This window comes from Rousettus aegyptiacus, unplaced genomic scaffold (assembly GCF_014176215.1).
Source record: "Rousettus aegyptiacus isolate mRouAeg1 unplaced genomic scaffold, mRouAeg1.p scaffold_m13_p_4, whole genome shotgun sequence".
NCBI lineage: Eukaryota > Metazoa > Chordata > Mammalia > Chiroptera > Pteropodidae > Rousettus > Rousettus aegyptiacus.
The window spans coordinates 122,005,971-122,110,427 of record NW_023416307.1 but is presented as its reverse complement, the minus strand read 5'-3'; the positions used below and the strand labels follow the sequence as shown (position 1 = coordinate 122,110,427).

At 38.5% G+C, this 104,457-nt stretch overlaps 3 protein-coding genes and 3 pseudogenes across 6 annotated transcripts; 3 read left to right on the top strand and 3 right to left on the bottom strand.

Annotated features, from left to right (window-relative positions):
• Window positions 1–579: 579 nt before the first annotated feature.
• On the top strand, window positions 580–56,229 carry RAF1 (Raf-1 proto-oncogene, serine/threonine kinase). 2 transcript variants are annotated; one of them, XM_036219978.1, is made up of 17 exons: window positions 580–714; window positions 32,330–32,564; window positions 35,747–35,859; window positions 37,872–37,974; window positions 38,260–38,417; window positions 39,679–39,777; window positions 41,383–41,536; window positions 44,549–44,576; window positions 44,685–44,812; window positions 45,156–45,273; window positions 50,779–50,863; window positions 51,647–51,823; window positions 52,990–53,036; window positions 54,043–54,161; window positions 54,555–54,686; window positions 54,850–54,984; window positions 55,195–56,228. In XM_036219978.1, the coding sequence occupies exons 2-17, from the start codon at window positions 32,358–32,360 to the stop codon at window positions 55,336–55,338; spliced, it is 1,947 nt and encodes a 648-aa protein (XP_036075871.1). In that variant the 5' UTR covers window positions 580–714; window positions 32,330–32,357; the 3' UTR covers window positions 55,339–56,228. The 2 variants fall into 2 exon arrangements, with proteins under 2 accessions (XP_036075871.1, XP_036075872.1); XM_036219979.1 differs by lacking the exons at window positions 580–714; window positions 35,747–35,859 and having other exon boundaries at window positions 32,488–32,564; window positions 55,195–56,229.
• Window positions 34,317–34,435, bottom strand: LOC118602170 (annotated as a pseudogene).
• On the bottom strand, window positions 55,055–90,654 carry MKRN2 (makorin ring finger protein 2). 2 transcript variants are annotated; one of them, XM_016162699.2, is made up of 8 exons: window positions 90,525–90,654; window positions 70,095–70,223; window positions 68,879–69,060; window positions 67,573–67,877; window positions 66,115–66,329; window positions 64,371–64,481; window positions 57,751–57,895; window positions 55,055–57,569 (listed from the first exon to the last, which is right to left on the bottom strand). In XM_016162699.2, the coding sequence occupies exons 1-8, from the start codon at window positions 90,548–90,550 to the stop codon at window positions 57,432–57,434; spliced, it is 1,251 nt and encodes a 416-aa protein (XP_016018185.1). In that variant the 5' UTR covers window positions 90,551–90,654; the 3' UTR covers window positions 55,055–57,431. The 2 variants fall into 2 exon arrangements, with proteins under 2 accessions (XP_016018185.1, XP_036075873.1); XM_036219980.1 differs by lacking the exon at window positions 68,879–69,060 and having other exon boundaries at window positions 90,525–90,626.
• Window positions 79,823–79,890, top strand: LOC118602291 (annotated as a pseudogene).
• Window positions 87,268–87,386, bottom strand: LOC118601943 (annotated as a pseudogene).
• A 3,250-nt stretch (window positions 90,655–93,904) lies between the features above and the next one.
• Window positions 93,905–100,976, top strand: MKRN2OS (MKRN2 opposite strand). Of its 2 annotated transcripts, XM_016162723.2 has the most exons (4): window positions 93,905–94,226; window positions 97,101–97,150; window positions 98,381–98,543; window positions 99,389–100,976. In XM_016162723.2, the coding sequence occupies exons 1-4, from the start codon at window positions 94,009–94,011 to the stop codon at window positions 99,627–99,629; spliced, it is 672 nt and encodes a 223-aa protein (XP_016018209.2). In that variant the 5' UTR covers window positions 93,905–94,008; the 3' UTR covers window positions 99,630–100,976. The 2 variants fall into 2 exon arrangements, with proteins under 2 accessions (XP_016018209.2, XP_036075594.1); XM_036219701.1 differs by lacking the exon at window positions 97,101–97,150 and having other exon boundaries at window positions 93,974–94,226.
• The last annotated feature ends 3,481 nt before the right edge of the window (window positions 100,977–104,457 follow it).

Sequence of the window (104,457 nt, the reverse complement as noted above, 5' to 3'; positions counted from 1 at the left end):
TGCAGAGGATGCACTAAAGCTGGACAGTTTCCTACGCTGGGTATCCTAGGGTACTTCTGGTTATTGCCGGGTCTTGGGATGCTGGCAGGCTGGCGCTCTCTGGGTCTCAGACCCCTTGGAGGCGGCCAAACTCTGACCCCTCTCTACCGCCTACCGCCTCTTCCCTGCCCTGATCAACACCCGGCCTACAGCCTCCCCCGCTCGGAAATGGCGACCAGCTAGCTCGCGAGGCCACGCCCTTTCCCTGGGAGGCGGGGCCTGAATGTAGGCCAGAGCGATAGATGCCCGAGCCAAGTTTGAAGTCGGCCGCCAGGCGAGCTCGCGCAGAAGCAGAGAGGCGGTGGCGCCTCAGGTCGGGAGGAGGAGCACCGAGCGGAGGGCTCGCTTGCTGGGGCCGCCCGAGAGTTTCTTCATCGCGGGCGCTGGGGCCGCCATCTTAGATGGCGGGAGTAAGACGAGAACGAGCGTGAGACGGTATCCTTCCCTGCCCCTCTCCTTGGGCCCCAAAGAGGGCCAGCTGGCCGGGCTTTGGGGCGTGTGCCCTGAGGCGCGGAGCGCGAGTGCGGCGATGCGGGGGCTGCCCGGGGCCCCGTCCCCTGGGCTGGGGACGCGCCGAATGTGACCGCCTCCCGCTCCCTCACCCACCGCGGGGAGGAGGAGCGGGCCAGACGCCGCAGCCGGACGACGGGACACGGAGGCGGCCTGGTTCTTCAGGTAGGCGGCAGGGCCGGGCCCTGGATGCTCGGGGAGTCAGGCGTCGGGGCTGAAGGCGCCGGTTCACCCGCGGCCCGGCTTGGGCGGTGCTGACAGTGACCCCCCCCGGCTGTTGGGTGGAGGGCCCGGGCCAGGCCGCTGTCAACCCCGGGTGGCGCTGGAGGGCGGGGAAGCCAGGCATCGGGGCTGAAGGCTCCGGGTTCCCTGGCGGCCCAGCTTGGGCGGCGCTGACAGTGGCCCCACGGCTGCTGGGTGGAGGCCCCGGGCCAGGCCGCTGTCACCCCCGGCGGCGCTGACGGGCGGGGCCCCGGGTCCCGGTATCATGGCCGGCGAGACTAATTCCCACATTCCCACTCTGATTTTCTTGTGTTTTGGGAAAACGTGCCAACGCCACCCGTATACCCGGTGTACTTTCCTCATATTTTGATAATGGGAAAATCCGCCCAGAGCTGCCCGGTATCTCTGTTGTCACTCAGATGGGCTAATTCCTTTCCTTTCTGGTCGCGGAGTGGGGGACCCGGGTTTGCATCTTCTCTCAAGGTCCGTCCCTCAAGTGACACCCTTTTTAGGGAAGACGAGAGGAATCCAGGACGAGAGAAGGAAATGGGTCACTGCCCCGCCACAAAAGCATAGGGGCCTCGCCTAGGGTTTTAAGACTCTTTGGGTTACTAATGAAAGGTTTGCGATGCTTATACTGACGATTGGCCTCGGGATGCATTGGAGTGAAGATCCAGGGCTGTCTTTTGTGTGGCGTTAGAGCCGCCGGGACGCGTCAATTCTGCAGCTGCGCTGCAGAGGCTTTGCAGCGCTAGGCGATGCGCGGAGAGAGGAGTTTGGACTTCGGGAGAGGCGAGGCGGTTGTGTTCATTCATTGTTCTCTTTTCAGGGCTCTGGGTGTGCCCTCTGGTATTCATTCTCTGGTGAGAAGAGTGATAGGATCTCCTAGGTCTCCTAGAGATGTGACTCGGTTCTAGAGGATCGCTTAATCTAAGTAGGGAACGAATTCAGCGCACGTTCACAAAGTATTTCTGCTTGCCTTGTCCTTTGTGGCCTGAGTGGAGGGAGTCTGCCCTCGGTTGGCTCCCGAGGCGTGAAAACAATGCACTGTGATAAGGATGGACTTAACAAATGTTGTGGGAATTTGGAACAACTAGTTTTTCCTGGGGGAGTTGAGGAACCTTGTCCACTGAAGGGGACTTCTGCGCTGAGTTTTGGACTGATGAGTAAATGCACACCAGGTGAGGAGGAAGAGAGAGAGCATGCTCATGTGAGGGAACAGCTGGTACAAGTTAGAAACATGTAGGGGTTGGGGATGAGTTTGGGGAGCAGCAAGTAGTCTGGGGTGCAGGAAGGAAGTGGTGAGAAGTGAAGGTCTAAAAGAAAAGTTGGCTAGATTGTGAAGGATAGTTGAAAATAGTGAACTAGTTCATTTAATTTGGATTATTTTAAATGCACATTGCTAATTCTTTTTTCTTGCTGATTTCTCCTCTTGATGTTGAAGCTGATAGTAACTGAAAAGGTTCACGTTGATAAACCCTAATTAAGAACATTTTTGATAAGTACTTTCTTTGCACATGGTGAATGAACCCAACTCATTTCTAGGGATTCTTGCAGAAGAGTCTTCTCAAGTTATACTTGCTCACAAAAATGTTGACCTTATAGATGTAGTATACTTCACTAATAGTACATTTTAAATGGCTGTTGACAATAAAAAACATGCTTAGTCGTATATAAATTTCCAGATTGTATAAAACATCAGAAGAAGTGTAGAATGTGAGTAGGTATTTTTAGTTTAGTAAATGTGTTTTATATAGTAACCCATTTCTTTGGATTGATTCCATGGATTCCAATTCTTTTATAAAGCCTTTAGCTCTGAACATTATTTCCCCCAAATAGCTGTATTGTGATTAATGCTATGCTAAAGTGATTATTATGTTAACAGGCTTCAGCTGGCAGTTCCTAAATCTTTCTTGGGTTGTGATGCTTCTGTACCACCGAAGAATATTAAGATTCTTTTCTTGGTGATGGAATGGGACTAGACTTTGGGTGGTGAGCACACAATGGAAATACAGATGATGTATTATAAAATTATACACTTGAAACATATGTTATTAACCAATGTTACTCCCATAAATTTAGTGTTTAAAAAATATTCTTTTGACTTGTTTTCACCCTTATGGTTTCAAGGGCTAAGCTGTTTAAATTGCAACAGAAACATTTGACCCAGTTGATTGAATACTGGATACTTGGGAAAATAAACCTGTTACTGTTTCTTTTGTAAAACTTATCTTTTAGGTATGTATTTGTGATAAATTGTAGTGAAATTGCTTAGTCTTGTTAAATTCTTGTCAGTTGAAAAATGTGTGTGCTTTCAAAATCGAAGGCTTGAGTGAAATAAATTAGAACATACTTTATAGGATTTGGTTTAGCAGAAGAAAACAGTGAAAAGCATATTTGGTCATTTATGATGAAAAGTTTCTAAAAGATGAAATGGAAAATGGTTAAACATCAAGTGTTCTGTTACAACTGCTCTGAAACTAGTTGCTTTTAGTTTAAAACATGCCAGTGTGAAATCTGAAATAGATGGTTCTGAAGATTAAACTTCTTGGAAGTTAAATTTTACTTTTCCAGAAGCATTAGATTACTTATTAAAATAGAAAATAAAATTAATAAGTTCATTACTATTTTAAGGAGTCAGTAGTAGATATATAGTCTACTACATTGTAATTTCAGACAAAACTTTGTTGGTAACCTACTGCCTAAAAATAGAAAAATGTTACATGAGGGAGTGCTTTTGTTTGCATGTTAGGAACATAATAGGCCATACATAATAATCTTGGTCTTGGGAGGAGCTTGTTAGCCAAACAACATGCCTTCATGTTGACTTGCAGAAGAGAATTTTAAATATTGCCTTTGAAAGGCAGTGGACTAATGTGACAGTAGGGGGTTTATGAAACCACAAAATCGTGCTTTGACTTGAGGTTTTTTGTTTTTTAAATTGTGCAGAACATGGAAGTCTTATTTCTTCGAAACAAATGACTGTAGTTGGAAGATTGCTCACCTTGAGTGGTAATCAAGGAACACTGGGCTCATTTAGGATGAGGTTGTTTCAGGATTTAGGTTATCTTATTTTGTTTGTGTTTTGTGTGTTCATATATGTGTATGGATGGATAAGAATCCCTATTTAATAAACTGTTCAAAATGTAATACTAGATATTTGAGTTACAATTCAAATTCAGTTAGTATTTTGGGAATGGGGCTAAACTACTTTGTCTGTAATCTGCATGATAGTAAGGGCTGAGTATTCTTGCTTTAAAAGTTGTGAGTAAAAGTTCCTTAATTATATATTAAAATTTTCATTAATTTTACAGTGATTGAATCATTCTGTTCTTCATTTCTCCCATAATACTTGTGTAGCGCTCAATAATTTTAGTAGTTAGCTTCAGATCTGTTAGCCTTTCTTCTAAAATTACTCCTAGAATCTCAGTTTAACCAGTTCTTTCTTTGTTACTGGTTTTGGTCCAGGCTATCTGAAGTCTCTGGCAAATCACAAAGTGTGTTAATTGCTTCACATTCCAAACAGTGTACATAGTTTTTCTTGAGGTACACTTGACACAGTTTTATTTTTAGATCAGATTCTAAGGGATTTTACTGGGTGGGGATTAACAATCCTGAAACTAGTTTAGAATTTTAAAACCTTTGCGATTTAGAGATTATTTACATTTTTGGTTAATGAATGGGAAGCAGCAGGCAATGGCAATCAATGTCTAATTGCTTCTGAGAACTTTGTGGATTCTACTAGTGTCTTTCCTTTCTACTTGTTGGATTTAATTTACTGTCATTTAGTAGCAAGAGTAACCATATTTTTACTGTTTTAGTCAAGATGTTCTTTCCTATATTCTTCCAGTCTGCTATGGAAAGTAAAAGTGGTCTGATTTGTTTTGAAGCTACTAGGCATTCCATTTGGACAAAGTATTTACCTATCTCCATCCACATACATTTCTGTTGAGAGTCAAGCTAGTTAATGTTTAACTCAATATGTCTTTAAAATTACTTGTTTTCATTCTTAAAATGGGTATTTTGGAGGCATCCTTTTCAGATTTGGATAGCTTTTTAACATGCCCTTTAACTAGGTTTGGGATAAATGAAATTCTGAGTTTTTCCTGGAAGAACATGACAGGTTATATATGTGGCAAATCTCATTTTATTCCAAAATTCATTAGGAAGCTCAGAGTCTCTGAGAGAGCCATTTCCCTAGATCCACATAGGTCATTCAGAAAGGAGCTCCTATTTGCATTTAACAAAATTTATTTACAATAGGAAAAAATGGAAGAAGTTCAAATGATCAGCGTTAATAAAATGATTACATAAACTGGGGTATAGCCACTTTGATGGGGCACTGTGCTCTTCATTAAATATGGCATATATGAAGCATTTGTGACATGGAAAATGCTGAACACAAAATTATGGATCTAGAATGATCATAGTTGTATATAAAAACTTAATATAGTGGAATTATTTACTAATAAAGAAAGTATATGCCGATATATTCTCCAATATGTTTAAATCTTGCAGACATTATGTTAAATGAAAATACAGTCAGAAAAGACCACATATTGTATGATTACTTTTATATGAAATGTTCAGAATCGGCAAATGTACAGAGACAGAAAACAGGTTAGTGGTTGCTGGGGGCTGGAGGGAGTGGGGAATGGGCAGTGACTGTGGGGTTTCTTTTTGGGGTGACGAAAATATTCTAAAATTGATTGTGGAAATGGATGCACAATGCTGTGAATGTAATAAAAGCTATTGAATTGTTCACTTTAAATGAGTGAGTCGTATGGTACGTGAATTATATCTCAAGCTATTAAAAAATTCAGAACCTAAACATCGGAAGAAAATACATGTAGATATTTACAGTGGTTTTTAAACAGTAGAAATAAAGAAAATGTTCTTTTTTATACTTTTCATAGTCTCTGAATATATTGCTTTTATAATAGAAAATACATTTAATAATGTTAAAACAGTTCAATTTATGATATGGACCCTTACGTCACTCCATTCAGTTACTGTCAGATTACATTGACAGCTATATTTTTGAGCTTCTTTCAACTACTTTCTACTTCCTTCAGATTAGTTCAGGCTTTTATTTCTATTTGGCTTGACCATTAGAACCTCTGAACTGAACTCTTTCTTCTTCTTCCCACGCCAGTACATCCTCCACATTATGGCCAGATTCATTTTCTTAATGTGCAGATTCTTAAAAATTAAATTTTATTAGTTTTTCAAATAGATTATAGAGTCACCTGCCACAAAATTAAAAGGATACAAAATTATGCCATACAGAGTAATCCTTCCTCTTGTTCTCCAGCTACTCAATTTTCTTTCATAGAGGGAAATATGGGGTTCTTCTCTATCCTTTTTATGATGATATAAGAATTTTCAAGTGTAGATGTGCAAATCTTTTGCAAATCTTCCAAGAGTCTCCTCCATTGCATGTCAGACTAAACATAACAGCTCTTCTATGTCTTGCTAACTGATTCCTCATACTATCTGGAGCATAATTCAGAAACCATTTTTTAAGCACTTACGTAGGGACAGGGTGTTGTCTGTCTCTGTACATTTGCCTATTCTAATGTGCTTGGTACAGGGTGAAAAAGGCAAGTTCTTTCTTTCAGTGACCTTATCTAATGAAGAGAGATTGGCATGATTTCCTCACTTTTATCTGTTCCTCTTTTAAGAACATTTTGAGCACCATCTTCTAAATGTCATTTCCTGATCTTTTTCTCTTCTCACTATTGTTGTTTCCTTCCTTGAACCCTGTCTTAAAACCCTTTGCATTTATTTTTATTGCCTTTATCATATAGTCATTTGTGAGCTTACTGTACAGTAGATTATAAAACTCAAATTAATGTTTCCAACTCAATGTACAGTTCCTTATTTATCAATACTTGTGAAAAAAAATATTTCCCTTTGAGAGGCTGAGGGATCAGCCCTGTGATCTTTGGTGAAAGTGTTGAATCTAAATTCCAATACTTGATAGGTTTCCTGCGACCTTTTATTTAAACTTAAATGGTGTGTGAAAGTACTTTTTTGGTACTATGCACTGTAAACTATCCCACTCTTCTTTTCTTAGAGGACTGTATATTAATCACCTTTGAAATACCCAGAGTTTAGCATAACAGCTAGCCCCTGATCGCAGCTCAATTTGTTGAATATACTGTGTTAAATAATGTTTATTGAGTTGACTTTTTTTGTATAGATGTCTTAAATGTCTGGCTAGACTTAAGGTCCTTAAATGTTTTACTTTTGTTTATAAATCTCCAGTTCTTAAAACTTTGGCTTGATTATATAACAAACATTAACCGAATGAGTTTAGATTCAGAGGTTTATCACCTGTAGATTTAGTTCTTTCTTACTGTCCATCACACACACAAATGGCTACAGTTAAGTACTCAGAACTTTGTAATTTAGGACATCTCTTGAGTTACCTTGCTTAGTTCTCTCTATTGAAGATGTTTGCCTGCTCTGCAGCTCCCTGACTCATTGACTCAAGATGCTGGCTATTCTTTCTGCGTTTGTAGGCTTAATACATGGAAGAAAGTTTTAACCAGAGATAATGAGGGGATAAATGATACTCTTCTACCTTCCTTAACTTTAGTCTGGATTGGAATTAAAGTGGGATTGTGAGAGTAGAGATCATCACCTTCATGACAAGTATTCAGCTCTTTGACACTACAGAATGGGCCTCATGGGCGTGTGTGTGTGTGTGTGTGTGTGTGTATGTGTGTATGGAGGGAGGTGATGGTAAACTATATATAAATAAGCTTTTCCATTTTAACCATATTTGTGTGTACTATTCATTCAGTGGCATTAAGTATATTCACAACATTGTGCAACCATCACCACTGTTTCCAGAACTTTTTCATCATCCCAAATAGAACCCTGTACTCATTAAACAATAACTCTCCATTCTTCGTTACTCCAAGCTTCTGGTAAACTCTTTTCTACATTCTCTCTACATTCATAATTTGTCTATCCCAAGTACTCATATAAGGGGCTTATTTCACTTAGTGTGTTTTCAGGGTTCATCTATATTGCACCATGTATCAGAATTTTATTTCTTTTTATGGCTGAATAACATTCCTGTGTATGTGTTTGTGTGTATGTAATATTTTATCTGTTGATGGACTCTTGGGTTTCCACCTTTTGGCTGTTATAAATAATGCTATGAACATTGGTTTACAAGTGTATGTGTTTAATCTCTGCCTTCCTATGTGTATATGCCTAGTAGTGGAATTGCTGGATCATGCAGTAGTTCTGTTTAACCTTTTGAGCAACTGCCAATCTGTTTTCACAGCAATTGTACCACTTTGCATTCCCACCAGCGTTGCATGAAGGTTCCAGTTTCTTCACATCCTTGCTAAACACTTGTTATTTTCTGTTTTTGGATACTGTCTGTCCTAATGGATATGAAGTGGCCTTAGGCTTTTTTCTTTCTGCTAGTTAGAGCTAATAGGCAAACCAGAAGCTTAGAAATTGACTCTGCATCTAATAGACTTTTTTTCTCCTTTATAAATGTATTCGTATATAATGTTCTTCAAAGAGATAAACTAATTACACAATAACTCATCTTTTTTGAAAAGAATAAAGTTTTTGACAAGCTGGTACATGTAGTTGTTGTAGTTAACCTTTCTTTATACCCACATACCTTTTTAATATTAAATGTATTCAGTTAGTTGATGAAAGATGATTTCAGTTCATCCTGGGTGATAAGATATATTAACTGAAAAAAGTTGTTCAAGAAGATCCCATTTTTACAAAGAAAAATATAAAATATATATCTTTGCATAAAAAAGATACATATGTCCACAAATGTTAGCAAGAGCCATCTATATGTTAAACTTTGTATTTTTCTATATTTTTACCCTCCTTGCCCCATGAACATGTATTCTGTAATCAGTCAATATATCTTTTTAAAGATATATTGGGAAATACAAATTATTGCTAAAACCTGTATGTGTATGTATAACATCTGCATGGGATTATAACATCTGTATGGGATTATAAACATGGAGAAAACACTGAAGAATAACATTAAGCTGTTAAAAAAAAAAAGACTATTAATTTATATGTCATAGGTGCTCTAGGAAAAAAAATAAAGCAGGGCAAAAGTTTTAGAAGGTACTGAGGATGGAGATAGGTTTCTGTTTACAGTTTTTATGTTTATAAAGTCATTAACTATAAAGATTAAAAATGAAAGGAAAATGAAGTAGTGTAAAAAGTAAAAACAACTGTACATTATCAGATTCGTTTCTTTCTAGACTTTTCCTTTATCCTCATTCCTTGGATAGAAATACTTTAGCTTTTGTTTTACCTATGCATCTATCAAAATACTACCCCTTCTAGTTCAAATAGTATAGTGAAATCATCTTTTATTGTCCATATCCTTTTCCACTCAAGCTAAAATGACCCTTCTACATTCTGAATTCTCATAGTAGTTTTCTTGAGACGTTATCTTCCCCCACCATCCAAAAAAGCTGCCACATTTTGTTGTAGGCCTGCTTGTCATCCTGAAAGCCCTTAGCACGGTGCCTAGCACATAGGTAAGTCTTTGGTAAATGATGATGTTTTTTTTTCCTTTACTTTAAAAGCTCCTGGAAGGCAAGGGCCACATCTGTCTGAATTTTATATTCTTCAGCAGCTGGCAATTGAAAGTAGTCTTAGGAACTGTCGAATGAATAGTGTTCCTTATTCTTTTCCTCTCAGTTCTGTGCTAGGTTGCAGTATATAGAGAATCATTCTGGTTTTTAAGATTATATATCATTATTATTTTTTTCTTATTTAAAAAAAATTATTTCTTTATTATGGCGACATTGGTTAATGAAATTCATTAAGTTTCAGGTGTACAATTCAACAGTAAGACATATATATATATATATTACATTGTGTGTTTACCGCCCATAGTTAGATTTCTTTCTGTCACCACATATTTGACCGCTTTTCTCCCATCTACCTCCCCTTCCTCCCTACCCTCTGGTAACCGCTAGTCTATTGTCCATGTCCATAAGTCTCTGTGTGCCCCGTTTTATATCAGTATTTTTATGTGGTAGATAGAGGATTCACTTATTTTATATTTTATATTTCACATCTTTATTTTTGAGGATGGCAACTGCCATTTTTTAAATATTTGTTGATTATGCAAGTTTTGCCACTAAAATTTGAGGCCTATTATGTGGAAAAGATATCAGTGATACAAGGTTAAGTCAGTGTTTCCAAGTATTAACTTAGCAGGGTGAGGTATCGGGTAATTCTTTTATTTTTCTAACCCTTTCACTATGTAGCCCTCCCCACCACCCTCCCCCTCCTTTTTTTTTTTTTTTTAAACTCTGTTGTTACCTGGCCATCAGAATGATCATCCCTAAACCATTTTTTATTTGTGCACTGTATATTTTGGTGCTTGAATTAATGGTATACTTTCTAAATGGGTCTGTTCATTTTTAAATTAGTAGTTGCTGCCTAAATGAGAAACAATGACTGATTTGGAGATGAAAAGTAAAATTTGGGTTAGAAAAGAGTTCAGACAAAGTGACTTAAAATGAAAATAATGAAAAACTAATTTATGACAAGAGTTAAAAATGAAATTGGCTCCAGATGTCTTTCACTGTGAAACTGATTGGTTTAACATACTGTTTTGAACTAGTTAATTTTTAACTTGTATTTAAAATTAATTACCTTTTAAAAAAATTAGAATCTTTTCTAAACTTGGGCAGCTCCTGCGTGGTAATTTTTAGAAGGGTAGAGTGTCACATTTCTTCATGTGTGTTTATGCTGGCCAGTCATCTGATGAAGTTACCAGTTTGTGGTCAGAAATTGAGAAAGAGGAGTGAGGAAACTCAAAATATTGACACACACCACCTTGCAGTGCATCAGAGTGCCCTTTTGGACTGGTTGGGAAACTGTAGCCTAAGCCTTTTCCAAACTAGATACATTATTGTTTTCTAACGTGAATGAGATGACATTTGACTTTTAAGTGTTTGAGCATGTCTCTTCAGCAGAAACTTTTCATGTGTGAGGGTGATTTCCCCCCGCCCCCACTGTTGTGGGACCAATTGAATTAAAAAAAAAAAACTGAACAAAGTACATATTTTCTAAAGGAAACTGGGAAAATCTTGAAAATTCAATCATCCAGTCTCTCAGATAGACCAAAGCGGGCTGAAGCAAGGAATGAGCTTAAGTGAAAAATAGTAATGTGCATAATAAGCACATTAAAATATGAGTATTTAATCATGTTTTTGCTCTGTCACCCCAAACTGTTTTTGTGAGATTTTGATTGCAGTTGAAGAAAATGAATCTATTCTTTCATCATTCTCAATTCTTACAAGTCTTATAGTTTGATCATCTTACAGTTGAGTGTGATTTTTTTTTGTCTAAAGAAACAATTTTTAAGAAAGTCATCTCTGAAGATAAAACCTTACCTGTATTGATTAACTAGTCACTTGCCAATTTTTAAAAATATTATTCTTAATTTATTTAATCTTCCCAACAGCCTGGTGAATTAGGTACATATATCATGATCCTTATTTTAAAGAGGAAGAAGCAAAAAGAAATGGAGTAAATATCCTAAATAACAGGCCACCTACTTAATGAGAGAATAAAGGGATTTTCTAGGTTGATTTGTACTCCATCCTGCATCCTATCTTCACTTCAGAATTTAACCCCTAGGTGTGATACAAATTTACTTTTTTTGTTAGGTTTCCAGGAATGCTCTCTATTCTGTCATTTTATGACTTAAAAGTAGTTCCATTTCCTTCTTATGGGCCTTGTATATTTAACCCCACCTTATTTACTTCCTCAACTAAACTCTGAAATTATCGAGGGCTGAGATCAAGTTCTAAACTAATTTCTCCAAGTATTATTTTTTTGTAGAGTCCTCAGAGATATCCCTTTTGAAGAGTTGTCTTTCCTAAACTTTTGTTGACCTGAGTAAAAATACTTATTTCCATTACTTTTTTTTTCTATAAGATGATAATGAATAAATTTTGCTATTTCTTTATATATGTAAGCTTTTTTTTGGATCTTAAATATTTAATTTAGGGATATAGTTTAAAGTAATACTTTTAGAGATATTCTTTCTAAAATGTTACCCTCTATTACTAATTAATATTTTATAAACTTCTAGGAAATTTTCTGTCACATCTATGTAAAATGTACCCATTTATGTAAGCACTTTGGGCGAGATTGTGGGCTCATACTGAAGCCTTTAATCTAAAGCTGGGGGGTGATTAGGGATGTCTACTTAATGTTTTAAACATTTATCATTTAATGGAAGGACTTCCTTCTCTGGAAAGCTTTCTGTGCTAATTTTGCCAGTTTTTCTGAGAGTGTTTAAAATGCTTGGAATTTTATATGATAGGTAATACTCTGAAAAGTGAGCTTAGTGGAAAGATTTCTAAAATGATTGTATTGGCTTTTGTAATTTTAAAGGTTCATTAAGCAATTAAGTAATCAAAATTGAGTCGACACAAGTCTTTGGAATAATGTTCTGATCAGAAAGGTATTAAAGTTATTAAAAATAACGTACTTAGTTTATTTCATTACTACCATTTCTCCTATTTTGTACTCCCAGTCTGTTTTCTGATTTTCTGATTTATCAGAAAGATACAGTTTTAGAATATTTTAGCTAACCGATTAAAATATAAACTGACATGTACTTCAAATAAAATTGTATACCATATAAAGTTACTAGAGCTACTTTTGCCTGTATTTTGATTAAAGAACAGCAAAATAGGATATTCTACATGTCTCAAGCTCTAAGTTGCTATAAATTGTATATGGCATTTGGTTTTTTTTTATCTTTGACATTAAATCTTGTCTTATTTCTCCTATCTGAAGAGATAAAAATAAGATGCTTTTGAGGAAATGATTGATCCAAGTGGAGAGAGAAGTATTTTCCAAAAAGTTATGCTTTGGTTAATTTTAGGTAATTTAGGATTGTGTTGATGTCATTTCTCAGGTTCCAAGTTATAGACTAAGTGGTTAAAAACAATTAGAATTGCCCCATGCAGACCCTGCTGAGGATCTCTGGGAATATGGAGATAGCTTGTAAATAGCATATGAATAAGATAGTGTACAGCCAGTGTTATTCCCCCAAGTAATGTGAGAGCTAAACATGGTTTTTCACAGTTGATCTGTACTTTGGAACTGGGAACTTAATTTTTGGAACACAGTAGCATAGTGGTTAAGAGTTTTAGGCTCAGAACTCAGAAAAACCTAGGCTGGAGGTTTAAGGGCTACCTAGAAGAGTTTCTCATTATTGTAATCAGTACAACCATCACTGCTTGTATAACAAATGGTAATAGGTACCATTTACTATCTCAGACTAACACTGTATGCTTTTCTCATATGTTATTTAATCCTCCTATGTTAACAAAACATGCCAAGTATAAGAGAAAGAAATACAAGTAAATTAAATTTAGATGTCAGTAAGTTTAAGGCTATTAAAAATACAGACTTTTTATTTAGTGTGTTCAGGTCATTTGTGCCACAGACTTCTAAAGCTCTTGCTCCTAGTTTCTCCTCCTTGCTTGCAAGTGAAGGAGAAACTCAAGGCAGCTAGATAATATTACAACAGAATTTTAACTGGAGGGCAGTGCCTTGGTTATTTGATGTATAGGAATTCTTTTTTATTGATTAATATTCAGAATTAGTGAGTCATGGTTTATAATTTCAGCAGTCTTCTAATTACATGGAGATTTTATTTTATCTACCTTTTTTGGAATGAGGATAAAAAAGAATGGCTTGAAAGAAATTTATAAAATTTTCATTGTATTTGTCTCAAGTCCTTATCCATTTACTGCAGATTATGAGAATTAGCTTTTTGAATAAAAGATTATATTTTTGATATACCCTCTATTCTATATCTTTCAGCGGACAAGAAGTAAGGCCAAGTTAGAAAAAGCAATAGGAATACTAGGATAATGAATTTAAATTGTTATTTAAACATCTTTTAAATATGAAGAAAAATTTAAAGGTATGATATATAAAGTTATATATATATATTTTCCTTTCCTCCATGTACAGGTCTGCTGCATTACTTAAACAATTTCTAAGTACTATAATAGTAACATTACACAGTTAAATCACTGTTATAATATAGCTGTAATTTAATGAGGATCTGAATTTGTTGTCACTAAACCTTTTAACTTCACATTTTCTTCATCTAAAAAGGAAGTAGAAATAGTACCTGCTTTAGTCTAATTTTAACAGTCGTGTGAGAAAGTGATGAGAAGAGCTGAATAAACTAAAGTTCTGTAAAATTGTTAAATTCTCTTGACTGAAGTAAACTTTCTGGAATCAGTCTCAATCACAGAATGCATTGCTTCATTCTCAGAAACTAAGTTTCAGGTAGATTGAGTCTCTTAAAATCTCATTTAAACACCAAAGCGCTGCCTCGTTAGGTATTTTTGCTCTGCCAGTATAATATTTTTAAGTGAAATATGAGACAATATTTGAAGGAAAACTAGAAAACAAAGTTTTTCAGGATGTCCGGTTATAAATACTAATTTCCTGAGGCATTTTTGAAGAAAATTTAAAATGAAGTATTTACATCGATTGTGGTATTGTGTGTATGCTTCTCTACTCAGGGTCAATAGTAAGATTTGTTTGGCTGCTTGACTAGCTGAGGTAGGGAAAGAATGAAACAAAGTAAGCCTTAACTCTTCCTTTGCCAACTGCTTCTTGACTCAGGCAGAAGCTTTTAAGACTTTTTGATTCTTGTACATCAAACTTCTAAAAAGCTTCCTGTATTAATCAGGATTGCTAAAATTGGTTTTTCTTACTGTGGCTCAAAGGAATCTAACCCCATCTTTCAGGAGAAGAGCCGTGTGACAAGAGAATCAATGGGAAATGTTAAGCGACTGCTCTCCTGTGGTCTCTATCTCCAGAAATTGGTATAGTAGCATTTCCAGTCAAACATGTATACTTCAGAATAGGCTTTGAGGTGGAAGATGGACTGTAATGCATAAGACTTAAAATTATACCCTAAGTACTGCTAGTTACATTTTCATAATTGTACTCTTATCAGATTTGAGTTGTCCTGAGGCTGCTTATTAGTATTTTTTATATATGCTTGCTGCTCCCTAATAATCTTGAACCTTAAACATAGTCTTGCTTTCAAAAAAAATTTTTTTGTAGCATTTGGTAAACTCAAAAATAAACAAGATCTCAGGGTTTTGGAAAGTTTGTTTTTAACTTATATTTTATTAATCTGGCACTATGTATTCATTTGTAGAAATGTCTCTGAATGTAACAATTTACTGAAATTATTGTGAGAGCTGGGCCACCGCATGAGAAGGCTGAAATGAATGTGTTGAGTTTAAAATGCCTTTATCAGAACTCAGTATTCTCCTGGATTATGAACAGAATAAATTATACAAGTATCTTTTGTAATATCACTTTGAACAGCTTATTAGGGATTGCACTAAGAAATAACTTGATTTCTTTTAAAATTTTTTAACAATTCAGTTTTCATAAACATAGTGTAGTCCCTGTATTTACTAACTTCTTTATCTAATCCTTAACATGTTTTCATATCTGAGTGTTCCTACCTACAATAACCGGTTTCTCAGCCACATGGAGCTTTGTGTAGACTGGGGCATGAGGATTGCAGCCTTAGCCAACAGAATGTTTGTGATTTCTTTGCTGAGGTCTGAGGGTTGAGTGGTAGGTACTTTGCTTTTACCAGCCATTTGATTTGTTGCCTGAAGACAGCACACACAGTATTACGGAGAGGACTTGTACCTCGTCTTATCAATGTTTAGACTTAAAAAGGTAATTAATCTTCTTTCTTGAAAGTGTAAGGAATTCAGAATCACTGACCTATTGCTTCTATGTAGTCTTACTTCAGAGCTTTCTGCTTGGCATGTAGCAGAAAACTCATTGTCTTTACTGGTGCATGTTCATGAAAACCCTCAGGAATGTATCCCTGGTTTAAAACAATATGAATTTGCTGTAAAAGTTGAGTTTTTCTTACCTTACTATATTTTTGAATTATTCAAGAAGGAGTTTAAGAAATTTACACCATAGCAATTAGTTCATTAGCTGTGGCCTATAAAACTTGTTGACATTCAACAGTCCCTTGTTTTTATTCAATGAGAAATTTGCCTCATTCATTTACTAAAATGGAGAATTATTCTTAGGGCTACATTATGACCTGTGGAGTTTGGCCCATAGTAAATACAGAGAAAGCAGTGACTACTATAGATTATAGAATCATTTGCAAACATGATAGGAAAATGTAGCGGTTCTATCACTGTTTACTTAGTTTTTGCACATTCTGGAACTTGCTGGAAACAGTAACATAATTTTAAGTTTTACTGAATTACTCCTGTTTACTGTTTATAATATTTCTGTATTAGTCTTTAATTATTTATTAACTTTACCCTTAATTACTATTTACTCTTTAATCTTACTGAATGTCTGGTTGGTTTCATGATTGATAGCTTAAGTACACAAAAAATATTTTAAATTAGCATCGAAGAATCTAAATTATAAGAAAGCATTCTTGTTTTGGGACGTGTACTCAGATATTTGGGAATTATTTCCTTTGAACTGAGCTATCCCCCCTACCCTCACCAAATCTGAAGTTCCTCTCTTGTACATTCTTTTGCATTCTGCATGATCAATTCTTAAAAACATTTCTCTGTTTCTTTAGTAGGGACACTATGGTTTAAAACCACTTATTGTTTTCAGCAATGTATATTTAGGACAAATTGGATATGTGGGTAGACAGAAAATGTTTACAATTTAGTGTGACAGATTAGGAACAGAATGGTTTTATTTAAAAAAAAAAAAAAACTGAAGGGAAATGCCAAACAATACTAATAAATTGAACTTTGGAAATAACTCCAGCATAGTAGAATTCCATAATAGCTTCAGTTGGATATTATCAGCCAGTTTTTTTCTGGGATCTGTCTGATGAGCTGTTATATAACTTTAGCTGACTGCCAGTCAACAATTTTATTGTGCCGATTTTATAGTTGTAGCATTCCGCAGTTGTTAGTGTTCTAATTCTAGAGTGTAGCCCCTCAACATAGAGTAGGTCCTAATTGACTGCACTGATTATTTCTGTTTGAACTCAGCACTCATTGGACCCAGATGACAGCATTAGTATTCATTCAGGAAATATATCAAGGACCTACTTATATGCTAGATACTATTAAAGGTGATGGATTTATAGTGATAAAATGAGCTTAATTTCTTGGAGCATACTATCTAGTGGGGTAGGTAGACAATAATCACTGAGTAGGCAGATGACTAATATAATTTCAGAGTATTAGATGTTGTAAAGTATTAATGAAAACTAGAAAGCTGAGTAAAGAGACAAGAATAGTGGGTAGAGGAAGGATACACTTGAGCAGGATGGTCAAGGAGGTCCCTTTTGAGGAGTGACATTTAAGTGGAAACATGATTGACAAGAAGTGAGCTAGCAGCAAGAAATGAAGTGAGTGAGCAAGAGAGGAGTAGGAGATAAGTTGGAAAAGGGAGATAGAAGCCAGGTCATTATGTAAGGCCTTGTAAGTCATAGTTTAAAAATTTGGGTTTTATTTTGAGTGTGATAGGGAACTGATGGTGGAGTTTAGCAGAGGGATAATGTGACCAGATTTGTGTTTTCAGATGACTCTGTAGAGACTAGACTGAGAGGGACTGGAAGTGGACATAGTGACACTTAGAGGGTAAATAGGCAAGATGATGGTGGCTTAATTTAGATTGGCTGGGGTTAGATGAAAGTGATTGGATTTTGAAGGAGGAACTGATATGATGGATAATTAAATATGGTGAGTGAGGAAAAATAAAGGAATCAAGGATACCTTTGTTACTTCATTGTGCTGATAAAACACTTATATTATCAATAACAGAAATATAGCTGTCATGTTAATAATAGCTATCTTGGAGTAAGTGCTCACTGTGTACCAGACATTGAGTTTTGCATTTTTTTTTTTTTTGTAGTTTTTCATTTAGTTCTCACAACAGCCTCTTAAATAAGTTGTGCTCATTTTACAGATGAAGAAATGAAAGCTTAAGTGCGATTTGCCCGGGTCCACACACTGAGGAGGTTATTCAACTACAGGTCTTCCCTGACTTTAAAGCACATGCTCAGTTTATTTAGTAATTCAAAACTACTTGCCAAGTATTCTTCTAGGAGTTAAATTTATGGAGGTTTACAAAGCTGAGTCACTGCTCTCATGGAGTTTAAAAATTTATATTTTGTGTGTTAAAAAAAAATTTTATAAGTGTACGTGGTTTTGTGGTCCAAGTATGTAGGAGGACAATGCTTGCCTGGATGTTGGAATTTTGGTGGCCTTAATCTTCTGGAATGTAGCTTTGATCTTGCAGGTAAGCCCGTGCTAAGTAAAGCCTTTTTGTTACTCAGTAAGGCTAGGTCCATAGGCTCTTTTTCTTCTGTTGTGTTTCTTTACACACAAACTTGATTATCTTTTTTTCTCAAACCAGGTTGTCATGAGCACATGCTGAGGATTAAGGAGTTAATCGAGGTAAATATAGTGATAGAAGTGGCCCTGGCAGAGTACAAGAACTGAGAGACAAAACTCTATGTTACATTTATTATATTAATTGTTTTTGAAACTTTTCCATTAAATTTTGGAGAAGGTTAAATACCTACTCTTTTAAACCTGCAAGTTCTTTGAAGTCATGTTTTATTTAAATCTTTGGTTCTTGAATTTTACTTCATAATAGGTGTATTATAAAAATATTAATTATCTTTTTAACCTCCCTCACTAAGAAGTCTTGAGTAAAATTGTTGGAAATAACAAGTGATTCCAAAATTTGTATTTATGTTGTCAGTAACCAGAGGTTACTCATTATAGCAATTTATAAATTATTAAGAAAAGGTTGTTTGGTATAGTCTAATTGGAAAGCTGGGGAAGCAGTAGTCTATATTAGAAAATTTTAATATGTTACATTTTTATGACACTAGGATCATAGTAAGATTTTAGAGCTGGAAGGATCATTATAGATCATCTCATCCAACTCCATGTTTTTCAGAGAAGATAACTTCAGGTCCAAAAAGGTAGTGACTTATTTATGGTTACGTTTGTAGTTGGTTGCAGAGCTGAGATTTAAACTCGGGTAAGGCAAATTATGTAACTTTTTTGAGTCTTATTGTTAATTGAGATTAACATCTGCCTTAGAGTTATGTAGATTAAATGAAATGGCATATAAACATCTATAAGCTCAGGGCCCACCTCATGGTAGACGCCTAAAAGATGGCTGGTTTTCTTTTTCTTTACCTGTCAAGTCTGTCCTTTTTCTAGTATGTATCATTTTATTTTCTGGAAACTTTATGCCCCTAGTCCTAGTGATAAATGTGTTCCAGAGTAGCAACTGAACAAGAAAACTTCTAGTATCGTGTCCCGTGCCTGCTCATCAGGCTACACCATTGTAAGAATTTTCCCTTGAGATTTGTTAAAGAAAGAACAGCTGTAAGGGCTTAAGAAGACCCATGTTGCTTGTATGATTTGTCATGGGTGGGTGTTGTATGGACAATGGCAATACCTGAGAAGCTTGAAGTTAAATATATTACCTGAATTTTGATTATATAATTTAGGAATATGCACACTAGGCCGATTTAAGGATATTTCTGTTTGTTTCTATCTCTTCATGGTAACTGTAGTTCATATTTTTCCATGAGGAACTGTCAACCTTTTATTTCTTGTTGCAAAACCATTCTGTTTTAATGACATCGACCCCATCCTTAGCTCTAGGGGAGAGCCTGATTAGCTTAAGCCATTCAGTAAAGCCCAGCTATTTAGACATAATGATCTGGTCATAGTGACTCACTAAAGGCTAGTAAGATGTAGAATCATGTTTGGGGCTTCCTTAGTCCATAGAGCTTCCCTGAGAAATGCTGTTTACCTCCTAGACTTAAATGAGGATGCATGTAGTTCTCAGAATGTTTGTAGTCACTCATGTTGTGACTTGGGGGTGTGGGGGGTCGAAGCAAACACCAAGGTAGGTGGAGGAGAAAATGAAACCTGGTCTTTAATGACGTCATTGAGACATTAGACCAAGCCTTCCTGAAGCCATTCTTCTGCCTTTGGTCTTGTCAGTTGAATGAATCAGTAAATTGTTTTTGTTTATGCAGTTGAATTGGGTATTATGTTACTTGTAACCCCAAAACTTAAAGAATAGCACCCAGCTTACTCCTAAACCACCTATACTTCAAATACGCAGGAAGCTAGACCAAGGAACATCAGTTCAGAGAGCATGCTGTCAGGTGAATTACATTCGTCAGGAAGCAGTGGTCGAGCTGCTTGTTTATTCATTTATTCAGTACATATTTGACCTCCTGCTCTGTGCCAAATTCCAAGCAAGGTGAGGGAGCTGAAGATTGGTTCCTGCCCTCAAAGAACTTACTTTAGAGGAGGCAAACTCATGGATCTTTGCTGGATTTATTAACCAGCCCCAGTTGGTTATGTGCATCACCACTGCCTTCAAATCAGTTCTGGCTTACTCTTTGGTTCTGATATTATCATAATGTCATTACTATAGTATATTTTTATACTTGAGACCTACATCAAGTTAAGATTCTTTCTGACCAAATTATGACAGTAAGCTGGTGAGTTTTGATAACTCTGTGGCAGCGTGGTAAAAATAAATTGGGATCCTTGCCAAGGCAAATTGTAGTTGGCTCTTTTCTGATTGAGATGGAGAAGCATTTGCAATGCTGGTCACTAAGTACCAGCCTCCTTTAGTCTGCTGTATTTTCTGAATGGTCGAGACCATGTCTGGAACTACTGATGCTATGGGCTCTACAACGTTATTTAAGCCTTGAGAGTCTACTGTTAGCCAGTCATCTGCTTTTTTCACAGGCCACAAAGGGCTGTTTACAGCAAATTCATTGGTACGAGCACTCCATCTTCTAGGACAGGTGTCTCCAACCCCCAGGCTGCAGACTGGTACCAGTTGGTGGCCTGTTAGGAACTGAGCTGCACAGTAGGAGGTGAGCAGTGGGCTAGCCAGCAAAGCTTCATCTATATTTGCAGCTGCTCCCCAGCACTAGCATCACTGCTTCAGCTCCACCTCAGATCATCAGGCATTAAATTCTCATAGGAGCCCTGGTTCCTGATACCAGAAAGGCTATTTAGCATATCATTAATTAATGTGGTCATCTGTTTTTGTCCGCCAGGTAGTCTCTGTTACTTTAAGTTAACCACCTGTGTGGACTCGGGCAATTCTAATGGTTTCCATTTAGCATGCCCAATTAAAACTGACCTGAGGGTGGACTTACATGATTTCTGTTATATTTTTATTAGATTGGGGAAGCAATCCCCAGTCAGACGTAATATCCCTCCCTGTAATACATTCAAATAGAGGAGATGTGACTACCTCGCACAAAATCTGTTCAAAATCCGCAATTTTTCTACAAACTTTTAATTCCATCAATCCTTATATTTATTACTGCAGCCTCTTTACATTACTAGTGTAACTTCAGCAACAGGTTTTGGTTTTACAGTGCATTGGGTTCCTGTATCATGGAGTTCCAGAAAAGTTTCTCCTACTCGTGGCCATTTTACCCACATATGTGCATATGGCCTTGGGTTCCCATCTGGAGGTGAGGACAGAAGACTGTGGCCTTGATTAATCTTCCTAACCATCACCCCAGGGAATTCCCGGTCAGATTTCTCATTTTACTTGAGTAAATAGAATGGATCGTTTGGGGCCCTTTAATGTTGGGGGATCAAAAGGGGTTCCCATTGGTTCACTCAGTCTCTGGTAGTGCTTCATCAGCACCTTTGTTTCAACTCCATCAGTGTCCACTTTATTCATCCTATTTTTCAGTAACCATATGAAGATTTCCCCTCTGTTCAGTCTGTCAGTGGTTTTGAGCTTGAATTCTATTCTTTTTTTTTTTTTTTTTTTTAAGGCAGATTAGGAAGTATTAGATACCAAACTGAGATCTTTTCCTTATCATAATCTTTGATTGATTTAGTATTATTTTATGTTTTGTTCACAAATCCTCTAAAGTCATTTTGTAGGGCCCATGCTTTGGAGATACCCTGTGCTGCTAGACTGTTCAGGTTGTTCAACCAACTAGAATATCTCAAGACAGCACAAGTCTAACCACTCCTTCTACAAGGAAGGATGTACTTAAAGGGCTATAGAATCATATAAAACTTAAAAAAAATATGAGCTGTTTCCTTCTCTTCTCTCTCCCTCTCTCTTTCACTTATCCCCACCGTCTCTTTTTTTTTTTTCCCTCCCTCCCTTCCTCTCTAAAGAAAAAGCCATTATGTAGGTAAGTATTATTGGTGGTGGTTTGAGGTTGCTATAAATGGTCACATAATTATGGATTCTCTTCCTGATGCATATTTGTCATTCAGGAATTTCCCTCCTTTGGCCTTCAGGGGATTTCCTTTGCTTTTTTTCAGTAATAATGCCCTATTTTCTATATTCCAAATCTTTTTCTTGCTCGATTTCTTATGCATGTAACAAATTCCTTAAAGAGATCAAAAAGGGTAAAATTTTTGTAACTACAAATGTCAGAAAATGTATTCCTACTCCATCGATAGTTTTATTGATTATTCTAAATTGGAGATAATTTTTCTTCAGAATTTAGAAGGCTTTTTTCCATTTTAGCTTTCTGTGTTGAGAAATTTGAAGCCATTCAGATTCCTGGTCCTTGGTATTTTTTCTCTAGAAGTGTATATAATCTGGTTCTCCATTATTATAAAATTTAGTGTGCTAGGCGTTCGATGAGCTCTGTTCTGATAACTCCAGTTAATCTGATAGCTCAAGTAATTTAGTTGGGCTTTTTCCTCCATGTGTTTTGGTCTTTATCACCCATGTTAGGGGCTTTCCTAAAATGTTTGGTAATCTTTGGCAGTCTGCTTATTTTTAAAAGAATAGGATTAAACAGCTGATGGGATCTTTGGATTAGATTTATCTTTGAGCTTCATTTTAAGGTAGGGGAACTCATGTCAGCTTCTTCGAGCCTGGTTGCCCAGCTATGGAAGAGGCTGTTGGTCTTTGCATTCAAGCATTCAATTAACATAGTTTTCAGAATGGCATCCGTGTTCTGAGCTGCACCTTAGTCTAGAGGCCTTCTATTTTAACTTTCCAGGAATAAAAGTCATTAGGCCTTATTGGAAGTGTTTCAGAGAGCTCTTGGATACTAGGCTGTTGAGTTAAATTTTTCTTGGAAGGAGTATAATCTCACTCAATATGTAACCTGAAGTTAGAAAGCTGACCTGATATGAAATTCTTTTAAAAGTTACACCCACTGGTGTTGCCTTTATCAACCTGTATCTTTACCCTTTCTAAACTTTTAGAACCCTTTGTTACTTCTAAGAAGTTGAAGTAGCACAAACCCTTTTCCGGGTTATCCCTCCACTTCCTCCCCCCTCCAAAAAAAAAAAAATCTGAGAAAATAGTGACAAATTGCTTCAGAAAATAAGCTTATCTTAAAAACAAAAATTCACCCAAGGCCAATTTAAAAATATTAAAAACATGACAGTAGCAGTACTCATACATAATTCTTACCTTTTGACCTAGTAATCTCCTGCCTAGGTTGTTAAGCAAAATACCTGTGTTCTCGAAGTTGTCTATTTCAGGTTCTCTGTTAGGACAAATGAGGTACACCATTGTTTTGTATGATGTGTTCTGATTTCAGAGATTTTAAAATTTGAAAAAATGTGTGACTTAAAAACAGGTAAGAATAAATTACAACACAACAGAGTATTAGGGAAATAATTATCAAATATTTAAAATTAAATTGGAAACAATGTAGCATAGGATTTGGCTCAAGAATGTGATTGTGCATACACATGGACTAGGATTAAGGCAACAGCTAACTCCATAGACACTGTGATCAAATAGCAAAAGGTCCATAACTCAGCTAGCAGGACTGCCCCCTTCATGTAAATTTGGAGAATCCTCTTCCTCCAGGTTGATGGTGTCTGTTGTGTTCCAGGTACAAAGCTTAGTCAATGAAGCATGGGCTATGGGCTAAATTTCTAACTTGTCTCATTACCTATGTTAGATGTCCTATTGTAAGGCAAAAACTATAACAATATCATCTCTAATATTACAGTACTAAGGGCCTTATAAATATTAATTGAACAATTTTCATAAGTCAATGAAATATTATCCCTTTTTTTACAGTTAATTCTTCAGCCCAGACATCATCTTAACTCCTCCATAATTATATATCTATTATCTATGTATTTTATTTGCAATATAGTAGCTGGAGCAGTCCTTTTAAGACCTGAGGCATATTTTGTCTATTCTGCTCAAAACCTTTCCAAGGCTTTGGTTTCTTGTTTCACTCAGTAAGAGGCAAAGTCCTTACAGTGAATGACCTACAAGGCAGTATGTTATTTGCATGTCCTTTCTCTCCCCAACTGTACTCTCACTTCACTGAACTTTATGATCTCTTTGCTATTCCTTGTACACAGGGCACTCTTGCGTTAGGGTTTTTGCTGGCTGTTTCCCCAGCTATTTGCAAGTCAAAATCCTTGACTTCCAAGTGTTTGCTCAACCCAAGCATCTAGAGTAGTTCCTGGTGCATAGTAGGTGCTTAGTAATGTCTATTGCAAGAGTGATTGAGTGAGAAAATTGTCGTGGGGGAAGTTAAGCAATTATGCAGAAGGCCAATAAAAGACAGGGATAGATTTTGAACTGATATCCATGTATTGTTCTAATATTAGAAAATGATATAAAAAAATGTTTCAGGATGATAAGGTTATGGGTAACCTTTCTGCTTTATCCTTCTCCCTAAATTTAATTCTTATTATCTAATATTTTAAATAAAAGTGTAATTTTTAAAAAGTTAACCAGAGTGGAAGGAAAGAGACAGCTATGAGGAAGCTAGAGCAGGCAGCCACAAGGTTGAAATCTGGTACTTCATCTGAGCATTAGCTTGTCCCAGAAATAGACTGATCTTATCTACCTTAAGAATAAAGAACAGTGGTGTGATAAAACCTTGGTAAAACTTGCAAGTGCTTTTCACCTTAGATGTTCTGTCAGTAATCTCATTTCTCTATCTTTTTATGTAACCTTGGACAATTTCATTTAACCTTTTTGCTCCTCTGTTTCCTAATCTCCAAAATCAGAATAATAGTCTTTCTCATAGAATTGTTGGGAAGATTAAATGAGGTACCGTATGTAAAGAACTGGAACATGATGTACATACTAAAATGTGAAGGGTTCAATGTCATTATTGTTGCTGTTTGGTACAGAATTTTAAGAAATTTATTTTCTGGTGGACATACCTTGTTGTCTAGTGAGTTTTGGCAGGTGTCAAATTAGAGAGCAAACTACTGTTGTTATTGTTTAGATAGCCAATCAGTCTTTGTTAAATATTTGTGTTTTTTAATGGATGCTTCTTATAATTTTATATTACATCTTAAAAGTAGCCATTTTCTTAATTTACATAAATTTTAACATTTAACATATTGTGGCTCTTATACCTACCATTCCATTGGTTTTGAAGTCGTGGTTGAATAATTCCTGTGGGTCAGGTGTCATGCTAAGTTCTGGGAGAACAAGGGAGAACAAAGAAGACATGTAGACCATCCTCAAGGAGCAGGCAGGGAGGCAGATATGTACATAAATAATTACAGTACAAGTGCTGTTAATATATATGAATAATATAAAAATGAAAAAAAGGAGGGAGTAATAAATTATGAATAGGAAGCAAAGAAGGGAGGCTTTATGAGGGAGAATTTCAGGTACTTTAACTGAAAAACATCACAGAGGACCTAAAGCCTCAATAGAAGCATACAGAATTTACTGAGGGCCTGCCCTCAAATAAAGACTTCCTTCCACAAACCCACTTTGTACCTTTTAGGGTTTTTGTACTGTACAAAGATTGGCTTTCTCAAATCATTTAGAAGAACAAGGAAAAAAAGTTGTAAGATGCGTACTATAATCTTTGTTGTGTATTCTTTGCAGAAGGATTTAAATTTAGGAGGGAGTCTGCATTAAGTTCATTGAAATAGAGTTAACACCACACTCTCATCTGGTATTTTATTTGAAAGCAGAAGAGAACATCATCTTAGCAGGCAGGAAACGGAGGCCCCATAGTAACAAAGATCATTCTAAGAAGCAGTGAATGAGAAAAGTAGAGGAAGGGCTATTAAGAGAGGTAAAAGAAGTCAACATTGGGCAAAAATAATTTGGTAAATGAGGCAGTATAATGTGAGAACCACGGGTAGATAAGTTCCATGTCTTAAAAATTTCGTATTAAGTTAGTGAACCACGTAACCTAAGAGATTGGTATCAGGTTACTCTCTCTGTCATTAGAGGTCTTCTTAGTAAATTTGAATGATAAAGTCACAAAATAAACTAATGGTACCTCAGAAAAGAATGAAAACTTAATATACAGAGTTTTTTTGAGTCCACAAAGCAAAGAAATACATGAAACCAGAAGAATTACATGAAGTAGGGGAAATGACTATTTTTAAATGTGATGTAAGGTGGAATTAGCACACACTGAGATCGGTAGAACTAACAAAGACACTTTAAGACTAGATGGGTCCTTAAAAAAAGTGATCATTTAAGTGCAGGAAGATGTATTTTGTGTAGATAAATGCCTTTGGAAATCTATGCAAACTCTTCTAAGGATTCTGGACTTTAGAATTATATACAGTAGCTTTCAAACTTAGTGATGATCCACACTAGGAAATACTTTTTATTATGTGTGTGTACCTGAATCAAAGATTTCTCAAAATAGTACTTACCTGTACTATGTGAGTTACATTTTGTTCTTATTTTTAAGAAAGCTGGCTATGATTCACTAAAATGGTTTCCTGACTAGTAATAAGATGGGTCATACCTCATAGTTTGAAATAGTGCTGAGTTATACTCTAGGAAAAAAGACTTGAGTTTTTTTAAGTCTTTCTTGAAAAAACTGTCCATTATAAAGAAGAAGGAGCTTACTCTGTCTTTGTTTGAAACTCTTTTGGGTGCTTATTTTAGTTACACCACAAAAAAGGGCCCAAAGAAGGCAACTGAAATGGATCTCAAGATAGTCTATCAGATTTTTCAGGGGCTTGGCCTCTGACTCTTCAGTCCTCTGCTGCATAATTCAGGGTTGTGTGTCTTTCTACTTACAGTTATTTGTTTTCTTCTAAACTCAGTACTATTTAAAATTTATAAAACCATCTTTTAACTTAGATATAGAAACTTGGATAGATCTCTAAATTTCTAAATAGGAATATTCATGTAGAGAATAAATGAGGTTATTTTCATTTATGAACTATGATAGTAAAGATGGACATTTCGGTATAGAAAAATAAAGCTTTGGAAAGAGTTTAGAGTATGTGACTGAGTGAACAACATGTCTTCCAACTCCAGTATGGCAGGATAAAGCATGAAGCCAGTAAAAGGCAAACTTTTTGATGAAACTATGGAACCTACCTCCCTCAGAAATAATGTTGGCTAGAAGTAATAAATTCAGAGCAATTTAGATGAACTCATGATTTACAAATATAGAGTGGGCAACTACAAAAAGCTGAGAAAGCTAGTAGTTAATGAGTCAGATATCCTTACCCTTAGGGTCTTTCAGAGACTGACTTTGTGGTTAGGCCCATTGTGGCAATTCTTTAGTGTAGCCAAAGTGGGGAAAGCAGAGTAGGGTAGGATCTAGGCTTTTTTGATTTCTGAGGTGTTCTTTGATGCTAGGGATAGGATGGGTAGAGGAAGGTGTCTGGAGTGCAGAAGGAAGCAGCTTGGAACTAGTTTAACCTGAATTCTAGAATAGGCTAGAATAATTCATATGAAATAAATCGTAGGCTTCCTAAATAATTTATAGAATATAGCTATCACATTAAATGAAATTATGACTATGCCATGTCTGTTCTTCTAAAGGTAAATGTTTAGTTTGTAGAATACAAATTCTCAGGCTATTTCACTAAATTAAGTGTTTAAGATCAGGGAATTTTATAATAATAAAGCTACTGTTTTGTATATGTGAAGAGAGTTACCTAAAAAAGTATTATTTTTATCATTGCACTTTTACATTTGGATTCCATATAAACTTTTTGTTAGCAAAGTTGTCTTCAAATGGCATATTTAATAATCCTGTTTTGAAAACACACTTTTATGTAAGGGTTGAATACCAAGAAGTATGAACATTTCATGAACACTTTAAATTTATTTTTTTTCTTAATGTTTGGTTTACTTTTGATACTATACAACATGTAAAGTCCTTTAAAGTATTTTAAAACGTATTGGTGACAGATGACATTGGCCCCATTCTTACATTATGGAAAATAATTTACAGTTTAAGCAGTGATGTCCAATAGTTTTTCTGCTTAAATATGAAAGTTTAAAATACTCCCTATTTAAAGCTTTCAAGTTTCTTTTTAAAAAAGTTTGCTCAGGGAAAACAAAGTAAAATTTTTCATAATGTTAGATATTTTTCTAGACAAAAAAGTCTAGATATATATTCTTTAAATTAACCCTTTAGCTTGTGTTTGTAAACCAGTCTTGCTTTAAATTGTTCTAGTTTAGTTTCAGGGCTTTGACTCTGAAGTAGTTCACAGTTTTCGATATTAACAAACAATGGTGCAGTAAAAATATTCCTGTGTATTTTTGTAGTGCTGGGGTTTTTTTTTGTTTTTGTTTTTTTATCCCCTTGAAAGCTAGTCTGTCAAATGGTATGTAAATTTAAGTCTTTAAATAGTTAATAGGCACTATTAAATTGTTAGACTGTTGTGGTTTATACTTCTACCAGCAAGTATAATGAGAGGTAGATTTCCTCAAGTGCTTCTGATGGGTGTTTTCAGTCTTTTACTTTTTCTAAATTTGATATTAAAACTAGTCTTATTTTTAAAATTTGCATCTCAAATGTATATACATACATTTGTGGACTTTGTGCTTCCCTTCTGCGAATTTAATTACCTGTTTTTTTCCTGTGGCATTTTTCATCTTATTAATTTTCAGGAGTTCTTTGTATATCAGGAATAGCAATCCTTTAAAGGGAGATATGTATCTCTTTTTTTAAAATGATTAATTTCTTCCAACATAGTGAATTTTTCCATTCATAAGATAATTTATTTCTTTTGAAACTTTTCTTTGGAACTTTGAAAGATCTTTCACATTCAGAAGCTGATTTCTACTTTGGACTGTCTAGTCGCAGTATGTCTCTAGGTGTATATATATTTTTTGACTTGGAGCATTTAGTCAACAGATTAGAGGGAGCGATCACAATACTAGAGTTAGATTTACATTTATGTTACATCTCCGTTTACTTTTTTTTGTTTTTACATTTACATTTAAGAATAGTTTAAATGGGGCTTCTGAATGTCTCCATTTAAGATTGATGTTGCTGCTCTATGGTTTTTAGAAGATAGGGTCTTTCTTGTTTTCTGACGTGTACCCTTGATTAAAGAATACCCTAGCATAGAGCTTCCTATGTGATAAACAGGTTAGAGGTGTATTCATCAGTCCCAGGACAACTGGTAGGGTCCTTGGCCTTCCTGAGCTTGTCTGCTTACATCAGCATGCCTTACAAAAATTTTGTTTGACGTGAAAAAGGTTGGAAAACACTGACTTAGCATATTGCTTAGCCTGTAAGTGATCTCGATGTAGCATAGGAAAAAAATTATGAGTGATAAATAATCTAAAACTTGAGAATTAACATAGGTTTGCTTTTGTCACTTTTTAACAGCTATTATATTATGTTCTCTACTAAGCACCAACACTTATTTTTTAAGTGCCTATAAGACTTAGAATTCATTATAAAATAACTATGTTTTTTGATTTAAGCTACATTAAAGTTTTGTGAGGGATTCTTTAGCCAATAGATTATATAATATAGTCTTCCTCCACAGTTAAATACAGAATTTATTTTATTGCAGTTTGTCTTTTGCTGAATGGCAGATATTTTTTAAAGGTGTACTACAAAATGGAGATTTAATTCATATTTACTAGGTCTTTTCTATTACAAGAATTATAGTTTTGCATCATTATTCTGGTTGCTAACTTATTCAGTTAATGAATATTTATGTGTTTTCATGTTCTAGGTACTGTATTTAGGACAAAGAATAACAGCAGTGAACAAGATTGGCAGAGCTTTGCCCTCATGAAACTGAAGGAGGGCTAGGGTACTGACCAGAATCTGTAAACAGTTTAACGTGGTATAGTAATAAGTGCCATGAAGAAAATAAGACAGAATTATTTTTTGATAGGGCTAGAGGAGCTAGGAAAACGTCTCTAAAGAGATCTTTTAGGTTAAGACCTTAAGGATGGGAAAAGGCCAACTTGCTTGTTTCTGGAGGTGTCAGCCTTCTAGTTGAAGGGAATAAGAAGTTCAAAAGTCCCGAAGTATGAAGCTTGGCATGTTCAAAAAGGAGTTTAACTTTTATTCTGAGTCTTAAAAGGGAGGGACACAATGAGTTGCATTTAAAAAATTGCTTTGGTTGCTTTATATTTGTAGATCATAGGAGCCAACATCATTTTAGGCTAGTGAGATGCTTAGATGAATTTTCTCTCTCATCTTTTTCTCTCTCATCTGATTGTGAACTTCATCTCTTCCTCTTTAGTTGGTCAAAAAGATCTAGGGAAAATAGGAGATTTAGGTGCCCCTAAAAAGCGACCTCATGGTAACTGAGGGATAGAGCTAGGAGCGTATCGGGGCTCAGGTTTAAGCACCAGGGGTGGAGGCAGTGTGTCATGGCCCTTCCACTGTGAAGGCTATGGGATCTTGTCCCACCCCTCTCTCCTTTACAGAAATAAGATAGGCTTATAGAAGTTTATAGTGTAATAATAAGATATAAGAAGCAAGAAGGAAGAAGGTAACATACAAAAAGTAGAGATTTCTCACAATTCTGCTAAAATAATCAGTTGATACTTGTTTATTAGTCCACATTTTCTCACCTGTGATTCTAGATCTTCCTTCTTTCTAGATTAATATTAAAAGAGTTTAAGCTGTGCTTTTCATTTTTGTCTTGGATAGCTTTTTCCCATTTGTGCACACACAGATCTACTTCATTTATCACATGGCTCTTAACACAATCCTCTGTTGTTAGGTATTTGGTCTTTTTTCAATTTTTCAAGGGTATAAACAATAGTGTAATGAAACTACTCGTACAAATATCTTTATACACGTATACTTCTGTAGGATAAATTCCGATAGAGAATTGAATTACTAGATCAATCTTTAAGAACATTTAAAAATTTTAAGTTATTACTATAGTCTCCAGAAAAGACTGTTTGAGAGTAAAGCCCTGTTGTGATCTTGAGTAACTCTGTAAAGCTCTTTGGTTTTCTCAACTGTCACCTAAGAATAGTTAATATCTATCACAACTTCTTGATTCAGAGATGTGATGTGAGAAAGAGCTTAGCACATAGTGGGTATTTAGGCAGAAACTTTTGGTTGAAAACAAGAATTTTAAATTAAATGGTCTTTATTTCTAGGCCATTCAGCTCTGATTAAGTGTATTATATATGAGAAGGTACGATTCTGGAGTCAAAGCTGCCTGTTTTGAATTCCAGCTCTGCCACTTAAAGCAGCTGTAACATGGGGCTATAATTCCTGTCTAGAGTATCAGTCTAAGGAATAGGTTGGATAATATGAGTGGAACATATGCAGTATTACTGCCTCATAATAGTAGCACCTAGTAAATGGTAGGTATTGTTAATAAGACAAACATTTCTGAAGGAGGAAGGCTTGAAAAGGATGGGATTCCTTGTCAACTTCACCGTTTTCTCAAGAAAGAAACAAACCTCTGACTTCTGCAGGTTGCTGATCCCCAGTCAATGCCAGGGCACACTTTATGTCCTCACTGCAGAGTATCTGACTTACTGTCATTGTATGACTATCTGTGGACTTCTATTGTAGTTTTCTTTTTGCCTAATTAAAACGTTTGGTTATTTTTGGTTAGATGATTGTCTCTGCTTGCTTCTGTTTATAAGCTTTGTTTCTTACCAAAACGGAACTCTGGTGGAAAGTTCATGAGCTTTAACTTTAAACAGATATAGAATCTGGTTATTTTACCTATCACCTTGGTATACTTGGGCAAGTAGCATGATTTTTCTGTGCCTTCTTTCTTTAAAAAAGAAAGGGTACATGGAGGAAGGGATTTAAAATCTTTTGGATTCTTAAACAAATTAAATGAGATAATTTATAAAATGTCTAATACATTCTAGAAGCACTAATTTTCTTCCTTGAAAACAAAATTATGGTTTACACTTTTTAAAATTTCTCATAGTGCTAATATGTTACTCATACTCAAGGATAGTTGCTCATACTTAATATACAATAACCAAAGAAGAGAAATTTAATTGAAAAAGTATTAAAGTAAAAGTCAGGAAACCTGGATCATGTTTCAGGTTGGCTTTTAACTTGTGGTATAACCAACCCTTGATAAGTCTTTTGATCTTTAGTCCCCACTTTTGCTAATTTTTGAGTTGTCTATGAAATGTTTTATGGACATATACCCATATAGAAGTTTTCTGATTAAATTATTTAAGCACAAGATATCACTTATAAGAAAGCCCACATATCACTATTTTCACAATTTATATATTGTGTTGTTGCATTAATGGCGTTTGTTTTAGAATTACAGTTATTTGTCTTATTTACCAGGTTTTTAAGTACTGTGTAAGCTGCATCAATGGAGCACATACAGGGGGCCTGGAAGACGATCAGCAATGGTTTTGGATTCAAAGACGCAGTGTTCGATGGCCCCAGCTGCATTTCCCCCACAATAGTTCAGCAGTTTGGCTACCAGCGTCGGGCGTCAGATGATGGCAAACTTACGGACTCTTCTAAGACAAGCAATACTATCCGTGTTTTCTTGCCAAACAAGCAAAGAACGGTGGTATGTGAACATTCCTCTCAGAAAATTGAGCCATTCATCCCCCTATAGAAAACATTATGGATCATATTACCTACCTTATAAACAGGAAAAATCTTCACTGTCACATAGGGTCTTTATTAATTGGCTTTCCAGTTGCAGATTTTATTGCTTTATATTGCTATTTTCCTTCCACATCCCCTATTTTTTCCCACCTCCAGCCTGCCTTCTGTTATGATGCTTTCCTGGTTGAAACAAAAAAGCGAAGTTATGCTAATTTTGTTTGGGTGGACATTTGAGAAAACCTTAGTTCAAAACTTCTATGCCTCCTCCTTTCCTATTTTCATTCTTTGTGTAAAATCAGGATAGTGTGTTTATTCTTTGTATCTAGGTGAGGCAAGATTCAGAGATGGGGAAGTCCAGTCCCAGGTTTTCTCATTTTGTTTCTAACACTTCCATTCTCCCTAGTTTACTAATAAATTCCTTTATACTTCTTTTGTGAGTGTGAGGGAAAGCTGAAGACTGCCTGGTGCTGTTCTGGGTGTTATTTTGGCTATCTTCTCCATCCCCATCTACTACCAGTTTGCCTGGGAGATTAGTAAACCTGGTTTGGCATAATGATTAAGTGTATGGACCTTTAAGACAACCAGGCCCAAATTTAAACCCCTGTATTTCCTTTTATTAGCTGTGTCATCTAGACAGGTTATATAATATTTTGAGTCTCATGTTCCTGACCTTTATGAAATGAGGCTCATGCTGATTTTATTGGCTAATTCATGAGTAAAATGGTAGCTATGATTATTTCTGAGTTTTTTTTCTATCTCTATGTAGTTGTTGAGAGCCTTCATTTTGGAACCAGGAATTTGGAAACTTGATTTCTTCTACAGTTCAGAAAAAGGTTCTGGCTGAGAAATTTAGTTTCTCCTATTTCTTTGACCAGAGATGGACCATCTATCTCTGGAAGAACCAGTTTTTTTTTTAACAGGCACCCAGCTTCAGGGGAGCACTGAAGGAGAAAGGAGTCACTTGACTGACAGTACCACCAGTCAGCTGTTTCTGGTCATCCTTAGGTTGTTTCACTGCTGAAACTCAAAATAACTCTCATCATTACTTAGTGGACTCCAGAAATTAGTCAGATTTAACTAATTTCAACATGTCTTCATGGGGAGTTGTAGAGAGGAGAATTACAGGATGTATATCTGATTTCAGTTAATTTTAGAAGTAATAATTGGTAGTTGCTTATTCTTTGAATATTTCTTATTTGTTTCATAAACATATTTCTGACTGTTGCTGCTGCCACTCCTCTCCTCCTCCCCTCCCTTCTCTGTTATGATAATGATGGTCACGATGATGATGAGTGATTGGACCATAGCTGAGGACCATTAGAACCACCTGACAAGCAGGTTAAAATACAGATTCCTAGGCTTCATTCAAAATTAACTGAATCAGAATCCTTAGGTGTTAGAGGGGAGAGGTTGGGTGTCTGTATTTCACAAGCCTCTTGGATGATTCCACTGACAACCACATTTGAGAACCCTGCTAGATTAGAGGACAAAGAACCATCTAGCTCTTGGAGTCTGTTACTTTTAATGAACGCTAATGATATAACACAGATAATCACTTTGCAGTTTTTAAAGCACTACTGCACACTATTTGATGCAGGTCATGATAGTGTGTGTTTCTTACTCTTCGTTGTCCTCTTTTTTTTTTTTTTTGAGTTGACCTCACAGATTGCAGGAACCTTGTCAGTTTACAGTCCTTTATTTTTTATTTTTACACCTACAGCACCTGGTCTTCCTAGGTGGTCTCCCATCCAAGTACTAACGAGGCCTGTCTCTGCTTAGCTTCTGAGATCTGATGGGATTGGGCTTGTTCAGGATAGCCTGGCAGTAGACATTGTCCTTATTCTTAAAGTCTTATCTTTATAGTTCAGTTCAGATCATTATATTTCACTTTACATAGTAGTTTTGTTTCTGAAAAGCTGAACGTTAGTGGAATCTTTCTAAGAGTATCGCTACTTCGAGAAACTTTAAAATAAACTTGTTATGGAACATTTTAAATGAATGTTTTAAAATATTTTAAACCTTCAAAATACAGACATCCACCCACCTGCCTTTAAGAAGGAGCTGGGTTGGCCACTGTTAGCTTTTACACTTTCACCAATAGGGGAAATCAACTGTAGACAGTTTGCAAGCCCTGCAGATTTACATTCTGCTCTCCTTACTGGCCATACTGACTTCTAGTTGCCCTACTTTTGACTAACTTTATTGACTTTAAAAACAAAATGTATAGGGCTTTTATCAAAACTCTTAAGATCTTAGTTGAAAGTTTTGTATGGCCACAGTTATTAGCACCCTGGGTACTCACACTTTCTACTAGGCCTCTGAGTTACCTATCTAGCTCTTGAGGATTGGGCACAGGAGAATTGTAGAGGACTTTACTTTGCTAAAGTTACCTGGAATGCTACACATATTTATTTAAACTTGCATTGGGGTTTATCCTTATATCAGGGCAGAAGCTCTATTTCCTCTACTTCCTGCTTGCTTTCACTAGTGTGAAGTACATATGAGATGGAATTTTTGTTAGGAAGATCAATTATTTTGTCAAACAAAGGTCAAAATAGAAATTTTTGATCAGCAAAACTCATGTTTGTTTATAGACCATTCTGCTTATTTTTCTTTTTGGTGGATGTTCTTGCTTGCACGTACATTTCAGTAAACCTAACGAATTAGAAAGGTGTAAAGGGAAAGTTGATTATTTTCTCTCTCCCAGCCACTCTCCTGACGTTAATAGCTAGGTGTATATCTTTGCTCTCTCTTTCTTTCTCTCTCTCTTCCCCCCTTCTCTTCCTCCCTCCCTCCCTCTCTGTCTCTCATGTGCCCCACCCTTTAAATAATCTTACTCTTTGTATTATTTTGAAAAATAATTTTCCCCCAATTAACATATAGGCACCTCTCCCTCAAAGTCGTTATGAGTAGTGGCATAATGTGACATATACAGATGTTTCATACTTCATTCAAGCATGCACCTGTTGCTAGACATTCTGGGTGTGTGTGGTTTGTGTATCATTATAAGCAACACTGTCATAAACACTGTCATAAATCTATTTCTACATAAACCCTTATAGACTGGTGTATTTATTTGTACTCACCTTTCCAAAGGGTGTGCAGCCTGTGTTGGTCTTGAAGATGGTCCTTTGTTTATAGGTCAATGTACGAAATGGAATGAGCTTGCATGACTGCCTTATGAAAGCACTCAAGGTGAGGGGCCTGCAACCGGAGTGCTGTGCAGTGTTCAGACTTCTCCACGAACACAAAGGGTAAGAACTCAAAAGTTAGTCACTTCTTCCTTTATACTAGTAGGGATCACCTAGCTTCAAATAATGACTTTTTATTGTTTTAAAAATTCCCTAGCTTCCTGTAAAATATTGTGTATTTGTATGTCATTGTTTATAAAGAGACAATTCAGAAAAATAAAATACTAAGAGCTTGAAATTATTGCTTGAAAGCATTGCATTGAAAAATAAAATATATGTTAGGTGTTGATGCTGTTTCCATAGATGGAAACAGTGATGTCTAATGGTATGTTTCTTGAGAGCAAAGATTTTGGCGTTTGCTGTAGTGCAGTGCACAGAGTGGGTACTCAGAAAGTGTTTACATTATTGTTTATAGTTAAAGAATGCTGTTCTCAAGAGATTGACCTATTCATTTTTATTCAGATAATGTTTACTGAACCCCTACAGTTTGACAGACATGAGGCTAAAAGATGCAGGAGAATTTCTGCTTCAAGGCGGATCTGTAGTTCATAGTATTTCTATAATGGCAGTGGAAAGATAGAGGCAGCCCTTCAAAGGCTAGAAGTAATACCCCAAAGTAGCAGAGCTGTCCATAATTATCCATTATCTGTTATCTCCCCTTAAATGTGGGGAAATAACCTTGAGTTTACCTTCTTGGAAAGTGCTAGTTCTGTTACTGAGCTTCAGCTTCTATTATGTTTCAAAGAGTTCTCCAGTCAGATAATATAGCCTAGGGAATGAGTCTCCTCAGTGAGCATAAATTACTTTGTTAATGCTATTCCTCTTATCTTAGGAGACATTTTGTTGAAGTGCTAATCTTTGAAGCAGATGTCATCTTTATTTGGGTATAGCCCCAGGCTGGTTCCTTAAAGAACTAGAAATCCCAGCTCTGTAAGGACACAGTGAGAAGGCAGCCACCTTCAAGTCAGGAAGAGGGCTCTTACCAGAACCCTAATCATGCTGGCACCCTAATCTTAGAATTTCAGCCTCCAGAACTGTGATTAATAAATATGTTAAGAAAAAAGATGGGAGAGATTCAGAGACAGCCGGGGGCTTGGTCTACTCTTATTCAAGGCTGCATTGTTTTGGGGCTAGGTTCTTTCTTGGACTGCCCCTGATGACATATTGGAAAACAAGGCTGCCTCTCTTTCTGCATTAGGGCAAAACAGGACTTTGGAAAGATAGCGGTTTCCCAGACCTTGTAAAAGGAATTATCTTAAAGGATGGATTATTAACTGTTGGATAACCAGATAAATGGCTGGAATAGTCTTCTGGTAGGCAAAGGGGGAGATTTGAATGGTACTCTAGTTGTGTGTGGTGTTCTCTCCTTACCTGAGGATATTCATCATATGCAGGAGATGGGCCTGATTAAGTAGAAAAGACATGAGAAAGGAATTGGGCGTTCATTTTTCCGTCTTGTTTACTTTAGACACAGAAAGAATAGTCTCAGAGTAAATATTAAGATAGTCAAGCCCCCTGTCATCTTTATAGGCCATGCAAACAACTCTACAGATTTGAGCCTGTTAATAGAAAAGTGCTTTTCATTTGTGATTCCTTTCAATTTATGTATCTTCTTGATTGAATTAGGTTAGCGATTAAATTTTTCTACTACAGCAATATTTATAACTCGTTTTATAGAATTTTAGACTTTTATAGGATTTTAGTGTCATAAAGTTCAATTTATTAAATATTTATCATGAGATTGTTACATTTCATTGTTTAAAGAAAACTTTATTCTAAGAGTATTAGCTTTAGAGTCCAACTAACCTGGATTAAAGCATAGGCCCTTACACTCATCATGTGGCTTTGAGCAACATGTCTTCTTCAGGCCCAATTCTCTCATTTTTAAAGTGGGGATAATAGTGCCTCCCTCATAATTTTGTTGTACGAATTCAATAAGTTAATGTTGTATAGGATTAAGTTAAGTTTTATGTTTATATAGCATGAGATAAACAGTAGCTGTTGTTATTGGTATTAAACTTTTACCTGGTTTAAATATTTCCCTTTCACATTATGTTTTCTTAAATTCCCTTTAGTAAAAAAGCACGTTTAGATTGGAATACTGATGCTGCCTCGTTGATTGGAGAAGAGCTTCAAGTAGATTTCCTGGATCATGTTCCCCTCACAACACACAATTTTGTAAGTTGCAGATCTCTTCTCTCTTTGTAGCATGTTGGGTGCTTTGGCTGGCGGAAATTCTGAGATAATAAGCATATGTGTCATTGGATTATTTAAAGCTGTGGAGTACTGTTCTACAGTAAGGCAAATTAAGCTTCATTAGTTATATGTATACTTTAATTTCACAAATGTTGGAAGTATGATTCTTTGTTCTATGAAACCTCATGGGTTTCATAGAAGGAAATTATTTATCTTTTGTCATCTTCCATTTATTCAGCACAGTTTACATCTATGTTCTTGTTCTAGGCTCGGAAGACCTTCCTGAAGCTTGCCTTCTGTGACATGTGTCAGAAGTTTCTGCTAAATGGATTTCGATGTCAGACTTGTGGCTACAAATTTCACGAGCACTGTAGCACCAAAGTACCTACTATGTGTGTGGACTGGAGTAATGTCAGACAACTCTTGTAAGGCATTCTTTTTTCAAAGAAGGCATTGGGGAAGTAGAAATTCTTTTGAGGATGCTTATATATTGTCTGACAAGTTGGGCTTTTGGACTTAGTAAATGATTTGTCATGATCTGGAAACCATCTGCTTTAGAAACATGACATTTCTGAAACCAGTGAGTTTTAGTGTGGTATAACTCTAAAATGAGCAGGTAGGACCATTATCTGTTACATAGAGATTGTCATACTGTGATTCAGTAAGATAAGAACAAAGGGATATGAAAACCTAAAAGACTTAATGGCTTTTCTCTCTTGACAGTGTCACCTACTAGTTTGCTCATAGATACTATCTTCATGTCAAACTGAAGAAACATTAATTTTAAAATGATTTGACTATAAAACCTTAAAAGACATCTGTATCTCTCAGGAGAGAATCAACTTATCAAAATATATTTCATATGGACAAAATATCTTTTAGTAAGGTTTAAATTAAAAGTACATGTTCCAAAGTGACTTTTAAAAACTGTTAATAGGAATATGAAAAGTCAATTGAAGTTTTATCCTTTTTTGAGGGATAAACTAAGGGAAGGTTATCATTAAACCACAGTGAAAACATCTTTTTTGCCTTTGTGGTAGTGACATGTTGCTTTTGCAAAGAGACCTTGGAGTCTAGCAGACATGGGTCAAAATCTCAGTGTTGTCATTAACTAACTGTAACCACCTCTGAGCCTCAGTTTCACTCATCTGAAAAAAGCGGGTTATTACCTTCCTTGCAATCTTCTTGAGGATTACCTGGAATAATGTGAAATTGCTGAGCACAAGTGTTCATCTCATGGAAGGAAGATGCCCCGTTAATGTCAATATCTTTTCCTTTTATTTATGACTCTTGGTGCTGAATGTGACTTATTATTCTTAGTTTAGTCTTTTCATATATGTGTTTCCAAGACAGAATGTTTTCAGAAAAGCTCTACATGATTTATACTATATAGTGCCTATTGTAGCTTTAAAAAATATTTTGACATAGCTGTACATTGGACCAGTATTTCCTAAAACACATAGAGCCTCTATGTTTATTGGCAGGTCAGTATTGTTCACATTCTGTAGCCATTCAAATCCAGTTATTTATGTTGGTGGTCCCTTAACTCTGGATAGTCTAAAATAAATGGTTGAGGAAAATGTTACCAGGAAAGTTTATATTAAGGATCTGTTTGCAAGGCAAGGCAAACTGACTTTGTAAAATCACTGCAAGTCTGTAAACTAGTCTTTCTCTGATTTTATTTAGATTGTTTCCAAATTCCACCATTGGTGACAGTGGGGTCCCAGCACTGCCTTCTTTGACAATGCGCCGGATGCGAGAGTCTGTTTCCCGGATTCCTGTTAGGTAAAAACAAAAACAAAAAACAAAAACAAAAAAACATTTTTTAACTTAGAGCTTTTCTTTTGGAAGGTTAAATTGGGATGGGTGGGATTGAAACATGAATACAAAAGACAAGAGTTCTTTTGCATTCTCTCTGTGTAAACCCCTTGCTGCTTCTGGGGAGCTTAATTGGTATCAGAGCAGAATGTAGACCTTTCTCTTTGTGGTCCTGTAGTTCTTACATTCTGGAACGTGACTCTAGCTACAGGCTTCTTCTTTTATCATAGTGTGTGCCCTTTAATATCACATTTGAAAGATCTGGAGATTTTGCTTTCCTTAGTATGTAAGTGAGATGATCTTTAGGGAAAGTGTCCCAAAACTGTGTGCAGTGATGCAATAAAAACGAAATCCTCAACTTTGTAATGCTTGTTATGACCTTGTGTTGCTAAAACCATGACATTTAGTAGACTGCTATCTTAAAAAAGAATCTGATTAGATTTTTAATATAAATATCCTTTTTAATCTTTATGTGAGTTTGAATATACCTTGTCTTTACTCTTGTTTTCCAGCTTTAAGATGTTTTGTTGAGTTCACATGTCTTGCTTAGTGTTACATGTGAATTTGGAACCTAAAATAAAATCTACATCTTTGTCCAAAATTTGACTTTAATATTATAATCCTATACTATTCAGTGGCCTTTGTAAAACTACCATGGAATTGTTAAAGGCAGCATATATTAGAACAAGAATTTGTATTGAAATTATATCTGATTATGTATGGTTTTTATTTTTATTGATCATTTGAAAAGCAAGTCTGACCGACCAATAAACTATACTTGCTTCTTGAGGATTTCACAGAAGAAACCAGGCTTCTGAGGGCATAAATATTGAATTACCTAGGATGACAGTTTTTTAAAGCAATAGAACAATTTAATTTCTCTTAGAAAACTAGCCTTTTATCACTTTATTCATGCATGGTGTTACTTACATCTGAGCAAAATATCCTTAGAGCAAATAATGAAAGTGTTATACTTGTAATCTGTGTTCCCGCTTGGTTTGTGGGGGAGTGTCATTGGCTGAAAGAGGCCCGTGATTAATTTAACATTTAGGTATTACAACCTAAAAACTGAATTCACAGTATTAGACTTTAGGAGCTGGTTATGGGGGGTGGAGGGGAGGATGCACAGTGTATAAAATGTTGGTCTTTTTTCAGACATGCTCAGCATGTCTAACCATCTGTTGAATAATCTTCCTTAAAGTTCTCTAATTTAGTCTGTACACTGGGCAAGTTCCAGCTAGCTTATTAGATTGGCAGATGCTTGTTTATTCTTTCTCAGAGACGGTCTAAAAATTTGGAATATTCTTTAAAGATGATTTATTAAAAGGAAAATTTGTAATGTGGTGTTGTTACATGAATTCCAAGCATATATATTATTTCCTTTTCAAAAATTTGCACGCAAAAGCACCTAGACAGAAGAAAATTTTTAAATGGTGCATACTGAAAGAAAGGAACATTTTGTCAAAGGTCGTAGTACAAGTAGGGTTTGCCCCAGAGTATCTTAATGAATAACTTTACCAGTGGGGAGGCCTAAGTGTCAATCATGGAATTGTCTTTCTCCTCCTCGCCTAGTTCCCAGCACAGATACTCCACACCTCACGCCTTCACATTCAACACCTCCAGCCCTTCCTCTGAAGGTTCCCTCTCCCAGAGGCAGAGGTCGACGTCCACACCTAATGTCCACATGGTCAGCACCACCCTGCCTGTGGACAGCAGGATGATTGAGGTAATAGGGCCCCTTGGAATGGTGATTGGTATCAGTCATTTATTCAGGTGGGGTTGACTGTTGTGTCAGAGAGTTTTGGATTTCAAACCTGATAAGGAATATGGTAGCACTTTCTGAAGTCTGTGGACTTAAATTTCTTTTTTATCCACTACATCTTTAGACTGGCTGAATAATCCAGTTGATACATCATTCAAGTGGAGAACTAAAATTTCCTGAAGAAATGTTAATATTTCAACTATTTTTTTTTCCATTTCAAACTTGAATAGGATTTCAGTGAGCTAGTGAGTATGATACATAAAGAGTAGTTCCATTTTGGTGTGGGAAAGAAAATAATAGTGATGGAGAACTACAAACTCTCTGAAAGACTAAGTGTTTTAATTTAGAAATCAAAGGGTGGAGTCATAGGATTTTAATAAGCAGGTATTTAGGGAGATGTACAAGTGCCCAAAGGTAGTGTTTTCAAACTGCTTTTTCTTTTCTTGGCTTTTTGGTATGTTTGTTTTGGTTTCTATTTCATCTTTAATAACAACTGCATACACTTAAAATACTTCCTTTGTTCTTTATTCTTCTTTATTTCTCATTGCTTTGGACTAGAATAACAGCCTGAATGCTTCTCCCAGGGCGTGGTCCAGACGATTTTGTTTGAGGGGAAGAGTAGGTATTCTTCTTCATGCCTTTGCTTTCTTGTAAATTAACAGGATTGCTAAGACTGTCAGACAGTAGACTAGCAGAAAATGAAACAATCACTAAGTTAAATTTTATATTTATTGTCAGACTTGTCTTCATTTTTGTTTGTTTTTTTGGTAGTAAAGTATATAGGAGTAAAAAAATACTGTGTGGTATTGCCGATAAGTGAAATAAGTTTCACAAGTGAGAGATTGAGGCCAAAGCCATTAAAATTTTTTAAAAAATCAGTTCCGGCCCAATACTAATGTTAAATTTATTTGGTTGGTGCTCACAGCATTTTTGTCCTATTTATACCTTGTTAAGAAACCAATATGTTAGTTTGGTTGATAGGCTCTAAAAATCCTTTTTAAAAAGCTAATCAGAGACAACTGTACTCTCTCTAAATCATGAATTGTTTCTTGAAGAACCTTAGGGGACACCTGCCACCTCAGGCACAGCTTACCTCACTCAACCCTCAAATCTCTTTAGACATACTTGTCCTACAAATTAGAGGTGGCAGGGACTCAACAAATAGTTGTTTTCTGAATGTGGAGTCTAAAGTAGTCATGTGTGTGTGGCAGGCACTTTGAATCTCACAAGGTTATTGTGAGGAGGTCATTGCGTATATAAGCTATGAATTTTATTTCTATTTGCCAATTAGCCTTGATGGTACCAATTACTTCTATTATATGATTTGTTCCTCTGTAAATAGAGGAAACATCAGAAGTGAAAATTCTTGAATTTTTGTTTTAACTAGCATTACTGTTGTGCTTAATCCTCTCTGTGCTTTAGAGGCAGAACAGATTTTGATTTTTTTATTCCTTATTCAGAATTTTTAAAGTACACGTTCTTGCTTTGTTTAAGCCATTTTTATTTCTTTTTACCCTTCTGGGGGAAATAAATCCAGGTGTAGCAATTTGCACAAAATAAAATATGAGGTATATGACACAGGGAAGAAAATTACTGTGACATTAAGAAAAAAATCCTAGGGCGTGGGAATATATTTCTGGTCAATAAAAACACATTGTGCCATCCTTGACTAAAAACAGAGAGTAGATTAGTTGGTTAATAAAGCTATAGTTGCTGCATATTCTGTTGAAATTCAGGTTTATTTTTGGTCAGTGTTTTGCCCACCTGGCAGTCATCCTGTTCTGCTTCAGAACATACAGACTCTAGGGCTTCTGAGCCTGCACTCCCAGACATCCTTATTCAATCCTCGTGGGGGTGGGAGGGTTAACAATCTATATTCTTAAACACCTCTGTGGGTGATTCTTGAAGATTCGCCCGGTGTCGGAACCCCAGAACCATGCTTTATTGGTAAACTCTTGAAGATGCTTTGGTGGTGCTGCCAAAGGCAGGGAGAGGCAGCTTGGTTTATGATTTTTTTATCTTGTAAAGATGTCCCAGAGTGGGAGTTCCAGTAATAGTTGTGAAAAAAATGTCTTTATTGTGGTTACACAAGGAAAACAAAGAGAATAGCACTTCCCAGAAAAATATCCTTTTTGAGGATGTGGGGGCCAAGTGGTTTTTATGTTTTTAGTATTTATATACTCCAAGCGAGGGTATATAAAATAATGATTTAGGTTTTGTGGAGGGCCTTGTGATTTAAACTGTTTCACCCAAACAATTCATAATAAATTCTAAAGGTAACCTTCGACTTCTTACCTGAACAGAATGTAACTAATTTCAGAGCTTACTGATGAGTTCTGAGCATTTTGTGGTGAACCAGATGAGGGGTGAGATGGTTTCTGGTTTTCTTTCTGCCACCTACTGGCTGTGTGACCCTGGTCAAGTCTCTTTACTTGTTGTAGTATGTTCTGTGTGTAAAATGTAGTTTTTGGATAAGGTCCTTTCAGCTTTCCATGATTTTATGCTCAGAAAAAGTAATAGAGTCATGGTGCTCACCTGTATCAGATCCAACTTCTGCTCAATGTTCTCTCATAAACTTCCAGAGGAGTAAGAGTGAGCTAGCCACTCAGTCCTCTTTTTTAATTTTTTTTTTTTAGTTTCAGTGGAGCAGGATCCCCAATCATTGGAAAGGTCTTAGCTGATAGTAACTTTGTTAGCCTTAAAGAGTATCAGTTTGCTATGTGCATTGCTTTCTTCTGAGATAAGGAATGATTTTCATTATTTATGAAAAATTAATACTTGATAACAATTTTGAAGATATTGGCTACTGACATTTGGTGAATTTAATCAAAAGAGAGTTAGAATGTATAAAATAGGCTGTATTTGAGAGGTTTTATACTCTACTTTATTCCTGTAAATCCTCCTCCTCCCCTTTCCCTCCCCCAGAGACCATTTTTCCTAGTGCAGAAATTGACCAGCTTTCCTTTTCTGTTTTAGGATGCAATTCGAAGTCACAGTGAATCAGGTACTTGTCCAAAGTCATTTAGCAAATAGTAATGGCTTTTTACTCTTTATGCTGTGTATCTTCTATTGGCTTATCCATGTGTGGATTCTGTTTGTCTTGTCTATTAAGCCTCACCTTCAGCCTTGTCCAGCAGCCCCAACAATCTGAGCCCAACAGGCTGGTCACAACCCAAAACCCCTGTGCCGGCACAGAGAGAGCGGGCACCAGGATCCGGGAGCCAGGAGAAAAACAAAATTGTGAGTATAGCCAACAGTACCTTCTGCAGGCTAGGGTTCAGTAATAAAAACTTAGTTGGGAATGAAAATGCTTTTAATTTGGGGGGAGGAGCAGGAGGAGACTCAAATAAAAAGCATTTAATGATTCATGAATGTCAGTGCTATTTTTGGCATGCTTGTTTAAGGGAAGGCACACCTAAGATGGTATTTTCTCAAAAGACAAAAATTAGAATTGCAGTTAATATGTCTATTTTTAAAAGATATAGGAATGGATGAAGTTGAGTTGATTTTTTTCGTTGACACCCTTGTTAAACAGACCTTTACCATTCCATTGAGTGTATTTAATGATCTCTGCTTGTTTCAGAGGCCTCGTGGACAGAGAGATTCAAGCTATTACTGGGAAATAGAAGCCAGTGAAGTGATGCTCTCGACTCGGATTGGGTCAGGCTCCTTTGGAACTGTTTATAAGGGCAAGTGGCATGGTAAGTTGGGGGCCTTTTTTTCAAGGCCATGGTGAAGTCAAGTTTCAGTCCAGAGTGGGTCAGGAGGGTTTTAAGATTGCTTGAGCTCTGTGGCTCACAGCAGCACTCTCCAGGGATACTTGATTACAAATGAAGATTGAACTTCACAATATCTCAGTGAAACTCCATAGCATTCTTTATAGACTCCATAATGCTGTAATTGGTATGATAAGGTATTTAGGATAATTAGAAATCGGTGAACAAAAGCTGAGCACTAAATGTCAGGGTCTCTTATAAGCTGATTGAGTATAGGCTGTACATGGGACATGCTTTAAAGCTCCTTAATGAATAAGAGTGTTGCTATGAGGGGAGCATGGATTCAAGAAACTTAAAGCTGGAAAGGACCTTATTTTACATTCAAAAAATTTAGGTCCTGAGAATGGAACAAATATGCCCACAGTCAGACATTAGGGCACAGGAAAGCAAGGAGCCTCCTACAACAGCTTCTCTTTGCTCCCCACCCACCCTTGCTCCCCACCTACCCTGCCCCCAGGATAGGCTGTGAGAATCCCTATCAAACAGGGAAGACACAGACTTAATTCTTGAATCTGTGTGGCATGTGTTAGTGGTCTTATTCTAATGGAAACACTTTGTCACTTGGAAGAAATGTACTATTGTGATGTCTGTAGCTACAGCTTGTGTATTTTGGCAATATACTTAGCATTTCTCTGTCAGGTTTTTAATGCCTTTAGCTTTAGAGTGTTAGCATTTAGGGAGTAGTGTCTTGGAAATGCTAGACGTTCCTAAAAAGACATCTCTTATAAATTCAGATTTTAATAAAACAAAAAACCCAAACCAAACAGAAGGCAAACACCTAAAGTGCCTAGATTCCTATATTTTTACTTTGGATGCCACCATATTTATCTTTACTTATAAATGTGTAAAGATTGAGAAAAGTTAAGAACATCAAATGAATGGAACATTAAAATTCAAGCTGCTAAAAACTGATTAACACCTCCAATTTTATGAGTTCATTAGTATATATGGGTTTGCCACTTTTAACTAATCATCTGACAAATTTCTGATTCTTTAAGGGGTTGGCACAGGGCCAAATATTTGTAAATTTCATGTAGGATGATTCCTTTTCCTTTGAAAATTCCATCTAATTATTAGTGGCCTACCTCTGGATCTCTCAGAATTTATACAATTGCAGAATATTTTCCAAAGAGATGTCCTAAATATCTAGATGATCCCTTAGAAAAAGAACATGATTTTGTGGGTTAAGAGTGCTCCGATCTGAGACAGTAAAGCTGCTAGTGATTGTAGGAGGTAGAGCAGTATTGCTTTTAATGCTGCCATTTGGAGCATTTAATTATTTTTTTATACCACATTTTTAAAGCTTCAGCTAAAAGCCAGTAGATGCAGTATAAGTTGTGCCCAAATTTAAGTTTCTTCTGATTGAGCACACAATTTTTAAAGCATTATTTAGATTTGCCACAGTAGTGCTTATGAGCTTGTGTTTTCTCTGTCCTGTGAGCTTTCAGACTATAGTAAGGAGATGTATCTATTACAGTGTTACTGCCATAAAGACTCCTGTTAGAATGTAGATAACATGGCTAATATTTCTAACCCATTTCCTGGTTGCTCCAAGAATACTCGCTGGTAGTGCTTGTGGCTGCACTGTTTACCCTGAGATAACTCATGGATTATAGTCCTAACCTTATCCTCAAAGTTTTCCACAAAATATCTTGCTTTTATTATTATTTTCACATTGTTCTAGGATATTGGTAGTCTTTGGAAACAAATGACATCATTCTATATATAGCATTCGTTTTTAGTAGTGGTATTTCCATTTATAAAATAGTCTTGATCATTGAACATGTCAAATCCTAGAAAACGTAGCATTGTCACGTGTGATGTTAAATTAATGCTGGCAGCAAGCTGTACCTTTTCTTTTCTAAATGGGAAAAAGCTTAAGATTCTGTTGTTTTTAAGTTAAGAGTCTCAAAAGTCAGAGGAGTGAGGAGCAATGGACTTTTATGTCAGCCCCTGAGAAAGGCGGCTATGGTTTCAGAATGAAGAATAAAAATTGGGTCAAGGAAATCATAATTTCTAGGTAAAGTGTTCTGTGCTCTACTCCCTCTCCCTCCCTTTTTTTTTTTGTTCCTGCTTTCTGGTTCCTGTATATGACGTTTTATTCAGTTTCTTAAAAAAATTACAACTGTTTTGCCTAGCAGCTGTGAAAATAAACAGAAGGGTCTCAAAGTAATCAGGATGGAGGAGGCCTCAGATCCATGAACTAAAGCTCACTTCATGTAAAGAAGAGGCCCTTCACCCAAGCACAGAGCCTCCTTTTGAGCATAGGTTTGGGGTCTGATTTGCTAGCCTCAGCTAATTCCAAACAGCACATTAAAAGGGATGGAAATAGCAGTAGAGGTTGTCAGACCGGTGTCAGGGACCATCACTGACAGCATGAGAAGGCAGCAAACCCCTCAAGAGCAGATCCCCAAACTGGAGAACAGTCTTGGGCCACTTAGTATGAGGCAAGCAGTCTGGTGTAACCCGTGTTTGGGGATCCCTATCTCAGCGTAAGGCTGAGGTTTATGACCGAGTCAATAAGAGGAGGAATGGTGTTCATTCGGTTCTTTTCTAGAAAGCAGGGGTGTGTATAATAAGTTTTAGATAATCCAAATGGTTAAAGCAGGGAAATTAATTGGTGTTTAAAAAGATCTAAAAAATTCCAAATTCACCCAATGATGCAGCTCTTCTCCAGTGACGGTTAAATAAAATATCAACGTAATATCATTAAAAAATACAACAACCAATAGGAATATGTCTTAACTTGTTTGTACTATATTTGCCTTTGACTTTACTATTAAAAGAAAGTAAAAAGTTCTGGTTAACTATTTCATGTGATTGTTATGAGCTACCCTCCAAAAAAAGTTCCTTTTGTCATTAATATTGCTCAACTAAAGTAAATACCTTCCTTTACATATTGTAAGATTGCCAACTATAAGGATATTTGGATAGTTTGGAGTACAGCCTTTGTTTTGGACACAGACCTAATTCTCCAGACTTGGGGCAGGCAAGGCCTGGGGGCCTATTTGCCCTATCGTAAACTGATTCATGACCTGTGCTGTGCACAATAGGTAGTTCCCCACTGGAGGCTGTCCCCACTTTACACTCCAGAGCCTCAGATAGATAGCTTGTCAATTCATAACTTTTCTTGCTGATAGTTCCATATGTAAATGAGGGAATGGGGTCATATATAGTCTTGATTTCAGTGAGAAATTACATATAATTGTAACTGTTTACAGTGAGCTGGCTGGCAAATGGGTCCCTGCGGGGCCACAGGGTTTTGTCTTTAGTTTGACCCTGTTTTGTCTTCCCATTAGTGACTTGCATGAAGACTCAGGTATTATGGATGACTTACACAGAAGTGTAATGCATATTTAGATAATAGGATTTAGAAAGATAAGAAGATTTGAACTGGCTGTGATCATGGAACAAAGAAATGGTGAGCTTTTTACAGAGTTAAGTCCCATTCACTGTTCCAAAAATTAGAGGCTCGAGGTGTGAGGATGTTCAGCTGACTACAGAGTCAGTGAGCCGCTGTGAGCAGGCTTTGGCTGCCAGTGAATCCTTTGAGCTCTGAGGTTACATCACTAATTAGGTCCAAAATTGGTACCACTGAGGGTGAGTTCAGTGACACTTGGAGCATGTCTCTAATAGAGCTGTGAGAAAGGGACAGGCTCACGAACTTGAACATTCTGAGAAGCAGCCCTTCCTGAGGGATCATCCAGTATCTCCCCAAGTCTTCCTCCTGCACACCCAGTTAACTGCCGTGTTGGATCACTTTACCTTCATAGGGTTTGCCTCCACTCCCTCCTTTCTATTCCCATGTCCTCACTGTGCCATTATCTTACCTGGGCTCTTGCAGCAGACTCCTCCTGGGTTTCCCTTTTTATCCTGCAGATGTCCAAACCCCATGCTAGAGTTTTCCAAATGCAACTATGGTTCTCTCATCCCCCTTACCTCACCCTGGTTCTGGTGTACCTGGTTTGAAACAGCCTCCCCCCATTTAGTAAAATCCTTCTCTTGGTTTATGTCCTATTTCCTTCAGACCTTTCTATATCCTAACAAGAGACTTAATCCCGCCCCCCACCCCAATCTTGGCTCAAACTGCTTTAGAATGAGTCATTATGTAAGACTCTTGTCCTCCTATTCGGTCATAAGGAACTTGAGGCTGGGGCTTCGTGGTTTACTAGCTCCATCCTAGATAGAAGGTAGCTCTGGATAAAGTGTGCATCTCCCATCCAAGGTCAGCAGTGCTTTCACAGGCAGCTCTGGGCCCTTGATAAATACATGTGCCAGTGAATTGGGTGAGAGCCAGGTTGGAGGCTGTTGTAAAATGGAGACTTTGGCTCAACAGTTTGGGACCTGTTATAAGATCACCTCTCTACCAGTTGGTAGTCCCCAAAAGTGAAATGAAGAATGCTCCAACAGGCTGCAGGGGGACGACGTGCTCAACATATGGAGGAACTAAGTCACCTCAAAGGTGCCAACTCCTACTTTGTTTGATCATTAGAAGGCTATGTTTTAGTAAATTCATTTGCCATGAAAATTTGAGGTCCTAATAGGGTTTCAAGTAATGTATTATAATTATTGTGATAAATATGACAAAAATATTTCTGAAAGTGGCTTCTAAATTGATAGCAAACGTAGAGTAGAATTGATCCGTGGGTACTTCCAAGGTTATATAAAGAGGCTGACAATGATTGACAGTGATTTAACAGTCAGTATTGTAGTTAGTAGTACCACCATTGGAGTTAAGACTGGGGTTCTAATCCTGGCTTCAGTACCTTGGTTTGTCTCTATTTGACTTTAGGTAAGTGACTAAACTTTGTTTTCTGTAAAATGAGGATAATAGTATTGATGTCATAGGGCAGCTATGAAGATTAAAGGAGATAATGCCTGTGAAAGCACACACAGTGTCAGGGTATAGTAAGCAATCAGTGTTAATCGTTAGGATTACTTTTTAATGTTATTGAAGGTAAGCTTAATTTCAACATATATCTTTGAATTCGTACAAGGGGCAATCTCAGGTCTCCTTGAAATGTGGCTGCCGAGTGTAACATCAACTGCTTGCTGAATGGCCTGCTTCCTAGCACCAGCCTTCTGGCCCCAAAGATTCAATATCTGCTGGGCCTTTTATATTCACCTGCTGGTGTCATCCTCATAGGCCCAGGTTCTGATCTTTTAAATGTGACCTTACCTCTGGGGATGCCAGGCTTGATAGGAATAGTTTAAACCAAGCCTGTTCAAGGCCAATGGGGTGGTATTTTAAGGATAGTAGTGTAACTTATTTAACCTTTTTCAGCCTCTTAAATAATTTAGAAATACACATACCTGTTCCATCTGTGTAGGTATATGATTTTCGAATAAGTGATTCACTATATCTCTCAAGTATATGAAAAATAACAAAGATCATTCAACTGATTATGTTGAGTACAAACTAATTTGCAGGAGACGTTGCAGTAAAGATTCTAAAGGTTGTCGATCCTACACCAGAACAGTTCCAGGCCTTCAGGAATGAGGTGGCTGTCCTACGGTGAGTAGAAAGCTGGCCTGTCCAGCCATCCTGTAGTGGTAGGGGCAGGGCTTGGGCGGTGTCACACAAACCTACAGAGTAAGTTGGATGTTTGGTGGAGACCTGTCTCTGAGGGCCTCTGGCTGGGAATGGTGGTTAGTGAGTGTTCATTGTGGAGTCCTGTGGTTGAAGCTTCTCCCTTACAAGTGAAAAGGAGTGGAAAGTTTCCTTTCAGCTTATGTGGTTGTCAAACCTTTACAAGATCCCCTTTTGGTGAGCATACCCCCTTCCACCACTTTAGGTCTCTGGGTACACTCAGTAGCCCAGGTTCTGTCTCTGGGTTTTGGTTTGTGGTAGGGAGAAATAGGTTCTATTTTCACATTTTTTTTTCCAAGAGCTCTTTTTATAGCTAAGTTGCCTTATTCTGGACTTCAAACCTTCAGCTTTCAAACCTTCAAGTCACTATTTAGACTTATAGCAATAACTTGAATAATGATGAATTCCAGAGATTGGGGGGTCTTGGTGACCCCTGTGCAGAGAATCGTGAGTGTATGCTAATAGAGAGAATATTCTCTCTGTAAACAAGGCCAGCACTGAGGTGAATCGTGGTGGACTCCTTTGTCAAGTCACACTACCACCTGGATCATCTATAGTCTTATGTGTTTGCTTTGCTAGTCACCCAGATTGTAAACACGAGTGGTGTCAAGAACATACAGGATTTACTGTCAGTGGGAAAGCAGGGTACGTTTCTCTATTCTGAAGCAAGGAAAAGTTCAGGGCCTTTTCTCTCCTCACCCCCTCCAGCAAAACACGGCACGTGAACATCCTGCTTTTCATGGGGTACATGACAAAGGACAACCTGGCGATTGTGACCCAGTGGTGTGAGGGCAGCAGCCTCTACAAACACCTGCATGTCCAAGAGACCAAGTTCCAGATGTTCCAGTTGATTGACATTGCCCGGCAGACGGCTCAGGGAATGGAGTGAGTAGATGGCCTGATGACTACAAAGTCTAGAGTCTAAGCATTTCAACATGTCCTTAAATCAGAACCAGGACTAGGAAAAGCTAAGTCTATTAAATGATCTTGGTGGTATTTTTGCACAAATTCATATTTCTTGCACAAGCCAAGGCTATTCCCTGGGGGGCTCAGGTTCCATTTCCAGCCACTATCCTCAAAATTCAGCTAGACACGCAACCTTACAGCCATGGTAGTACCCTCTGTGGGCTTCCTGAGTCTGAAGCATGGTCCATCAACAGGTGTTCTTGTTCCACATGTCATTTTTGGATAGTTAATTTTTCTTTTGGAAGATTCTTAAAGGTCACCTTTAGTATTTCCATTAAATACTACCCTTTTGGGTCTCTGTGCCTGACACATTACTTTGTGAAGAAGTGGGGGTGGAGCTAGGGTGTGTGTGTGTCTCTGTCTTTCTCTGTGTGTTCCATTCTTGGCTAGTCCAAAGTAGTGCTTCTGAAACTTTTCTCTGAACTGCCCCTTATGTGGAGGGAGTGGGATACTCCTCATACCCCCAGATGTCTGGGAGCTCAAGCCAAAGCTGTCCTTTTAAGTGTTATATAAAATCTCATGTTCTGCCTTACATTTAAAAAAAAGTTACAATTACTTTTTATACAAAATTTAGATAATTGACGTAAAATTCATCCATTTAAAAAGTGTACAATTCAGTGGTTTTGTAGTATATTCAGAATGTGCAATTATCACTACTTTTTGAACATTTTCAAGATGGAAGATGAGGTCTTTTGTGTCTGGCTTCTTTCATTTAGCATTATGTATTTGTTCATCCATGCTGTAGGAGCTATCAGTACTTTATTCCTTTCTATGGCTGAATGACATTCTCTTATTGGATATATGCTGCATTTTACTTATCTGTTCATCAGTCGATGAACATTTGGGTTAGATTAACTTTTTGAGTAAAATTGATGCTTAAAGAAGAGTTGCCCCATTTGTGCTATAGCCTCACCTTCAGGTAAGGCGCGATGTGGCCCCACCTGAAGTAGCACAGGGCCAGTCCCTGAATGTAACTCCACCAGGAGCCAGGCCTTCAGGTGGTTTATTACTTCATAGCTGTATTTTGAAGCTGCTTTCTACCCATGCCCCTCAGACTTTTTAATAGAGTTATTTTTCCTTCACAGCTATTTACATGCAAAGAACATCATCCACAGAGACATGAAATCCAACAGTATCCTTTGGTGGTGGTTTCATTTGGCTGCTCAGTTCTAAACTTAGGAAGACAGAAGGGAGATTTTTAAAGTTTATCTTAGCAAAAAGTGACCTTGGGAAAATTTCCACAGAAGTTGAGATATGTGTTTGGGTTTGGGTTAAATAGTCCTGGTTTTATTATGCTGTTTATTGTTTAAGTTGGGGGTGGGGGACAGGGCTTTTTGTTTTTCATGTATTTTTCTAGTTTGTAGAGAGTATGTATCTGGTCAGAAAATAGCTGTAAGCCAAATGTTGCAAGATTTTCAAAATTACTACTTAAAATGGTCTTTCTTAAATGTACAGCAATAGTTTGCATACAAAAGGGCATGAAATGTAATAATTTTTATGTCTGTCTCCCTCTCCCAACCTTTCTCTTTCAAAGAAGAGTGTGACATTACAGCTGAACTTTGCTTCTTGGCCAGTGAGAGGCATGATAGTTGTGTTGGGTTTGATTATGGAACATAGCCTATTTGGGGCACATGTCTGAGGCACTGAGTACCTTTTAGTGAGGTGAATTTGGTTCTTATTTTGAAGTCACCAAGTGGTACCTGTTCTAGTGAGAAATGTCTTAGGACAGCATTCATTGCTCAATGAGGGATTTGCTATTTTGTTATTCACTTGTGCTTCAGTTAGTCATGGAGGGCAGGATGCACGCAGAAACAAATGTAAACAATCAGTAGGCCGTGTTGGGTTCTGAGGACCACCGGAGGGAAGCTTGTGCTCTTAGAGTTTTGGAGTTTAAGGCACCTTCATTATGTGGGAAGGCCATAAGGTCCGGGAACTGGCACCTAGATGTGTAAATGGGAAGAAAAAGGGACATTTCAAAAGCACTTTAAAAAAACTTTGGCAACCCTAGCAAATCCAGTGCAGAGAAAGCTAGGGCAGATGGGAGGTGGAGAGATGGCTGTGCTTGTAAGAACTTTGGGAAGTTTTTCAAAATTAACTTGACCATTGTTTTGAAACCAGAGTCCTTAACAAGCATTGAGATATATTTCTCCATGAAGGCTTGACGGTGAAAATTGGAGATTTTGGTTTGGCAACAGTAAAGTCGCGCTGGAGTGGTTCTCAGCAGGTTGAACAACCCACCGGCTCTGTCCTGTGGATGGTGAGGCGAGGTTCCCACTAGCAGGGACAGGACAGAGGGGGCACCCTGGGAGGTCTGTGTGCGAACTTAAAGCGTTTCCCCATATTTCTCACAGTCCAGGCCACCTGAGTGACACTACTAATGACATCAGGCAGCCTGGGGGTGAATTTAAGGTTTCCTGGAGGAAGCTGGCAGTCCAGAACCATGTTGAAGCATAGCTTGGAGTTAGGTGATGGGAAGTGCTAGATCCCAGAGACGGGATCCTGAGCTCGAAGTAGCAGCCAGCAGCTTAGGGTGTCGGTGCCCTAAGGGAAGAACCATAGAGGGCAGAGAAAGGACAAAGGAAGGGATAACCTGGCCCCTGAATGAGGTGTGTGAGGCCCAGATGGTGAGGAATGCACTTTGTCTTTGTAGGCCCCAGAGGTGATCCGAATGCAAGATAACAACCCCTTCAGCTTCCAGTCAGATGTCTACTCCTATGGCATTGTGCTGTATGAGCTCATGACAGGGGAGCTACCTTATTCCCACATCAACAACCGAGATCAGGTATGTGTCCTACCATTAAAGGGCCTAAACTGCTGGGGAAGCCCCTGGGCCTCCTGCCAGTCTGAGCCTTTAGAGGGTTGGAAGTTGCTTTCACTGTTGTTTATCCATCCATTCCTTTTTTTACCCACCCATTCCCTCAAATGTTGCCCCTCTTCCTGCCCAGATCATCTTCATGGTGGGCCGAGGATATGCCTCTCCAGACCTTAGTAAGCTATACAAGAACTGCCCCAAAGCAATGAAGAGGCTAGTAGCCGACTGTGTGAAGAAAGTTAAGGAAGAGAGGCCTCTTTTTCCCCAGGTAAGACAGCTCAAGGGTGCTGGGACTGGTTAAATAAAGGCAGAAGTACTTAATGACTAACGACAAGGAGGGCAGTGTTGTTTTTTTATTGTGTAACAGGGAGGAGTTTTTGTTCTCCACAAGATGTTACAAGTAGGGTTCGAACAGCCTGATCAAAAGCTAATGTGGAAATGCCAAGCTCAATGAATGAGACTGTTTTGTGGCTTTCAGATCCTGTCTTCCATCGAGCTGCTCCAACACTCTCTACCGAAAATTAACCGGAGCGCTTCTGAGCCATCCCTGCATCGGGCGGCTCACACCGAGGATATCAACGCCTGCACACTGACCACGTCCCCCAGACTGCCTGTCTTCTAGCTGACTTTGCACCTGTACTCAGGCCACGAGGGGAGGAAGGGAAGTCAGCAGGCACCATCTTTCTGTTCCCTTTCTATGGGAACACAGAGCTTGTTTTCAGAGAAGCTGCTGCTAAGGACCTTCTAGACTACTCACAGGGCCTTAACTTCATGTTGCCTTCTTTTCTACCCTTTCTGGCCCTGGAGAAGGAAGCCATTCGCAATGCTGGTTTGTCCTGCTCCTTCCTTGTGACCCCCATGCTCATGAGCCGTGCCTTCTCCAGATGTACCAGTGGCTGCTGATGGCAATACATGATCTGAGGCCCTAGCTGTTGGCTAAATGAGTATTTTTAGGGCAAGAAAAAGCACTCAGAGGGGAAATGAAGGTAGCAGGCAAACCAGCCCTAATGGGACACGTGGATTTTAAATATCAGCTCCTATGAGGAATGCTTATCAAAGGAAAGACTTTTCTTCAGAAATAGTGGTGTGGCGCCAAACAGGTAGTTTTGCACATAATGCACCAAACAGCCCAGGACTGTCGAGACCACGGCCGCCTGAAGGAATCTGCTTTGGTACTTTGGAACTTGAGTTTGGGGACACTTCCATTTCTTGGAGGTCTCCAGTGCATTGGGATAGTTTTCCAGAAGAGGCACTTGGCCTGCCCTTCCCAGTCTCTGCCCTCTCAGGGAGCAGTCTTCCATCACCCTGAATTTTGTCTTCCAGGAGCTGCCCCTATGGGGTGGGGCCACAAGGCCAGACTTGTCTCTCAACAGCCACATCATGTGCATGCAAGGAAGCCAGAATACAGGTTTTCTTGATGATTTGGGTTTTAATTTTGTTTTTATTGCGCCTGACAAAATACAGTTATCTGGTGGTTCAATTACGTTATTTTAATAAAATAAATTAAATGTAGGCTAATGACTCTCCCATTTGTTCATCCCTTCTGGAGCAGGACTCAAGAAGCAGGAAATGGGCCCAGAGCCTCCAATGAAGGCTGAATTTAATTCAGCCTTTGCCTATGCTCATCACCTTTCACTACAATTAGCTATAAAAATTATGCAAAAAGCACTCTAAACTCAGGTAAGAATAGACCTTTTTCTACCCACATTTAATGCATTTTACAAAATATTTGGTATCTATAGTTTATAAAAATAGGTAATTCAGGCTTAGTTTGTTCTGATTCACAAGATTATACTCCTTCAATTAAAATCACAACTGATGACAGAGGACTCATGCTAAGTTCTCTTTAGGACCACTACTGGTCAGAAACTTTCTTAGATGCCATTAGTGTTTACAAAATTTCAAATCGAAGCCCGGCTTCACAGGTTAAGACTAGAGATGGTTTGGGCAGGAGCCACGCACAAGCATTTGTGCACCGAGCCTCAGTAAAATTACCCCGGAGCTTGTGCCCACAGGGTAGAGTTGGGTACACGTTTCCTCCCATTGTGGCCCCAACATCAACAAGAAATGAGGGGCTATACCTCTGCTTTACTATCCCACTTCCTGCTACTTCAAGAGCCCCTCTGCCCCCCACAAGAAAGGAGGTTTATACTTTGCTCACTAAATATATGGCAACAAGACTCCTGCTCTGATTTGGGACACTGAAGAGTCCTAAATGAAGTCTTATGCTAAGGTGTGCAGTGTTCACTTTTTGTTTCTGGAAAAGCCCTGTACAGGTCAAGTTTTGACTACATACTAGTTAAGTACACTAGGGAAACTCACTACAGAGGAATCCTCTGGTAAGCAATCTGCTTTAGGGGTAACTACAAGTTGACTGTTTCTAAGGAGTTAAAGCTCATAAAGGACAGGAGCCAGGTTTGTTTTAAAATCAATCAGTCAAAACTGGCTGGTTTGCTGACCCCCCGAGGAGCTTGAGGTGCGACTAACATAGCTAGAAAAGTAGAGATTCGTATACTTGTTAGGTTATTTTATATCCTTCACTATTCTCATGGCTGTAATAATGGAGAATGGATGAGACCAAGGTTAAACACAACCTCACTCAAATCCAAGCAACACACCACATTGAGATGGATGCAGTAAAGGAAGCTCTGCACACCCTAGCTCAGGGAAGGCTCAGCCGGCAGAGCCCAAGATGCATGGGCGACCATCGACTCTTCAGGGTTCTGATGACTCTACTCCCGACAGGTGCATGAAGAGGTCCCCAAGCTCTGTCATGTCGACATCTTCAGTGTTAGGGACATGACGGCTTTCTCGGTTCTCAATGAAATCCCAGAGCCGCACTGAATTTAAGAACTGCAAAAACAGCCAGCAGACAGGCCTTATTATTATAAATGGCAACATGAAGGCTGGGAAGGTTATATTTCTTTTGCCTACCCCATTCCTGGCTGCCAGAGCTATTAGGGAAAGGGCCAGGAACAGAATCTGGAAATGCCCACTGGTAAGTGTCCTGTGTAAGACACGGCAAAGTTCTTACCCTTACGGTGCCTTCAGAACTGAGCTGTTTCCGAGGTTTCTCAGGCTCTGCTAGCCGCCCATCTGGGTAAGCATGGCGGTAAAGACATTTGCTTCCAAATGGGCAGGTCCCCTTACCTTGCTCAAAGTATTTGCAAGCTTTTTTTCTGAAAAGCAGAAAGAAAAAAGATGGTGGGAAAATCCAGGGTACAGATGAACCACTGCCTTCCTCCATCCCTGCCTACGATGCCAGAATTAAGTCGATCTCACGTTAGAGGTAGGGAGAGTGAGGCACAGAAGTTGGGATGTTGATTTCCAAGCTGGATAATATTCCCACTGTGACGTGTGGCCTCACAGAACAAAACCTGTATGGGGACTTTTGAGACTGCAGTGCTCCAAAATGGCCACAAGGAACGCAGGCTTGATTGCTCTTTTGGGCTCCAAAGTTCTGAAGCTGAAGCTGGGCTACTTGCCTCCACCCAGGGACGTTTCCCTTCCTCCTGGCTGGCAATGATGTCAAGATGACCACAGGAAGCCTTGACTTAGGAGTCACAGGTAAAGCTGTGATTTTAAGCAGCTGCCTAAAGTTACAGGGCTCATTCCAATTTTCCTTGGTCCCCACCCTCTAGAGCAGGAGTTCTTAACTATGTGCCATAGACCCTGCACCAGAACAGTGTTTTTACAACAGAACAGTGTTTTTAAATGCATAAAATCAAACACAAGTCTACAAAATATAGATTTCAAAAGTTAAATTTTTTTTCTCTGACCTATGTCCACAGACCCCTATGTTAAGAACCCCTGCTCCTGAGGAAATCACAACCAGAGAATTCCTGTTTCTTCTTGCTCAAATGAAACTTTCATAAATCCCAAGTTGAAGAAGAGATGCCCAAAAACCCAGAGGGTCACCTGGGAGCGCTGAGGAAGGGTGGGCTGCTGCCAGGGACAGCTATGGTGTGGCGGTGGCAGAAACTAGTGGTGAAGGTCTTGGAGACAGACCTCAGAACAGCACAAAAAGCTCCCTAACAGCTGTCCACTGAGGAAAGGAAGGAGCTGCCTTGCTTGCCTGGGTGCTACTCCCACCAGGTGATTCCAGCACAGGTAGCTGGGGAGTGGATTCAAACAGGTATATGGACCAGGCACCTTCCATGGCTCCCCTGACCCCAAGAGTCTGAGACAACTTTCAAATGACTGCTCAAGTGGTGAGTTCTTACCAGAGTCTGCCAGACACTGGCTTTAATAAACTCATCAGGTTCAAAAAATTATTCTCTGGTCCCTTCCTCCAAAATTGTTGTTTTTTTCCTCCCAGCCTTATCTGGTCACCAAGAACAAAAGCCTTACTGAGCACCCCTGAAATATACCTGTCCTTTCAGTTCCCACACTGTTGAAACCCGATAGGGATGCCATCCTCTGCTGCCTGCCTGTCATAGACATTTCTTAATTAGTCTCCCCAGCAGGTTCCAGCCTCTTCACACTACCACAGAGGAGTGTCTCCAAACAGTGAGCTGCCTGTTTTGTTCCCTTAAACTTGACTCTAGTCCATCTACCCCTATGGTTCCAAGTCCTGCCATATCCTTCTATATGCCACCTCTTTCAACCCCAGTGACCACTCCCACTGTTCCCCAAACACAAAATTTGTACCATTCTGCACCCATGTCATTCTATTCACCTACCCACAGCCTCCAACACACATGGAGAAGCTATTCATGCTTCATGGCATTCCCCAACACTCCCACGCAGGTGGATCCAAGTGCTTTCTCTGTTGTGATATCTGGCTTGGGCCTCATGCACCTGTTGCCAGAAAACCTGTATCATAATTGTCTTTTTGCAATTTCCCATGAAATTATCTTATGGATCTCTATTCTATAGCCTCCACTGATGCTTAGCTTGAAGGTACCTGGCCTATAGTGGGTGCTCAGTAAATGTTTGTGGAATGCATTAAAAAAAACAGTCATCAATGGAGACTAGAGCCAGGAAAGACCCAAACAGTAATAACGAGAATTTTTAGACAATGCTAGCAGAGCTCCTTCCTACAGGCTGGATCCCTCTGCCTTGCCACTCCTGCCCTCTGGTGGACACTTGATAACACAAGGGGAAAATGGTAAAAGGAACATACTAAGTCTTTAGTAAGTAACTGATATGCAACTTAAGAGAACCATTTAAAAAGGTAACATAAAGAGATCTGCTTTTAGTAAGCTTCTACCAGACCCAATCCTCCTGCAAATAACTAGAAACATATTTTTTAAAGACCTGAAGGTACTGGAGAATGAACAGCAGCAGGAGGATTGTTCAAGAGATTAGACAACTGGAGGGAGGGAATGGCAAGAGGCGAGTTATCTTTTTAGAAAAAATAGCTTTTAACCTAGAGCGGACCAAAGCCAGGAGTCTATGTAGAGTGGCTAAAACTGCAGTGGAAAAATCCAGGCTTTCTGGCCTGAAGAACCAAAGACAGTTGGAAGAAATCAGCCACTGGAAAGTGGGGCAGCAATCCCACAAAGAAAAGGGCCTGAAGGGGGCACTCCAAATACTGTGCATTAACTCCCTCGAAATCTCTGACCCACCTAACCCCTGACCCACATATCAATGAGGCAGGCTCAAGGCAACTCAGCTAAGGATAAAATAACTGAACTGAGTTTAGAACTGCTGCCCAAGAGTTCTGAGTCTAAACTATTTACCTGCCCATTAAGACAAAAACATCAACCCTTTATAGAGGAACCTAACAGAAACCAGAATCTCTAAAAGGTAACATTTACCATGTCTATGCTACAACCCAAAATGACTCAGAAAAAAAGAATCAGGAAAATATGACCAGAGACCAACTTCAAAATGACCAGGATTTCAAAGTAGCTACTATATAAATGTATTAAAAATAATGAACAGAGAGGGAAAAAAGAATGAAAAGATATGAATAGAACCCAAGACCCGTGGGACAAAATACCCAAATATCCTATGAGAGAAAAAAAAGGTAGACCAGAAATTCCATGAATTTGGTGGATGACATAAACTTAACAGATTAAGAGAAAATCAAGTAGTACAATATGAAGAAAACCACTCCTAGGCAAAAAAAAACCTACTGAAACTTAAGAGAAAATACTGAAACCACCTCAGAAAAATGACATATTACAATTTGAATTACCACTGCCTTCTAATCAAAAACTATAGTGGGTAATAAGCTCCTAGACACTGGTCTTGGCGATCTTTTTGGATTTGACACTAAAAGCAAAAATAAACAAGTGGGATTACCTCAAACTAAAAGCTTCTGCACAGCAAAGGAAACCATCAACAAAATGAAAAGGCAACCTAAATGGGAGAAAATATTCGCAAATTATGTATCTGATGAGGGGTTAATATCTAAAATACATAAAGAATACATACAATTCAACAACAATAATAGCAATAATCCATTTTAAAATGGGCAGAGGAAGTGAACAAAGACATTTTCCCAAAGACGACATACAAATGTCCAACAGGTCCATGAAAAGGCGCTCAGCCTCACTATCAGGGAAATGCAAATCAAAATCACAATGAGATATCACCTCACACCTGTTAGAAGAGATATCTGTACTCCCATGTTCATCATAGCATTATTCATAATAGCCAAGATATGGAAATAACCAACCTGTCAACAGATAAATGGATACAGAAGATGTGGTGTATATGTATACAATGTAATATTCAGCCATGAGAAAGAAGGAAATTCTGTCATTTTGCGACAAGATGGATGGACCCTGTGAACATTATGCTAAGTGGAATAAGCCAGACAGAGAAAGACAAATACTGTATGGTATCACTCATATGTGGAATCTAAAAAAAAATGTCCAATTCACAGAAACATAGTAGAAAAGTGGTTGCCAGAGGCTAGGGAAGGTGGAAGAAATAGGGAGCAGTTGGTAGCCTGATTATAGGGGAACAACATTTACAAAAAGCTAAAACACTATTCAACTGGAATTCTATTAATTGAAAGAGGAGGCAAAGATGGAAATAGAACTGATCAGACTAATATATTCAATGAAAATATCCTTTAAGAATGAAAAGCTATTTCTGATAAATAGAAAAAAAAAATCATCAGCAGCTCAATAAAACGTTAAAGGTAGTTCTTGAGGCTGAAGGGAAATTACACTAGTTGGAAGGAATTTTATACCAAACAACAGGCACTGGAAATAGTAAATTTTTTTTCCTATTTGAAAAATACACAAGTTTTTAAAGGCAAAAAGTCCTATTACCTTGCAGGGTTCTAAAGTATATAAAATATTACATACATACATTATAATAGTAAAGTTTCAGGGCACATAATCAATCTACAAATATCACTTGCCTTTCTATATATTAACAATGGACTGTCAGAAAGAGAAGTTAAAATAATCCCATTTATAATTGCATCAAAAAGAAATACCTAGAAATAAATTTAGCTCAGGTAAAAGACCTGTAGACTGTAAACTGTAAGACAATGATGAAATAAATCAGAGACACAACTAAATGGAATGATACCATGTTCTCAAAGATTAGAAGAATGTTAAAATGTCCGTATTACTACCCAAAGCAATCTACTTATTCAGTGCAATTCCGATCAAAATTCTAATGGCACTTTTCACAGAACAGAACAATCAACCCTAAAATTTGTATGGAACCACAAAAGACCCCAAATACCCAAAGCAACCTTGAGACACAAAAACGAAGTTGGAGGCATCAAACTTCCTGATTTTAAGCTGTACTACAAAGCTACATTAAATAGTACAGTAGTAGTAGCAGCATAAAAACAGACACATAGATCAATGGAACAGAGTCGAATAGTAGCGGCCTTCAAGAAGATCTGCCAAAATCCTAAGCCCTGGTACTAGTGAATGTGACCATTTTCTGGAAAAATCATCTTTGCAGATAAAGATCTCGAGATGAGATCACTCTGGATTAATGGGAGGGTCCTAAAACCAATGACGCTTGCACTTACAAAAGACAGGAGGAGGAGAAAGAAGGAGAAAGAAAGAGGACAATATAAAGGTAGAGATAGGTGTTATGCTGCCACCTGCGAAGAAACGCCAAAAACTGTAGAGGCATGGAACGAATTTCCCCAAAGAGCTTCCAGGAGGAGACAACTCTGTCTTGATTTTGGACTGCCAGGCTCCAGAACTAGGAGAATTTCTATTATAAGCCACCTAGTTTGTAGTACTTTGTTACTGCAGTCTTCGGAAACAAATCCACCAGGGTTTAATTAAATACCACTTGTCCTTCAACAACATGGTTCAAATTTCAATTACCACAATACATTAATACAAATGCTGCTGTTAGCTCTTCGGTTCAAATCACTATATAAATAACAAACTTGCAACACAGTCAGTGACCAATCATGTAACTTTCTTCCAAAGTCTGTTGGTAACTGGTTACTATGCCTTTGTTACTCCTTTACAGACAGCAAAATGTGTAGCTGTGTTGCCTCCTTGTTTCCCAGTGATAAACTCCCATGATATTTTACAAAAACGAATAAATGAGAAGAAACTGGCCAACAAAGATAGAAGTGCAGCAAAGAAATGGAAAGTAGTAATGTTGGAAGTGAAATTTGAATTCTCACCTCTTCACTCTCACAGCCGCATTATATCCAATGCATCAGCAATTCTTTTAAACAGATTCAGCACCCGATCACTTCTCATCACCTCCATACCTAATACATTGGTCCAAGCCACTGTCACATCTTATCTGGATTATTGCAATAGCCTAACTGGTCTCCCTATTTCCACCTTTGCCTCCTCTTTCAATATGTTTTCACTGGATCAGCCAGAGTGACCCTTTTAGAATACTGATCTGTTCATGTCACTCCTCTGATCAAAACTCCCAAGATAACTGTCCATCAAATCCAGAACAAAAAGCCTAGTCCATCCAGTGACCTACAAAGCTCCACAAAATTTGCTCCTCGCCTTGCCTTAGTACCTCGTCTCTTGTCTCCAGTATTCTCCCCAATTTGCTCCTCTCATCCAGCCACTCTCTGCTGTTCTTTTAACAAGGTAGACACACTTCAGCCTCAGTCTTTGCAGTGACTATCCCCTCCATCTAGAATGTTCTTAATACATGTCGACTTGGCTTGCGGTCTCACCTCCTGTAGGTCTTTGCTCAAATGTCACCTCAGTGAGGCACTCTCTAGTCTCCCACATTAAAACTGCAACCACCTCACGTCCTGTCGCCCATTCCTGGGTACATTTCATTCTTCAGCCTTAATCATCATCTAATATATATTTTCTTTATTTTTTATTCTTATTTTCCTTCGCTAGAATGTGAGCTGCGTGGGGGCTTGGATTTTTGTCTGATTTGTTTCGTGCTATATCCCTCGCCACTAGAAAAGGCCTAATACACAAATCTTTAATTGATTCTGCTGAATAAATGAATGATTACAGAGGACAAGTCGACGTCAACACCAGAAACAGGATTTCAAGGGGATATTACTCTGTTTAGAAACTAAACAAGTCCACTACACCATAGCTTTGCTGATCTCTGCATCTCCAAAGCCCAGCATGATGCCTGAGAGAAGGAAGAGACTCTGAGTGGCCGCCGCCCAAGACTGCATTCTTGGGAGAGAAGGGCAGGCTCTGCAAGCAATGACAAAGACCGAACAAGAGCCTAGGCAGGCGCCAGGATCATGCTTGAACCCAACAAACTTACCCCATTCCCTGTTTGAAAGCTTCAATCAACTCGTTCTTTTTATTCTGATCTTCTACCCAATACACACTTGGAATTACAAACTCTGATATCACTCGGCATTCTGGACAAGACCTGAAATAAGAATCGGGTTAGTACAGAAGAGATTAAGTTACAAATCCTGTGCAAACTCCACCACTAACCCCTTGCTCAAATGCGTAACCACTCCAGCTATTTCCTAACCAAACTTATTTACTGTTAAAAACATGTTTTCTCAACAATAAAAAGACTACCTAATTTTAAAACGGGCAAAGGATTTGAGTAGGCAATTCTCCAAAATGGCCAAAAAATCACAGGAAAAAATGCACAATATCATTAGTTATCAGAGAAATGCAATTAAAGCCACAATAAGACATCACTTCACACCTACTAGAAGGGCAAAAGTGAGAAACAAAGACAATAACAAGTGTCGCTGAGTATGTGGAGAAAATGGAATCCTCATGCATTGCTGGGGGGAATGTAAAATGGTTCAGCCACTTTGGAAAAGAGTTTGGCAGTTTCTGAAAACATTAAACATAGAATTACCATATGACCCAGCAAACTCTACTCCTAGGTATCTGCCCAAGAAAAATAAAAAGGCGTCCACACAAAAACTTGTACACAAATATTCACAGCAGCACCAGTCACAATAACCAAAAGATGGAAACAACGCAATGTCTGTCAACTGATGAATACATAAACAAAATGTAGATATCCATACAATGCAGTATTATTCGGCTATAAAAAAAAGAGTGAAACACTGGTACACGCTACTCCAAAAACATCATGTTAAATGGAAGATTTAGCCAGACACAAAAAGGCCCAATATTGGAAGATTCCACTTATACGAAATGTCTAGAATAGACAAATCCACAGGATGGAAAGTAAATTAGTGGTTGCCAGGGATTGGAAGGAGGGAGGAATGGGCGCTGCAAACGGAGGTTTCTTTTTGAGATGACGAAAGTATTCTAAAATTAAATTGTAATAGTTGTACAACTTGGTGAATATACTAAAAACCACTGAATTTCAAGCTTTAATCTCAATAAAGCTGGTATTTTATCACACAAATGTGTGACTCTAGGCAAGTTCCTCGAGCTTACCATACCTGTTTCCTCATCTGTAAAATGAGGTGATGATCATAGGGTCTCTGACAGAATTATACATTAATGTATATGACGTTTCTGAAATAGTACATAGCATGCAGTAACTTCTCAATAAGTTAGCTCTTCCTCCCCACCCTGGTCCACTGCAGAATCTTAAGAATCCTGTGTTGGCTTCATGGAGCACATCCTATGTACTGGACATTACATGAAGTGTTTTACACACATTATTTCATTTAATCCTCAAATAATCCTATTTTACACATGGGAAAAAATGAAGCTTAAAAAGGTCAATAAGCAATTGGCCTAAGGGCAGATAATTAGTAACTGTTAGTGCTGGAGTTGAACAGGCCAATGCCATTAACACCTTCTCACAGAGATGATCCCTGCTGAGTGCCCCCCAATACCCTGAGAGCTTGGCAGGAATCGTTACTCATATTTCAAAAGAAAAGGCACTTGGGCTCAGGACAGTAGTGGTGCCCAAGTTCACACACCCAGGGGCCAGGACTCACCAGTTATCCTTTGTACCGAAACCCGTCTGAAGACAAAGGAAGGCTTAAGACTGGACGGAAGGTCCCCAATCAAGCTTTGCCCCTTGCTTCTACAGTTAAGAGTCATCCTGTACTTACTTAATGATTGGGTTCTCGAACTGCTTGGCACACCTCCACTGTCGGATGCAGGACAAGCAGTATGTATGATTGCAATTGGAGAGAATTCCAAATCTCCTCTCAGAAGCAGATGCCTTCTCAAGGATCACTTCCATGCAGATACTGCACACTTTGTCCTGACTTGCCTGGAAGGCAAAGGCCTTCTCCATCTCGTGCTCGAATGTCGACATGCAGATCTGAAGTACAGTGGGGGAATAAGGAAACTTTTTAGGTTTGGAGCTGCCAGCCACACTGCTAAAACCAAGATCAGGAAAGAACACGGATGTGGCTGCTTTAAGTCAGGGCCCAGCAATCCCTGGATTCAGGACACAAAGCTCACTTGGATCACAAAAATGACTTCAAACCATCACTGGCCAAGCCCCTTGCTTCCCTAGCATAATATGGTTACCTCCAATTTAGAGCAGAGACCAGAGTTCCCAAAAGGTAACTCTGTGGGAACTGCTGTGGGATCACAGAGTTCAGAAGGACTGGGACCTGGTCTCTTGGCTCCTCTGGGCACCAGCTTTCTCTACTCTGAACCACACCAATACTAGAAATGCCAAATAATCCTTAATTTGAAATATCGGGCTGGCAGTCCAGAGTCAGAGTTATGTAAGCAGTACCACTTCTTCTCAAGAGGACAAATTATGTAATGAATTTGTATGAAGTATTTAGTAAGCAGGGGCTGAATACTTTTCATGTACAGCACTGTATATCAGGCATTGGAGTCAATGAAAAGAGTATGAAGACCTAGGCCGTGCCCTTGGGAGCTCACAATGGACACAGACATGAGATAAATCAACACACACAGCACAAAGACCCTGATCCATCTGAGTGAAGAGGAAAGTTCTAATTCTGCACTCAACTGAACACCCCCATGGAAGACAGTGGAGGGTGGCAAACTCAACCCCCACATACTGTGACCTCCTCCTCCTTATCGGCTCAAATGCTACTGCTGTGGGCTCCTCCCCTTCTCTTTTACCCAACTTCAGAGTCCAGTACAAAGCACTAAGCCCAGTGTGAGGCAGGGCTCCTAAACACTGGGGACCTAATGACCTGGAAGATCCCTTCGACACTTGGCTTCTCAGATTCCATGACTTGGACTCTCAAATTGTCCAGAACTCAGCCTGGCTGGATTGCAGCCACAATGATATATAAACCTAGCAAGGGAAAAAGCATATGTGTGACAGACACACACAAACCATGCTCCTGTGCTAGATTTATTATTTGAACTTTGCATAGCTTTATGTTTCTGATGTCTCTTCTGTTTTTCTTTATTTTAAATAATGAAAAACTGGCAAAATAACAATAGGAAAAAGGACTTGAAAATAAGGTACAAATATTCAATGTACATAATTTAGGTATCAATGGCAGAAAGATGCTTACATAGTGCATTTCAAATTTCTAAAAACGAGTTCATACAAAGGTTTGCAACTTTACCTTCTCATGAGCTTTTCTTTGTTCTGGATCAAAGGGGTGCAGGACTCGTAACCTACAGATTTCACACACTTCTCCATGCAAGTAGACACAAGCATCCTCAAATCGGCATTCCCCGGCGGCTGCATAGGGGCAGAGCTGCTGCTCACTGCTGTAGGAGCTGCTGGCTTCTAAGTCATCAAGGCCACTCCTGATTGCATCTAGGTAGGAATGTGGCTTCATTTCTGGGGTACTCTGAAGGTCACTGCCACCTCCTGGATTATTCACCACAGCTGGGGAAGCCTTTTCTTCAGCCATGCCAGAAAGATCTTAATACAAAACACAGAGCATACACACAAATGAAAACTGGCCCAACCATCCTGGGAAGCAGTATTAGTCAAAACTTTAACCTTGGGAATTTCACTCTTGGGATCATATAGGAAAAAATAGGCCAAGAGGGAAAAATAAAAACTGTATAAAATGTTCATAGTGACATTACTTATAATCATAATTAAAATCCAAAAAAACATAATTGGCAACATAGGGAAATAGCCAAAACAGATCATTATATATGTAACACTAAAGTTGTTATTTAAAAACGGCAAGTATGGAAATGTCAACATTTGAACTAGTTGACACTAAAAAAATGTATTATACTTTTCAGGTAGGTAGGTAGACAGACTGATAGAAAGAAAATACATAGATAATAAATAAATAGATGTAAAAGTCAAAGGGAATTTAGAATGAAGTCAATAAAATACAGTGGTTTCCTTCACACCAGTAAAGTTATCTACCTATCATGGAATCTGCCTATTTTACGCTGCACAATTCTGAGAACTAGAATAAAAATTCCTTTACCTGCTGAGAACTAGCCAATAAAAACAACTTTTATGATTTGTAGCTTTCTTCTTCCCCAAACCCCAACCCACTATTCTATTACCAACAGTGCAACCTAAAATGCCACTGTCTCAGCACAAGAACTAAGGCTATAAACTGACCTAAAGTGAAATAGTGATTGATACATGTTCTTTATCAAAATATATAGTTTTGAAATGAACAGCTTGAGGCTTCTCAGAACTGGGCATCCACCCTGTGCAGATAGACGAAAGTTGCGTGTCTACAAAAAAGTCACTGTTTATATTTTTCCAGCTCAGCCTTGGACACAAGGTTAAGTGTATTATCCAAAGCTTATTCTCAGGACAGATCTGGTGTCTCTACATTCAGACAGCCTGGAGGGGTATTAAGTTAGCAGTGAAGGCCAGAAAGGAACATCAAGAACAAGCAAAACTGCTTTTCGAAAAGAGGCAACAAAAGGATTCTGCTCACTCACTTCGGTCTCTAAGTACCAATGTTCTCTTTTCACGTTTCCCAGGCTCATGTAAGTTAGTTTTCACAATAGATGCAGTAAGGTCAGAAGGAGGGTGAGGACTGTGGAAACTTGGGGAGGGCACACTGTGGGGCACAGTGCCCATAGCACCACCAGCCGCAGCAGGGGGCCTCGTGTGATCATATCTAAACAAAACACACAGCACATGCGTTACAGACATACTACAATCACATGTCTCCCACACTGCTCAGACGTGGAATGTCCTTCCTTCTGCTCCATTGTGGAGGCAGAAAATGAAACAATCTTTTCCCATATTTTAACCAATAAAAGGCTTATCAATTAATAAGAACTGCTTGGCAATTCAGAGTGAGTGGTACACTGTAGTCTATCACACTTAAGTGTCCTTGTAGGACTTACGTGGGACAGACATACTGCCCCAGATCACACAATGAGACCCTGAAAATTTCAGACATATGTTGAACTAAAATCTCCTGATCCCAATCCAGTGTTTTGGGGAGGAGTTCATACAATGTTAATGATGGCCAATTTAACAGCTGGAGATCAGCCTTTCCTGAGCAGTCTTTCTGGGGTACCCACTCAACTTCCATCATCTACCAGGTAGCCAGAGGAAGAACTGGAGGGAGCTTTGCAGCCCAGAGAACAGAGCAGCTCTTCACTACAAAAGGACAGGAACAGGTTTTTGGAATATTTCCCTGTTTAGAAGTTACACAAGTTGCCTATAGAGGTCAGAGATAAAAAGGAAGACTCCATGCACTTAAATGTTCAGTGCACGGGTACTCATAGCAAAAAACTGGAAGTCACTTAAATATAGAAAACGTTAATAAAATGATGGTCTGTTAACATTATGAAACATAAAATTACAATTAGGAGATAAAGTAGCAGCATAGGAAAAAGGTTACGACATGTTCAGTGGGGGAAAAAAGCAAGATATAAAATTTCATACATACTATGAGTGCAATTATAATTTAAAAGAGACTCACAAGAATAAGGCTTGAAAAGTGATTTTGAAAATTGAAATTACTTTTAGGGTACTAAAATTGAGGTTTCAAAATTATTTACTATACTTTTTATAATGTTGTCATACTACTTTTAAATTTAAGTTTTCCCCACATCAAGACCCATGTTCCAAATGAAGGATCTGAGTTCCTGATCATAATCAACTCAGCGTAACAGTTGGGCGAAGTTTCAAGGTTCTTGCCTGCAACGAGTTCCATAGGCGCAACAGCCCTTCTGATAGTATTTGCAGATGGTGGATGGCTTGCTGTTTGCCAAGTCATGTGAAAACAGGCATTGGTTTCCTTCTCGACACACACCATGCATAAAATACCTGAAGAGACAAAAAGAAGCATAAAACTTTAATGAGTATACTTTGTTTTATACAGTCGCCATATTTTTGAACCTGGCATACAAATACTATTATGCATATTTATGTATCAAGGCTCTATCAAAAACTGGAGATATACATATGTCCATGATTCTAAGACAGTGACTTTATTTACTTACTATTACACTTTTATTTATTTTTAATTAATTTTTTATGGTGACATTGGTTAACGAAATCCAGTTTCATCTGTACACTTTAACAGTAAGGCATATATATATTTACTGTGTTAGATTTACTCATAGTTAGATTTCTTTCTGTCACCATGTATTTGACCGCCTTTACACCTTCTACTCTCCCTCTTCTCCCATCCTCTACCCTCTGGTAACCACTAGTCTATTGTCCATGTCCATGAGCCTCTGTTTGTCCTGTTCATTTGCTGCTTTTAGGTTTATATCCCACATATAAGTGATATGTGATTTCCAACTTTTTCTGTCTGGCTTATTTCACTTAGCATGATTATCTTGAGGTCCATCCATGTTATTGCAAATGGCAGTATTTCATCTCTTCTTACAGCTGAGTAATATTCCGTTGTATATATGTGCCACGGTTTCTTTAGCTAATCATCTATCATAGGATGCTTTGGTTGCTTCCATGTCCTGGCCACTGTGAATACTGCTGCTGTGAACACCAGTGCGGAAATATCTTTTTGAATATGGGTTTTCAAGTCTTTGGGGTAAATATCCAGCAGAGGGATTACTGGATCATATGGTAGATCAATTCTTAGCTTTCTGAGAAACCTCCATACGGTTTTCCATAGTGGTTGTACCAATTTGCAGTCCCACCAGCAGTGTATGAAGAGTTCCTTTTTCTCCGCATCATCTCCGGCATTTGTTATTACTTGTCCTGTTGATTATAGCTATTCTAACATGTGAGCATCTTTTCAAATATTTGTTTGCTATTTGTATGTCCTCTAGGGAGAAGTGTCTGTTTGGGTCCTCTGCCCATTTTTTGATTGGATCATTTGTTTTTTTGTTATTATTGAGTCGTATGAGTTCTTTGTATATTTTGGATATTAGGCCCTTATCAGAGGTGTTGCTTGCAAATATATTTTCCCATTCGGATGGCTGTCTCTTAACCTTGCTGACAATTTCTTTTGCTGAGCAAAAGCTTTTTAGTTTGATGTAGTCCCATTCATTTATTTTAGCTTTTACTTCCCTTGCTTTTGAGTTCAAATTCATAAAATCTTCTTTAAGTCCAAGGTCCTTGAGTCTAGTTCCTATGTTTTCTTCTATGCATGCATTTTATTGTTTCAGGTCTTATATTCAGGTCCTTAATCCATTTTGAATTAATTTTGGTGTGTGGTGATAAGCAAGTCTAGTTTCATTCTTTTGCAGGTGGCTTTCCAGTTTTCCCAGCACCATTTATTGAAGAGGCTTTCTTTTCTCCATTGTATGCTTTTGGCTTTTTAGTCGAAAATTATTTGCTCATATAAATACAGATTTACTTCTGGACTCTTGATTCTGTTCCACTGGTAAGAGAGTGATTTTAGATGCACCACAACTAATTCAATGACAGCTTTTCTGGAAGAAAAATGATCCCTTAAATCTCTATTTAAGATATATCTTCTTGATTTGAGATATGTTACACATGTAAAATGTGAGCCTTAGTGAGAAAATATTCTTTGAAAAACTGCTCTTTCACATAGAGCTTACAGGATATGGTATAGTGGAGTCAAAGACACTTGGGTCCAAGATCCAGTATGGCCACCTATGAGCAAGTCACAAAACCAACTTCTCTGGGTCTCACTTCCTTTATCTATAAAACAAAAATTACACTACCTACTTTCCTGCGTTGTGGTGAGGATCAAATAAGATACTGTAACACCAAAAAAAAAAAAAAAGTAAATTACACACAAACATGCAAACTCACACACACTAATGTCCACTGAGATGTCTAATTCTGGCCCTGAAGGAATAACTGGAAGCCATTCTCATTCTGTCCAGATTAGAGAGACCTGGTTGAATAGTTAGAGCAAACGTAAAGAGACTCTTGACGGACATGCCTTGGTATTAAGAATAAACAAGTTCTAAAGTAATGAGTATTTTAGACACATCCTAATAAAACTCTAAAACAAGCTTTGAACGGATTGACCTGATAGGAAATAATTATTGTCAGCCAAAACACTTAACACTCTTTGAAGGAAGACAATAAAATTCAAACGCTCAAGAATCAAAAATTATCAGACATGACAAAAAGCAGGCAAATGTCACCCACAACCAGAAGAAAAAATTAGTCAATAACAGAAATGACAGATGATGGAATCAGCAGACAAGGAATTTAAAAATGGCTATTATAAATATGTTCAGTAATAAATATGCTGAAGAATTTAAAGAACCTGAATATAGAGAGAGATTGAAGATATAAAGGGAACCAAATGGAACTTCTTGAACTAAAAACTTCATTATCTAAAATGAAAATTATACTGTATAAGCTTATTACTATATTAGGCTCTATAAAAGAAAATCTCAAAAAACCTGAAGACATAGCAATAGAAAGTATCCAAATTGAAACAGAGAGAGGAAGAAAGAGAATAGATTTTTGCTTCTAGCTATGATGGAGTACAGAAACTGCCCTCTAATGTAAAAAAAAAAAAGAAAAAAGAAAAAAAGAAAAAAATATATGAAATAGCTGCTTTCAGACATGGACAAAAGGCAGCATAAGACTGGTCCTTGAGAGAAGGGACACAAAGGAGATGAGCTCCATGTTCAGCTTGGCTTTCTGCCTACAGGTATGTTCTGGACCTTGATGCAGGGAGGGGAACCTCAAGTACAGCACAGCAGTCCTGCTGAGTTGAAAAGAGAGAGCCTGGAGTTCAAGGTGGCTAATGGAAGCTTTTTGAAAAGCCTGTAAATAGCATCACACATACATGATTAATTGACTCCTGATAAAGACGGCAAGGTAATTCAGTGGGGGAAAGAACAGTCTTTTCAACAAACATGCTGGGAGGATCACATGTTGCCTGTCCTTTGTGGCCGTGTTACAGCTTCTCTCCTCCTGTGATCTGTGTAGGAAGGACTGAGGGAGACATAGGAAGCCTAGAAATGGACTCAGTGGACTTTGAGAAAGTGGCTGTGAACTTCACCCTGGAAGAGTTGGCTTTACTGGATCCTTTCTTCACAGAAAAAAACTCGAAGGAGATGTGATGTGAGAAACCTTCAGGAACCTGGCCTCAAAAGGGGAAAAAAATGGAAAGATCATGATACTAAATACTAAAGATCAGTACAAAAACCAGGAGAGAAAACTAAGAAGTCATATGGTAGAGAGAATAAGTGATAAGAAAGACGGTAGTCAATGTGAGGAAAACTTCAGCCTATTTCAAATTTCAATATAAACAAGACGACTCTTCCTGGAGTAAAACTATGGGAACACAGTGTATGTGGAAGTCTTTATGCATCATTCATCCCATAATATGCACACGGATTCAAACTGGACACAAGCCATATGAGTATCAGAATTATGGAGAAGCCATATAAATGTAATGTATGTGGGAGGGCCATTGGTTCTCACCAGTGTATTAAAAAATATGAAAGAAATTACAATGGTGAAAAAACCTAATGCAAGAAATGTGGGAAAACCTTTAATTCTTCAACTTCATTTCAAATATATGGAAGAATCCACACTGGAGCGAAACTCTATCAATATAAACAATGTGGAAAAGCCTACAGATATCAAACTTCAAACCATGAAAGAATTCACACAGGACAAAAACCCTATGACTGTAAACAATGTAGTAAAGCTTTCAGTTGTCTCAGTTCTCTCTGAATGCATGAAAAAAATCACACTGTAGAGAAAGCCTATGAAGGTAAATAACGTGACAAAGCCTACCTATATTATAGTGCCTTTACAAACACCCCAAAAGACTCACATTGGCAAGAAATCCAAGAATGTAAGCAATGTTGTGAAACTTTCAGTTCTCATCTAGGTTTCCAAATATATGAAAGAACACATTGGAGAGAAGCCCAACGCATGTAATGAATATAGAACTGCCTTCACATATTAAAAATTTTCAAAGACCTGAAAGAAAATTCACTGGAGAGAAACCTTATGGATGTAAGGAATGTGAGGAAGCCTTCAGATGTTATCAAAGTTTTTGAAGACATGAAAGAAAGCACAGGGCAGAGAAACCCTATGAATATTAAGAAATGTGGGAAAGTCTACAGATATTACAGTACCTTACAAAGACACAAAAGTACTCAACCAATAGAGAAACCCAAAGAATATAAGCAAGTTTATGATTTTCCTCACTTAAAAAAAAAATGCTGGACTGAGTACCTGTGGGGAAATATGAAACTCGGATATTATATGTCTGCTGATGTGACCCAGTATATGAAGTATACAGTATAACCTGTGATGTATCCTAGCCAAAAACATTTAACTTGAATACCACAAAATTCCAGCTCTAACTACCAGTTTATAAGATATAAAATTAGGAACAAGCTAAAAAAATCATAAGGAAGCAGTCAGATAAATACGAAAGAAGAGGTGGTATATGGGCCAAGTCTCCTTAACAGGTGTCATAAATAAAGGGAGAGGGGTCAGCTGAGTATGGAGAACAGTTTGGTGGTTTCTTAAAAATAAGAACATAAACATAAATTTACCATTTGACTCAATGATTCCACTCCTAAATATTTACCCAAGAAAAGAGAAAACATGTTCACACAAATACTTGCACATGAACGTTTGTGGCAGCTTTATTCATAATAGCCCTAACGTGGAAACTTACAATTCCATCAATACACCTATACAATGGGATATTAGTTGGCAATATAAAGGACTTAAGTCATGACACACACTGTAACATAGATGAACCTCAAATACACCATGGAAGGTGAAATAAGCCAGATACAAAGGGCATGTTGCATGAATAAAGGGCAAATCTAAAGGGATAGAGAATAGTTAAGTGGTTGCCTAGGGCTTGGAGAGGGGATAATAGGGAGTGACTGCAAATGGGCACAAGGAATCTTTTGGGGGTGATGAAAATATTCTAAGATTTAATTGTGATGGTTATATAACACTGTAAATTTACTATAAGTCTTTGAATTGTGAATGGGTAAGTTTATGGTATGTGTATTTCAATGAAGAAGTTAGCAAAAAAATTTTAAAAGGAGGGAACTAAACTAGGTTAGTAGACATTACAAAAACAACAGAGTAACCAGAAGCAACATTTAGTTCTGGATTAGATTCTGATTTGGACAAACCAGATGTAAAAGAATTTTTGGAACAAATGGAAAATGTTAAGTATAGATTAGGTATTAGAGTAAATAAAACTTTACTGACATGGAAAGTTGAAGATTGTTAACTAAAAAAAGCATTCTATAAAACAGCATATATAGGGGTGGCTCCATAGTGTAGCGGTTAGCATGTCTGCTTTACACGCAGAAGGTCCTGGGTATGCGCTCCAGGCGGAGCCACAGACCATATCCCATGTGCGCCAGGCCCTGGGTGCACCAGGCCTCAGGTGCGCACCGTGAGCGAGCATGTGGGAGGAGATGCCCCACCTTCAGAGGTCCAGTTCTTAAGGGGAGATGGCAACATCAGTAGGTCAGGGAGAATTAAAGAAGGGGGGAAAAAGCATATATAGTAAAATGGTAGAGCCATCATAGAAAACTATACCAGTTCCTCAAAAAATTAAAAACAGAATTACCATATGATCCAGCAATTTCACTTTTGGGTACATACACAAAAGAACTGAAAAAGAACTCAAGTAATTGTACACCTATGTTCATAGCAGCATTAGTCACATAGCCGAAAGGTGGAAACAACCCAATGTCCATAAATGGATAAATGAAGACAAAATGTGGTCTATCCATGCATGAAATATTATTCCAACTTGAAAAGGAAGGAAATTCTGACACATGCTACAACATGGATGGATGAACCTTGAGGATATTACATTACATGAAAAAGCCAGTGACAAAAAAAGACAAAGACAATATGATTCCACATATGTGAGGTCCCTAAAGTAGTCAAATCATAGAGACAGAAAGTAGAATGGCGGTTGTTAGAGGCTGGAGGAGGGAAAAGGGGAGTTAGTGTTTAACGGGGACAGAATTTCAGTTGGGGATGATGAAGAGTTCCGGAGATGGATGGTGATGATGGCTGCACAACATCTTGAATGTGCTTAATGCTAATGAACTAACCACTTAAAAATGGTTAAGATAATAAATTTGTTATGTATATTTTACCACAATTAAAAATATTTTTAAGAGCACATACTGTATACTCTCATTTTGGTAAAAATTCAATATATATATATACACATACATGCATTTAAAAAATCTCAAAAGATATTTAATAGCATGCTAACAGTGGTATTTTCATTTCCTTATTTTTGCTGATCTGTACTTTCTACCATTTCTATCATGAACATATACTGATTTTATAATAGTAAACAGTTGTTTTAGTTTTAAAAAATTATAAATACTATCCGATAATGGTGAGGGCATGGTTAAGAATATAGATAAAATGCTCAGTAAACATTATCTATCATACAGTAGGGTACCCCCTAAAGTTCAACTCTTCATTAAAGTCTAGTAAAAAAAAACACACTGACAAAACAACAGTTAGCTACAAGAGTGACCTATGCTATATCACAATGTATAAAGTGCTGGGTGACTCATGTAGGGCAACAGGAGGCAACATCCCAGTAGAGGTCATGCCCAAGTAAAGCCTGCAAAGTGGAGGGGGAGGCCAGTGGGTGTGAGGAGCATGTGCCAGAAGAGAGGATAGCAAGCAAACAACAACAAAAGAGGCAGAGAAGTGGGACGTAGTAAGGGAGTAAGGACAGGCTTGCTGAGAGACAAGTATTATTACTCTAACTGTGCTCCAAGATACCCTAGTGTTAGTTGATATATTGATGAGTGTGTCTCAAAACAAGAAATAAAGGACTCACAATCAAGTCAGCTTAGGAAACCAGAGTGGTCTTTCTCAGAGATTTACAATAGACAGCAGCAGAGGAAAGGTTCTGAGTGCACTGTCGTAAAGAAAACCGTTTACTCTTATTAAGCACACTTTTTCACAGGTGTTTTCAGAAAAAGCCACTTGAGCTACAGAGTAGAAGACTGGAGAGGGCTGAAAGTGTACATGAGAAGCCTTTAAGGAGGTTGCTTCGTAAAGGAACTTTTATCTGTAAACCATGTTTTATTTAAAAAAATATATATGGAAAGTTTCTAAAGTATACAAAATAGAACGGTAGAATAAACCCTCAGAGTGTACCAGCACCGGCTTTCACATTATCAACTCATGATTAATCTGGTTTGAACCTTTTACCCACTTCCTGTATGATTTTGAAGAGGAATAACTCATATACCCACTGAATGAAGGCTTTTGGGCAAGAAGCCCCCACCCCGAGCTCCCCAGCAAGTATATTATGAGAAATATATGAAATGAGAAAAAAATACAAAAGAGCTAATAAACAGTGCCATCAACACTGTCTAACACTTTCACTTCTTTATTTCATTGAATCTTAACAATACTCTAAGGAGTATCATTATTATGCCTATGACGCAAACAGGAAAGCTGAGGTTCAGAGAGGTATAATGACTTATATATCCAATTGTTAGGTAGGGGATCCCAGCTCTGGTCTTCTCAGCCCTGACCTTTTCCCACTCAAATTGACTTTCCTGTTACTCTGCCTTTGTCCATATTTTGGCCCCTGTGCAAAACATGGTACTCCATCTTTCATTGCACTGAACTGCTATAACCCACCTTCCTTCATGGACCAGCAGGAGTGAGTCCTGACTGGTCCAAGGAGCCGTCTCACCCCTCTAGCCCAAACTGCACCTTCCCTCCTCCAATCCCAGACTCACTGGTGGCAGCCACATGGTATGGTGCTTCCCAATCTGGGGACCCTGACCCAAGAGAGCTAGTGCTCATGAACACAGTCAGGAACATCAGTCTCTAATGAAGAATGACTGGTAATAACTTTAGGAAAGCACATCTGGAATTATCACTAAATGCCACTGAACCTAAGCAATTATATGGTTCTACCTGGAAAAGGAGAAAGGCTTGACAACGGAAGGCAGGAATGGTTTCTAAGGTAGGTCAGGAAGGCCCAAGAGGCTCAGACTGTCCTTTCCAAAGCACTAGAAGACAATGCAAGTGACAATTCACGCTTCACATCAGAAACCTACCATGGGCCTGGGAGACTGCCTCGGCTGGAGGCTCTGAGATTTGAAGACCTTTCATTCCTCCTCGCTTTCCAAGCATTCATCTAACTTTCTTCACCTGTTCACCTCCCTAAAAACAGAGGAAGTGTCGACCAAGTCCACCTTGCAGTTTTTTTTCTCCCAGGAAAATGATAAAAAGGTATTTCAGTTTTGATGTCAGTCTCCTCTGAGTTTGGCTAGCATGAGCCACCTCTGAGTATACCAACAAAAGCAAATTTCTGGACCCTGTGACTTAAGTGACTATATTGAGGTGCCTCCCTATAATCTTTATTAGGTGATCAGTTAGGCTTTTCCCAGGCAACAGCCCCTTGCAGGTCTTCCTCTAGAACAGAGAGTGTTTGGTAATTTGCTATAAGTCTGGTGTAGGCTAAGGAAAAAAGGAAAGGAGGAAGGAGGGAGACAAGAAAGACAGGAAGAAAATGGCACAGAGTGTAACTAATTAAGGGCAATCTTTGTTAAAAACTTAAGAGACCAGACAAGATGGAGGAGTTGGTAAATGCTGTGCTCCCCTCCTCCCATGACCACATCAAAATTACGACTAAATTATAGAACAATCCTTATTGAGAACCACCTGAGGACTACCTGAACACAAGTCCTATAACTAAGAATATAAAGGAGAAGCCATGAGACTGGTAGGAGGGGTGGAATGCAAAAAGGGCAGGCCCCATACCCACAGTGTGGCAGTTAAAGACCAGAAGAGATATCTTCTTGGCTGCAGCGGTATCCCCTCGCTCGCCCCAAAGAGCGAGGGAGCCTAGCCCAGGACTCCAGTGCCAGAAGAGATATCCCAATTAACATCTGACTATGAGAACCAGCAAGGACTGGATCTGAGTGACAGGGAGGGCAGCTGGAGACCTAGGTTCTCCTCTTGCGGGGCCCACACACTGACTTCCTTGCTCACAAATTTGCTCTAAGCCCCAACAAAGAGGAAGCAACTCAAAAAATGCCAGGGACATACAGGGAGGAACTAAACTGATTAGCTTCAGGGTGAGGCCTGGAAAAGCAAGTATCAGGGCAGCTATCTCTGGGGACAGACGTGCTGACAGGCACCACTGCTCCTTTGTTGAGCCAACCCAACAGATCCAGCCCAAGTGGGCCAAATCTCTGTTCTCCATTAACCTGACTAGCACTGTGCACCCTGTCCTGGTGATTCCCTGAGATCCCACCCCTCCCAACTCACATACCAGAGTTGAGCTGCTTCTAGTGGCTTTTCCGCACAAGTGGCCTCCCTCAGCTTGTGCTATGGACTTTCTTAATTTCTTTCAAAGGCCTAAAAACCCCAAACGAGCAGTGGCTAGCCTTGGTGTACCCTTAACTCTTGATAAGCAGCCCTGAGCCCAGCACAAGCAACAAGCAGTCTCAACTTGCACTGTAATCGCTTCTCAGCCTTTTGACTAAGATCAAGTGTAGTATCTGTTATCAGCTTGCAATGTTAACTCCTATCAGGTGGCCCCAAGCCTGGCATAAGCAGTGGCAAGTATTGGGGTCTAAAGCCCAGGACAAATGGTAGTTGGCCTTGGTTCGCAGCACAGAACCTCCCAAGTGTCTCTAAGCACAAGTGTCAACCAACTGCAGAGCATACTGTAACACTTAGTAGGTGGTCTGAGTGGTGACAGACATTGGGCTGCACCAGAGCTCCTCCCAAGAGACTTCAGAACCAACATACCTGGTGGCCACCTTTAGACCACACTAGAGCACCACCCAACTAGCTCCACAAATGACATACCTGAAAGGTGGACCTGGCTGGCACTAGAGCACACTAAAATGACTCCTGTTCCATGAGACTGGCCCGCTACACAACAGCTTGTCCACTGCAGTCATGGCCAGCCCTCACAGCCAGTCAGCCTGAGGGTAAACCCCACCCACAGATGTGCCAACAGCAATCTAGGTTCAACTACAACAGAGAGCACACACAACCCATACAAAGGACACCCTGGAGCACCAGACTCAGGTGACCAAGAAGATGGTACCACTGGGCCCCACAGGACACCTACTACATAAAGGCATTCTGCTAAGGCTGGGAGATAAAACAGATCTACCTACCACATAAAATCAAACACAGGGAATCAACCAAAATGGGGAGACAAAGAAACATGTCCCAAATTAAAGAACAGGACAAAACTCCAGAAAAATAACTAAACAAAATGGAAATAAACAATCGACCGGATACAGAATTAAAAATGCTGGTTATAAGGATGCTCACTGAAGTTAGGGAAGAAAAATGAACTCGGTGAGAACTTCGACAAAAAACGGAAAACATAAAAAAGAATCAGTAAGAAATTAACCATTCAGAAATAACTGAAATGAAAACTACATTAGAGGGAATTAATAGACTAGATGAAGTAGAAAACAGAATCAGCAATCTGGAAGACAAGGTAGCAGAACACACCCAATTGGAACAGCAAAAACAAAAAAGATTTTTGAAAATGAAGACAGTTTAAGGCTGGGGTCACCAACCCCTGGTTGCGGACCAGTAGCAGTTTGTGGCCTATTAGGAACTGGGAAGCACTGCAAGAGGTGAGTGGCAGGCCAGTGAGTGAAGCTTCATCTGTATTTGCAGCCGCTCCCCAATGCTAGCGTCACTACCTCAACTCCATCTCACATCATCAGGCATTAGATTCTCATAGGAGCACTGGTCCCTGGTACCAAAAAGTTGGGGACCACTGGGACAACAAATGTACCAACATTCATATCATATGGGTACCAGAAGACATAGAGCATGGGATTGAAAGCTATTTGAAGAAATAATGACTGAAAACTTCCCTAGCGTGGCAAAGAAAATAGACATCCAGGTCCAGGAAGAGCGGAGACTCCCAAAGAAGATGAACTCAAAGAAGCCCACACCAAGACATATTATAATTAAAATGCCCAAGGTTAACAATGAGATACCATCTTACACCTGTTACAATAGGACAGTAACAGACTATTAACAGGACAGTAATAACAAGTGTTAGAGAGGATGCAGAGTAAAAGGAACACTGTTGGTGAGACTGCAAATTGGTACAGCCACTATAGAAAACTGTATAAAGGTTCCTCGAAAAACTAAGAATTGATCTATCCTATGATCCAGCAATCCCTCTACTGGGTATTTACCCTAAAGACTTGAAAACATACATCTGAAAAGATATTTGCACACCGATGTTCATAGCAGCATTATTCACGGTAGCCAGGACATGGAAGCAAATGTAGTGTCCTACAATAGATGACTGGATAAAGAAGATGTGGTACACATATACAATGGAATATTACTCAACCATAAGAAGAGATGAAATACTGCATTTGTGACAACATGGATGGACCTTGAGATAATCATGCTAAGGGAAATAAGCCAGAGAGAAAAAGCTGAAAATCACATATCATTTATGTGTGGGATATAAACATAAAAGAAACAAACAAACGAGACAGAGACTCATGGACATGGACAATAGACTAGTGGTTACCAGACGGTAGGGAGGAGCAGGGAGGGAGATGGGGTAAAAGGGATCAAATATGTGGTGACAGAAAGAAATCTAAGGTGAACACACAATGCGATATACATACATACGTATGTACGTACATACATACATACATACATACACCTTACTGTTGAATTGCACACTTGAAAGTTACTGGATTTTGTTAACCAATGTCACTACGATAAATAAATAAATAAATAAAAATAGTAATAAATAAAATGTCCAAGGTTAAAGACAGAGAATCTTAAAAGTAGCAGGAGAAAAGCAATTAGTTATATATAAGGGAACTCCCCTAAGACTGTTAGATGATTACTCAACAGAAACTTTGAAGACCAGAAGGGACTGGCATAAAATATTCAAAGTGATGAAAGGCAAAGACCTACAACCAAGATTACTCAGCAAAGCAATATTTTAGAATCAAAGGTGAGATAAAGAGTTGTCCAGACAAGAAAAAGCTAAGGCAGTTCATCACCACTAAATCACTCTTTTAAGAAATGTTAAAGGAATTTCTTTAAGAAGACAAGATAAAAAAAATATGGATAAGAAAATATAGGAAGAAATTCTCACTAAGGCAAAAACTTAAAAACAATAGATTGACCAACTATGAAAGTAGTACAAAGGTTAAACAGCAAAAGTAGGAAGAGCGTATGTAATTACGACAAAAAATTAAGACATACACACAAATTTACATGTACAAAAATAGTAAAAAAAAAATAATGACTACACATAAACGTGGAGGGGGTGAGTAAAAATTGTAGTGATTTTAGAATGTGTTTGAACTTCAGTGACCATCAACTTTAAAACAGACTGCTATAAACATAGTTTGGTACATATGAAGCACATGGTAACCACAAACCAAGATACATACAAAAAAGAAAAAGAAAAAAATCCAAACATAATACTAGAGAAAGCCACCAATAAACAAGAGAACAAGAGAATAAGAAGGAACAGAGAACTACAAAAACAATCGGAAAACAATTAATAAAAATGGCAATCACCACATACCTATCAATAATTAACTTTCAATGTAAATGGATTAAATGCCCATCCAAAAGACACAGTGGCTGAATAGATATAAAAACAAGACCCATACACATGCTGTCTACCAATAGACCCACTTTAGATCGATAGATACTGACTGAAAGTAAAGGGATGGAAAAGATAACTCATGCAAATGGCAAGGAAAAAAAAGCTGGGGTAGCGATACTTGTATCAGATAAAATAGACTTTAAAACAAAGGCTGTAACAAGAGACAAAGAAGAAAATTTCCTAACAATAAAGGGATCAATCCAATAAGAGGATACAACTCTTGCAAACATTTTCACACCCAACTTAGAAGCACCTAAATACATAAAGCAAATACTGACAAACATAAAAGAGCGCAACATTAATACAGGATAGCAGGGAACTTTAACATCCCATTGTCATCAATAACTAAATCACTCAGATAGAAAATCAACAAGAAAACAGCAGCCTTAAATGACACATTAGATCTACTAGATTTAATTGGCTTTTTTAGGCCATTTCATTCAAAAGCTACAGAATATACATTTTTTTCAAGTGCACGTGTAACATTTTCCAGGACAGACCACCTGTTAGGCTACAAAGCAAGTCTCAACTAATTTAAGAAAACTGAAATTATATCAAGCATCTTTTCTGATCACACTGAGATAAAACTAGCAATTAATTAGAAGAAAAAAACTGAAAAACACATAGAAGGTAAATGACAAGCTACTGAACAATGAATGAGTTAATAAGATCAAGGAAATAAAGATACCTTGAGACAACTGAAAATGAGAACAAAATGACCCCAAATCTGTGGAAACAGCCAAAGTAGTCTAAGAGAGAAACTCATAATGCAGGCCTCTCTCAAGAAACAAGACAAATCTCAAATGATTCATCCAACGAGGGATTAATATCCAAAAAATATAAGGAACTCATACAACTTATCAAAATAAAACCCCAATCCGAATAAAAAATGAGCTGAGAATGTGAACAGACATCCAAAGAGGACATACAGATGCTCAACATCACTAATCCTCAGGGAAACGCAAACAAAAAACCACAATGAGATATCACCTTATACCTGTCAGAACGGCTATCAATAAATCGAAAATAACAAGTATTGCTGAGAATGTGGAGAAAAGGGAATCCTTGTACACTGTTGGTGATTATAAACTGGTACAGCCACTATGGAAAACAGCAGGAAGGTTCCTCAAAAAATTAAAAATAGAACTACCATATTACCCAGCAATTCTACTTCGAGGTATTTATCTGAAGAAATCCAAAACACTAATTCTAAAAGATATACACACCCCTATGTTCACTGCAGCATTGTTTACAATAACGCAAGAAATGGAAGCAATCTAAGTGTCCACTGATAGACAAACGGATAAAGATGTGGTAAATATATACACTGGAATATTACTTAGCCATAAAAAAGAATGAAATCTTGTTGTTTATGACAACATGGATGGACCTAGAGAGTATTATGCTAAGTGAAATAAGTCAGAGAAAAACAAATACCATATGATTTCATATGCAGAATCTGAAAAATAAACAAAACAAACTCAGACAAAAAACAAATTGATGGATGCCTGATGGGAGGGGGTGGGTGAATGGGTGACAAAAGGCGAGGGATTAAGAAGTCCAAAAAAAGGGCATATGAAATCTTGCTCCACAGCATATGTCATCAGTTTGGCTGAAATAAACTCTTAACAAAATTAAAAAAAAAAAAAAGTACAAAAAAGCAGTTATAAAAAAAGTCACTGAATGGCAGTACAGCATAAGGAGTATAGTCAACAGTACTGTAATAACCATGTATGGTGTTAGATGGGTACTAGACTTATCAGGGTGATCACTTTGTGAGATATATAAATGTCTAATTACTATGTTGTATACCGGAAACCAACATAATATTGCATGTCAACTATAACTGAAAAACAAAAAAAAAATTTTTTAAAGAAACTTAAGAGGAATGTTTTTAAAAAGGCCTATACCAAAGGGATCTTGTTATTCACAATAACAAGTGTGATTTTAAGTGTGTAGAAAAGAGTTAACAGAGCAGGTCAGAACCTGCTATCCTCAGAGAGGCCTGCTTACAAGGCTGGACAATGCTTAGCATCTGCCACTTGGCTATTAAACAGTTCTCTACAATGATATAAAATTTCCCTAAGTGATAAGACTGGCTCTTGTGCTTTAACTGTGTAACATGGTTTATGCTGAACATTTGCTTTCCTTCTGTGAGTGTGGTGGAGGTTGACCAGCCTGGGAAATGACTCTCTAATGGACTCACCTGGGCACATGTTGCTGCCTTTTTGCCAGTGGGAGCAAAGCGTGCTGTGTGACCCTGTATGGGAGGGAGTGAAGACAGGAAGCCTGCATATGGGTTCTTCCAAATGCTGCCTGTGTCTTTTTCCCTTGTGATCCAGCTGTGACTCCTTCATCACTGAAATAAATCTTAGCCTTGAGTACAACTATATGCTGAGTCCTGTGTGTCTTTCTAGCCAATCTCCGGATGGATGGGTGGTTTTGGGAATCCTGGACACAAGTGTATTACACTTCTAAACGGTTTAATAATTCTTTCTGGAAAATGCTACTGAAGATTGCAACACTATTTCAATCATCCTCAAATGTGGTAATTTTTGATCTTTGAAGGTATAAAAGTAAAAAAATTAAATAAAAAAAATTAAGTGCCAAGAACCAAGTCTGAATGACAGAGATTGAGATTAGTAAACTCATAAATACTGAAAGAGAATAGGCTCAAAGCGGCTAAATAAACAGTTCCATAAAGTAAGATCTAACAAGTAATTAATGGTTTCTTTTGGAGAAACTAAACAAGATTTTCTGAAAAAACCATGGTAGGAGACGACCAGAAGTCCTCTACCAGATACTATTTGTTAACCGGGCATTCAAGAGGAAAGATTTTTAGCATTGGTCCTACAAGGATGCCTTCTATAATTCTATCATCACCTCCCATAAATCATTCAGAAAATCTGCCTTCCAAACTGCACTAATTATCTTTCCTCTTAAGAAAAATATTTAACCACCAAGCAGAGCTTCTAGTTTTGCCACTTACACGCTAGTGGCTTTGTATAAGCCATTTTACTGCTGTGAGTGAAGGAGTTCAGATTTAAAGAGGTTCAAAGATAATTTCTAGACCACGACCACTGTTTTCAAGAAAGGTGAGTGTGAAACAGTGTTATGTAAGAGGTAAAGCCAGCAGTTTTAGTTCTGTAGCATATGTCACCATTTCCACTCCCTAGTGACAAACACAAAACTACCTTGAGCACACCCTGCCTGACCTTTGGGCATCTTTGTCAACTGCTCATAGCCACTCCTCTCCATCTATGTTGTACTAAGCTTAATCCAAGCCTCTTTCATATTGCACCTTGCAGTAATTTCCAGCTGTTCCCTTTTCCTGATAGCCAAACCATCCCTTATATCTTCCTTCAGAAGAAGACTGAGACATGAATTGGGGCTGAGGGTAGAATGAGGGGGGAAGCACATAGCTAGAGACTCAGAGTGGGGAGATTCTTTCTGGAGGGCACTCCAAAGGGGTCTGTTTTTCTAGGTGACCCAAAAGGGCTATTTCAGACAGTATGGCTATTATACGTTGCAAAGGCTATCAGGTTCACTACTGGCCACAGAACTGCCAGGAGCTCTGGCTGTGGCTGAGACAAACAGAATCAATCTGGTTTATTGCAGGCCTTTCAACAGTGCCTGCTTCTAGCAAAATGCTTTATTTTAGCAATCATCCAAGTATATGGGTAATGTGCATTCTCTGTGACACCTTCCTTTACATTTTCCCACATATTTTCACAGGCTTAACATTTCTGGCTGTACTGCTTGTGACATGACAACAGATTCATCAGGTGGGAAGGGAGCTAATTCTAGGCATAATGGTAGGCCTGAAATAGATGTACTAGAGGTGGGGGTGAAATAAAGTATAGTGTAGTGGTTAAGTAAAGACTTTGAGGTCAGAAAGCTCCCTATGTGACCTTGAGCAAATTATTTAAATTTCCAACTCTCAGTTTCCCCATCTGAATTACGATGATCATAACTGTACTTCATAGACTGCTGTGATAGACTAGTGCAAGGTTTCACTGAGAAAATGCATGTAAGTGCTTATCCTAACATATTCTAAATGCTCCAAGATGGTTTGTTTTGTTATCTAATCTCTTAACCAACCCTGCTGGGTAAGCATTATCACCCCTATTTTATAGACAAGGAAATTGTGGCAAAGGTGGTATCAGGATTAGAATCCAGAACTACCCAACTCTGGAGCTTAAGCTCTTCCTACCACTTACTGGCTGACAAGATGCCCCATATTTTGTAACTTCCTTTTTTTTTTTCTTTTTTAAATGCCTACTGCACCTGTTATTCCAAGGTAGTCTCCCATCCAAGTACTAACCAGGCCCAACCCTGCTTAGCTTCTGAGATCAGAAGAGATCAGGCACGTTCAGGGTGGCATGGCTATAGACTTGTTTTGTAACTTTCTAGGCTTGACTCTCTCGGTAAACTGAAATTCTGGGTCTTCTACTAATAAGATGAAGGGATGTCTATCACATGAGGAGGAAGACAAAGAAACTGGTTACCAAGCTATAATAAAAGCCTGCACCAGAGCTTTGAAACATATTGGAAGACATAAGAGATGGTTAGGAAGAAGAATTGGTACAAATGATCCACAGATTGAGATTCTGGATTGAGTGGCATGTCAAGAAATCAGTACAGCTGACAGCATGACTGTGTAAGCTGTCTTCTTGCCATTCCAGGCAATAAACATATACAGTGTCTTTGTCATTAAGTTTAGGAATCCTAGTATTTCAAATCCATCTCTTGGAGAGATAAAATGGGTATTAGAATGGAAACAAAACTAAGACTTTGTCCTGATGCCATTCAGAATAAAAATGTACAATCACGTTCCAAAGTCAGGAAAATAAACCAAAAACACTTTGACCCCTGACATAAACCAATAAAACCTATTTTAAGTCTGGTGTCCAAAATAAATCATACCTTGAATATTTCCTAAAAGTTACTAATGTCTGGAGATAAGACTTTAGTGAATAATAAAGTGAGAAAAGCTTTTCCACTATGAACACAGTAATGTAAACTCTTGGTAATATTGAAGTTGTTTTAAATTGAAATATGTGCTCTGTTTTTATTTGGCTAGGCAGTCCTTATGAGAGCTGAGTCCTTCAAGCTGAGTTCACTCCCTTACAAGCGAACTTCTTGTACTTTCTATGTGTTTTTGTACGTTTTCCTTTCAATGAGCATATTAAAATCGTTGAAAATTCCCACAGCAAAAACTTTCATTTAACATTTCTCAAACTTATCTGGAGGCAATACGGTCTATAAGAAATGGACTCTGATGCCACAGCTCTGCCACTTGGAAGCTAAATGACATGACAATCACTTCAATGTTGAGGCTCAGTTTCACAATCTGTGGATAGTCCTGGTTGCTGGATTATAAGTAGTATGGCTGGTAGAGCAACTTAAAGGGCACCCTGTAAATTGTAAGCCCCCCACAAAATCAGTTAGTACTTAAACAGAAGTAACCTCTTTCCAACATTTCAACCTACTCTTAGTTTACATGCAACAACATCCTGCAGGACAGGATGCTCCTATTTTGGAAACAGAATAAAACTTTCAGGTCAGGCCATCTCAAGGTACAGAGGAAATAACCAAGATGATGCTGATTTAAGTTCTTGTTCCTGCAGTTAGATGTTAAGACTCAAGTCTTCTTGAGCGTAAGATTTCCTTATCTGTAAAATTAGACACTACACAGAGTTGACATTCAATTATAAAGCATTATATAAATGTGCACTGCTTTGTGGACCCATCTTAGGAGCAGTACCCAGAACCTACAAAAATTGCTCCAAAAGGGGTGAAAAAAATTATATATACACGTGTGTGTGGGGGGGGGGGAGAGAGAGAGAGAGAGAGCGCGCCCGCGAGCATGCGCGCCATTTTAAAATACAGTAGGAGCTGCCATTCCAGAGGAATTGCTTTGCACGACTTTTGCCTCAAACCTCTGTAATGTTAAAACAGGGCAAAATAACCTTTACTGGGCCTAAAGCAACCTCGTGCTCCAAAGAACTGTTTGCAACCATAACAAGAAAGCAGATATGACTACCGGACTTAAAATTAAAAACATTTAGAATTAGCATCACTATGTTAGCTTATTTGCATCAACAGAAATGCCTTCCTTCTACAGATGTAATTAGTCCTCCCTCCTTTTCTCCTTAACATCCTTCGCCTTTGTTTCCTAATTGAAACATTGTTTGGGTTTCTGCCTAAATCGATGTTTCCCAAATAGCATTCTTTTCAAATCTCAAATAAATGCTGATTACCTCTTACTCTGAAAGGCCTTTTAATTTTAGGTTAACGGGAAACTTTATACAAATAAACATGTCTTCACAAAATACCTTTTAGTACAAGTGACCTGGTACAAGTCTTTCCTATAAACAAGAAGTGCAAATTTCTGACAACTGCTTAACATAAGCCACCTGGGCCTCGGATAAATCAACTGAACTGTTAATATACACTAATGCTAATGGCAAACTTTTTACAGTCACTTCTCGAATATTCATACTAACGAAGAGAAATAACATAAATGATACTTAAATAAACTGTATATTAAATCATCAAACTAACAAGTGGGTTTTTTAAAGCAATGCTTTCCACACAAATTTTACTGAAACCAATCATTAAAAGAGAATTTGTGCTTTGCAAGTATCAGTTCAATAAGACGAGGATTCTAATACTGGAAAGCCACAAGCTACATAAGGAATGAGGGTGTTATACAACCAAGCTATTTCTATTTCACAGGAGCAGTCACAGCGCAGTCGTCATCCGGCTCATCCATCCATTACCATTGTATTCTTCAGGTAAATGGGTGTCTCGATAAGAGTATCATTTAATCTCTTTCAGTCTGTTACCTCCACAGTAAAATGTGAATTCTATCTGCCTAACAGTTTTACTGTGAAATCTAGAAACAATGAATATAGAGGACTTGGAAATACGAGGGACACTTAGACTTTCAGTAAATCCTGCCTGACGTTATCATTTGCCGCACAACAACGCTTACTTGCTAGCTCTCTGTAAGTTTATAGGTAGCTTGGGAGTTCTTCAAACTCAGGAAACGAAGGCCGCTTTCGGGGCCTTAGCCTCTTTGAGGCCCTTATTATCTATTAAAAATCTCCTGTGTGCCATACCTATTGGTAAAGGACCTCTTAGTGTCCCGTTACTCAAATCCAAATCTCCGTTTCCAGTAAGTTCCAAGAGCCCTTCTCCCAGGGCCCCAACACCCTGCATGGCCCTGGCTAAGCACGTCCTTCCAGCCAACAAGGGTCACGCTTCAAAATCGAGGGGCAGCCCCCGCGATGGCCTCATCTCGGGTCTCGGCTAAGAGACACAGCCACGCATCCACCGGGTCTCCGGCTCCGGCCGCAGCGCCAGCTCTGCCTTGAAAAGCCGGACCACAAACAGCTGAGCAGCTTTCCACAAATCCGTTCCAACCTCAGTTTCCCTCACGGCAGGACTGGGGAGAACCCGCTACCCAGGGCCCAGGGGAGCGGTCCCAGGTGGCCCGGCGCTCCTGGACCTCACCGAGCACTGACCTGCAAGTGATCTGCTTGGTGCTCATGGTGGGCTGGCTGGAGGGCCGTAGTTGCGCCGCCGCCTCTCGCTCTCGCCGTGGGCGCCTGGATCTGTCCCTGCCCCTCCCACGCGGCCGCGTCACGCCGGCGCTCGCCGCCCCTCCCGTGTGACACCTCTGTAGCGCCGGCCGGAAACCTCGTTGCCGTCACAATTGGTTCCGCTGGTGATGAGGCAAAGCCGACCCCCAATTTCCTCACTCCTTGTCTCTCATTTCCAAGCCTGCTGGGCGGGGCCTGGCTCGCTAGTTCCTCTGTGTCTGCTCCCATCTCCAAGAGCATTACTTAGCGACCTCTCGCGTCCCTAGAATCGCCTCACCTCTCCAGAGGCTAAGCAAGCACCCGCCTCTGCCCTGCGCACTTTAATCCTAAATATTTCTACCTATATCCAAATTTGCATTCTCAGGCCCTACCTCAACTGTTCCCGCCACACTTCGCCTCCCAAGAAAAGAATTCCTTAGTTCTCTCTCAATTACTCTTTTGCAAAATCTCCACTCCCATCCCAAGTTTAGTCATTTTCTTTCCTGGTATTCCTCTGCTGTTTGTCTTCCATTTCCTGTGGTGGAAACCCAAAAATATATTGACTCTCTCCTCTGGTTCTTCATATCCTGCAGATCCTGCTCCTACACTTCTCTCCAGTGCATCCTTTTCTCTCCATTTCCACCTTCGTAGTTCTAGTCTAAGCAACCATCACTCCTTGCCTGGGGTCATGCAATGGTCTTTTAACTGCTCTTCTAGCTTCTGCTCCTGCCCTCTAGTCTGTAGTCATGTATAACCCATTTTTAAAACATAAATCAGATGTCATTAACTTCCTTTAACTGTCAGTGGTTTTCCATCGCTTTTTAAATTGTTCTTTTTAAAACTTTTAAACATTGAGCTATAATAAACTAAAGTAATAAGTGCACAAAACACATATTCCTGTATGAATTTTTACATATGTATACACTCATGAAATCACCACCTAGATCAAAGGACATTATCAAACCCCAGAGGGCTCCCTTATGCCCCTTCACAATTAATCTCCCAAAGATAACTCCTTATTCTCACCTGTCATCACAAATTAGTTTTGATTGTTCTTGATCTTGATATAAATGACTCAGTATGTACCCTTTTGTCTGTCTTCTTTTCACCAACATTATATCTGTGAGATGCATGCATGTTATATATAGCTATATGTTGTTCTTTTACTTTGCTATAAAAATATTGACTCTTCCAATGAATGAGCACAGTATAGATTTCCAATTATTTAGAGCTTTTGAAATTTCTCAGAAATTTAGGAAATAGGTATCTAGATGGGGTTTTATGCTATTTTAAAATTTTATTTTATGCTATTTTAAATATTTTTTAAATGTCCTGTTCGTTGCTTGTTCCATGCCAAATTCATGTATTAATTCTAATCGATTATTTTAGATTTTCTACACACGCGATCATGCCATTAGCAGTCTTTATAGCCTTTTTCTTGCCTTATTGTACTACTGAGAACCTTCAGTGTAACCTTAATGTGGTAATAATGGATATCCTTGTCTTGTTCCTGAAATCGGGAAAATTATTTAATATTTCGTCATTAAAATGTAAGCACTAGGGTTTTTGAAACTATCCATTATCAAATTGTTTCTCTCTCTTCCAAGTTTTCTTAGTTTTTTTTAATCATGAGTCCTTTTCTAACCAAATTTTTGTCCTAGCTATTGAGACAACTGTATTACTCTTTATTCTGTTATTTTTTAAAATGTTAAGTCAATCTTAAATTCCTCAGATATACCCCATTAGCATGATATATTATTCTTTCTATAGAGCATCAGATTCTATTTGTTAGTATTGTGTTGAGGATTTTTCCATCCGTGTTCATGAGATAGTACTCCTTCCTTGTAATCTCCATGTCAGGTTTGGGTATCCGAGATATGCATAAAATGAGTTTGGAAGTCTTCCCTCTTTTCTATTCTCTAGAAAAGTCTGTGTAATATAAATATTTTCCTTAAATGTTTGGAAGAATTTGCCACTGAAGCCATCTCAGCTGTAGTTTACTTTGGCTTTGTCCGTTTTCTTTATTGTACATGTGTTTTATGTTTCACTGACTTTTGCTCTTTATTTTTTTTCTGTTTTAGTTCAAATTGCTCATTTCTAGTGCCTTGAGAAGGAAGTTTAGATCGCTAATGTTCCAGCATTCTACTTTTTTAAGTATTTAAAGCTATAATTTTCCCTCTAAGCACTTTTTAGTTGTATCCACAAGTTTTTATGTCATATCTTCCTTACCATTGGGTTCAAAATATTTCTGATTTTCATTGTTATTTATTTTTTCACCCATAAGTTATTTAGAAGTGTGCTGCTTAATTTCCCAACCACTAAAGATTTTCTAATTATCTTTTTCTTGTTGATTTCTTTTGACTGCTAGTGTAATCCCACTGTGTAATTGTCTATTCTTTTAGTTTGGTCAACATTTGATTTATGTATTTTGAAGCTATGTTCATAGGCTCAAACAAATTTAAATCAGGCTCTTGTTTTGTCAACACATTATAACTAAGAAATCTCTCTCTTTGTGCTAGTTGCACATGTGAATCAGGACAGTGTTATATCAGTGAAAGAACCTATTGCCTCACTATTGTGCACATAATACACTATGTAAAGACGTGTGAACCAAAGACGTTTCTAAGAATGCTAGTTGTTCATTGCATCAGGGTACTGTTTTCAGTGAAGACTGTGTTGACTACATTATGCTGCCTGTAGTACACTATGTAGACATATGTATAAAAGATGTTTCTGAGAGTGATAGTATAAAAAGAAAATGTCTAGAAATTATTTAAGGGGAATTTGTCTATTATTAATATAATCACATCAGCTTTCTTTCAGATAGTGTTTGCATTAGGTATATCTTTTTCCTTCCTTTTATTTTCAATTTACCTGATATTTTTATATCTAAACTGTATCTCTTGTAAATGGCACATGCAAGATTACTTCTACAATATAAAACATAAAAAAAAATAGCCTCAAAATAAGAATTTATTCAAAACCAAAATGATATAACCTTTCCTAGAAACACAAAAATGTGGGTCCCTAACTACTAAAAGCCCACAGATTAAAGAACACAGCTCTGGTAGAAACAGGAATCCAGAGCTGCCAGCGCCAGGGAACGCTGTGGGAAGTGGAGGAACGTTTCACAAAAAAGGTAGGGCTTTCAAGGATGAGTAGGAGCTGGCTGCCAACAGTTCAAAACGTACAAAGGCTAGAAAGAAATTTTGTAAGCAAGCACAAATGAAAATGAAAGCTCTTTAGGACACCAATTTATGGGTAAGACTGATTACTGGTTAATCCTACCGGGTTTGGCTTTTAAAGCCGTCAATCACAATGACGTCACTGTTGATCAGGTTACTCAGGCTGCGTGCATTTGCTACCTGTGCGGTAAGGAAAAGAAAGTAACAGGAAAGCGCCCCTGCTTGCCCAGGAGGGGAAAGCCATGCAGTACGCAGAGGTCGGAAAGCCTTTAATTAAATTCAACCACTGTAGGAAATACATCTACAGCTTCAGTGTGCCGCAATGCTGCCCCCTCTGCCAGCAGGAAGTGGGCTCGAGGAAGCTGGAGGAAGCACCTGTTAGCATCTCCAATCCGTTTACCAATGGACATCAAGAAAAATGTTCGTTCCTCCTCAGACCAACTCAAGGGACGTTTCTTAGGTACCGTGTTTTTAAACATTATATCGAATTGTGCAAACACTTCCTTCTGTGTTGTAGTTATTAAAACCTTTTACAGTGTGAGGTTTGGTGGATAATCTTTTCAGTATTTTAGCATTAAATTCTAAAATGTAGGCCTATTCGTTTTATAAAAATAGATGGTGTGAATACTTTCCTGGAGCAATAAGTGCAAGTATATATGAAGGTCAAACTTGCTCTACAACTTTAAGAGAAAAATCTATAACCTGGAGTTTTTGCCCATGGATTTTGAGCTAAGAGGCTAATTGGGAAAATGACACAGCAGCTAATGTCCTCAAAATACCTTTACTGCGAGTTAAGTTTGTAATTTTGGTGACAAACAGGGACAATGTACAGAGCCTGAAGAACGGCCTCTTACTATTTGCATGGAGGTGAGTTAAACTGAAGACTAGAGCTGGTTTATTTCAATAACAGATGCCACTCGACTTTAAGATTTCAGAAATAAAAAAAAAGGATTGTGGCTCCTTAGAGTTCTTGTGGGGTTTACAAATGGAATTGGGACTGGCCTTGCACGAGCCAGGTTGTAAGAGCATAGATGTGACAGGATGATGGCACGTCCATGTGTGTCGTCACCATCTAATGCCGAGAACTCCTTGAAATCCACCCTCTCCACCCCCTGTGCCCTCAGGAGTGCTTGGGATGAGACAATTAGACTATTCACATCCCTGCTAACTTCCTTAATTGATTTCCTTCACATCCCGATGAGGCTGAAATGAAACAAAGTGTGTAAAAGGTGTTACACTAAACTGTTTTATAGGAATCCCTCATTCATGCTAACTTGGAGTTAGTAACTGGTTGGATTCCAAAAGCTTTTGAATAATGTGGTTAAAATTCAGAATTTGCCTTAACATGGTTCATTCAACAAATCCATAATGAGCAAGCTCTGTATGGGAAATGCTAGTGATGTCACAGTGAACAAGCCACAGCCTTATGCTAAAAAAAAAAAAAAAAGGCACATAAGGCTTGGGCTTTCAGGTTGGCCCCTATTACACATACATTTATTCTATGATGTGGTGATGATACTGATGGGCCTGGTTTCCCTTGGCTTCGGTGGAAGGGAGGTGGTGGTGTTGAAACGAGTCATGTGTTTTGGCATTCTCCCACTCCCTTAACCCTTCAGGCCAGGATCTGCAGAATCTTTAAGTAGCCCCCTGCCCACCAGACCCTGTAAGGCCGAGTTCCAAACTATTTCTTCCTTTCTCACCTAATTTCTAAACCCTCAGGACTGACTCCCACAATTTACCTTGACACAATTTCACCTATTTCATAAAAGAGAATCAACTGTGACCCAACGGAATCATGAGGCTCTGCTTTAGTTAGGTTAGAATCCCACAGGGCTGCTACATGGTTGTGCAGGTTGTGGACTGCACAAAGGCACCTAGCCAAGGTGGTGGTGAGTACTGAAACTCAAGTCTGCACTCCATTCATCAAGCCAGTCGTCCAGGGAAAGCTGCAAAGGTGTCATAGGAGAGGGGTGGCCCTGCCCCTATCATTTGCTTCAATAACATTCTATATATTTTTCTTGTCACGGCACTTACCAAACTACTAAAACCTCATTAAACTAAAGGTAAAAAGTCTTCTCTGGAAGCGTGAAAACTCTGTGTGGTCAGAGACCTGGTCTTATTTCCTGTTGTGTCACACTAGCCCTTCACTTCAAACGGGCCCATAGTTGACACCCGATAAACATCTGTTTCATGACTGATAGATAACTGAAGGTGGGAAGAGGGAAATGCCTAGCTAGAATTTAGGCAGGAAACTTAAGTGCAGCGACGCACTCAGGAAGCAGTCTTGGGGTAGCACACATGGTGGATACAGCAGGTGCAGTGCTGTCGTTAGCTACCCAAGACTGTTCCTATTTTTCCCAGCTTCATTCTCAACCTCTAAACCCACAAGGCTTTTTTCTCAAAAAACTCAAAGTGGCTCCAACAAGATGACCTGGGAGGGGAATTACTCTGAAGAAGGTGGGACAGCCATTTGTGTCCTTGGTCATTTTTAAAACCTGTAACTACTTGCTTTAATGAGGAACCACATATCTGGACCTGTGGTCTAACGAAAGAGCATTATATTTAAAAATAACCTCTGATTTTCTCGACACCTTATGTGGCAGGCACTCAATAGACATTTTATATTTAAAACCAGCTTGCTAGGAGGCTTATTATATTCCTTTTTTATAGATGAAGAAATAGATGAGAGAGAGTATGTGACTTGCTTCATGTCCCAGGGCTATTAAATGATGGTCTAGGGCTATATATGAAGGTTAAATTATATAGTCTTATACATCTAATATGCAGTCTCAGGGAAAGAATAGTTTCAGGAGACAAGGACTGTCCAGTCAGAGGAGAATAGTATTTTTAAGAAAAATAGATATGGTTACAGGCTACAAGACCAAAATGGGCTATATTAGTTTTGAAGGTAGAAGTCCACTGAGATGCATTCAGGGTCCTTTCACCCATGTTAGCCTGAAGAACAGGCTGTCACCTCACATACAAGAAGGAAAGAATGAGGAGCTTCTTCAATGAATGACCTCCGGGTGGCCCCTCTGCCCTTGGAGCCAGGTGTTATGCTTTCTGCTCTAGCAGGGCTGGTCTTCTAGCATATTTACCCTTAGTAATGGGGGTGGGGGAGCAAGAAAATCCAGATCAGGGGCAAGGGGATATTTTATATCTCAAATTAATTCTTGGCTTAATCAGCTTTGAAACAGACTTCCACTACCCTGAACACTGATGGCAAGTCTGGCACCAGCCAAGAGAGGAGACCCATCACTCTCCTCCTATTTTAGTACCAATTCTTTGTGCCAGACATATGCAAGTAAGAAAAAAAATTACTTGTTTCTTTCAGGGAGTATGATGGAAGGTCTGATCTTCACGTTGGAATAACCAACACAAATGGTGAGTGCATTTTCATAGTATTTTTTTTTTTAAGCCTAAAAAGTGCCCAAAATACCCAGTCAGAGGAGAGAAGTATTTCTAGACAAAAAGTGATTGTGGCAACATTTAATTAGTGATTTCTCTGTTCTCTGGGTTCTCTTTGTACCATGAGGTGGGAAATGCTACCCCCCAAGTGAGAAATACTTGACTTTACAGCAAGGTATTACTACTAACAATACTAAATACTTGAAAGCTCTTTAATGTTTTCTCAGCCAAGACTGACATAAACCTGTTAAATTTTTGTTGATTTTTTAAAAGAGGAAGAAAGAGAATTCTGGAGAGGCCGAGCTGCCCAAGACTTCATCTTATGTGGGAACCAGAATCTGGACCCAGGGCCTTTGCCCCTCAGTCGTATTTTCAGCTCACTTCCACTGGGTCCTCACACTGCAGGGTCCCCAGGGGTTAGGTGGGCAGGAATAAATCAGGGGATACGGCACCTGAGCATGTGGCAGGGTCTGTGGCAGTGGTTTTCTTAGAAAAACAATAACAAAAGAAGCATGTTTAAATAAAGTAGTTTCTTTGGTCAGATTTAGCTCTCAGGGCATGGAGTCTACAACCCCTGAAACCAGAACATCCTTGTCTGTAGGAAAAGGGCCTGCATGAGCCACTTGCAGGAATCTCTAGGCCTGGGAATGGTGAGTGAGGACAGCCAAGTGAGGCTGTAATCACAGCCTTTCCTTGGCCCCTGGAGGCAGGAGAAACTGATGTTGTGAACAGAACCCTGGGACTGGGATTTTGAACTGTTACCCACGTGGGCCACCAAATGTGCCACCAATCTTATCACTGGAAATTCATTACTGATTTAAGGAAACAAGATAGACTCATTTGTAAATAGAGAACAAATAAAAATATTTTGAGATGATTATCCTGGTGCCTATTATTATGTTTCCTGGGGGCAACTTCAAGGTGTTGAAGAACAAGTGGAGAAAGAACTGGGTTTCTCTGAAGGAACTGCTTTGCTGAGAGCAGGGAAGGCAGGGGCTCCATAACCTCTCCTTGTCTCCAGGCAAGACCCTCTCCTAATTTCCTAGGTGGGTAGCTGCTTCCTGAACTTGATGATCCTGGAAGAAAGAGGTTCTATAGCCTCTCATGGCCCTTTGCTCTCCACAGGGGTTGCTGTCTTTTCTGACATCCTTTTCACAGTGGTGCATTTTCCCTTAAGCTTCTATACAATTCTGGTTTTGGTTGTAGGAATTGTGTATAATTATACCATGCATGGTGTCCAGCGAGATGAAGCAGGTTGGGAGCAAAGTGTAAGTATCCCATTATTGCAGCCCAGCATGTTTGGACTGATGGACCAGTGGGACAAGTACCTGGAAGACTTCTCCACCTCCGGGGCCTGGCTGCCTCACAGGTACAGGGTTGCAGAGATCACCCATTCCCTGCACCTCTGTCACCCCACAAGTATGACCTAAGCTCACAGAGGGCTCTAAGCTGTGTTTAGTTGCACCCATACCAAGATAGTAGCACCTGTAATAATTTAAGCTTAATAATTTAAGGTTGACTTACTTTGGTGAAGTGAGTCAGTGTACATTTACCTAATAGAATCGTAGTATTTTAAGAACTGAACTTATCTTAGGATCAGAACTTAGCACTCTAGTTATTTGACTAGGTATATTTACATACTTAATATTTTACACTTAATAATATGTACAACAAAAGCTGAGATATTATGTTCCCTTAATACAAATTTTTAAAAAGTGATATTCAAAATTTATAACTATTTTAAGCTTTTTTTGGTTTTAACAATTTTGGAATTTTCTTGATTCCTTGCTCCCTCATCACTTTAGATATATAGAATACTTTTAAATTTAAATTGTTTTTAGGCATCCCTTGAAATAAGTCTAGACAATATGGGATATCTTAAAATTTGATATAGAATTTTACTTCTGAAATCTAGAACTTCAGTGAAATTAAATTCCCCAAATTGGGGTTTATAAGCAACTTAAGTCATCACTCTGAACATTTAGTTGAGTCCCATCTGTACTTAACTTGCAAGTAGAAATAGCCCAAGATGTCAAGTGGTCCTCAGAACCGCATCTCTCAGAGCTTTGTCATCTAGTGGGCCAGCACAGGTAAGAGCCCAGCTCACTGAGTGAGCCCAGTTTTAACTATGAAAGGCCTTCAGTAGCTTCCTTGGCCTTTTATGAGCAACTTTTAAAGTTAAGGCTTCTCTTCTCCACTTCCTTGTTTTGTAAGGTATGAAGAAGACTGCCACAACTGCTACAGTTACACCCTCACATTCATTAACTGCATTCTGACCACAGAAGGCAAAGAGCAACTGGACAAGAATGAGTTTACAGAGAAATTCGTGGTCCCGAGGACCAGAAAGGCTTCCAAGTATATCATGCTCTACCGGGCGATACAAGAGCATGGTTTCTATGTGATTGACCGCCCTGATCAAGAGCCAAGCCCTCCTCCAGGGAGCGGTTTGTGCTGAGTGCGACATATAGGAGCAGAAGTAACAGGACATTTGGGAGTTACTACCTTTAGTAGGTACTGGATATTTCTAAATGTATTAAACGGTTGTAAATAAAAAAGTGTTATGGCTTTCTTTTAAGCATATTTCAGTTTACTGCAGTATAAGAATTTACAAAACTAATAAAAATTGCTCTGGGTTTCCAAAATTGCATACATTACAACTAAATTTTCCTAGCAGTTTAGTTTTCAAACTGAGAATCCATGCTACAGCATAAAGTGCCAGAATCTTTTATTCACAGAGCAATAAAAACTTCCTTAATAGATTAATTAGAGCTGAACAAATTTACCTTTCAATGTGAATCCAGATGGTGATTTGTAGGAAGGTAGGCGAGGCACTTAAAACCTGCTACAGATCACTAAAGCTTGTTTCCGAAGAGGCATTTGGTCGATGTTTCAGCATTGGCAACTTCAGTGGGAAAAAATGCATGGCATACCAGCATTTTCACTTTTAAGTTCTGGTACTTTTCTTTAAGAAAAATAAAACTTCCCACCCAAAATATACCACTTTAAACAGAACTGTGACTGCTATTCTGCAGTGTTCAAGAATTTGTGAAGATGTCAGTAGGTAAAGATGAAAGAGTGTTGAGTTTGGGGAATATTCCAACTTGTCCCCATGTTCTTAACACCCTATCTTAGGACTTCACTTCTCTGGTCTCATTCTTTACCTGATTATTGGTAATCAGAGCACTTACAGTTCATGAGTATTCATAAAGGTCTCCACAACAGAATAAACACTTCTTACTCTTCCTTTTCAATCCTTAAGACCACCCTGAGAAGTAGGTGCTAACATGCCCATTTTACTGTTGAAAGAAAAGGGATGCTAGGGAAATGACTTGCCCAAAGTCACACAGTGGCAAAATCAGGGTTCAAACCCAAATTTGACTGCAAAGCCCATGCACTTAACTTCTGAGCCACCTGGTAATCTGAAAGAGACCAGAGGTACCTAAGATGTACAATTAAGTGGGTCAGCAATTTTTCCATTAGACAAGATAAAGGAGAAAATAAAGATTTTACTTTCATCAACATTCAAATATGGAAAGGAAGTAAATAACACCATAAAACAATTCAGATAAAATAAGAATTGTTAATATTAAAAATGCCAATTTCATGCTATTTTCCTTTCGTGCAGCATTCCTTGCTTCTCAGAGCTGTAACAGTCTCCAATTTAGGGATTACTTTTCAAACTAGAGGTGATATGGGCAGTAGTCTACCTCATATCTCACTTCGGCAGGCTATAAATTCCTTACTCATAAAGTCACAGTACTACCCTACAGGTTTTACCACTAATAAAGGAAATAAAGCATTTCATAACACCAATAGATGGCAATGTTGCTCTGCTTTTTAGAGTTATAAATTGAGAATCTTTCCATTGTTTCCTTTATCATACCAGTTAAATGCTAACTGAAGGACGAGGAGATTTAGCATTGACCCCAGCTCTGCTTCCTAGAAGAAGTATTAGCGTTTTCTCCCCAGCACCCCCCAAAATGCACCTCTTCATCTCGGCATTTACCACTGCCCTTGGAACACGTATGGTCCTCCATAAATGCTCCTTTCCATGGCAACGTCATCGTTTGCCTCTGTGTTATTGATTTGAAAGACTAAAATGACCCACACAAAGGTATTTTTCCAAAGCCTCGATAGCGTGCATGGACTACTCTTATAACCAGGAAAACCCAATAAACATATTAAAAAAAAACAAACAAACCACAATGGCTGTATCTAGCTCCCTTTGTATAGGAGGTGCATATGATGTCATTCCGTCACCCCCCCCCCCCCCCCCCCGCCGATCTCCAGCATTGCCTTCACTCACGACTTTACCTTAAACTATTTTTCTTTTACCTCCTCCTCCATTGTGCTATACCTACCAGGGCATAAACTAGGCTTTGCAATCCTGAAAGAAAATAATTATGTCAATGCTTACACTTTTGGCTTATCAGAAAGGGAAAAAAGCATACCTGTCATATGCCAGACCCTTCTCTATGACATCTCACTTAATCTGCCAAACAAACTCAAGAGGTAGTAATTATCCCCATTTCACAGCTGAGAAACTGAGGCTCACAGTGATTAGGCAACATTTCCAAGATTGTCACTATTTTTTTTTAGCGTAGACTTGGAATTTGGACCCAGGTTTTCCTGATTCCACTGCTCCTACTCTATCAGAATTTAAAAATTAGGAAGGAGAATATCTACCTTCGCAATACTGTTTCTGAAAATGTAAAGGTCCTAATTTTTTTTAAATGCTCAAAACCTTTCATTTAAATTAGATTGAATTGCTTTGAAATAAAAAAATATTACCTCTTATTTTAAGAATTTCACAAATGTGCTTTTTCATATCACATATTAAGACATCCCTGTGTTTCACAAAATGGCAAAAAGACTAAATTTTTTCAGTGTATATATAAAAATGGAAAGATTTAAGTTAAATTGATGGGTTTAAATATCTCAATCAATTTTAGAAATGGGCTTCAGTTTTAAAGAAATTAACATTCATGGGATAATTATGTGAGTTTGTAATCAGATTTTTAAAAATTCAATTCAGTTGGTAAAATTATAAATGGAAGGTGGATGGTGGGGAGGAAAGACGTTTCATTTTTTTTTAACCCAAGTACTCCCCAACCAGGAGAAGATTAAGTTCAGAATCACATTCAAGCAAACAGTTAACTTTTTAAAAATAAAAAATGAAAATGCTTTAATAATAAAGGTAAAATAAGACAAAATAAAAACTATTCGATAAGTAACAAGGACTTTTCAGACCAGTATATTATACTCAGAATCACAGGGAAACCTAACCAATACCAGCCTGGTAAACCCACCTAAAATCAAGTCCCATTCATGTTGCTTTAACCCCTGCCAAGTGTTGGTTTGTTTAATCCTTGTCAATTATAGAAGTGAATCACTTTATGTAAGAATTCAGGACAGTAAAGGTGTAGAAGTTACCATTTCCCCTTATAGTTTGGGGGTGAGGTCAGAAAATGTTAAGGTCCAAAACTGAAGCTAAGAGAATCAACATACATAATTAACTGCACAAGTAACTGCCTTACTAGATGACAGGTAACTGTGATTCTTAGGACATAGTCCTTCTTCCTTCCCCTGAAAATGAATCATTATAGATACAAATTTCTGACAGTACATTATGAGCCAGACACTGTTATAACAAGTACCCTGTGAGGACTAATCCACATAAATCCTCTAGTCAACCTCCAGGGTTGATAATATTATTTTTACTTTTTAAAACTGAGATTCGTATTACATAAACCTCTTTTAAAGTGGAAAGTTCAGTGGCATTTAGTACAATGTTGTGCAGCCACCACCTCTATCTAGTTCCGAAACACTTTATCACCCTGAAAGATGACTCTGTACCCACTGAGCAGTTGCTCCTCAGTCCTCTCTTCCCTCTCCCTTGGTAACCACCAATCTGTGTTCTCTATGGATTTACTTTGGGTATCTAAATGGGATCAAACAATATGTAACCTTTTGTGTCTGGCTTCACTTGGCATGTTTTTGAGGTTCATCCACATTGTAACATGTCAGTACTTCATTTCTTTTTGTTGTTGAATAGCATCCCATTGTATGTATATGCTGATAACGTTAATTTCATTTTACAGATGAGGAAACTGAGGTTAAGATTGCTTTGCTAGTAAGTAAGTTGGGATGCAAAGCTGGGTCTGACTCCAAAGCAAGGAGCTCTTAGCCATCTACTGAAGGCCAATCAGAGAGACCAAGGAATTGCTAAAATTTGATACCAAAATCAGTCTCATAAAGTTTAAAAATCCTGAAAACTGTATGCTACTGACTCTAATCTGAGGAGATGGTGCCTTAAAGGCAAGGCAGGTCTATGGTTAGAGAACTATTTATTCATCCCTGCTGCTCCCCAGGCTGGTTCAGCACCTTCCAAGCATGGCTGACTGTCTGATTCTGGCCACAGTTTCTTCAGAAGGCAAGATAAAGGTAATTCAACTTACTTCAAGTACAAAACAGCCTCCTGGACACACAGGAGGCCCTCTAGAAACATCCTCTCACTTCTCTCCACTTTCTGTGCATAAACGATGCCTGTGTTTGTTATCAGATGGGCCTACCTTCTAAAAACACATTCAGTTCTCAAACCCAGAGTCAGCTCTGAATATAAATAAATTGACACTGTGTCTTCCTGGTCTCTCGCCAGTTTGGTGGGTTTGAGTCACTCCTTCCAGGAAGGAAGTGGAAACTCCTTGTGTTAGGTGTTTTTTGAATTCTCCTTTATTTACATAACCATATCATCAGCTCCACTTTAGAGATAAGAAAACTGAGGACCATAAAGGGCAAGTAAGTTGCCCAACGTCACAACCATTGAGAGGCAGAGCTGAAATTTGAATGGTTCCTTTCTAGAAGGCTCATTTCACTACCTAGCCTTCAATAAAATATATTAAAAAGCCAAGAACCATGCACCGCTCCCAGGTTCTTAACCTTGGATCCACATTAATTCTGGGAACCTCCTGAATTTGTATGCAAAACCATATGCACAAGCATGTTCCAGGGGGATCTCAGGCTGCACCCCGACCCTGAGGTGGGGAACCAATGCCCAGCCATGCCAGCGCATGCCTGACCCTGCCTGGCACCGAGGGCAGCCTTCCTCTTGAACCTCCACCTGAACAAGCCCTGATGGGGCTGTATTTTTGACTTCACATGATTTTCTAAGCTGGTGTCACTTCAGTTGTGGAGATCTCATGAAGGCACTGAATGTAAGACCAAGAGCTCTCAGGTCAAGTCCTCCACTTGTAATTCTTAGTGGTGACGTACAGAGGCCACAT

Excerpts from the sequence above, each read along its gene's own strand:
- MKRN2 (XM_016162699.2), bottom strand. The coding sequence starts at position 90,550 with ATGAGCACCAAGCAGATCACTTGCAG. Across the intron at positions 66,330-67,572 it reads AAAGAAAAGCTCATGAGAAG|ATCTGCATGTCGACATTCGA; the intron begins GTAAAGTTGCAA and ends ACTGTACTTCAG. Across the intron at positions 57,570-57,750 it reads GTTCTGAAGGCACCGTAAGG|TTCTTAAATTCAGTGCGGCT; the intron begins GTAAGAACTTTG and ends CTGTTTTTGCAG.
- RAF1 (XM_036219978.1), top strand. The coding sequence starts at position 32,358 with ATGGAGCACATACAGGGGGCCTGGAAGACGATCAGCAATGGTTTTGGA. Across the intron at positions 32,565-35,746 it reads CAAACAAGCAAAGAACGGTG|GTCAATGTACGAAATGGAAT; the intron begins GTATGTGAACAT and ends CTTTGTTTATAG. Across the intron at positions 41,537-44,548 it reads TGGACAGCAGGATGATTGAG|GATGCAATTCGAAGTCACAG; the intron begins GTAATAGGGCCC and ends TTTCTGTTTTAG.
- MKRN2OS (XM_016162723.2), top strand. The coding sequence starts at position 94,009 with ATGCAGTACGCAGAGGTCGGAAAGCCTTTAATTAAATTCAACCACTGT. Across the intron at positions 94,227-97,100 it reads ACTCAAGGGACGTTTCTTAG|GGAGTATGATGGAAGGTCTG; the intron begins GTACCGTGTTTT and ends TGTTTCTTTCAG. Across the intron at positions 98,544-99,388 it reads GGGGCCTGGCTGCCTCACAG|GTATGAAGAAGACTGCCACA; the intron begins GTACAGGGTTGC and ends TTGTTTTGTAAG.